Genomic DNA, 130,130 nt, shown 5'->3' on the forward strand with positions numbered 1-130,130 from the left:
GATGCATGTGATTAGCAAGCAGTGAAACAGTGAATCATGCAACGTCAGAGATGATCACGTGCTGCCTCTAAATGGCACAATGAACAGAAACAAGCCTGGAACAAGCCAACAGCATGTCAACCTCAGCACCTATCCAGACTGATTAACTTGAGCTCTGGATGAACTGCTACTCAAAGGTTGCATCCGTTTCCAACACCAGAAAGGGTAGGAAGAGGATCTCACTGACAGGAGTCTCTCTTTTTCTCTTTCCCCACCTTCTCCCTACAGCAGCCATGGACTGATATACTGATCGACGAGGGACAGCCATGCTCTGCCCACACAGCAGCTCAGCAGGCTTTCAGGAGCCAGACCACGCTTTCTCCTGCCTCATCTGATACTCAACACACCAAAAGAAAAGCAAAGGAACTGGAGGACAGTGCCTCCTAAGTTAGCTGATAGACTGTGGCTCAGCTCAGGCCTCTCTGATCCAGAGGTCCCATCTTCTTGGTGTTCAGACCTCAGAGGGACTCAAGCACGAGGAGGTGCAGCCCGTTGCCTCTGTGAAGTTCTGGAGGTTCCCAGCAAGTCACTGCAAATCCCTCATGTTTCACCTTTGAGGGCCATGTTGTAGATTGCAGTTCCCTGACCTAAACCCTACAGATATGTTGGGCTCAAAAAAAACCCTGGAGCTCATCCTACTGCACTACCTGGTTTGAGGAAAGCAGTGTGGCTTCTCTCTTCCCCCATCACCAGCAGCAGCAAACAGGCTAATTTCTGGGAGGACTTGGATGGTGGTAAGGAATCTCACCCAGCCGTTGTGCATTTAACAGAAGAATTAGAACCCACAATTCAACAAAATTACTTCATCTGCTGTAATTTGTAGAGAGGATGCTTCAGCTTCTGGGTTTCCAGGCATATTCCAGCTTGCGTTCTCACTTGTACTTCAGCACTTGCAAGAAGGTTTATTCCACATGCGAGTGGTATGTACAACCCAAAGACTATGAAGTATTTCCAAGTGGTTTTAGCTCTCATGCCATTCAGAATGAGAAATCAAAGGCACCACTGCTGGAGGTAAGTGTACAAGCTATCAAACCCAGTCTCCCAGGTTCTGCCTGTGCATTGCTTGCATCAGGATTTGGAGGCTGGTTTGGGGGAACCGTCTGAGTAGTGAAGTCACAGTGTAATCCCGGAGAAAGAAGGAAAAACAGTCCTTTAGGAAAAGTGGGACCTGTAGGTCTGGCTAGGGATGCAGCTCTGCAGGAATGACTCTGTATGTGCTGCTCCTCCCAAGCTCTTTCTGTGAGAAAAAGAAAGCTACGTCCCAAAGCAGCACCCCAAGAACGGGACCCCATGCTCACTTCTCTTCATTGGCTCTAACTGGAGCCCAGAGTAACGAGTTAAACTGCAGTGACCCACAGTGCAAACATCTCTACAGATAAGCTCTTTCCCTCCAGCCTTTCTGTCCTCACCCATCCTCAGGAGATGGCTGCTGTGATGGTCGTTTCACCCAGCCAATGGCAAAAAGCACATCAGTTGCTCACCATCCCAAATACTGCTGGAAGAGGGCTCTGGGAGCAAATATCCCCAGCCCCAGACTCTGGCTGTGCAGCCACCATCCAGCCAGGTGGGCGTTGCAATGGCTGTCTGCTCAGCAGAGAAACACACAAGGACAGAAGGCAAAACTAATTTCTTTTCAGCAAAGGAAGATAGTTCTGCACGCTTTGGTGAGTATTCAGTTAATATTTTCCATATGTTTAACTATCCTTTGCAAGCACCGCTCCTACCTGACTTCTCAGCTTGCTTCCCCACTGCTGAGGACGGGGAATGAAATCCCGCTCCCATCCTCTCCCTCATTTGGGAACCAACCCTGAGAGCAGCTCGGCACCCAGGACCCACGTTGTTTTACCGGCTCCTCGGTACCATCCAGGCCACGCCCTGGGCAAAGCTCGGTGCTGGCTGTGGCAGGCTCCTGGTTAATCCAGACAGGCACCTTTTTGACTCTTGTGCTGGACTTTCCTGGCAGGCAGGGAGATGGGGGCAGCCAGGAAAGGAAAGTTTCTAAGTATAAAACCCAAAGCGTCCTCAGCCTCGCAAAAGTGTCAAAGTAAGAGGCACATGTTTGACCCAAACTATTTATAAACTGAGACCCCATGGAAGCACGGTGGAGCTGAACCAAATTCCTGTTTCCAACCCATCCCTCTCCCCACAGCCTGTCACCTGAGCACTGCGGCACCAGCCAGTGTCCTTGGCTCTGCCTTCCTCAGGGTCAGGGTTTAAATTATAGCTGAGTGCACAAACTGCACGCCTCAGATGAAATGTTGGATTCCCCAAGGCACATGGATGGTGGTCCTCAGAAAGGCAGAGACGTCAGTGTATGGTGCATACAAGCAGAAAGCCTGGCTGATGCTGTTGGGAAGAGCTCTGCCCGGCAAAGGGCTCCAAGCATTTTGCTGAGGAACGTAACAGGGTGGACGCTTACCCTTATTTTTTCTCCCCTTCAGCCATAGGGAAGGCAGCCAGTAAGAGCAACCTGCTGGTTATGTGGGAGGGATGCTCCAGCTCCCCAGAACCAAAAACCCTGCAAGGTTGCAGCTAACTTCAACAGCTGGTTTTCCACCTAGGCTGAGAGGTGCAAGACAGGGAGGGACCCATCATTGCCGCCCTCTGGCACACCAGCCCCCCCATTCAGCCCACCCCCTCCTCGAAGATGAGCAGCAGCTCCTTGGGCAGTGAGTGCCACCCAGGAGGAACCTCCACAGTCCCACCTCGGATGAGGACAGATGGTCCTGCCCTGCCCCTGCTCCAGCAAAGGCAATAGCTGCAACAGCAACTGGGCATCACATCAAGCCGTGGGGACCAGCAGTCCAGTGCTCCCTTCCTGGCAGTGGCAGCCTCTTCCCCCCACATGGCTGGGGAAGAGGACGAGGAAGGACACAGGGGCAGGGGGAAGGAACAATTTGGGAATGTACGAGTCCTAGACATGTGAAATTTTAAGACCTAGATCTATTCTGAGTCATCAGAAATAGTCTGGAGTGGGAAGGTCTGTGCGTCTAGGTTCAGCAGGTTTCTGTTCCTTCCTTTAGGGCATTTTTAAAGAGCAAATTTTGCGGGAATCTCTCACCTGTGGATCCATCCCTTGCCAAAGCCCACAGCAGCCTCTGCTCCCCAAATCCTAGGGCCAGGCTAGATGTTGCCACCAGGAAGAGCCCCATCCCCTGCTAGGCAGCCCTGGAGGAACGAGGCTCTCCACCTCAGCTGCTGCTTCGAGACACTTTTGCAACACAAACACAAGCCTGGAGGAAAAGCAATCGTGTGTCCTTTGTCATAACAAAAAGCTCTCAAGAGAATCAGACAGCAGACCACAGAGAGGAATTGTTTTCAAGTCCAGTGGTTAATAGTTTTTCTTTGCAGAGCTCATGGCTGATCCTCCACAGAAGGTCCCGTGCTTCAGAAGGAAATATTACCGTATTTGTTCTTGTGCCACTGCACTGCTCTTGCAAGTGATAATCCTACTTTTATCACGTGTTCTTCTCACAGGAGCCATATAGGATGCGACGCTTCCAGTGACGAGCAAATTAATTGGGTTTAAGATGTGTAAAATTTAAAAACCACCCGGGGAGGAAGGAATAGCAACCTTTCCCAAGCTTTTTATTGAATTCTTAGGGAATTACGGATATGTGCGATTTGGATGAACAAAAACGTGGAGCTGGAAAGGAGTTCAGGAGCCTGTGTAGACCACCCGCGGTTCCTGAGACAGGCTCACATTGGTATGGGACATCTCTCAGGGGTGGTGTAGCACAGGCCGGGGTCTGATGGACTGGAGAACAGCTTTTGGGGTAAGGGCCTGGGACAATGAAGACCAACCATGCTGTGGGTAGTGGTAGGAGTAGAACCAGCAGGTCCAGGGAAATGATTCTCCCTCTCCATTCAGCACTTGTCAAACAGGGCACTGGGACCAGTTTGGGCCCCCCACGACCAGGCAGATGGTGACAGAACCCAGTGAGGCCATCAAGCTGGATGAGGCTAAAGCTCAGGGCATGGAAGGAGAGGCTGAGAGCTGGGTGTGCAATGAGAGTAGAAGGCAAAGGGGGATTTTATCACTGCCTGCAACTCCCAGCTGGGACAACATGGAGGTGAGAGACAGGCTTTCCTGGGAGATGCTCAGTGATGGGAATTCAGTCAACAGCCCAAGTTAGAACATAAGAAATTCCCATTAGGAAATACTTTTCCCCATGAAGGTGGTCAAACACTGGCACAGGGGTCCAGGTTGTGGGATCTCCATCTTTGAAGATATGAAAAACTCTCCTGAGAAAACCCTGGCCAACCTCACATCAAACGTCAAAGCTGGCCCTTCCAGTCCTGGCTACTCTGTGTGTCTTTGCCTGTTCTCAAACTACCCAGTAGCAGGGTTTACCGGGTCCTTGGATTTTCTCCTCTAGTATTTTCTACTTCTACACGTCTGAAATTTTTCCTAAAATAGACCTGATGCTGCATTGTGCATGCATTTCTTCTTGCCCCAAGGCAGCGGATGTGTAGAAATGAGACCATTCTTGCTCTCTTCTTTGCGTCCTATCTTGTTAATGCTTTGCAGGAGACACATCTCTTTTCTGTAACAGCATCACCCCTGGCTCTTGCTCCACCTGTGATGGGGAAACTCTCAGCTCCTCTCCCACTACTCAGCTCCCACGCAGAGCCAATTCGTGTTTTCCCTTTGGGACACAGCCAAGTTTTCCACTCATCTTATTGGAAAACCAGCTTTACATGCCACTGGTAGTTTGAAAATCCCAGCTGAGATCCATCGGATGGAGAGAGCTGTATCTATTTTTATAAGGTATCAGTTTCATCGAGGGGAGTAGGTGGAAGCAGAAGAGATGCTGTCCATGTGCCAGATGGGCATGGACAAGTCCCAGGCCAAGTTCACACCTCATCATAACAGCTTATTAACCGGCAGGTCAAGGGTTTCAGTAGTAACCCCACTGTGTTGCAACCCTCATGTAGACATGGGAAGATTGGGAGATACATCCTGCTCAGGGAGGTAATGGGGATATCTAAAGTCTTATCTGCTTGTGGAGTTTATCATGGCTGATCACAGGCTGTTTCGGTAAGATGGTGCGCAGATTTTTCCTCTTGCTCTGTAGAAAGTGGGATGAAAGGCAACAGTTTAGGTTCCAAAAAAAATACTCAGACACGTGCTTAGCCATAGGATTGTGGATTCATCCACTGCTTTTTAATGAGCTCCCCTTGAAAGCAGCACCGAGACCCTGTTTGGGAGCCATGCAGGGCAGGGGCCTCCCCCTCAAGTCCCAAGCAACAAGGACGGATAAGGCATCACTGCGCTGGACAGAAAATACAGCTCCGCTTCAGCTCCAAAAACATTTTGGCATAACTTGCTAACTTGAATTTTATCTGCAAACGTTTTCAGCCTGATACCACTGGGAATCCTGATTTTTCCAAGACTTACCAACAGGAAATCCCTGAGCCGGAGGGTTTAGCTGTAATGAACTTATTGTATATTCAAGCACTGAATGTCAATTTGGATTACGATGTCAAAAATAAGCACCGAGAGCATGCAACCGTACCCTGGGGTCACCTGTCAGGAACTCCAGACTGAAATTGGCCAGATACAGACCAGCGCAACCTTGATTTATATTTTTCCCTGTGCAAATACAACAGCTAGGCCTGAACGGACCTACTGCATCTTGGAGATGAGCCCCCTCCTCCTCCTCCTCTCCCCAGTGCCTTCTTCCACTTTGCAAGGGGCTTCCTTGGCTGGGGATGCTTCGTTAGAAGCTGCCCAAAGAGCTCAGGACTAGTCAGATGCATTGGGAGGTTAAATCCCCCTATTAGTGCATGTCTGTATCACTGCCACTTGTGTCATTCTGGGACCCTGAAGTCCCAGGCACAATCAGGATTCCCATCCTCCCAGACACTCAGCACGCACAGGTGAAGACAAGCTCTAGTTCCCCGGCCTTGGGCTAAAGACACACAGGAATTCATCCGGAGCATGGGATGCAAGAGGAGAGGCGTGTAGAGGAGGGATAATTTACACCATACTTTCCAGGCACGTGGCCACAGCCCTGCCCTTGTTCAGGGGCTGCAGGCAGCTTGTGCCTGCCTCTCCATCCATCCCCTTTTCTCCGCAGTCCAGATGCAGGCAGAAGCAGGGAGGCTGGACTGGAAAGCTGGGGAATCTCTGTTCATTTCTCACGCTCCATCCCAAGCACTCTGGGGTGAGAGCTGATCCTCTTCCGCTGCCCGTTGCTCACTGCAACCACGGAGCAGCACCCATGGGGCGTGCAGAGCAGGCGGCACAGGCTCACCGCCGCAGAAGGGGTAATACCATGACACGGGGATGAGAAAAAGTACACTACCAAGGGGATGCCAAGTGGAAGTTTAAATCCCAAGTAGAAGTCACATTCCAGATTTTAAAGTGATTCCAAAATAGAAGACAAGAATCAGATGCAAATACACACCTTCTCCAAATAAATGGATTTGTTAAAGTTTCTATGAGCTATCTGCAACTTTGCTGTTGTCCTCAATTAATGTCACATTCCCTGAAGTGTCCTCCTAAATCCTTCTCATGGAGACTCTACAGAGTCTTATGGTTAGCTGGATGGAGAAGATACTTAGAGAAAAGGAAGGTGAAATTTAGCTCCTCCAACTGAAAGTCATGGGACTGGAGTCTTAAAAAACAAACAAAAAAAATCTTAATTCATAAACCCAGATCTCCCTTCACTTCCCCATAATTCTCTAACCAGTATGTTGTGAAGCCAGCAATGAGATTAGACCTTTATTTGCTTTGAGGAAACGTTGAGCTTCCTCTCCCTTGCATGTGTGCACACACAATTATCTGGGAGACCACGGCCACAGGCCCCAGTGCAGTTATTGGGGTCAGGAATGGGGTTTGCAGAGCACTTGCAGCTTCTTTTCCTCCCTGCAAATGTTCAACCAAATGAGGAGCCGGTCACCTCCATCCCTTCGTCCATCCCTTCCTCTGCGTTCCAGTCACTGGGAACAGCTCAGGGTGGAAGCATTTGCCCCAGCTAAGCAATCGGGAATCCCCCTTGGAGACTGCATGCTCTCCCTTCCCTCCTCTGTTTTGGTGACTGGACTGCTTGTGCAGTTTGTATTCCTGAGCCTCTAATTCACTCCGCTCTCACAAACTACACCAGTACCAAAATGAAAGTCAGGGATATCAGGTCAGACTAAAGCTACCAGCTATTTTACACTGTTTTCGTCGGGGAAGAAGGTAGAGAATAGAATCATTTAGGTTGGAAAAGACCCTTAAGATCATTGAGTCCAACCATAATCTAACACTGTTAAGTCCACCACTAAAACATGTCCTTAGAGGCCACGTCTACGCATCTTTTAAATACCTCCAGGGATGCGGACTCAACCACGTCCCTGTGCAGCCTGTTCCAATGCTTGACAAGCCTTTAATAAAAACCATGAGAAGCCTTAGGTCTCCTTTGCTTTGGCAGGTAGGGAAGGGTCAATGGTATCTGGTTTATTTATGCCGAAAAATCACAGCTCAGAGATGCTCAGCCAAAAAACATGAACAATGCTGCTCTACTCTGCTGGTCCCCAACTTGACAAATACTCACTCGAGGAAGCAACGCTTTTCATTAACGCTGGAAGCTTTGCTGCACGCAGCAAAGAGCAAGCCCACGCTAATCAGCCCACGTACTCCAGTGCCTGATATCTGGCTAACGTCAGGGCAGAGAGGATTAAAGCTTCCCTCTTCGGCCGTCTGCAGTTCCCAGCAAAGCTGACAGCATCTTGGACTTCTCACCCAGGACAAATCCTACCCTGATTTAGCAAGTCTCCTCCGTGGACGAAGGGGTAGCCAAACAACCGCTTCATGTTGTCACACTACGCGCTGTTGACAAAGTTATCGCTATAAAAACAAGCCGGAGCCAAGCCAACCAGGGCCCTCCGCCTACTCCAGCATGAGAGCATTTCCTGCTAGCACAGGGGAAAAGGTTATTAAAGATACACATGGAGGCAAAGGTAAAGATTGCTGCCACAGGTTATGGAGCTGCACTTGCTGCATATCAGCGTCAGGGTCTTAGAAAGGTGATCTGTAAGAGGAGTGCTCTATCTGGTAGATGAAAAGTATGAAATCCAAAGGCTAGATGTTAAAACTAGACTAGGTAGATGATAAAAAGGTGCAACAGGAACATGGCTGAACATGCTTGAGCTCAACTGGGAATTAAATGATGAGATGCTGTGGTTCCGAAGATGAGGTTTTAGCTGCCCAAGTTAATACTCTGAATAGTCCTTGTCTCTCCCTGACCGTCTTCTGTGCTGGGAAGGATTTCCATGCTTTTCTGCAATACTATGGCTTAAATGGCAAATAATATGCTAAAAACTCTAGGTAAAACTCTGTGGCCCATACAGTATAGCTCGTTAGGCAAGACCAGCCCAAAAACTCAGCCCGGCCTGTGAGCACACACTCTTCTAGCAAATGCAGATGGGAAGTGGAAACGTATGTAGTGTTACATGGACATTAAACACCCCTTCCACAGAAGATCTACGAAGCAGAACATCTCAGTGCCTCTTGCCCTTTATCCACATGCAGCTGGATCTCCTCATTTAGCAGTTGCTCTACATGCGTATGACCGGCTCTTCACAACGGCAATACTCATTTTTCATTCCAGCACCAAGCCTACGGTTTCAGCTGACAGAAACACGCTTAAACCTTGCTGATGGTTTGTGGTTTGGCAAACATCCGAGGAGAGAAATATCCAGGTAGATCTGTTATTAACAGTTGCTGGCAGAGCCCAGCAACCGTGGAGCTTGTAATTAATTGGGTTACAAACACCTATTATAAAACAGTGCTAATGACATGGAAAAAAGGGAGAGGCACCAGACATCAACGGGTGGAGAAGCCCTACAGAATCCATAGGGCGCTCTCTCCTTTGAAGGCCATCTGAAGATACGTGAAGTAAATTAACCTCTTTCTGAGACAAATAAATTCCATTTTTGTTGTTAACAAATGTTACTGAGAAGCAGAAAATAGGGAATGTTTTCAGACATCCCCAACTGTCCTTCAGCCTGCAAATACTGTTTTAAACAAGGGGTTCCTGGACTGCAGGAAGCCACCACCCTGTTGTTTTTGTCCTTTTCTTGCATGGGAACTGAAGGTGTCCTGCCTGAACACACAAACGCAACCCACGACAGACAAGGAACAGCCCATCACCAAGGAAGAGTCGTGATCCTGCTCTTAAAACCAAATATCTTGTAGCCACAATCACAGTCCTGTGTTTCTGATCATCAGGAGAGGTGCTGCGCTTGTGCACTGCCCCGCTTGTCCTTACAGCCAGTGTGGCATTACCTTTATTGGCTTCCAGAAAGGTGCGTTTTAATTCTAGCACGGCAGCTGAAATTCCTCCTTTTAATCCATCTCACCACACACACTCCTCCACCACGATGCCCACTCCAAGGCAATTGCAGCCAGGTCGTAAGGAGGGACCTATAGCTCCTCCGTAGTCGCTCAGCTCTGCATTCACTGCTGGAGCATTATCTGCAGTGAACATGTGAAAAAAAAAAAAACAAAACCCAAACCAAAAAAAAAAACCCAGCACTGCAAACAGTATTTTGTTTTTTGAGGTGAAGGAACAGGACACTGATGCTGTGTAGATGTTGGAATATAGCAGGGACCATCTCTGCCTGCTGCAAAGGACTGGTGTCCGACATTTCAGAGGAACCCCAACGCACTTCTGGAGCTGAGTAAAACTAGCAATTGCAGTGCTAAAAGCTCAGACTCGTCCAGACCCAGGGCTGTAGTTGCCCAGAGATCTTTTAAAATCAGGCATATTTGATTTCAGCTAAGGGACAGGCGTTAAGCTGTGGCCAGGAGCACAGAGGTCCATTAACAGAAATCCTCATCGTCTTTCAGATCAGGCATCAAGACATAGGGGAATTTTGTAGGGACCGAGTTAGACAGAGGTGAACTTGGTTTATTGCCACTCCTTCCACCATCAGTTTAAACATCTGTGAAAGAAAGGAGGAACCCTGTGAGATTCCCGTAAAGCTGAGATGTTATCAAAACATCTGTGCTGTGTCTGTCAGATGCCCGATCTCCCCTCGAGGAACCGTTGCCTCTCAGTTGCGCATAGGGCACATACAGCCAAAGCCATAGAAAACAGATACACATAAGAGTCCTCTGTCTTTCTGCCAGAGCACTCATGTCTCCAATTAAACCATTGAGGATATTATCAGGTTGCAGTGAAATTTCACCATCATTCCAAATTTGCAGGGAGAAGATGATTAATATGAGAAAATGATTTCCAAACCCAGGAGCCATGTTCTGAGCAGTGCTAGCCAGGTCAGATGAAACCACAGAAGACAACCCCAAACTCCGCCAAGACTCTTTCTAATTTCAGACCAACAACCGAAACCTGTCTCCTGAAAGCAAAACTAGAAAAGCAAGCCCTGAAGAGACAGACAAGAATCTGTTGCAGAGCTTCACCAAGGAAAGGCAAGGAAGTCCATGCACATCCTCCATCAGGAGATACCCTGCAAGGAAAAGGAGATTTTCTTCCCAAAAAGCTCCTCACTTGTTTGTAGCATAGACGAGAGGAAATGGCCTCAAGCTGTGTCAGGGGAGGTTTAGATTGGATATTAGGAAAAATTTCTTCACAGAAAGACCAGTCAAGCATTGGAACAGGCTGCCCAGAGAGGTGGGGGAGTCCTCATCCCTGGAGGGGTTCAGAAAATGGGTAGATGTGGCACTCTGGGAGATGGTTTAGTGGTCATGGCGGTGTTGGGTTGATGGTTGGACTGATGATCTTAGAGGTCCTTTCCAACCTTAATGATTCCTAGGTTTTACTTTCATTAAAAAATAATCCAGCCACCAAGGCAGGAAACATGAAATTATTACTCTCCCCTTAATTGGTTTAGTGATGGACTTGGTAGTGTTAGGTTATTGGTTGGACTGGATGATCTTAAAGGTCTTTTCCAACCTAAACGATTCTATGATTCTATGTGCAAGTCTCAGCTGAAAATAGAAGCACTCGGCACCTGCAGCATTGGCAGCAATGAACTGGCCAGCTGGAGGGATATTGCCTTCCCGAGCGGAGAAGCCCAAGGAGACTTGCAAGCAGAATAGCTGCTGAGAGGTAGAGCTGGGATTAAAATCTGGGTAGGCATGGGTAACCCAACGATCACACCACTCTGCCCTGATCTGTCACCTTCTGTAAGGAGGAAGATGAAGAGAGAAACTTCTCCTCAACGGCTGGAGTTCTTCTGCCCGCCCTGCCCATGGGGTGCAGTCCCCACATCCAGGCCAACCTGCCTGGCAGAAGCCTGACAGCTGGGCTGGCAGGTTTTCCACCTGTACTATCTGCACGTTCAAGCTCAGCAGCTTTTCGTGAATATGCAGCTTAATTGACTGAACTACCTCATTACGCTACTTAAAAAAGACAGGCATTTTATATGAAATTTTTAGGCAGCTGGGACCGTTCTATGTTTATAGATCTGTTTATACCAGCTTTAATGGGCTACGGCACTTCAGGAGTTGCCCATTAGAAGTTGTCCATGATTGGAGTTTAACACATGAGTTGTGACCATGCAACCTGATCTGCAAAGACTTTTTTAACAGAGCCATGAAAAGCGCACCGTGTAAGACTGCTGACAAGATTGACTCCGAGCAGTTTGGGCTCAGCTCACATTTCAAGCACCATCACCAAAAGGCATTAGCTGCTTTCAGTGATACTCGTTGAAGAGTGTCATCCCTCTCATAAAACTGGGATGAAGGTCTTGCTGGCACTGCCCGCAACTGAGTTAACAGCACAAACCCCTTCTGATGGGTACCTTGTAGGAGCTGAGGGCTGGTCGCTGCAATTACATGGTGCCTTCAGCACCAGCACGCAGATGGACGTTTGACAGAACACCAGAATTCTGCTGCCAAAAGGAAAAAAAAAGAAAATCTATAATTAGAGCAAGTGTTAGATTTATTCCCCATCTCACCTCTGCCCAGCCAAGGAAACGACATTTAGTTTTGCCTAGATAAACAGCCTGAACTTGTTTCAGTTACCATGGGTGATCACTATAGGCACTCAGGAAAGCACCTATATTGATTTTATTATATTGAGCACCTGAGAGCTGGCTGGCTGTCCAGGCTTGGAGGCACAGCAGAAAACACAGGTTACGTTCTCCTCCACTAACATTCTTAGGAGAATGCTTCCCCTGTGCAAGAGCAGAAAGCATCTGCTTGCTGGGAAAAGCAGCACCAGTTCACACGGGTTACTCAAGCCAATTCAAGGCTTAATGGACCCGTGTCAGCAAAACCACTGTAATACCTGACTACCACAAAGCATTTTTTCTAAGTTTTTTTAATTTTTTTTTTTTTTTTTTTTGATGGCCAGTGCTTTGGTTTAACAAGTCAGTGCAACACAGAAAGCAACTTTTTGTCCCCGCTAAAACCAAGACAACCCAGACCAGAATGGATACAGCTGTTCTAGAAATCAGAAATTCAGAATTTCAAGTGTTGTTCTATCAAAACAACCCATTATAAGTAACATCATAAAAGTCAGATTGAAGAGTCCAACAGATTAAATGTCAAGCTAGTCAATGCAATACATACAGGAGAAATTTCAGCAGCAGCAGAGCTGACGTGTGACAACCAATTACTTAGTGGAAAAAAAGTTTTCATACTGTTTAATGAAAAATTGTAAAAACAATGTTGCATTCTGCCATATACAAAATAAGCTGATATCAAAATAACCAGTAATTAAAAGAAGTCTTAGCTAGATTTTTTTTTTTCCCCCCGTCCCAGAAAGTTACAGTCCTTTTTTCACCTGGGGTTAAGACCACCTTGCCCGCAGGCAGGAGGAGCTCATGGCTGCCCAAAGATACCAGCTAAACCAGATCAATTAAGAGGACAGAGAACACATGCAAACACTTCCACCTGAAAAAGGTCAAAACCCAGAAAACCAAGAAGAAATACCCTCTCTGGCCATCTGAAAGGTGACAAAATGAGGTACAGAAGAGCCCAAGGTTTATCTAGAACAAGTTCACTCTCTCCAGCAGCGCCTCCAGCTACATTTCAATACAAACCTTTTCCATTCAGACCTTATTCTTCACTTGAATGCACATTTCAATAAAGCTGTTCAACGTTGCAAAACAGCTTAAAGTAAAAATTTCTCTCCTGTATCTTCCCACTTCAGCTCCCGGACCATACAGTTGGCATCTTGGCATTTTACTCTCTGCTGACAGACAGATTGGGTGGGAGAAAAATAAAAAACAACAACAACAAAAAAACCAAAAAACAAAACACAAAACAAAAAAACCCCAACCTGTTGCACTGATGATGGCTGGAGAGTCCCTGTAGCTCTTCAGATCACACAGCTTCCCACCAGCGACTCCGTGTCATGGACAGTCTCCTCCCAAGACTTGTGCAGTAGACTCCTGTTCAAGAGGAACACAAGCTTTTTAGGCAGCCATATGTTGCTTATTAGCTCTGATCACAGAAGGTGCTGGATGAGTAGCAATGCCTCCCTGATGAGGGAACACGGCGTTTCCACTATCCATAAAAGTTTTGCAAATCCAGCTGTCTCCCAGCCCCACCATGCGCTGTTTTTCCAGCTGCATGCCATCTTTTTGGAAGGAGCGTGAAAAACAACCGCAGTACCATCTCGTGTGAAAAAGGATTTGGAGCCAACAAGGCAGTCAGGACTTCTAGCAAAACCTCTTGCTCAAATATTCACATTTGGGTCAACATGGGCTTGATGAACAATAAGGCAAAGAGTTGGGGGGAGGGGGCTGGGGAGGAGATTGTGGTTCAAATCAGGCTTGTAAAGAAAACACACGCAAAGGCGCCATTAAGAGAAGACACACAAGTTGAGAGATACTAATCAGTTTTATTTTATAAATACAGATGAGCTTTCCCGCAATTACCAACATAGTTTTAATGTGTCATTTACTATGGGATATTCTGGTTTTGCTTATTTTAAATACCTGGTCAAGCAAGGATAAGCCAATGCTGTTGTGCTTGCTATAAAAATATAGTGGGATATGATCTTCCAAAACTAATATTCTCAAAAATCTTAGGAATTCCTAGTAAGGGGAAAAGATTGCAATGAAATGTTTTCTCCACTTGAAGATATTTGCAGACATTTAACAGTGTCACAGCTGTGCAGGAACTGAAAGGCTCTTGACAGTTTAAAGCACACTGTGATATATCATCTCACCTTCGAGCCTACTATTTGTTTCTCTCCCACTACGCTATTTTCAAAGTAATTTACAGGGGGGAAAAAAAATAATCTCCAAAAAAAAAAAAGCCGTGAGGTGGCCGCAAGTCTGTACAATCCCCCATCCTCACAGCAATGAGAAGTTTGCCAATGCTTTAATTAGCCCTACGATGCTGTCCCCCTTCACACCACCTTCTATATAGAAAGCGATGGAAGTGGAAGAGAAACGTGGGGACAATTTAAGGCCTGTTAAAGATACAGCCATAGAAAGCCCGTCAAAGAAGCTTTGTACGACAGATGCAGAAATCAACCATCGTGTTTGACACATTAACAATTACAGGGCTCAAACAAGAACAGCAACACAACATCAGGGAGGAAAACCAGACTTCATTTGGTCGGGTGCAACCTGAGAAAATGCGCAACTAATGAAAAAAATCCAACGTCCTGCTGATGCTCTACGAACCTAATTTCACATGACGCTTAATTGTACCGAGACGCTCTGTGTTTGCCTACGAAACATAGCGACTTCACAACTACTCTTTGGGTTGCTTTGAAAAGTCACCATCACACACAAGCTAATGGCTTTCCATTATAGAGAAAACGAGCGTGCCTACAAAGAGGTCTGTGCTGCTTCGAGCGTGCCAGATCCCATCCCGCGGGGTGCACAACTGACACAGCGTTACCGAATCTCACCTAAGATTATACTGCTATCGTTAGATGGTAAGATATAGTCACAGGACAGAGTATCTTATGCCCACTTCATTAATAAGTGCTATGCTTTGAGGGTGTTCATTTCTGGCTCTCAGGATGCCAAAGCACAGTGAAAATTTCCTACCTATCTCGTCTCAAAGATGATGGCAGTGCTTTAAGCTGCTGCAGCGTTTCCTTTAGGGAAGCTTTTCATGAGGTTGGAACAGAGGAGCTTATTCGGGGGTGGAGATATTAATGAATGTCTCCAACTTCATGCCCAAGTTTGCACCTGGAATTGCGTTCAATGCCTTACAGAATCGAGGTCTCTGCTTCCGAGTGCTTCCATCTAGCACATCGTACTGGGACAGACCAAAGATAATGAATCGCTGTAGAAAGGCTCGATCCAACAACTCAATTGCAGACACAACTGTTAAAAGCTAACAGAAGAAATGTGAATATAATTTTAATACAATCATTAAGGTGTTACCTGGAAAAATGCATATTCTAGAACAGTGCTATTATGTATATTGGTTCTCACATACACATCTTGTTTTGACAACAGATAGTTGAGATTATACATATCCACATTTTAAAAAGTTAATTTAGGCTAGCCTTACAGTGAAGTTAGGAAAAAGACTAGGTCATTGGTTCAAAAGAAAGCATAGACCAGGGAGGAAAAAAAGCCAGGCATGATGAAGTGTTTTTTATTCTGCTATATATTTTTATATTTGAGAGCTCACAACCGAGCCCAAATTCTTGGGTATACAATATAGAAAGCAAGAGCAATGAAATCCAAACTGAAACAAATACCAGGAATCACAAAGCAGGCTGCAAATTGCTTTCCCATTAGTGCAGCTGAACACATGTGCCAGTGGTAACCTACCTAACAGCAAACCGCACCTCCAGCGAACCGCTGAAGTTTCTTCCTTTAAAGTACAGATGGCTAAAAGGATATTAATTTAGATGAATAATGTTAGGTGCCTCCTTTCTACAGAGGGTGGAGGGATTCCACAAATTCGCCTAATTCTAAAGTGTCGACTGCATTTTCAGCCTGAGTTTTTATGAAGACGTCTGTGAAGTGCTTCACAGCACACTGTCCCCGTTAAGACACCTGGGAGGGTGGCAGCTGAGCCCCGCTTAGGTAGTGCACTCATTGGGTCTCTACTGATGAGGTCCGGGCCCAACTGAAGCGGGGAACAGTCAGACTGAGATTTTTTTTTTTTTTTTTTTTTTTCTTAAAAGAAACCTTAGAGAGGATTTAGTCCTCAAGGCTTCTACTGGCAGGAATAGCGAGTACAGAGGAAAGGAGGAGGGGGGGAAATGTCATTTCTGATTAATCAGGTGCAAGGAAACTGCAGATATCACGCAGGTGCTCATTCTCTGGCAAGTTTACACCACCAACTGAAGACCCATCAGTGCAAACTAGAACTTCAAAGGCTACAGAGCACAGCCAAGAGAAAGCTGTCCAATTATAACAAACTCATGGTATTTCTGTAACACTGACTACGTTGCTGAAGAAAACACAGGAGTACATGGGAAAAGGTAAAGAGGTCTTCCCATAAATGTATTTTTGAATTAAGTTTTTTTTTTCCTTCTGGAAAGATTAAAATAAATTTAAGTCTAAATACTAATTAAGAAATTAACAAATATTCATAGAAGGGCCTGATCAGCACTAGAAGTTGTTTCCAGGAAAGCCTTTATAAATGGATTCCAATGCCTTAACAAAACTAAAGATTTCCAACAGATTATAAATACCAGACATAAGAGGACTGGAAGCAGAATCAAAATTTACCTGGGCTGTGAATATACCATGATCCTGTGTTATCGTGCTCAAGTCCATTTGTCTAACACCATAGGAATAGCTTTAGCTTTTTCTTTTTTTTTTTTATAATTAATATAAAGAATAAGTGCAATTTTATCTCTATTCCAGATCACTGATTTCACCTCAATGTCTGCTGTCAAATCCCTGTCCAAGCTCACTTGTCCGAACTTTTACGCGGTCTGCGGAAGCTGGACATGTTTTCATTCAGTGCATAGATCCTTCGAGAGAACTCCTCAAACTCCCCTAGGACTTGTTCGTCACACTCCACTGCCACGGCGTGCTCCACCGGGATGGAGTTAAAGTCTTCTAGCTGATCTCCCGTGCTGAACCCTGTCGCTTCCATCCCCATGATCTCCTCTGCTTGCTCCACAGTGCAGCAGAGGACAGGGCCGAGCGAGGGTCGAAACTCACAGGGCTGCTCATTGCTTGCAGTGCCAGAGCACTCACCAGGCAGAAACGCCCCATTTATTGCACTAGTATGTCCTAGGAAAGACTCCTGCCGGTCTTGGGTATTGTTTAGGCTCCCGTTTTCTCCATTTAAACTGCTGCACAAGTCCTCGCCCTTCTTGGTATTTCCTTTCGAGGAGTCCATAGAGGTATCCAAGGAGGAAGATATTGATCCAGGTTTTTTATCTAACTCTCCTACATGGGCTTCGAGGGCAACAGGCTGTGTTAAAGCAGAGTTGTAACTAGGAGGAGGAGTTTTGTACTGTAGTCTTTCATTTCCCGTGCTGGCTCGTTTTCGGAGTCCTTTATCTGGAGAAGGAAGCCCACTAGAAAAGCCAATATCCAATCTGCCGAAGCTAGAGCTCTGTCTCTTTGGAACAGGAATTGCACTGGATGTATGGTGTCGATCACTATAAAAGAAGGAAAGGATAAATCACAGCTGTCAAGCATGCTCATGAGCAATACAGATGTTTAACCAAAGGCTGAAGCAATTATTTTATCATGACTCCGGGCTCCATTTGGCCAATGACTTGTATCCTAAAGTGCTAAAACCCCAAATGTGTTTAATGCTGTATGAACTACAGAAGACACCCCAGAGGACAGCTTTACTGAAAAATCGGTAAGATCGTGCAGGAACATTTACAAAGCTCCATGGTTTGAAGAGTCAATCACCCAAGAAACCACCATGTTATGTTAATTCGTACTGTTAACACCATTTTATAGGACCAAGCTGTACTTTATGAATTATTACTGTTGACCGTATATTTATGTATTTATGGCCTGTACTGGGCCATCGTAAACTCTTCAAAAGTGAGTAATAATGGCTGAATCCTCTAAGAGCGACTTCTTCCAACAGTGGACTTTCCTGACAGCTGCACAAAGAAGAAAAAAGACACGAACTCTGCTATTTGCAGAGGATTATTTTTGCCAGATCTTCCGCTTTTCTGTGCCAATCATTCCAAAACTTTTTGGACAAACGTCAACCTCTGTTTCTTGAGGAACATGAACTAATCAAGCTTAATTTACAAGTTTGATTTTACTATTTAATACAGTTCCACAGACCACTTACACTGTCTCTGGGTCTATAATTTGGAACATCCGCTTTACGTCATCTGGGGTGTGTTTTGTGAATTTTCCTTCACCGGCTTAATCCTTATCCAAATATAATCACCATCCTATATGCAAATAGCATGTTGTACATAAACTTAAACAACCAGTTCGTTTTCCTTCCAAATTAAAAAAAAAAAAAATACAGCTATTACTGATCTGCTGAATATATAACTCCAAGATTCAACTGCTGTCAGTATGAGTTTCAATTTAAAAGAAAAAATTAGCTCAATTTAAAAGAAACTCCTTCTACTCAAGGCCCGATACATTTTGGGATCTGTCTTGCAGGGGAAAATCTTGGAAGAGCAGTTATGAGTAGTCCCTAGCGTGGATCCTTTTCCACATTCTTCTTCTTTTTTTGCTCCCCTTCATAAATACGATAAGCTATATTGCAAAAAGTCCCTCTGTGAAAAATAAGCATCCCCACAGGAGCACAGTGTGGAGGACTACTGCTCTTTAATTTCCTCTCCCATCTTACCTCCTCCCAGGCTGCCCCTTAATACCCACGTAGGGCTTCCTTCTCTTCCATAAAAACCTCAAATTACCTTAAGGAAAAACCGCCTTTCAGAATTTACAGTTGTCGACAGTGAAGTAGAGATAAGCACCACACATGCAGCCAGCAGCAAAAACATTAACTTTCTTCTTAGATTTCAATTGCCATTTCAGACCTTTTTAATGCAAACTCTGCATAGCATTTTACAGCTTTGTTTGCAAAGGTTTGGACCATTCTTAACAGAGGTGACAAAACAGAAATCAGTATGTGCCCCAGATGTTAGTAAGTGCTGTATATGTGGTCTTGGAGACTAGCCCTCGAGTCCCTTACTGACCAGAGACTTTAAAATACTTTAGCCAACCCCTATACAATCAACCATTTATTTTTAAAATGATGTAATACGACAAACACAAGAATCTGAGGCAGGACACTTGTGAACTTTACTTAGGCCATGTGTACTGCAGACATATTGGGGATGGTCCATTTTCCCCTCACCCTCCCCCAGCTTAGCACTTTCAGTCTTGATTCAGAAAATACGTGAATTCTCGGTATTATTTGATTAGATTCTGTTTATCTTAAATCTTAGATAAGAAACTTTTTCATATTACCTCTAGGTTGGCTGACTCTTCCTTAAGAAAAAGCACAGGAAATAGAGGGCTATGTTTTCAGCTTTAACAGCAAAATGCAGCATAACAAGATATTTTGCTCTGTATCAAGTTATTAGAAACTTTACAATTGAACGGCAAGTTTTAGGAATTTACCAGAATTCTAAGATGTGCATATATTCACAAAGCCAGAGAGTATTCAAGACACTTCTCTGGGTCCAAGGACACATGATCCTATGTTTATGTGAACTAATTCCTCACAAACAGGTGATAACTGATTACTGCAGATGATTACAAGACAGTGCAATTAAGTAGATGGTGCTTTTCAGTGCAAGATATCCAAGGTTTTGGTGCCTTTCCCATTCCAGATATGGAGATGCTGCAGAGTTTAATTATCTCCCTTCTACTTGGATGAGATAGCATGTAACACAAAGATTTGTGCGTCTTGCCGAAGAGATGTGGCAAGATGCACATCCCAAGGCCAAGCAGTGTCTGTGTGTTATGGAACTGGACAGAAAAGGCCTTCCTCCTCCCCTCTTCCTCACAAAAATCGAGCCCAAAGCACGGGCTAGGACCAGTCTTGCTGCTAAGAGGTGCCTAAGCCTGCCGTGACCCTTGATGAGTACAAGGGGGAGCCTCGAGGCGGGAGTGCTATGAGCTTTGTGTTACAAGAGTTTGGATACGTGCACTGTGCTGATGGCTCTAAGTGCAGGAGGCTCAAAAGAAAGAGAGAGGCAAAAAGGAGAGATGGGTTCTGTGCTCAGTCTAGTATTTCACATTGGAACTGCTCCCCCCGTTGCTGAAGTTTGCTTTGTTTTGTTTGTACTGCATTGTCAATTCAAGATCCAAAGGGCAACACACTTCCTTTTTGCAGCTCTAGATTGAGCTGTATAAAATGTGTTCCTAAGGTTGGACCTATTTGACAAATCAGTTGTCTAATACCATTTAAAACAGTGAGCACATATGCAATTCAAAAAGAAGATGGGGTGTATGAGAATGCTATTCTCATACAAGCTCCTTTTCAAACTTGAAGGCCACTTACTGCCATCCCTTTCCAAAAGAAATTTGTTATTCCCAGAACTGATTCCAGTATTACATCCCTTACAACAACAAAGATAAAAATTATTATTCTTGGTTTCTGTCACGATGTCGGGGATGAGTCGAACAGGAATGTATTCCTGCTGCAAGATTCCAGAGAAACAGCCCCACACATTTGAAATAGAAAGCAAGACTAGGAACAGACAGAATAATGCAAGATGTACAGGCAAAAAAGGATAACTTTCCCCATGTACAACAGATGGCAGATGCATAGATGCATGTTAGTTGTTCTGTAGATTATCCTTTGTGGAGGGAAGAATTTGATGCCAAAGCATCAGATCTGCAACACCCAGTATAGCAGTGAGGGCTTCCTATCTCCTGATCTAGGCTCAATGACAAGAAGGGTTTATAGGAAATCCTGCCATTTCTCTGGATTTTATTCAACCACCCACAGCCCTGGGACAGACATTTAAAGAGATTAAAATCTAATCCAGGAAGAATTTCAAGCTGTACCTTGTGGCTTTAAATACAAATGAGTGTTTCTCAGAGCAATCGCAAGGATATCTACTCTTTACACAGTATTTCAGTGACAGAAGCTCTGGCCTGAAATGTAAGCAGTCAGAAGAGGGTCTAGACAAGTTACAAACACAGCAGCCTGAACCCCAGCCTACAGATACGTTTGGACTGGGTCCTCCTGTTGAATATATCGCCTTGCAGCACAAGATGCAAGATCTCACAAGAGGAGGAGCCATCTCTGATGAGGACAACACGTAGAGAAAGAAGAGCAGAAAGCAATCCTAGGTTTGAACCTAGCTCCTGAAGCTGCAGAGGCACACCGTTGTGCAAAACGCAAGTAATTCTTGGAGAGATCAAACCCAAGGCAAAGCCTCTTCACCATCTGAATGATTAATACCTGCTACTCTTATTTGTTACACTGGACTGTGTTTTAAATTTGCTCAACTTCATTTTTCTTAGACTCTTTAAAGGGCAAAGGCAAGCATGGCATGAGACTGTCTAATTGGTAAATCCCAAATTACCTTCAGCAAGTGATGTTCAGTCCAATTTAGGCACAACAGCAACTTTTCTATGAAATAGAAGAAAGAAGCAGCAGCAGAAGAAATTTAAGTGTCTGAGTAAACCAACATGAAAACTGTGGTGTCTAATTAGCTCGAGAGAAGCAGCTTTACAAAACTGTTCTGGTGGGCATATAAATTTAAGTTCCTCCTAAAAAGAAACATGCCTAAATTCCTTTGTAAATCTAGGCCTTACAGGCAAAAGGGTGAGAAATTAATTAGTTTGCAGGACCAGGAGAGTTTTTAAAGAGCTTGTTACGACAAGGCTATTCAAGCTAACACATTATGTATGCCTGAACAATACCTCTTTAGTCCAGCAGCCAAAAAAAAAATCTTCCCTTCCTTAGTAAGTTGAACTGGCAGAATGATCTATACTAAGTGATCTAACAGCCTAAACGTAGCAGCAATACAAAGCTAATCTCCTTCATCTACAAAATAACTTCCCAGTTAATAGAGTACACAAGGGCTGCCCCATAGGGCAGTAAAGCAGGAATGATCTTCATTTATCACATGAGCATTCAAACTAATGAATTAGAACAAAAAGGACTTGCAGCCAGGTTCCTTAAACTACACACAGTGAAATGGACCTTGCTTAAGACTGCAAAACCAGCTTTTAAGCTGCTGGAGACATATGTGGGCAGATTTCTGAAACCGTCCATTGCTGCCAATAAATATGAATAGGATGGGTTTAGCTTCAGTCAGGAATAAATACGGGGAGAACAGCCCAAATCCAAGAAAGCAGGAATGAAGTCAATAGAATGGCTTAACTGCTTATCAAATACTATCTAAGGCATTTAGATAAAAGTAAATATGCATGAAGGACTTTGGAGATCAGCCATCTAAGAGTTCATTGCCTAGGCTCTTTCCACAGTCACTAGAGAAAGAAAATGAGCACTGGAGAGAAGGGTGGGTAGTATCTTGTTGAGAGCCATTTATGAGCAGTGGGACAGTCACCCTCTTGGGATGCCTCCTCTTTACCACAGGGGCAACCTAGGCAACTAGTTTAGGCGGAGTGATCAGTGTCTAGAAGGCAAACATGAGAAGATGAATAGCTCTCTGTATGCTTTGAAGTAGAACAATGGTCACAGGCTTCTTGCAGGCAAGTACAATAAAATGGCTCTAGGTACGGTGGGTTAAGCAGTTCAGTCAAGGGGTCTTCTCCTGTTCCATCATCTCCCTCCAGGTGTGAATGAGAAGTCAAATTGAGGTTTTGGTTCAAAAGTACTGTTTACAAAGAGGCATAGAGCTCAGAAATACTAGGCTGCTGTTAATCTTCATGAAAACAAGCAGGTGACGGAGGGTCTCTATTCCATTTGCATTTTCCTTGAGGAAAAGGCTGTACTGTTACCAGAATTCATAGCACTGCATCAAGGCAAAGTCCAGAGAAAGACATGCTTTATCAGCTTCACAGGTCATGGAACTAATGAAATATATTAAAAAAAAAAACACAAAACCCAAACAAAAAACAAGTCACCTTAGAAAACTACCATCCAATCGCCTTAGAGACTGTAAGGTATTGTTACCAGTGAAAAGAGCTTGGCTTGCAGAGGCACAGCCCTTTAAGGTACAACCTTGACCTGAATTACTAGGGTTGAGCTGGTTCAGCTTCCAGCCACAATTACTTGGTCAATCTTCTGAGACAGCAAACCGATGTGGACACCTGTCCAAAAAGAACAGCCCGCGACTAGTGGAGTATAAAGGCTGATTTGATGAACTGTCATCATGCCTTAATGACTTTTAGTCATCAAGTTGGATCAGACCAGAACTGGTTACGTATAGGCGTACGCTGAATTGCTATCAGGAAGCAGGATTTCTAAATTAAATAATAATAATAAAAAAAGGGAAACCTCAGATTTATTGGACATTATAGATAAGAGAATTACATCATCACCAATTGCAATGTTTCAATTGCATCCAAATCTCAAATGCCAATTCATAATAGTCTAACTTCAGCTGTAAGTTCTCCTGCCAGCAAAACTACAAAGTAGCTGTTTTCTCCCCAAAATACTAGTTTTCACTAGTCAGTAATTAGTCCATTTGGGCATTCTTACAGGCCCAAGGCTCAAGACAGACTCTGTGCTGTAAACAGGCGAGACAGTGATTGAAGGAGGACACAAACATTTCTAAAGTTATTTTCTTAGTGAACAGGTTCTGGTTGCAATCAGTTTGCAGTTTTGATAAAAAGAAAAAGTTTCTTCAGTCAGATTCACTTGTGATTATTTAATCTGTCTGCAAGGGGCTCAGAGAAACTGTAAAGCAGTATGAGAGACAGAATACAATTCACAGGCTCAAATATGTATCTTTTCCTCCCCACAAAATGTTTCCTCTGAGGAACATTACTGGATCACAGCTGGTCAAAATACTAAATCTTGATTGTCTGGCCAAAAGCCAAAATCCACAGCTACAGCTCTTTGGTATGAGAATACTTTAAAAAAAAAAAAAAACACCACCCAAAAAAACCTTAAACACCATTTGATCTTTTTTGTTGCAAACTATGACCTCATGGCAGTAAGAACACTAAATGAAGGTGTTTAAGTTGGTTTATAGCCATCTGAAATGTTTGAAGCTCCAAGAGCAGCTCCAAGCCAATATCATGTCAACTGTGCTAAAAAGCAATAATAGTTTCTCACCTTCTTAGAGATTACTGGTTAAATAACGCACAATAGTGACAGGGCTGCAAAGGGAGGCTGCCAATATGAAGTTAAGGTGAAACAGCGTCTTTTGGCAGCTAAGAAATTCTGACACACGCTTTAAAAAAAAAAAAAGTCTTCATAAATTAAGCTACTAGTTTTTTTAACTAACTTTTTTAACTTGAATCTAGCAGCGTCTGAATCAAGACATACCTTCGCAACACAAATTTAAGCCTTGGCACGCAAGTATTTTTGGGTAAAGCTTTTTAATGCAGGCTCAAAAGGACATCTCCCTGACTACAGACAAGACCTTCTAAAGGAATATCTTGTATTTGCCAGCATTTAGATAAGCCTATTGTCTAATCTATTCACTAGGAAAAGATCTCCTTCTCACTGGACTGCTCAAGTTTGCAGTGTGCTCTTTACTTGCCATTAATAATCACAAATACTATCCCTCAAAAGTTACACAGCGTAAATTAGGCTGAAGAATAGGAGAGAAAATTAAAGAGTCTCTTGATTGAATGCAACCATGATCTAAAGACCCTGGCTCCTGAAAGATAAATCTGAACATACGAAAAGGAATAAAACAACGTTAAAAATGTACAGACTACGCATAAGTAAAGACTTGGTGTCTCTCAAAAGCTGGAATAAACTGCTTGCTTAAAGTGAAAAGAACTTAAGAGAAAAATTGCACAGTGCCTTTTGCATCAGCAAAAGCTAATCTTAAAAATGAGCTGCTTTTCTGGAAGCCAGTGAGAGTCCAGGAGTAAAGAGCTGGAAACACAGAGAATTATTCCCAAAAGGAAACAGAAAAGATTTGGGGGACCACAACTGGGATAGTCTAAATCAGCAACAACTTTGGCTCATCATCTTTCACCTTAAGAGACAACATCCAGATTTGATATCAGAAAAATAAGTTTTTGCAGTTCTGTAGCCTCCATAACAGTGTGTGCGGGAACCAACAGACCTGTCTTGATTTCATCTACATACAGTACAAATAATATTTTGCAGCAGGGGTATGGGGGGAAGAAAAGTAAACACAGCAGAATATAGGTGCCAGGAGAGATATGAAGAGGGAAGCAGAGCTTGTAGACCTGCAAGCTTGCTGCAATAAATCACGCGTGTTGGGATGTGAAAACACGTATTAATCATTTAAGTGTCATGCCTGAGAAACCAAAACAACACAAAACTCACCAGGCAGAGGGATCCAGCAGCAATGCAATTAAGCCTTGATGCAAAGGCATGGACTCCGCAGACCTTCAACAGTGCCGAGGGCTGCCCCAGAGCTCCAGGCAGAACAACGGAGTTCACGAAAGCCCAAAGCTGAGAGTTTAAAGACAACTGCCAAAATTGCTCTGATAGAAGTATGAAATAGGTGTGCTCTTCTACAAAAGCTGGAGTTTTTGTTTGTTTGCTTTTAATATCTGAAGGGGTAAAAAACCTACCTGGTACTCAAATCTAAACCGATGCTTATCAGAGAAAGAGGTTAAGCCTGCAATAACTACGTATTTCAGTTACCCTGAATAACTAGGAGATTCAATTCCATTCCAGACTACAGAGAAACACAGATGTCTCTAAATAAAAGCAAAAATAAGGACGATGCATGGGCTAGGAGTTAAAAAGAGTCCTGTTGAAAGAGAAACTAAGTACAGTGTAAGTGGTGGTTTTTTTACTAGTGTGACTACGACTTGACAGAACTTCAATTCAGCAAAACGCCGCTACAGTGCTAAGAAAGGAAACTGAAGATCAGCAACAACAAAACCAACCAAACCAGTCAGTGCAAGTGAATGCGTAGATAAGAAAACCCCATCACTGTTCATATGTTCCTGCTCTCATCCTGCAAATGAAGGACAACCTGGAAATACTTTACTGACTATGGTCTATGGCAGAGGGTATCAGATGACTTACCTACAGTATCCTGAAAACAAAAAATTCCTTCATATCTTCATTTTAACAGCTGGTGGCTTTTATGCTTGTTTAAATATATGTAATCAGATATTGTCCACGAGACAGTGGGCATCTGTACTCTGCTATGTATGTGCTCAACTGCAATGCCCGATTATGAAAGTCTAGCCAGTTTTCCCCTTGAGCTAGACTCCCTGTAAAGCCTCATTTCCATTTATATTATTAGGACGTACTAAGAAGCATTGTTTAGAATCATTAGCCTTAAAAAAAAAAAGTTAAAAATGAACAACTATTCGTACAAGTTTTGGAGGTGAGAAGGAAATGAGGCATAGACATTCATGGGGGGGGGGGGGGGGGGGGGGGGGAAGGAGGGAATGTGATACTCCCGGAGAACTATGCTTAATATTCCTACATGTTTTGAAATATTATCCAGCCAAAAAATGTGTTTTGTCTTGCTAATGACTGTGTATCACCTATAGGAAAAAAAACCCCTGGTTGTATGATGGCAAAACCTCTAAGGCATAACTGAAGCTTCCATTATCAGTTCTTCAAAGCCAGCACACACCAGAAGGGAAGAACAGAGAGCTACACTTTGAAAATGATCCCCATTTAACATGTCGCACAGTCATCCACCTCTGCTTACTCAAGACTGAAGGAGACATCCACGACCTGTACCCCTCCCACTCTACTGATGAGCACGCACAAGTGCTACAGACATCACGGTTTAGGTGTTTTGACCCTTCATTTTAGATTTGCTTAGGACCACACGTCCTCTTCGGATTTGTACATCACAGCGATGGATACCCCATGAAAACTCACGGCAATGTTTTCCCAATGAAGAAAGCTTTTCTTTATGCATCTTGCTAGGGGATAAGAAGAAAAGCAGGGAGAATCTTTTCAGCTGTGCCTGAAATTACTGACAGAATAAAACTGCACAAGGGACTGAGCTTCCTTTTCTCAGGGCCTGTTTACTTCCACTGTTTTGTTGGCTGAGTAGAACTTCCATCAGGCAACACTTTTTACAGTATTGCTCAAAGATGATACTTTTCCTACTCCTGTATTTGCCAAGACTCCCCTCCCACAATAAGTAATTTGGACACTAGCTTAGAGTTCACGTGGATCAGCATTTCTGTGCAAGGAATGAAAGATAACAAAGGCAAAGAGTGACACAGAAACAAGGGCTGGAAATAGCTGTGGCAGAACGATGTCCCATAGGATTTTTATCACTGTTACCCACTGCAGTATAACTTTTGTCCCAAAGGTCTGATATATTGAGCTGTGCTACTCTGAGGCACCAATCCTAGTTGAAGCCCACTCTTATAATTTTCAAACGGAGCAAGAACAAAAAGCTTGGTTTTGTTTTTGCGTAAAAAGATGCGTGATCACATACTGTCTTTAGAACTGATGTGTTGTTCTTCCCATGCTCTACATATTGCAGGGGGAAAAAGAAAAATATATTAAAAAAAAAAAAAGAAGAGACTTTTAGAGCTTAGCAATGTTTTAGGAGCCTACTAAAATACAGCAATAAGGACCCTGTTGGAATAGTAAAATCAGAGCAGAGTTTGCCTGCTTTTATTCAACCTAAGGCTGTATCACATACTTTTTCTGCATTAATTTAAGAAAAGGATCTCCATCACCAGAAAAATTCACCTTATGCTATGCTGCCTCTATACCTGTCACTCAGAACATGACAAGAGGCTAATAGAGGCTTTGCTACTTCTGCTGGTTTAACGTGAAAGTAATTCAGATATAATACGAATAGCACTAAAAAGCTTTAACTCCACTGTTAAAGAAGGGCCAGTGCCACAACGCTGAGTGTCATTTCACATCAGACTTAAAAACTAGATGCTCAAGTTTGGTTTTGAGTCTCCCCTAAAAGCCAGAAACTAGTCCAAAAATATTAAGCTTTGGCTATTAGTGTTTTGTAGTTCATTACCTTATCAGGAAGAACTAGTTTCCTTTAGGAAGACGAGAAGCACTCTTCCACCTCAATTTAGCATAATATGTGCCAAAAGAAATTATTTCTCAGATCAACTGAAGCAGCGAGGGAGTGCATATCCATCACCAGAGCATCTGGCAGCAAAAGCTGGCAGGGTTAGCTCATACTGGATGGTATTTTCAATACCTTGCAGTATCCAGAGCATCTGCATGGGGCCAGGTACGACACAGGGACCACACAAGACCTGTGCAACTTTGGGGCAGTGAATAATTAACCCAAGGATCCTAAAATGGCACAATACTATGTTTGGGTGGGATTCAGGCACCCAAAGACTGGAGATGAGAATGCAGGACAAAATAACTGTTTAAGGTAAGAGGCTCCATGAGCACACACAATTCAAAGAACATGAATTAAAAAGTGAGAATACAAAGCATCTAACACCTGCAGAAATACACTTGCTAGTAGTGAATCACCTTCCACGTTTCTAAAGTTTACCTCAGTGGGTTTAAGGAGAACTGGTGAAGCCTCATGCTTAAACAAATGTTCCAAGATAATCCTACACTACCTTTAGTCTTATAACATAGCAACCAGTCTGCTTTGATTTTCTACAGAGTGGAGAGTGAGTCTGGATCCTCCAGAGTGCATCAGAGCAGAAGCATCAAGAATTTCCCTGGAAGGTTACTATAACCTTCAGTTACTCATTAACGTAGCTTTCCATTTAGCCACAACACTTAACATGCAACAGCTATTTTCATTAGCAGCAATTATACTCAGCACAAATCTTGCTGACTATAATTCACCGATTCCCATGCAGCTCACCTGAATTACACATTTAAAGCAGTCGGGAAGCCAGGTACTGACCAGGCTAAGAGCTGTTCTGCTAAGATTGTTACACCTTTCTGCCCTCCTGGACTATGGTAATACAGAAGGTGCATCTGCTACCAACCCTTGGATACAGTCTTAAGAGAATGATTAATTCACCTCCCTTTAGTGAAGAACATTGCTTTTCAGTCTTCCCCCACACCCCCACTCCTGCAAGAAATGTTGTGGGCCCATCACATGGATGATATCAAGAGAGCAGAAGAAAACAGTAGAATATTGTGGACATCTTCCATGGCCTGTATTTTGGGGAAGTCACCACCTTCACCAAGCATGCTTAACTCTTATGAAGAGGAGCTGCCTATTTGTGAAAAATTTTTACAGCTACGTTTTTTTGTAGCATCCACCTCTTTTTAATTACGAAAAAATACTTACCATCTAACCATTAGCCCAAGCTCCATGAAGTTTTTCAGGTTAGGAAGAGTTTGCCTTAGATCTGGAGTACTCAGCCCATGTTGATATCTAAGCTACAAGAACAGAAAAAAATAAAATTAGCACAGCTTTCCAAATTCCAGATTCCAATGAATATAACATTACAGTCAGTTAATTTACTAGGTTTTCAAAGAAAGCATAGGATAATCAGGCAGTTTCAACAGATCTATTCCCCTTAAGGAAATGTTCCATTTAATACTCATAACCTTGTATTAGCAAAACCCACCCAAGAACAGGGACAAAATAATCAGTCAATCTCACTGTTAAACCTCATTACACTTTTTCCATTTCCAATCTGTAACAGGAGAGCAGCCGCACAGCTTAATAAAAATACAGCCATTAAGTGAAAAGACCAAATTTCAACACGATGTTATATATTCACCGATTCAAAACATTTATTTGTGTGCAAGTGTCATCTGTCATCCTGAGCATATCAATGTATGCTGGAAGCAGTAGTGGAATTATTATAGTAATATCGACTAGTAAAAATACATACTGTCACACAACTGATCTAAATCTGTGTTCCTTATACAGTTTACATCAACATTTAAACTGCTGCTATTATTCTCATAATTAAACCCAGCATTCAAATACCATGCCATGTAGCTAAGAGAAAGGCTTCAAGTATTCACTTGCTTTAACCCAAGTATTAACTCCTATGTGGGTGGAAACACAAATGAAAAGATTAAATACACTGACTCCATGCGAACCGCAACTTGCTTTTACCCTCAGATTATCAGATGAAGTGCACATGAGATAACTGTCACTTCTGGTAATTATAAACTACTTATTTAAGAAGTCCCCAAACCCAAAATACCTCCAGAGAAAATGGCACACGGAAGGGAAAAAGTCTTTCATTCTTTCAAGTTTCAATCTCAAAATTTCAGGGAGACTTTGCAGGGAAACGTATCCCTTGTGTGGTTAAAATATGGAAAAAAAAAAAAATCCCTAAATTCCAATATCTTTAAGACTATTGGAAAGAAGCAGTATCAACGTGATACGCAGTTCTCAGTGGATGTTAACACCCTCTAGAAGTCACAGCTGGCCTCCAATATACACATGCAGTAACTGCACACATTTGATACTGATAGAGCTACTTGCTGAAACATGGAACAATCCCACTCAAAGTTAAATTCATTTTTTAGAATTACACACCTGTTTCCATAATTCATGAAAGTAAGGTGTAGGCAAGCATCCTCTAAGTTAGAAAGATTTCTGACTTCTCCCAAACAATGGGCCAATCAGTTTTTCACAGAAAAAGACTCTTGAAATTGGGAATGATTTCTATGCTTGTCTGAGTTTTAGAAAGAAAAATTGCTTTAGAAGAAAATCATCCTCAGTACTGCATTGTACAACAGTAGGCCATTTATTACAGTTTATTATTTCCATATGGACACAGTCAAGTCATATGGTGGGCTTGGATTCATATTTTCTGCTACAATGACAGAACCTGGATTAAGACAACCATACAATATAAATTACTAAACGATCACCACATTCTCCTGATGGGATTACAGTGGATTTGGTTAACCAACAAACTAGCCCGGGGCAAAAGAAATAAAAAAAAAAAAGGGGGGGGGGGGAATCGAAAACATTGTATTTGTTCCTCCTACTACAATCAAATGTTCATAGAATACCCCTTTTTATAGTCATCTTTAAAATTCTAGGGTTTCAGAGCATGAAAAGAATTGGATTAAGGGATCTCTCTGTTTCCAGCAGCCACGATCAGAGGAATGCATGAGACACCCTTGTATCAAAACATGAGCAAAACCGCTGTTTCTGCTAAAACACATTTTCAAATTGCAAATAGTAGAGACGCACAGTAAGTAAAGTTAGGATGTAAGTTTTGTGAAACCTCTAGAAAAAAACTATGATTTAACTTCATAAACTGCATTCTATTTTGGCTTTGCAATAGCTTAAAACCAAAGCACTATGCCTTATGTGTCTGTATCAATACAAGCTGACAACGATGTATTTACGAAAGAAACGTAACAAGTAATGCCAAAAGCTGCTGGAAAAACTCATCTGCCTTCCAGTGAGTTACCTCCCAGGTTTTAGTCTGGTTCCAAAATTACCTCCTCATTAATGCAACAAGGCTAACTCCTACTTCACAGTGGTCTGCAGCAGTCTCACCTACCCTAAAAAAGAAATCTCTCTACCTCTATTGAATGAGAGAACCCACTACACACACAGCACGCAGCAAATGGGAGCATGGAAGGGGGGGGGGGGGGGGGAAGAGAGAGATTTCTCTTTTACTTAAGAGAGCAGAACTCTTCTTTCTCCTGCTCTTACCCTCTGACAATGCTGCATCATAAGTAAGGATTATTTTTTTCCCCAAACCGTAAAGCATTTCTCATACACCCTTCCTTAAGTTTAATATTCTTTAACAGCCAATACCACACATAGAGGGATAGTTACTCCACCTCATCCAATAAAGAGCAGGACACTGAACAACAGTAATAACCACCACCTGTGACCTGTTACAATATGATTCGTACAAGTACCCTTTAACATCAAAATCAGGTTGTTTTTTTTTAAAAAAAAAAAAAAAGGAGAAACATGTAGGGAGAGGACAGCTGTTTTGCCCATGAGAATTAAAAGGAACTTAAAGATAGAGCTTAGTATGATGGAAGATGTAAAGAGAAAAGAGGCAAGGAGAGCAGTGGAACATGATGTCTGGGTAGGAAAAGAAAAGCAGAAAGAAGTGACTGTGTGCTGTCTTGATTCTCCCGAGAAACTGAGTTCAAGTTTCAGTTGCTGCTATTAAACATCACCCATCTCCACCCACCCCACACTAAGTTTCCGAAGGAGCCAAGTATCATTTGCAAAAGCAGCATTTTATTTAAAGATTAGATTATTCCTTCAGGATATTACAGACCCGGCCATGCAAAGAAAATGCGCCTGGTTTAATTTGACTAAACAAGTGTCCAAGATTTGTGTTCACATTTATGATCGTGTATTCTCCATGGGACTGTGAATAAATCATTAATGATGTTCAAGCAATAAAATATTAATTGCCATTTCCTTACAAATATTTAGCTCCTATACACAGCTTTGTTTTCCCAAGCGCTGTATGAAATGTTACTTGATTGAACAAAACCACTTAGTAAACACAAACTGGAAAACAGATAAGCTAAAGCATCCGACACTTCAGACAGGAGTCTGAGTCTGCTCTCACACCAGCTACTAGCAACATGTACTCCACAGAAACAAGTGTAGCAGATGAGATGCACCGTATTTTATGACCAGTTCAAGACAGAACAACTTAAGGGCACTGATATTTAGAATCACAGAGTGCTTTGTGTTGGAAGGGACCCTTAGAGCTCATCCAGCCCAACCACCTGCAGTGAGCAGGGACAGCTTTAACCAGAGCAGGGTGCTCAGAGCCCCGTCCAACCTGGACTGGGATGTTGCCAGGGATGGGGCATCGACCACCTCTATGGGCAACCTGTGCCAGTGCCTCACCACCCTCAGTGTAAAACATTTCTTCCTTATATCTAGTCTGAATCTGCCCTCTTTCAGTTTAAAACCATTACCCCTTGTCCTGTCACAACAGGCCTTGCTAAAAAGATTGCCCCCACCCTTCCTGTGGGCCCCCTTTCAGCACTGCAAGGCCGCACTAAGGTCTCCCCGGTGCCTTCTCCTCTCCAGGCTGAACAACCCCAACTCCCCCAGCCTGGCCTCGCAGCAGAGGGGCTCCAGCCCTCGGATCATTTTGGTGGCCTCCTCTGGCCCCGCTCCAACAGCTCCGTGCCCTCCTTGTGCTGAGGGCCCCAGAGCTGGGCGCAGGGCTGCAGGTGGGGTCTGCCCAGAGCGGAGCAGAGGGGCAGAATCCCCTCCCTCGCCCCGCTGGCCACGCTGCTGGGGATGCAGCCCAGGATGGGGTTGGCTTGCTGGGCTGACAGCGCACATTGCCGGCTCATGTCCAGCTTTTCATCCCCCAGCACCCCCAAGTCCTTCTCCGCAGTGCTGCTCTCCATCCCTTCATCCCCCAGCCTGTATTGATATCGGGGGTTGCCCCCGTCCCAGGTGCAGGACCTTGCACTTGGCCTTGTTGAACCTTGTGAGGTTCACACGGGCCCACCTCTCCAGCTTGTCCAGGGACCAAAAAAAAAAAAAAAAACCCCACCAAACCAAAAAACAAAAAACAACCTCACTTTTTAATTTCTTTCACTTACACAGATTTATTCCTTTTACTCTTCTCAGAGAAAGTTTCAACATTTTACTGTACTTTGTTGCTTTGGGTTCTGTGTAAAGTTATTAGAGATGTAAAGAAGTGGCTAGCAAACTGTAACTAGGAAAAAAAAAAAAACCACCCAAACATATTCATGTTTCTACAGGATGTTAGAAAAATAGGTTCATCCAATTTGATTCCTTTCTCTGAAAACCTGTATCCCAAACCCCTGACACTACAAATCCAGTGATAAACTTAAGAATTTCAGCATTATGAAAAGACTTTGAAAAGAGGATAGACAGTATTTATAAGTGTCAGTAGGTAACTGCCTAGACTGCTTTTTTGCAAAATCTGAGTTTTTTCTTTGTCCTAAGACAATTTCAGGTAGTACCTGTACAAAAGAATCTGAAGAAAGAGGAGACTAAATTTATATTAAGGCCAACTCTACCTCTACAGAAGACCAGCTTGTCATACTAGTGGGTATTTTATATTATACTTGCTATTTATTCCAACTTCACAGAAAAACACAAATGTTGAAATAAGCTGCGTTTAAAACAATGGTTCTCAGAGTGAAAGGTAGATTTATTCCTAAAACTTGTATTAGCTTTCTAATAAAATGTTTAAACACTTAACTTCCATCAAAGACGAAGAAAATTGCTCCAGCTAACACAGCCACAGTATTAGCTGTAGGTGAGGCATGACAAACAAATGAAAGTTAACCCATAACAAGTCGGGCATAATTGGTTTAGACTTTTGAGGAATAGGAAAGAAAAACAAATAATATCCAGTTGTTCCAGTTTCTACCTGCATTTCCTTCTGTGCCAAGGTTTGAACTTCTACTGGAAGGAAGCTGCCTGTCCTCCGCAGTGAGTCAGCTCCATCCTGAACATCTCTAAACCACTCCTGCCATCCAAGCATCTTCCAAGTAATTTATTTTGTGAACTAGACTGTTATACTTAATTAAAATCACATCAGACAACATAAAAGCTTACCACCTTCCTAAAGGTAACAATTCCACTATAAAACATTCCTTCATCAAATCATGACAAGTCTAGCTACCTCATTTGGTAACTATTTAAAATACAAACCTGCAAAGGTTCAGTTACTCTCCTATAAAGTCCATAGGATAAGAAGTACTAGAACTATTGAAGTTTTTCAAATAAGTTGGCTTAAAAAGAAACCATTTAGCTACCTTTCTACTTCTGGGTAATATCAGATTGCACCCAAGATCAAAAGTAGGGCTTTTGCCACTAAGGGGCTGTCTCTTAAGACAAAAAACAGCATCCTGCATTTCCATACAAAGAAGAATAGCCTGTTTCCTACACTAATTCCTGCAACAGCATTTAATGACTAACGGTACACATGCATCTATGTTTACTTCCAGCCAGAAACCACAGAGTACCTTGACTGGAACATCCTTTTTAGGGAGCACAGAATGACTCCAGTTCTGAACTCATCTGTTCATCATTTACCATACTGTCTCCCCAGCCATACCCATTTTGTTCTAAGACATGTGGAAGCATTCTCACAGCTCAGACTATGTTAACAAAGTTCAAAATACCAGCCCCTTCAGTACATGTTATGCACAATACTCGCGTCTACACTGAAAACTCCAGTATTTTTGCACTTCCCTTAGTCTCTACTGTAGGCAACTGGTCCTTGATGTTGTAGCACCGTCTGTATCTATACAAGATGTGGACCCAACCCACTACTATATGGGGCCGGATGGCATCCACCTGAGCGTACTGAGGGAGCTGGCGGAGGAGCTCGCCAAGCCACTCTCCATCATCTATCAGCAGTCCTGGTTACCAGGGGAAGTCCCTGATGACTGGAGGCTTGCCAACGTGACGCCCATCTACAAGAAGGGCCGGAAGGAGGACCCAGGGAACTACAGGCCTGTCAGCCTGACCTCGGTGCCGGGGAAGATTATGGAGAGGTTCATCTTGAGCGAACTCCACAGGCAAGTACAGGTCAACCAGGGGATCAGACCCAGCCAGCATGGGTTCACGAAAGGCAGGTCCTGCTTGACCAACCTGATCTCCTTCTATGACCTGGTGACCCGCCTGGTAGATAATGGAAAGGCTGTGGATGTCATCTACCTGGACTTTAGCAAAGCTTTTGACACCGTCTCGCATAATATCCTCCTCGGGAAGCTGGCAGCTCACAGCTTGGACAGGCATACTCTTCACTGGGTAAAGAACTGGTTGGGTGGCTGAGCCCAGAGAGTTGAGGTAAATGGTGTTAAGTCCAGTTGGCAGCCGGTCACGAGCGGTATTCCCCAGGGCTCTGTTTTAGGGCCAGCCTTGTTCAATATCTTTATCAATGATCTGGATGAGGGGATCGAGTGTGCCCTCAGTAAGTTTGCAGATGACACCAAACTGGGTGGGAGTGTCGATCTGCTCGAGGGTAGGATGGCCCTGCAGAGGGACCTGGACAGGCTGGATCGATGGGCCGTGGCCAACTGTATGAGGTTCAACAAGGCCAAGTGCCAGGTCCTGCACTTCGGTCACAACAACCCCATGCAACGCTGCAGGCTTGGGGAAGAGTGGCTGGAAAGCTGCCTGGCCAAAAAGGACCTGGGGGTGTTGGTAGATAGCCGGCTGAACATGAGCCAGCAGTGTGCCCAGGTGGCCAAGAAGGCCAACAGCATCCTGGCTTCTATCAGGAATGCTGTGGCCAGCAGGAGCAGGGAGGTGATTGTCCCCCTGTACTCGGTGCTGGTGAGGCCGCACCTCGAATCCTGTGTCCAGTTTTGGGCCCCTCAATACAAGAAAGACATTGAGGTGCTGGAGCGTGTTCAGAGACGGGCAACAAGGCTGGTGAAGGGTCTGGAGAACAAGTCTTATGAGGAGCGGCTGAGGGAACTGGGGTTGTTTAGCCTGGAGAAGAGGAGGCTGAGGGGAGACCTTATTGCTCTCTACAACTACCTGAAAGGAGGTTGTAGTGAGGTGGGTGTTGGTCTCTTCTCCCAGGTAGCTAGCGATAGGACGAGAGGAAATGGGCTCAAGCTGTGCCAGGGGAGGTTTAGGCTGGAAATTAGGAAAAATTTCTTTACGGAAAGGGTGGTCAAGCATTGGACCAGGCTGCCCAGAGAGGCGGTGGAGTCACCATCCCTGGAAGTGTTCAAAAAACAGGTAGATGTGGCACTTCGGGACATGGTTTAGTCTAGTCTACCCTTGATTGGTTTAGGTGGGCTTGGTAGTGTAGGTTAATGGTTGGACTGGATGATCTTAAAGGTCTTTTCCAACCTAGACGATTCTATGATTCTATACTACACTATGCGAGCTCATGTACTGTTAAGGCAATCAAGAACAATTTTGATTTTCAGTTAAATGAGGAGCTTTTCTTGATAGCACCAAGCATTTGAAAGGACATCTGCTCCACAAATGTGAAAACCCACAAACAAAAATAGAAGCAAAAGTGTACTTTCAATCAAGTTTGCAGTGTTGGTTAGAAGCCAAGCATTTACATAAGGTTTTCAGAGGATGTCAAATGCTGGGACAGAAATATAAAATGCAAGTTTTAATAAAATGACATAGTTAATTGTTTTACAAGATCCTGGATAACTTTTCAGAGTATGAAGGAGCACTGGCTGGGATTCAGATGACTAAGCACTGCAATAATGAAAACAGAAAGTGTTGTTATAATGCCTGTTGCTATATAAACAACCTTGGGGGATCAGTGAAATAATGCCTGCTGCTATATAAACAGTTGTATGTGTTTATACCTTTTGGGGGAAATTATGAAATTTTAGATTATTTGCACTCTTAACATGTTGCTTCCCTTTGTTTTATTAAATCTAGCTAGTTGTTCTAGCTCTGAACAGCTATGCGGGTTTACTGAAAAACTCTTAAGCTGCAACATTAGTGAAACTCATTGTGGTACCAATTAGCTCTTTAGATAGCATATCTCAAAACGAAACATGTAAAATTAATTTTCGTTTTTCATATTTAAAAGACTGTCAGTATACATCTATCACAGTTGGGAGGTAAATTTAACCAAGGCTTCCCCCCCCCCCCCCCCCCCCCCGCCTCCTTTTTTTTAATTAAAGCTTCTTGGGGAAGTAGGAGAGAAAAAAGCTACACAGCAAGCACTGATTATAACAAGTTTTTAAGTCCTTAATCTTGCTTTCAGAAGGAGCAAATAGAGGACTGCCACAGTAGTGACAGCCCTCATCCAAACAAGAGGAAGTGCTCAAATACACAGCTATTTTTATGGAAATGCTGACTTGTATCTTGATATGCCAACGCCTGCCTCCTTCTCCCAAGTGTATTTCAACGCTGTTGAGGTCCACCCTGAAACACAGATGTTTACTTTGCAATTCTTCTAAGAGTACTACACTAACAAGAAAAACAAGTTACATCAACAGCCTTGAAGACCCATGCCCTTCATTAATCCATTGGGCACATGCTTTAAAGTTCCTCAAGCTGACCTAGTGGATTTAAAAAAGCCTTCATTAAAGCCATCTTAAAGGCCTCCCATCACAATTTTGATTTAGCAGTAACAAATAAGGCATACAAACAGCCATCAAAGCAGTAACAGGAGATAGCAATTCCATTTTATGCTGTCCCTTCAAAGGCCGCTTACAGTCATGCTGTTATTTTTAAAACATGTTTAGTCTAAACTAAGCCTGATTTCCCCCCCATTTACAAGGCAGAGGCTGCTATCAATAAGATACTCTCCTCTTCTCTTTGATCTGTAACAGTGATAACTAACAGTCGAGATGCCGCAAAGCCACTGGTCCAAGACAGTCAATGCTACAGTTAGGAAATTTTGATCTCTATGTTACGGTTAAGAGTCCACACACATTAAGTTAGCATAGAGCTCTAACTGATTCAGTTCTTACAAACTGCATCAAATTCATACGGTAACTTTTTCTCACCCACCAGTTCTTACTACCCCAAGAACAGCCTGTCTCCCTTCCTCTCCTCTCAGGCTGGAGAATTTTAATTCACATCTGAAAGGCAGGGGAAATTCATGCATGAAATCTAAGTGCAGGAGTGATTCAGCAGCGAGCAGGGAAACTCATCTGATAACAGATCGAATTCCATTCTACCTTCTTTGATTTGCCTTTAATCATTTAATTTGCCTTTAACATTAAGCTGCTTCTTCCCCTCACATCCACCAAAATACGAAGTCTGAGCATTATTCAAACACAGCAGCAGACTGGACGCTAATGGTCAGCAACTTGTAATATTCTGACAAACATTTACGAAGTAGTTTTCTTCTAATTTTTAAAACTGAAATGTGATAATAGGCAACATTTAATCCTGGATTTTGGTTTCACAGCAATAGTGTTTATTGGAGATAGACCACAAGAAAATAAGGAAATAGGAGTACGTGTTTGAGTACATGCAGAACACACTGTAGAACTAAACATTTAGATGAGCCAAAAGCCACGTTTTCTCCAGGACTCTCTCGCTCGTATTCGTGAAGCCCTTCCTGAGAGTAAACACAATACCCCTCCAGAGAGGTCTCAAACATCAGCCTTCACGGTTCGAGCCTGGTGTCCCAGTAAGGATATGGGAAACCATTGTCAAAGACAAGCTGGGGGAAACAGCCACTTACATGAAAGTAACCTATTCCTGTAAAATTTGGTGGTTAGTGGGCTCGTTATAAAAATAACATATATGAGCCCCCTTGCCCATAAAGGTGCCTCTCATATACCATGACCATTTTACAGAAGGAACATTAAAAAAAAAAGCAATTTCGAAGATAGAGCAATTACTGGCCTCAGAAAAGCTTTCCCCCTTCCCCAGTGAAGCACTCAAATAACTAAAACCATGTTTACTGTTCGGCTGTAGTCTTGCTGCATTATAGCTTGATGAGATGAAACTATAGAGCATAACCTTTCCAGGTTCAGGTCAGAACTTCTTAAAACGCCTCACTATCACAAAGTGATGTTTATTGGATTATGAGACATGGGCACCCTTACTTCCTATGACCTCATTCATCCTGAACTTTTGTATTAAAAAATCATTACATCAGGCACAGAACAAAAGGTCAGATGTGCAAAAGGCAGACAGAGAAAGACAAGTAACATTTTGTACCTACATCTTAAACGTGACGTTTTCTTTATGCTTTTAGCTCCCCAAGCGTAATTTTGCACTGCACGAGAACATCTGAAGCTTGCTTTTTACCTACGAACACCAAAAGGGCAACAGTCTCAGGAGTGCACGGGGAGGTACAGTGAATTCACCCACCTCATCCTAGCTGGAAATCAGAGTGACTATAGCACAGAGCCCAAATTCATCAGCCAGGCTGAAAGGCTGCACGGCTGCATGGGGGCTATCCCATCAGCTTGTGTGGCAGATGAATATCCACACCCAAGCCTGTGAACTTCTCTCTGCTAGTGATGAGGTTTCAGACGAGATACAAAGGAAGAAATTCTTTACGCTGAAGGTGGTGAGGCACTGGCACAGGTTGTCCAGAGAGGTGGTCGATGCCCCATCCCTGGAAACATCCCAGGCCAGGTTGGACGGGGCTCTGAGCACCCTGCTCTGGTTAAAGCTGTCCCTGCTCTCTGCAGGTGGTTGGGCTGGATGACCTCTAAAGGCCCCTTCCAACCCAAATCGTTCTATGATCACTCAATGACAGTTCAGAGCAATATAATAAAGTTTCCGAATAAGCTTGGAGAAATTTGCATATGGTCCTACTCACTCCTGCATTTATTCATTACCTTCATATTTTGATAAATCCCCTCCAAAACTAGGCAATTTACCCATTTGGCATCAGTCTAGCTTTACCTTGTACCTTAAGATGTTGCAGAAAAGGAACCTGCAGAATCATTTCAGTGTGCATGAACAACACACTCCACTAGGTATTGCAAACACAAAGTCTTTCAGCTATTTATTCCTTTATGCTATGTTGGGAAAGCCCTTGTTTTAAAATGGGTAAAACTGAGATTTTAGCAGTTCTTCTAAAGCATTCATCCAGGTGAAACCTGCTCCTTGAAGTGAAAAGGCTCTTGCTTCGAGAAAGCATTAACTCAAAGAGCAAGTGATTCGGCCCATACCACAGAGCCTAAATGTAGGAAGAATTTAGGGGTTCTCAGCTCCCAGCCCCATCTTTCACCTAAGCTGCACTGCTTTCCACGTATCCATTTTGCTACTTCTAGTGGGCAAAGGAGATTGACTTCTAAAAAAGACTAGATTTTGAAATCTAATGTGAAGACCTCTCATTCAAGGAGTATAGAATCAATAGTTTAACCTGTGTAAGACTTGTTTTCTATCGGGATAACACCATCATTCAGCAAACACCAAATAGCACTAAGACAGCCCGATACTGGAAAACATTTCTCATATGATGGGGCATATTTCAAACTTAAAAGCGGAGCTCAGGAAGCATTAAACCAAGGTCTGCTCAGCAATGGCCTTCCTGAAAACAACTAGCAACTTATATTTGCTAAATTGAACCAGAGCTTGTTTTTTTCTGTTTACACAATATTAGCTTGAGAAATATTCACACGAATTCTGCACAAGGCTAGCAAAGACACAGTATCCCCTTTACTATTTCAAGTCTCTTGAAAAACAAAATACTTTCAAGCTCTGGATTTCCGAGCATTCTGGACTGATCAAAAAGTAAATGAGCCAATACATACCAGACGCTTTCATTCCTTTTGTTAGAGAACAACTTGCTCTAAACTTCAACCACAGTATATAACAAGCCTGAAAGGCATTTACAGATAATTAACCCGCTGTCATACCCAAAAACTTTCAAAACCGGATTTGTGCCCTGATGTGCCAAATCCTATGCATAGAAGTATGAGACAAACGTTGCCTCGCGGAGCACCAAACACACGTATTAAACTGTACAACAGAAGAACAAAGGACATGGGTGGGTGGAGAAGTGAAAATAACAGAAGCTCAGCAAAAAAAAGAAGTTACAGCTTGTCACTTGCTTGCTAATAACAGGTAAGAGTAATTTTTACACGTTAAAACAAGCGAGGTTTCAGGAAGCGATATGCATTCTAGCGTGATTTCCCCCCCCCCATTAAGAGATGGCAACATGGCAGAAAGTGAGAAGGCTCCTGAAGGAAGACACAGGCTCACAAATGGGGTCCATGAATTCCACAGGTGTTAACACTTCATATCTGAAAGTCAAGCTTTGTCTCCAGAGCACACACCCTGCTCATTAGGAAAAATTATACACCACATCTTTTTCCTACACTAACACATTGTGCCATGGCTTGATAACAGACTTCCCACTTTCCTATCTCTTCCAATTTCAAAATGTAATGCTTATATATACACTACATAGCAGTTAGACTTGGGAAATCACATGTGTTTATGTCAGCTTAACTGTATCAGGAATCCATTTTCCTTTTCAATACTGAATTTTGATTCTATTTTAAACACATACTTTTTTTTTTTTTTAAAACTTAGTGGGCTGAAGAGTTAACACACAGAGACGATGACAGCTACCAAGTACACAAGTGATCTAACACACAGAGCATGCTTGCAGGGAGTGCTCCCCAAAAATTATTTTGGAGAAGTGGCTCTAGGCACAGCTGGTGATGTCACCTCTCCTATTCACCCAACCATGCTCTTCACCCCACCTCATCTGCTCCGTACTCTCTGCAACCAGAGCAAGAAGCACAGCCTCCAGCGCTGCCTGGGCTCAAGCTGCAGGTGTGGTGATCAGGACAGGTTGGAGAGCCAAGAGCTGCTCCTCCGCAGAGCAAGTTAACATTGGCCTTTGCTGATCGGCACAGATTGCCTACGAGCAAGGACAGGCAGGCTTTCATCTGAATGAAAGGGTGACTGTTGTTACAGCTAATCCAGTCTCATTTCAACCTATTTTATCTTGGCATGGGTGATAGGAAAGGGGCGGGGGGGGGGGGGGGGGGGGGAGCCTTCCAGCAAGTTTGCAAAAAACATATGTAAATTCCCCAATTCTAAATGATCTGGCTAGGTATCAGCCCATTGCTACCCTAGGAGACTTTCAGGAATGAAACCTCTCCTAAAAGCTTTTGGCCCTATGCAGCTGGAGAAGGTACTTTGTGGTTTTTCAGGTGCAGTCCCTTCCTCTTAACATTAAAATGAATGCTTGGCACTTTACAAGATGAGGACTCGACTCTGGCTTCAACCTGTGCTCTTTCAAGAACACTTTTCCCTATGCAGTTAAATTGGCCGCAAATTCAGACAGTGCATTCTTTCTGAACTGTACGTTTTATGATCTTAGTTTAGGGGCCTCATAAAAGATGTAGTGTGCAAGTCACAGTATCCTACACTCAAAGGGTCATAACCACTGCATCTACACCGATACCCACAGAACTCTTAAAGACACTTCTGCTCAGTAGTGTTTATTGCCAAAACAAATTTCTAGGCCTAACATTTCTGCCGTTCAGCTTCCCATGGAAAAGTTTAATAGTTTCTATTATAAAGTTGATTTTCTCACATGTTAGATAGTCTAATAGAGCCAGGAACTGGACATCTTGCCTCATTTCACATTTAAGAGCTGAATTTCAGTTCAGTTTTTTTACATATGGCACTAGTAACTAAGCATTCGACTTTTATTCCATGCAGCTATTAGAAAGACAGTTTGACTGCAACTAAAATACGTCAAGAAATATTTTGCTTTTCTTCTGTGTTTCTGTGAATGTTACTTACCTCCTGCATTAGACAAGCAATTGAAACAAAAAGCACCATTCCCGTGAGAGCAGCGTTGGCTGATCAACATCTATAGCAAGTTACACAAAGCATGTAAATGTTGTCTGCCACCATGTGGACACAGCGACTCTGGACACATGAAAGGAGGGCTGGACACCAAGTTACTTGCTTGGATCTGTATAGCGTTGATGTGAAAACAAACATCCTTGGGGGAACTGACAAAAGATTGTTTGAGTAATTTTTTCGTGTCAAATAGCACAGTTCATCTGTTGCTAATGACTGTCAGATGAAAGCAGGACTATTCTTCAGCCAGGACTGAGCAAATCATGCCAATGTGGATAGGAGTGTCAGACTAACATCACTCAACAGTTGTCTGACAAAACAAATCAAGGCTGGATCAGAAGAGAAGCCTTGCCTTGCGAGGTGATCGTGAGCACGCATTCAACATGAACAGGAAAAAAAAAACCCCTTAACTCAAGCAGTGTAACAAATCAAAAAAAATTTCACAAAACCTGGAAGTGATGTCTGAGAAGGTATGCTCCGACTGCCACCAACTGCAGAGCCCCCCTGACAAACACCAGCGATGAACTGGTGTAAGACTAGACACAATCGCTCCTTAGCTTGGCCCTAGGGAATTAAAGAGTTGTAAACCAGTCCAAATTAATTTGATACCCAGTTTTGCGAGTCTCTTTTCAAGAGCCAGTAGTTTAGGCAAGGACAGAACACCACCGTTTCTGAGGCCACGTCCACTAAAGCCAGATGGAGGCAGTGACCAAGGTCACAGCAGCAACAGGACTCAAAGGGGTCTCGCAGTGATCGTAGTTCTGGCCTATGGTTCTATAGGGAAGCTGGGCTGCAACTCAGAATAAGAAATCCAGAAAATCTAGAGACAAATTAACTTCCACCCCCTTTGGTGGCTGACTGAAATACCAAATCATCATTTGATACTAGAGTTGCAAATAAGTTGATTGGTCCATGCAAGAAAATAGCTGCAGTAAATCCCCTTCTGGCTAGGACCAGAAGAAACGAGCTCTACAGCTATAAAGCAATTATTTCCTCTCCAAGCAATCTTGCAACTGGACGAAGATTAATGACTGTCAAGTATCATGCAAGAGACAACCTCTTGAATACCAAAAGGAATTGGAAGTTTCATGAACAAGATGGTCATGCTTTCTTCAGTGGCTACACATCATGTACGTATGGGCTAGAAATAACCAATACAGGAAAGAAACAATGTAATATCATCTCGTATATGACTTTGGGCCAGGTATTCTCCAGTAATGACGCCGTGCGTGCTCACTAAGGACTCACCTCAAGAAGGATGGTCATTAAGATAAGATCATCTCTTCATATGTAATGAAGAGCCTACACTGAAGTCAAGCCCAAGCAATCAAGGCTCTGGGAATGAAGGAAAACGACAGCAAAACCAGCCAGTAAGCATCAATAAAGCTTCTTTCTTTCTATCAGCCTGAGATTTGAAACTCAAAGCCACTGCACTCTCACCCCACACACACATTCTAAGGTTAAAAAAATATTTTAAAGAGCTGAGAGGAAAAAACCTGGAGCGCCAAGACCATTGCTCAAAGACTTGCGAGAGCTCAGCTTAGCAACGTCCATGTCCGTGCCCTAGCTGAGCTGTGTGCCACATGCATTATGTTCAGAGCGATGAGAACTCTCCAAGAGATGCTGGCTTGCCCACGCTGTGTGCTTGCTTATCACCCACAAAAACCCTCACAACGCTTCAGCGTGTTCCTCATATTCGTCCACTCTAACAGGAGGTTTTCATGGTGTAATCTCAACTCCTCCGCTGCAAAAACCAATACAAGAAGTTCATTTTCCTCCTAAAGCCTCATCTTCCTCAGATACTCCACACACATCCGTAACTTAGCAGCTGCAGAGTTTATGGGGCCAGCTACCTGCTGAATGATCTCTCAGGGCCTAATGCTTCTGAGAGCTGAGCCATTCACTCCCATTTTTAGCAACTGTATTGTGCTTCACCTTTGACAATGCTGTGGAATGACAGTGATTTTTTTGTTGTTGTTGATATTATTAGACATAAGTCATTAATTTCCCTTTGAAAAAAAAATAACACATCTGTATGTTCGTTAGAGTCAATGAGCTGAAATCTTAACTGGAAATTTATGGTCTTACCTAATATTATCCAACATAAAAAGCTACTCTGTGAACTTCGTGAGGGATTCAATTTTACAAATAGAAAATATGGGGATTGAAACAATTTGTGCTCACATACAGATGGAAGTTATTATGAACTCTCGGAATTAACACACATTGTTTTGACTTCGGAATGTAACAGCAAAGCAAGTTTCTCCAAATAAATGCTCTACCAAGCTAGCACTGAGCTGCTTCTAATTCCAGCTGAATTCTTCTGAGTGCAAGATGTGGTTTTCATTGTTATTATCCTGCTGTTTTACAAAACAGTACCACTTTATCTCTAGAAAAGTTTTTATTTCAGTAATTTTACTTAATATCAACCCAGTCTCACTTCTTCCCCACTCACGTTTCTCCTTGCCACCAGAACTCCAGGTAATTGTGAAAGGAAAAAAAATAAAAATCTGGGAAACCAGGGAAGCTTATACAAATGCTTTCAAGTATTTCTTTATGATGATAAAAGTTTTTCTGGGCTCTTTGTTTCTCACCCACAGTGATCAAGACTTGCATGAATGATTCAAGTAAGGTGATGGAGACCCAAGCTCTTCTCGAACGCTCCAGTAGAGTCAGCACTGTTCCTCCTAGACACCTCCAATCTTTCCACAGCAGCCAGAGGGAATTAAGCAACCGATCCGCATTTATTCGCGACACAGTAATTTGCAGAACTGGTTCCTTGAATTAAGGCCAACACCTTTGGGCCTTAAGAGGATTCCCTCAAAGGTTGTGATGGTCTAAAAGATAAGAGGCAGCTGCTCACTCTCCATCCAAACTTATTTTCACACATTCACATGAACTAAGCATATCTGGAAGCTTCTCTTGAAGCAGCCTTAAGATCTTCTAAAAGCTACTTAAATTCAACAGTTCCAGCCTCCAATGGAGAACACAAAGGATTCAAACAATCTCAGATTTCTAAATCAAGTCAGCCCCTGAGTACAGATGTTTTGTGATGTATTTCTACGTGTTATCTACCTGTTCTGCTTTCACAATGGAATTTCCCCTTGGCAGAACTATAAAGAGCTGCAGTATTTGACCAAGGATATCAAAACAAAGGTGACTACAACAGTTTATATGGACTTCAGTAACACTTTCCTGATTAAATAAGTAGAAGCCCCCCAAAAATTACGATTTACTTTTATTATGTTTTTATATTCAACAGCATATGATCCAAGCATTAACATGTGAACCACTGGTGTTGCACAAACCACTTCAAAGTTTGGCCACTGACTACTCTAGCTTGTACCAGCACCAGTGACCTCATGTAATTTTGGAAACTTTTAATACAAATACGTACTTAAAGTCTTCATTTACTTTTATGAGTTTAAACACATGCCAGTGATTTCAGAAACCAACTGTAAGTACTTGGAAGGCAACACGGGTGAGTGATCATGTGTTCAACTGTTCGCAGTCATTTAGAAATAAGACAAGAACAAAATCAGAACGAGAGATTTCAGTAGGTCTAACAGTGGTAACATCTCAGAGGCGAGTCAAAGAGAAAAACAGGAAAACAAGTGAAGTGGTGACAGTTACTACAAAGAAAGATACTACAGGCACAAGTGCCAACTAACCCAGACTACAGGAAATAATGGAAAGGCTACCAACTTGAGCTCAATGAAAAGTTCGTCATTTCAAACAAGAAAGAAGCACAGAGCGCTTGCATCACGTAACTGAAGGGCAAACTCCAGAACAGGAACAAGAACATGAAAGGCTGAAAAGCAAAGCAAGCAGCATCATGACTCACAAGTTACAGAATGAACTAATGTATTTACGTAAGTAGAGATTAAGGAAAGCATTGATTTGATAGTAAAGGAGAGAGAAAGCTATCAAAGCTTTTGAAGGAAAGAGTATTTAATCCCTTTTTCTCACTAGTGTTCCCTATGAAAGTCAAGTGTGAACAGCTGGCTGCCATTATTAATACCAGCAACAAAGAGTCACAGTCTAAGTTATATTAACAGCTTGGTTAAGTGAATTTCCAAGATTAGCAGGACTTGATTAACTTCATCTTAAGATATTTTAGCCTTTAAGTCATTTCAGAGCCATTGGAGGTTATCTTCCAAAGTACACTAAGCATGGGCAAGGTACCAGAAGTCTGGAAAATGGTAAATGCAATCCAAGCTTAAAAAACAAACAATACAAAAAGAAGCTTTACTTCAATTTGGGGTAAGGAATGAGGAAAAAGTGGTGGAAGAGAGAACTGGATTTGGGGTAAGGAATGAGGAAGAAGTGGTGGAAGAGAGAACTGGAAAAACAAACCAAACAACTAGAAACTAAGCATAAAAAAGATCAGATTTTTCAAGAATAAAACAGTCAGATCAATCTAATTGCAAGCCTTACAAAGAGGTTAGAAACTGAAATGTCATATTTCTGTTGGAATTTAAATAAATCTGTTGGCACTTTATGGTGAAATATGCTCACAAACATGCTGGGGAAATGGGATATTGAAGTATGAATGAATACAGAGCAAGTACGTACTCTTTGGGTGTAGTTAAACAAAGGTTCACTGCTGAAAATGGAAGTGCTAGTGAAGCGGGGCTCCACCTGGGTCTAGGCTTCACCCCAGTTCCATTCAATATTTTAATTAGGTAGCCTGGGTAAAGAATAGGCTCACACACAGATAGCACAAAGCTGAAATTGAGTTCTCAACCTACCCTTCCCCATCTTCTAGAGTTATGTCACCAAATCAGAGACATGATTAAGAAGAAAAAGGGGCATCTGAAGTACATTCAAGGTTCAGCATTTAAAACATTAATTAAATGAGTCTCCTGCACAAATTCAGAATTGACTATTTTGTTGCTGTGCAGAAGAGACTTGGGGTTTCTGGTTGCACTGAATCACAAAATTCACTGTTGCAGGCTGTTAAGAGTACAAAAGTACAAATCTATTGGAACATAATGAAATGAAAAAAACCGAAAAGACCTGTGAAACATTTCTCCCATCCTACTCAATGTTTTGAAGGCAACAATTGCACAGCTTTGGGCACTTCAAGAAAGATGTGCATTCAGATGGAGAATAGGAGACAACAAGAATGCTCAGGAATTAGGAGACATTGTATGAGACATTCGAGGCCAAAGGCTCAGTGCCGGGTCCTGCACTTGGGTCACAACAACCCCATGCAACACTGCAGGCTTGGGGAAGAGTGGCTGGAAAGCTGCCTGGCCGAAAAGGACCTGGGGGTGTTGGTCAACAGCCGGCTGAACATGAGCCAGCAGTGTGCCCAGGTGGCCAAGAAGGCCAACAGCACCTTGGCTTGTATCAGGAATGGTGTGGCCAGCAGGAGCAGGGCAGGGATCGTCCCCCTGTACTCGGCGCTGGGGAGGCCACATCTGGAATACTGTGTCCAGTTTCGGGCCCCTCAGTACAAGAAGGACATTGAGGTGTTGGAGCGTGTCCAAAGAAGCTGGTGAAGGGTCTGGAGCACAAATCTGATGAGGAGCAGCTGAGGGAACTGGGGTTGTTTAGTCTGGAGGAAAGGAGGCTGAGGGGAGACCTTATTGCTCTCTACAGCTGCCTGAAAGGAGGTTGTAGTGAGGTGGGTGTTGGTCTCTTCTCCCAAGTAGCTAGCAATAGGATGAGAGGAAATGGGCTCAAGCTGTGCCGGGGAGGTTTAGGTTGGATACTAGGGAAAATTTCTTCACAGAAAGGGTTGTCAAGCACTGGAACAGGCTGCCCAGGGAAGTGGTTGAGTCACCATCCCTGGAGGGATTTAAAAGACGCATAGGGACATGGTGTAGTGGTGGACTTGGCAGTGTTAGGTTAACAGTTGGACTTGATGATCTTAAGGGTCTTTTCCAACCTAAATGATTCTATGATTCTATTCTATGACATGACCCTTGAGATAACACTTTAGAAAGGCAAAGTTGTCTTTCAGTGCATAAAAGTTTGCAAAGAGGAAGAGGATTAAATGAACAGATTATTATAGTAAGTGATTATGTGGTTAAACAGAGGCAAGACAGATTTGGATTAGATGTCAGAAAAGACTTTAATGGCCAGGACAGCCAATCACTGGAAGAGACAGGCTTTCTTTCAGGGAAAGTTATACAAACATCTACCAGGGATGCCCTAGGACTAGGCAACAGTCTAAACAGCCTCCCCAGGTCCCTTTCGGGCCAACTTTTTGAACATTTTCTGAATTCCATACCAAATGAGCTAGCAGCAGGTATTAGTATCATCTCAAATACAAATTTGTAAACTTTCATGTGCTTGCCAACATAAAGGATGATTTTTAAAATACATTAAGAGCAAGGAAGTAAGGATGATTAGAGGACTACTTTTTTTTTTTTTTTAAATATAAAGTCATGCATTGGCAAGACTAAAGGTTGTTGTGTTTTCTTATCATAAGAGTAGAATACTCCTTAAAGTGATAATGCAGCAATGAGAATGACACAAATGGATCTTCAAGTATGACAGCATAAAATAACCAGAAAACATTTACAATTTTTGAAACAGGGTGTACAGACTCATAGTACTTATTTGAAAAGGAAAGGATTCATTATTAGCCAGCAAGCCCTTCTCCAAGCACCACAAGAGAAAGTCTGGAGCACAAAGCAGTATGGTAAGTGAAGACAATGATTTGAAGAACGCCTCTACTAGTTCACAGATGTTCGCCATAGAGAATAGCATCACAAGACAGTAGGGTGCACACTCATGCCATATTGACATTAAGCAGATCATAGATACTCATAAAAAAAAATCTTAGTGTACCAACCTGTGCTATATTTTTGTTGAGAAGATACACTCCATATTCAAATTGAAGCTTCTCCCCTCCTTTTGGATATAAAGGAAATCTGATGGGAAAGAAAAAAAGAAAAAAGAGCATTTAAGATGCAATTATTCAGATGCTTAAGTAAACTTCAAAAAGCCACAGACTCCTTTTCTGAGAAGGTAAAGATTTAAAAAGCCTCCCTTGCCGACTTCTCCCAGGAACCCCCTCCACAGGATGTACTTAGGAACCCTCTGCATCTCCAGTCAATCAACCTTTAAAAAAACTGATGTCAAAATTCAGCTAATGAATTACATTTTCTAAAGTATTTTAGATTTTTGAAAGATGCTTTATGACTCTCCCAGTGCTGCAACATTCCTCTCACTAAGTGAAGCATGTTTTAAGAAGCATGCAGTATAATACCAGATCCTACCTTATCCTTTTGTATTCAGCCATTTGTATTAGATTAGCTCATTTCCAAATAGAAATAATTTTTTTAAAAAGGTGTTCTGGTTTGATTGTTATTTTGTGATTGAAAGAGCACAAATCTCTTCACACACAGAAGACGTGTAGGCTCATTTATCAACACACCAGAAGACGACTTAGAGAACACAAGGAATTCCTCTTCTTTCAACAAGCTTCACACACGCACCAAAGGCTCAAGTCAGTTACCGCATCATAAGTCATTGCAGCCCTTGCAAATATTATATTCTTAATGTTTATTTCTCCTATTTAATAAGTAAAGCATTTTTCACAATTTTAAATAACCTAGATGTAGCAAAAAGCTTATAAGAAAGTAGCATAGCTTATTTCTGTCTTAACCGCTTAACCAAAACTTTAGTCCCTAAAGCATTGAAACTGTTTGACAGTCTGCATTAAAGAATATAATATAATATAATATAATAAGCAAAGATTCCTAGAACATATGCATAAGCGAAGCAGTTCTCTAACAGTTTTCTTATTTGTACACTGCATTTCTTAGGATTGTCTTTTGACTCTTCCTTACCACCAGAGGTTATGAGGCCATCATGGTCAACGCAGTAACCTTAGTACAAACTGAAATTTATGTTTATGGGAACTACACCATGAAAAGAGTTTTCGCTTTTTCAAGAACCGTATGTTCTGTAGCTCACGATCAAGATGCTGAGCGTATTATCTGCACAAACCCCACATTACATCAGAAATCAAAGTCTCTCTCAAATATAAGATAACAAATACAGGAGATCAATATCTACTAGAAACAACACACATTCTAGAGGGGTGATTACGCAAAGTGTATTTTATCATCAATCAGCCCCACAGTAGAGTACATTTGCAACTTTTAAGGAGAATTATATAGCACCATTAAAGCTAAAGGTTAACAGGTCATGATCACAGCAGATCAAATATTAAGACGTCAGCTGCAAGTTTTATGCTACTTTCAAACCCACTAGGTCACTTCAAGTTGAGGAATATAAAAATCACCGAGAATAGTATATATCTAGCTCACCTTGCTTAATAGATCTATAAATCCAACTAGTTCCCCACATAAGAAAATAAAACCTTTCAAAGTGAACACATGCTACAAAAATTCCACGACGCATTATCCTAAGTGTAAAATACAAATCAAAAGGAATTAATTTCAATATCTACAATTACACTACCCCAATAGAGCAGGATTTAGATTTAAAAGATACCTTTACAATTAACAGTATAAAACTCATTCAAGCTTGACAATAAAAGCACCATTAGGAACACAAGCCATGTTTCACTAGAAGATAGTATTTCATTAAGTCACTAGTAATGGGAACCATGTATTCTATTATTAGACACAGAGCTCTTCAACACATGCAGTATAGAAAAGAGGTTAAAAACTTTTAACAGTGCTCACTACTATCTCCCACACACAGTTTCTTTTAAGTGGTAAAGATTAAGCTTTTCTGTTTATCCCATCGGTCCTGCTTTTTTGCTAATATTCACATTTCTGTCCTTTAACTCCCACTAATTAATCTTGAAAGACTCTAAACTACATATAACCTCACGTCAGCTTTCATAACATAATCATTTACATGAAAGTCTTCAAAAAACGTCAGTGGCTGTCTTTGTGTATGCACATTTATGACTCGGAGAAAAATATTACCAACTTTTATGTCTCGTTCTTTGTGTGTTATCTTGCTTGCCCGTTAAACCTGGTCACAAGCAATAAACTTAAGTAAGAGGAACCACGACATTTTATATAGTGCTTCATTGAGTATAATTGAATGCAATTTTAACTGCTGGCTCCCTACGTGAAATTCTTCTTGCCTGCTCCTTAGAAAAGCACGACTACAAGCTAAGTCTCTCACTTTGGCATGCTGTAAAAAGTTAAGTCTGTTGTGTAAGGTTTTAGTTATACTTGCTCAAAAAAATACATTTGAAAACTACTTTAGTATTTTTATAATCACAAAGCAATCAATAAAGCACAAAATGGCATCTGCCTGCCTATTCTACTCCAATAGGTACCTTCCTTGTTTCCATTCTTGCTGGTATGTTTAGGGGGGTGGGGGAATCATTAAGCTCCTTTAAAACAGAACACAGATACTTACTCTAAGATGACAAGTTCAAAAGAATAAGTGTGATACATTTAGAGGAAAGAAGAAAAAAAAAAAAAACCCCGAAGCTACAGGTGTCTGTTGTGCAATGACCATAAGAGATCATCTGAGAGAAGCTATCAAGTAGTAGGAAACTTCTAAGTACACTCAGAAGCTGAGCTCTGCTCCTCCTCAGAGCAGTACACTTACACACTGTAAGGAAACCACACACCTACCATGCTAGCAGGCAGTAATTATGAACAAAACAGCTTCTGCTCTGAGGTTCAAAGTGTGCCCTTGTAAAAATACGTTGATATTTATCTTACGACTATGGAATACTAATTTTCAATAGTGTGTAGAATTCTTAAACACAGCCCTAACACACCCTGAGTTTACAGTAGATAATTCTATTCCTGTATATAAAGAGCACACTGCGTGGCTGGCATAGAGCAGTAATAATTTTAACAGTGACTCACAAAGAAGATCTTAGTTCAGACAACATTAACTTGATGCAGGGAAAAAAACACAACATTTAGCAACTTGTAACAGGTTAACCCCATTTGCAGTTGTTTCTGCACCTCGTGTTTCCACTGTACGCAAGGCTGTTCTTGCTTCACTTAAGACATCTGACATGTCGGCAATGGCAAGAGCCCGTGCCGGAGAAAAGCACAAGGACTAGTAGTGATAAAGGGAATAACAAGCTAGCAGGCACGTGGAAAGGCAGCTTTAGCATCTACAACAATTGTGCCAAAGATGCTGAAATTAAACAAGTCCCACTCTGAATTCAGAAGGTGGAGAACACCGTATAAGAGTGATCCAAACTGCACACAAGACTGATTTTAACCAGATGGTCAATATGTGCCTTTAAGATCTAAGATAACATATAAAGAGGATTCTTGATCTTAAAAGCTTACGTTTGTTTTGGAAGTTTTATGTTTTGCTTATTTAATCCTGAAGGACTGTGACAAATGCAAAGTTTATTAATTTCTTTGAGTCATATGTGTTCTGTTTTATAGGACTCACTGAGATACAAGGCAGATGACCTGTGTTACCCAGCTGTACCACACTGCAGGAACAGAGGCAAACCCATAATAAATTGTAAAACATACACACGCATTACATTTTTAGACATATAGCTTACCTCCCCTTTCATGGCACGTTGCTTTGGACAAAAGTTGTATTCTTCTACTTGTGATACCACAATGACAGAACAGTTTCTTCCATAGTGAACTAAACCAACATCGTGCCTACAGCCTCAAAGCACACACAAAGCTTATACTTACACTAATACAGTCAAGACCCACATTTCCCCAGTCTCACAAGAAGAGGTTTTGATTGCCATTTCTCATGGGCGACAGTAAGAAAAAAAAAAAAAAAACATAGAAGCAGTTACAAGGCACTTTTAATCATCTCTAGGTAATTTCATTTTAGCAGAGCTTAGAACAGAGATGGCAACCTAGCTGCCTCCAACTTACCTCTCTCCCATCTATCCTGCTTGGAGGGTTCCCAAAAATAAGCATCTCCTGTCTACCTGCAAGCTTAATTCCAACAAGTCCACATCAACTGCTTTATTTCAACCTATCCCTTATTCATTACTGCCACACTTCCTAAGCAGACGTCAGCTGACGGGTAAAGAACTCTTCAGCTTAAACCTGGTTCAAGATAAAACAGCATGGAAGTTGGAAGGAAGCACATTATTAACAGTGAGGCAAGAAACTCTCCTCTTCCATCGAAGGCACCTAGTATTCAAATCAGGTACTATTCTTAGCACTAAAATCTTGTGTTTAACACAACTGGATACCACTAACCGTTAAGCAATTCTAAAAACAAAGAACTGTTGGGTGTTTGAAGTACACAGGGCAACTTAGTTTCAGTCTATTTACACATAAGGAGGTTTTGCTGATAGGCAAGAGTGAGCAAACAAGTTTGAGTGGGTCAAGGCTTAGAGTACTGCTGATCTACATAACTAAACATATCTACCTGTAAGAAACTCAAGCGAGACCAGCAAATCAAAGTGTGCACTCTAGTATCAGAATACAGATTAGTGCAAGCCTAAGAGGAAGAATCTCTAATTTCCTTGTAAACTGCCCAGGCAAACAGGGGTGGAAAAGGAAGAAATCCCAGCTAAAAGGAGTGGCTAAGTGAAGTGTCAACACTGGTATTATTTTATGCTGTAGACTCTATGTGAAAGTTTCTAGAGTACTAGGCCTCATTAAACCCTCCCAAAAGAGTTGTGAAAAGCAAAAAGCAAGGCAAAGGTTATGTGCTTTGTTCACAGAAACTCTGATGGGGAAAAGTAATCCCAAGTCAGCCTTTTAAAAAAAAAAAACAAACCCACACCTAGGGCTGAAAGTCTACCTTTTCTCCAAGTTAAAACCACAGAACCAGCACCCTACCATCAACAATGGAATTAAATTTTGATTTCTTCAAGGATCTTGCAACATTTCACAAATGCTAAGTTTTAAAATAGTCAGTTTGAACATTTGCATAAGAAATACCATTCTGATGGGTATCAAGCTTACACGTAGCCAACTACACCATCAACAGGACTCTTAGGAAGCTGTTACATTGCAGCCAGTCTTTAATGAGATTTTTTTCCTAACGTGTTATTTAGTCAAGTAGCACACATCTTAGGCATAACAAGCATGCAGCTATACCTCAAACTGAAATGAAAAGCATAATCTTACTACAGTAAATCACATTTGTAAGGTTACAAAGAATGTAGACACAGTACTAAATTGTCAACTCTGGTTTAAAAGTCCTTCTATTAAAAAAAAAAAAAAACAAACCCAAAACTAAAACCCCAAAACTCAATAGATCATTTCCAGTCAATATGGAAAACTATTGGCAGCTGGTTGCCATCATTTCCACTCCAGCTGAATCATTAAGATGCAAGCAGCTAAACAGAAATATCAGTGTTAAAATAAGGCAAATTTCAATTTTCAGTTCAAGATATATTCTTGAATATGTCTAAAAACATTTGTGGTCTGGAAGCAGTGTAGGATAAGCAGAGAGGAGTTTCAATGACCGCCTTTGCCAGCTGCACCTTTCCAGGGGCCTGAAGACATTTCTACGGGTGCTACGACGTCTCTGCAGCAACCCAATCCAAAAGCTGCAGCGTGCCACACGAGACCGCCAGCCATCGCTCCGTGCTGCTCTAACTACCCGTTCATCCAGACACAAGCAGATCATCTTATAATCAATGCTACAGGCACAAAGAAGTCCAATGTATCCTCGCTACGGCAAGTTCAAACCTCCCTGAATGTCAGCTATGGTAACGCCTCCCTCTAAATAAACCTCGTATCCCTCCTTGGTGTAGGAAGACTGTCTAAATTACAGTCCAGTGTTGATTTCAGCCTTATTTTCTATGATTCAAGGCATAACGAAGGAGACTATGCTTATGTGCTGCTGAAAGTAAGTCTGCGAAATTTCAGCGGTAAATGGTAGAGAAAAGCCTCTTGCAAGGACTTTTCTTTTTCGTCTTTACAGTTTAAAGGTGAGATGCCTACAGTTTGGATCAATCAGGCTTGGTGGTTTATTTCCTTATAAAAAAGTATTAGTTCCTTCTTAATGAAAGAAAGGGGTTTAACCCATCTCTTACTGACTTTTTAATATATGGACTAAACCACTGGTTTTGATAAGGCAGCATGGGCAGCAGGTTTGCTACTGCAATGTCTCCAACCAAAACTGCTCACTAATACTGACATATTTAAAAATCAGAAAACTACAGAAAAAAAGGTCTCAAAGATTGCTTACGTTGCCCACAGATATTGATTCTGGAAAACTAGAGGTCTGTTTCAAAACTAAAAATCTGGAATTAGCTTAATTTCAGTGTTACAAGCATTAGGACCACCCTTCTTATAACTCATGAATACAGTGTCCTAATTATTCTACTCGAACCACTAAGAACTTCTCTTCACTGTCCTACTTTTTGCAGCTGACCTTAGACAAGTACTTATCAGTCATCAAGATCTCATTTAATTTTATATCCTTAATCTTTAGCTGTTTTACACAGTAACTTCAGTGTTTGATGAACATGCAGTAAATCACCACAGGCCTGTTGGTTCAGTCAGATGGTAACTGTTAGGAAAAGCTGAAAGAATCTTTATTCCATACATTTATTTCAGACCTCAAGTATCTCTTATGAATTCAAGTCCAAATACATTTACTGTTGTGTTCTGTGATTTATGAACTCCTCCATATCCAGAAAGATCACATATGTACCAATATATTGGTGGCCAATTTTTATTGTCTATAACCGCCTGTCTTTAATACAAACTATTTTTAAAGCTTAAGGAATTGCTTCATTTTTAACTGCTTTCACCTGCTTCTACTTTGGTATTACACCATATGTTTTAGATCTTTTATTTTCTCTTCTGTTCAGACTTCTGACATATCCCAAATTATATTAAAGTCTCAAAGTTTAATCTCTACTTCAGAAAGCTCTTTAGGGAAGAAGTCAGTAAAATAATGATTCTTTTTTTTTTTTAAAAAAAACAACAAACCACACCTCACATCTAACTCTTTTCCACAGGCTGAAGTGTGACGCAATTTAAATAGTGTATTAGATTCTATTTGGCAAATGAAGGTAAAATTCCAAATCTAGTTTGGAATTGTGTTAGATAACCTTAATTTTTAAAGTGATGCAAAAGCTCATGGACCGCCAATATTTGTAGGTTTGCAAGCTAAATCAACAGCAAGGACATTTATGTTTTAAGACGACTCAATTATCCAGTAGTTAACTGAAAATCAGACACTTACTCCACCAACTAAATGAAGCCGATACCACTGTATTTTCCTATCTCCATAGTTGCAGTACCTTTGATACTTCCTGTCCAACTGCATCCACCATACTTGTCAGAGAACAAACTTGACATGGCTTTTCCCGTCACTTCTCATGTTCAAGGACAGTAAGCAGAATGGCTGCAGGGAGATGACCGCAGAGCAGACTTGGCAGAATGCAGCTGAAACCCAATTATTCACTATTATACAGATAAGGAACTGATGCAATTTCTGTGAGTGTAACAGTCACTGGTGTGATAGCAGAGAGTCATCCATCAGATCTAGGGAACAACTGTGCCTCACGCAGCTCTACCAAAAAAATAGGGCAGTTTAGAAAATTACAAATTTCAGGCTTAAGCCCATGGATAGGACACCCTATATGAAAACAGAACTAAATAGCCCAATCCAGATAAGATAATGACCTGAAAAAGTCACAAGTTCTTGCTGGATATGACTGAAGGATGAGGAGTGTACAAGAACAAGGTTTAAATATTTACTGAAGTTTGAGTTATTTCAACCTCACCCCCTTTTAGGGGGCTGCGAGGGGGACAGGCAGGGGAGGAAGGAGCTAGTGTTTTCCCTCCAACCTAACCACATCCTATGGCTCATTGTAAAGGAATGTTGTATCCAGAGGAGAAAGCTTGCGCTGTTTGAAAGTGCTGGGACTTTTCCGAACCAGAAGAAAGCAAACCTTGAAAGCCTTTTAAGTGAGGAGGACTACCATTGTCCAGCCAGTTGACTTGAAACCACTATTCCCCAGGACACTTCAAATCATCAATATTAGGAAAAGTAGGCTGCTAAAGAACCACAGGTACCAAAATACCCAGCACTTCCAACCTCTTAGCATTCCACCAGAAGACCAAGGCACAAGAAGTGTTGGCTGCACAGCTTCAAAACCTGTTTCCTTCTCAGATAAGCTGTACCACGGTTATATCAGCTTCAGAGCAGAGACTGGCACAGCTTTTAGGTAGCAGACCCAAACAGCTGAGTGCCTGTTGGAAGCAACACAACAGTACGAAACTGCCTTCACCACCAGACTTCGCAATTACAGAGATGCAACATGGAGCACTTCGGATCCTTTTTAGATCAAGCTACCAGTTGATGGTAGAGGTCACAAACTGACCTTAGGGGGACTACTAGCCTACCACTAACAGCTAGCTAGTCTGCCAACAATCAGCATGATTGGAAGAGTTTTAAATGAAAAAGTTAAGACCCCCGCCTGGTGAGCAAAGCTGAAATCAAATGAAAAGGCAGAAAAAAGGATTACAAGTGTGCACTCTGCTTTGTTAGAGAGGAGATTAAGACATGAATATGAATCACAAATCACAAGTGAATTCAGGTTTGATTACTATATGGTTTTTAGTTTCTACTTGAGAGAAAAAGCTGTACTTGTAAAACAAACTTGATGACAAAAATACAGACTGCCAAGGGAAAAAAAGCATATCCTCATTCAAGCTTTACACAATACATAGATAATTAGTTTACTGGGAAAGGAAAACATATTGGCAGTTTAACTTTATGAAATGTATTTTCAAAATACCTATCTGAATAGCTCAACAAGAATATAATCGAAAGCAGAAGCACTGCCATCTTTCTATTAAGAAGTGTAACTGCTGTGACCTTGCTCTTGGAGAATGCACAATAGCTTCAATATGTACAGGCTGTAAAGCAAAGACCCAGATTATGAAAGCCAGGCAGTTCTTGATAAGAATTTATACAAGAGGGTATCGTTCTACTAGTTCAGCAAATAACGCTTTCAAACACCTCAAAAACACGGCTAGCAATCCACAGAACAAGCGACACTGATGGCTTTTTGTAGATTGTGCATTTCTGTGACATATTTCAGCTTGAATTCAACGCTTGCTACATACACACTGTGATGGATATCACAACGCAAGGACTATCTGTAAGGACGGAGCAGACAACCTCGCTATCAGAACTTTCAATCTCCCTGCCACTGAAGGATCATTTTTAACTAGAGGACATTTTATACAGGTCAAGTCCCTGCTTATTGAAAAATGAAGTAATGTTTTGAAAAATAATCTCATCAGGAGTATAGTGTTCCAATGGGAGTAAATTAAGACTAGCATGTCTTCACAGAAACATTTCTCAGCTGTAGATGTCTGGGGTCAGTGGTCTCATCTACTGCAGTAAACAATCTGCTTTCTCAGACTGGTCAGGAGCATGTAAAAGCTTCTTGTTCCCAGAAATAGTATTAACCGTATGTAAATTCTTTGAAGAACACCTGATCTAGTTCTTAATCTACGCACAGTAATATTTGCTGACCCAATGAAGGCAAAAGCATTATTTTGGTGATCAAGAATAAAATAACCCTGGATTCTAGCTAAATATCCTCAAGAATGTGGAACGTAAAAATACAGTTCAAGATAAGTTCATGGCAAAAAGCATTCTTTGAGCAATATAGTTGAACACTTAACACACACTCAATCTACCACAAAGAATCAACTTTGCTTTGACAGCTATTAGGTTTCTCAACAAACCATCTCCCTCCATCTGATTTAAGTTTGCCAAGACTTCTTCCCAAAGCTGCCATTTTATTATCACAGCTAAAGTACTGAATACGATTAAAGACTTCTCAATTGAGTTGGAAGATGTTAATGTCAGTGAAAAGTTATTCTTCACTTGCTTCTGTCACAATTTTTCAGACTGCTTCGTTGCAAATGGCTTATCTGTTTACCAAGCACAAAGCAATAACCACCTTCAGTTGTAGTACGTCTACTACCACTGAAGCTCTGATTTTCCCCTTCTTCAAAACAGGAGCAAGGCCACAGTAGTGAGGACCACTTTTAGACTAAGGTCGTTCAACAAGTGGTTTCCAAATGCTCCAAAACTGTCCATATGCCTGCTCAGCAACACTTATCTCCACTTATTTGCAAATCCAGCTTGTCATGCGCAAAAGAATTGAAAGACAACACACCAAGAAAGGTCATTTGGAAGTAGTCTTGTAGCAGAACTGACTTTGATACAACCTTCGCTTTACTCGCAGGCCTGAGAAGTGAAACTTTTTACATCAAACTTAGGCTGTCAGTAACTCAGATTGCATGACTTAACACTGTGAACTGCACACAATATAATGGAATTTTTATCAGTGCAAATGAATATGTCTAAAAATACAACACCAACATATCAAATTAACTGCTTGAAGAAGTGCAGATTAAAAGTACATCTGGCCCGACTTACTCTTGACTTTTCCACTTCCCTGAAATTTGGCTCCCTAAACTAATTAAAAGCATCCCAAACTGGGGCAAACCAACCTGCTGGTTTGAATTCAAGACTCAATCAACAAGCCACACAGATACGTTAACATTCCCCACACACAGTGCTGCAGCCCTTTGGCCCTGCACTCGCATGTCGGCTTTAGCTGTACAGAAGCCGTATTAGGATAAACTCACTCATGGCTTTACATCCTTAAGGAATCCAGAAGTATTCTGAAGATCCAACAAGGGCAGCTGCATTTCATGCTTGATACGCTCTTCAATTGTTACAAGACTGCCTCACCCCAGTGAAAGATGACCTAGTTGTTTTTTTTTTTAATTATTCATACTTTTGCACTTCCCATGAGGGCTATGGCAATGAAATGAAACTGGCCTTTAAGTTTTCAGCACCCAGAGAATTACAGCTAGTTTCAAGCACGGCAGTGCCTCTGTGATATGAGAGATCGGATGCACTCAGGCTTTGTTTCCAGGTCAAGTCTGACGCCAGCAGATCTTCACAACCCTGGCTCAAAACAGCTACTTCTAGAACCCCTACATAAATTAAACACAGAGACAAAACCTGACTAACAATCACAATCTTCTGGCATGCTTGAAGTTCTCGATAATGATGAAGCCGAGCTCCAGAAAAGGCAATTGTGAGGTACAACTCCACATCACAGAAACAGTTTCCAGGAAATTACTTCAGGATCAGACCTATCACTTTTAGCTGCAAACACAGTGTACAGTTCTGTGAGGACACAGCAGTGCAACAGACAGACATTTCCTATGTTTAGTAACTACAGAAGGTGTTCAGACAGGACAAGTAGCAGCATAATTCAGAAAGCCACGGCAGCACGCTCCATTTCACTCCTTATGCCATTTCATACAACTGTTTGGTTCCTGAGGTACATAAAAAGTCATAAAACATAACTGCAGAGATGTCAGATCCCTTTGAATGCAGATGCCCAAGACGGCATCACAGCTGTTTGTGTATCCTTCAGCCTGCCGGTGCCTGTATTTGTCAAGCAGAGTGGAAGAAAAGACCTTAAATCTTTCTATAAACTATAAAATGCCAAGGAAACCTTTACAGTAGTTTACCATTATCTCAGATCAGCTAATGCCAAGTATTCCTACAAAAAAATAGATCAGACTATATCGGGCTTCTTCCATGACTGTCTAGGGACTCTATTTTATTTTAAAATATATTTTTGACCTTTAGAACATTAAGTGGCAAAAAGTTTAATATTTAAACATACAACACAAGAAAAAATAGTTCTTCAAGATCAGACAACTCTGAAATGCCTGTATGTGCTCCAGTAGCTATGCTTGAAAACAACGATGCTCTTTTTGACTTTTAAATACAAAACCTTTTTAGATCATGTATTCTACCCCTTCATTTTTTTCCCTAACCTGAAATATGACTTTGAGGTGATTACTTTCTTGCTACTGCTAGTTTTCTAATCCTCCCTTAACACATTTTGGTGGGAAGAAGGTGTAGCATGAGCCAGAACAGACTGCATGTGCTATTTGATTTCTCTTTATTATTACTACAGAGAAACCATGTTAGCAAAACTATTTTTTGAAAGCATTCTCATTTCCAAATTACCTAGCAGGGAAGTAAGAGTTCTTGAAAACCTTTTAAAAGACACAGTATGAATGAGAATGAAAAAATACAACACAAATAGTTTCTCTGAATGTGCATTTCACTTGTCCAGACACGTAGGGTACCAAAAAGGTGATTAAACTCCAAAGAACATTGTTTCTCTTGGGGGGGTATACTTATTTCCAAGCTGTCTACTGTGATTTGACTAAATGAGTATTCTATTCTTAAATATTCAACTGGCAGGTTGTAGAAGCATCATGTGAAGTTTCAGTTATGAAAAGTAGCAACTGAACACAGCTTTGAGTCAATAGAGGTGCCAAAAGACTCCCAAGCAGATGGCGTAAGTGTGCTTTACTGTACTCACTTTAAAACGAACAAGGAGACCGATACGGTTTCAAAAGATTCAGTAGCTTCCAGCCAGAAAAATGCAGGCATTTACTTTGCGAGATGTTTAGCTTGTATTGGCATTCAAAGAAGAGAACTGAAGGGAAGACTATCTTAAAAACATGACGACAACAGCAGCAACACCAAGACAGGGAATTTCACAAAGCATTTGTGATCACTCCAGACATAACAATCCTTATTTTGCTCTAAACTGGAAGCTATTCTTTATTTAAAAATCTGGGAGCAGACTAACAGAAGCATTAGATGCAGGGCTTGACAGACAGTGTCAGAACATATCATAAAAAGTTTAATCTCAGCATTCTTACTATGTTTATGAGAACGCGATGAAGTGCTAGGTTTCAGTTCCGCACGAACAGTGCCAAGGAATTTAGGTGGTTTATTCAGCAAGCATGTTTGTCACTGGAGAGAGGAAAATGATGCTGTCCTAAGTAGCTTAAATTTGGGAGTTATATATCCATCATTTGCTTTGAAATCTTTCAGACTCCAGAACATCTGAGGAATGGTACTTTCTCTTCCCACATATTTCATGCACTCTGGAGATGTTGAACTACTGAAGAAGTGCCTTAATGAGATATTTACTGAAAATTATATTCGTGCCTTAGCTTTGTGGTTCAGAAAGTCATAAAAATAGATTTATGGAAGAAAACTTACAGCCTTTTAGTAGTACCAAAACAGTTTTATGGAATACAAGAAGGGAACAGTTATTTGAATAGATTATAAACAGTAATATCTCTACAATTACAAAGCTGACCATAAATTGTATGCTACTGGCACGTATTCTATACCTCATTCTACCTTCAGTAATGTGGCCAGACAAGTGCAAAGTTCTCACCACAGCCGCCTCCTTCTTTTGTATGCTCTTAAGTTCCAATATAACAGTAATTGCAGCAGACAAAACTGAATACTTCTACAAGAACCTTGAGATTTAAGTGACCTGGATCATCCAAGTAAATCTGAAGCAGATAAATATTTTGAGAGCTTTCAGAATGTAAGCTATGTTTGGGAAATTAACCAGCTTATTACAAGGGTTTTAAAAAGCTGGTAAAGAAACTTTAATGTGAAGTAACACATTTATACAGTATAGTATTAAAAACAAACACATGGACTTATGAAATTGCTCTCAAATGAAAACATCAGCTATTCCCCCAATGCATGATTTTTAGAAGCTCTTAATATGGATCTCAGGGCAATGCTGCAGGCCAAAAAAAAAAAAGTACTAAGCCAAGTAAAATGTTTAACCTAGTCAATGATCATGATGCTACATGCTATAGTAAAGCTTGAGTATAGAGAAAACCTCACCATAATTACTCAACAGTTTATGTTGGAGTTTGAAAAGCTGCTAAAGGACAGGTGACTGAAATAAAGAAAATAATGCATGTTAATTGCTGTGTTCAATTCAGTTAGGAGCAGGTGAGAAACATGAGCTATTAGTTTAGAAAGAAAACCGCAAGTTAAGACATTTGAGGTTTTCTATAGCAACCAAAGTCCTGTGAGAGTTGGTAGAACTCTCCAATAGCTGAGAAGAGAAGATCTCAGGCAGGAGCTAATCCTGAAAAAATCTTGCAGAACACAGGTAAATGGCCCAACAGGGATTAATATACTTAGCTAAACTTTCTCCTTTTCAGAAATCTATTGTGAAATAAAGTATTAAGTCATGAGGGTTTGGAAGGCTGCAGCCTGAAGGACTAAACCTTCCAATCTGTCTCAGACAACAGGAAATTGGTTTAATCTTTATACACCCACACACAGGCAGCTCTACTCCTCAGAAATTTGTTTTCCAGATATAAATGTTCTAGTTTGCTACCCTTCTGAAAGTGATGTACAGGACAGAGTATGATCATATGCTTAGAGAACTAAACTGAAGCAAAACAGATTAATGTTCTATTAAGTTACCCAGGAAGTATTTGGACAAGTTATTAAAATGGTATCAAAATTAATTTTCAAGACATAATTATACAGTCATATTTTATTGTGTCAAAACAGGAAGACCAGAGTGAGCTTAACTCTTAGGGCAAGTTACCTCTGCTGTCCTGCCAAAAATCACTGAGCTTCAAAGAGAAATCAGACGCTTCCAAGCATCCCAATACCGTCAACTATGCACAATAAGACCCTGCCATCTTGATTTGGACTATTAGGAATTAGTGTTAAAACAGTATACTACTCTGATTGCATACTTCCAAAGAGAAGAGGTTTTTTTTACAGGCTTCATGCCCATAGAGACAATACTCTCCACAAATTCATTTCCCCTCAGCCATTTTCTTTGCTCCCTTTTCAAACCCTGCATACAGAAAAACAAAGTTACTGGTGCTGCAAGCCTGACTTTGCAGCCATCCATACACGCACAGGATCAGAGCAGAGCAGCTGGTCTCCCGCAGCTGGTCAGTGTTGCATTCCTTCGAGTTCTGTGGTTGCAGGCTACAAAGTGAAGCTTAACCAATAATTGCCGCTATTTTCCTATTAGAGCACACAGGTGCAAAGACAGTGGGAAAATCGGCAAAGTGCCAAAATGCAGGAGAAGGCATTCAGAGAGTGAATTTGAGGACAGCACGATAGTTTCCTAGTAGCACAATAATAACAATAGCGTAGCCACACGTTGAAAGACAATGATTACAGAACAAATGAAAAACTCTTCACTGAATATTAAGTTGGTTTCTAGTAGATAACAGTTTACAGTGCTCTTTTGCAATCGATTAAAACCCTCTACGTTAAAGAAAGCTACTTATTTTCTCATGTTTATCAACGGCTACTCCAGTACTAGCAGTAACTCTTCATTGAAGCTTATGCTTGCTGTCTGCAGTTTTTTCCCATAGCCAGCAGCAAAACATGAAAGGCAAGTTTTCCAATCAGCAGCCAAAACTTACCTATAAGACACACTATGTAAGTTTTTCTAGCATTATTAGAAGCCCAATCAATAGACTGACTATGCATGCCAACAGACCTAGAATGACAAAGCTGAACTACTCTATTAGATCACAGAATTCCAACATGAGAAACTCAAACGATTGTCCCAAGGCTACTGAAAGCAGTAGCAAATAACTTCAAACTCCGTGTCACTTCAGACTACCCAAAACTGTTCCAGGTTTTTTTTGTTGTTCTGTTGCTTTGAAAAAGCCACATAAGCATATTTACAACATACTTACTCTCGCTCTTTCTCCGTCAGTTTGTCATTGATATTATCTTTGATTGTAGACCGGGAGCCCTTGTGAATTATAGGATACCTGAGTGGCACTTGTAAGAAGTAGGATATCATTGAAACCAGGTGAGCGGTGTAGCCCAGGGCAACAGCAATGCTTCCATCGTCTTTTGCTGTCAATAACAAAAAGATTCCATTATTTAATCAATTGGATCTCACTGCAGGCTCAGCACAAGTTCATCCTTATTGCTTAGGGAATGACATAATTAATCTTAGAATCATAGAATCGTTTAGGTTGGAAAAGACCTTTAAGATCATCCAGTCCAACAATTAACCTAACACTACCAAGTCTATCACTAAACCAATTAAGGGGAGAGTAATAATTTCATGTTTCCTGGCTCGGTGGCTGGATTATTTATAATGAAAGTAAAAACTAGGAATCATTAAGATTGGAAAGAATCTCTAAGATCATCAGTCCAACCATCAACCCAACACAACCGTGTCCCAGATTGCCACGTCTACCCATTTTTTGAACGCTTCCAGGGATGGGGATTCCACCACCTCTCTGGACAGCCTGTTCCAATGCTTGACTACCCTTTCCGTGAAGAAATTTTTCCTAGTATCCAATCTAAACCTCCCCTGGCACAGGTTGAGCCCATTTCCTCTTGTCCTGTCGCTAGCTACTTGGGAGAAGAGACCAACACCCACCTCACTACACCCTCCTTTCAGGTAGTTGTAGAGAGCGATAAGGTCTCCCCTTAATGAAGCTATCAGTTAGCTATCAGCTATCTTAAGTTATAACTTAAGAATAGATGCAAGTCTGAAACAAATTGAGACTGCTTTACAATCATTTGCAGTTCACTATTTGCCTCTTTCATTAAAAGGCAATGTAAAATGGGTGATGGCTGGTTCTCCTTCCAATTTTACACTTTTAAAGCTAAAAGTTACTCTTCTCAACATTTGGCTGGGGGATGGGTAAAGAAAAGATGGGAAGAGTGAAACAAAATTCCCAAGACAAAATTCAAGTCTTAAACTTTCTGCATTTCTCTAGATGAAGCTGACATGTATGACCGGGGTCAGGGAAAAGCTGCATTCCTCCATAACTTTATTCATTAGCGAGATCAGTTGGAGAGACACCGACCCCAGGGTATGAACTCTGTTCTCTGCCAATAACTGGAGGAACTTAGATTAACCCATTGTTTTAAAGCATCATTTTCAATTTGACATTTAAGGTTTCAACCTTAAAGCTTCACCTGCCAGGAATACACACAGGTCTTGCGATTCAAATTACATCCTTTAGCCATGTAAGGGCCTTTCCTTTCTGTTTTGTCTATTTTTCTTCTTTGTAAGTGAACACACCAATACAAACAACATGACAGAGTCATCCCTTCTGAGGCACAAGGGAGTCCTGTGAAATCAACTCAGAGACCTTCTAAGAAAGCTTATAATGATGTTCAACAACTACGAAATCATACTGAGCTCTCTTAGAGCACTACACGATATATGGGTTTAAAAGTTACACCCCTTTCAAAAAGGATTTTGTAAAAAGTGTTCAACATTTGCAGCACAAATGGGAATGAAATTTTTGTGATCTTTCAGATGCCTCTTTTTTTTTTTTTAAATATTATTATCTACTAAGAGTCTGAAATAAGATACATGTCAGACAGCTGGTTTTCCAATTTAACTGCATATTTCACTAAACTGAATGCTTAGTGCTTCTTCCTCATAATTCAATATTTCTAGAGACTTTGGTAAAGAATTAATAATTCTTTTGTAAGGAATGAATACCAGTAAAGTGAAAATGGGCCAAAAGATGCACACCACTGATTTCTCAAAAATTACCAAACTGAGTTCGTTACCACATTTAGTGCAATTAGGAAAACAAAGCAATAGAGTGATTTTTGTCATACTGACAAATTGATTTGTTTTAAAGTTTATTCCTCCATTATTCTAGCATCATATATACATGACATTTGCACAAATACTTATGGGATGGCTTTAAAGAGTTAGACAACTGATTGAGGTTTTTGCCCAAGAAGCCACATGCCTTGCAGAGTGAGCAAGTACCAGGAGCAAGAAATTCTCAAGGGGATTTTAATGACGTTTTAATTCATGTCAAACATTTGTAGATGAATGCATGCAGTTACCTGTACAACTGTTATACAGACAGGCATATTATATATTTGCTTCTGCAATAGGATGACTGTAGACAGTTAAAGCAGAAGCTGACTTGTAAAATACTCCATCCTGTCAGGCAGCTTTGAAGTCTTACTTATGCAAAATATTTATTTGGTAAGTTCTCCAGCAACTACAGCAATCTGAACGGGGGTTCGTGCACATTGGCCCCATCAAGATTTATGGACTGAAAGTAGCCACAATGAAATTTTAGGTCACACACAAGTATTTTCCAGAATCTCTAAGTTTGGAAGGCACTTCTGGAAATCACGTAGTCCTAGCCCCCTGCTGAGAGCAGGCTGCGCTACAGCAGGTTGCCCAGGACTGTGTCCAGTTGGGTTTTGAGCATCCCCAAGGCTGCAGTCTCCACAGCCTCCCTGGGTAACCTGTTCCAGCATTTCACTATTGAGTCTTAGAATACAGAGGTACTTTTCTGACAGTCAACAGTAACTGCCTTTGTATCAGCTAGGGAGTAGGAATAAATAATGCATACGTTTTCTTCTAGTCTAGACCTTTCCGGTCAGAAATTTGGATCCTAAGCCATTGTTACCAGTTTACTTAATTTTATGAAGTTTAGAAGCAGTGTCAACTGTAACAACTAAATTAAGAATATCCAGCTACCTTGGAAGTCTTCAGAATTAGGAAGCTTGACTCCACAAACAAAGTAATCCTTTTGATCATTCTGTAAGTTTAAAATCAACAATGGAAAGTGAGCATGGAACAGTAACATCCAGAAAACAGAAACCTACACAAAATCCGATGACAACAAAGCATTTTTGTAAAGAAAAAACCAAAATATTCAATGAAACCCAGAGTGACTTTGACATAAAGTTTTAGCCCGCGTTTCATACAATTCAGAAATAAATGCAACATTTTTAAAGAAGGAATAGCTTCATCTTAATCAATTCATTATATAAAAGGTTTTAGAGCTCAATATTTTGACATCTGTTTATGTGCACTCCGTTAAAGTTCAGCTAGCCTACCGTCAGGGTTACTTTATATAATTGTAAACAAAATGAAAAGTATCCATTAAATTACAGCTACAGCTATTCTACTTTTATCATGGAGACTATTTGAGAGATGCTGGCTTAAGTCCTCTCCCCATGAGGTTTGCAATCTAAGGACTAAATCCAAGAAAAAGCTGGAAAAAACAGCATGAGCGAAGAGCAAGTTTCATCATGAATAAAACATGAAATTTGCTCGCAGCGTAATAAATAGGAAGTTCACATCAAGCAGATTTTTAGAATGTTAAAAACATACCAGATCAATAGGGTAGATATAGGATAGCTCCGACAGCAATTGCTTGCATCGAATAGTCTGCTGGGCATTTGTCTTCAAAAACAGTTCTCTGGAAAAAGAGATCCCAAAACTATTAGTTTCTTCAAAAGCTTGAAGTAAAGGTATCAAGCCCTCGTACCCCTTCTGCATCTTCCCAAGTATCACCTCCCCTCCCCAAAAAAGCTAGGTAATTCCACAAAAAAAAAAAAACCAAAAACACCAAACCAAAAAAAAACCTACAGAAGACAAAGCTAACTTTTCATTTGCAGTTGTACCTCATGTTACAGGCCTATTTTGACTACGGCAATTAAGTATTACAAAGCTGTGTTACACTGAAAAGACCTAAAAGTCCTATCACAGTCTACACATGCAACCAAGCACCTCTCCTCTTCTAGACTTGCCACTGGTAATTATCACTGTAGATACCCACAAATTGTAGCAGAGATGTCTTAACAGAAGTTCTGGGGTGACATTAAGAAGAATTTGGTGCCAGGAGTCCCACTTCAAATGGCCTACTCTCAAGCCTGTATTTCCTTTCCAATTGCAGAAAAAGCATAGGTCCTTTTACCTCTTAGCAGTGCATTCCTTTCTTAATTCATGCAGGGATTCATTATGCTCTTGAAGTTTCTGGTATTCAGTCCCAAATGCATTTTCTAAACAACATGAGGCATCAGGAAAAAAATTAGTATTGAGTATTTCCTTAGTTATCTGAAGTTTTAAAAGTAGATAGTGACGCAAGTGTTGGCAATAACCCTCTGCTTACTTTTAGATGCCCATTTTCCATGTTATGCTGCCAAACTGGAGAATGACAGAGCAGGAGAAACACCTGTCTTCATGCACTATACACCATTCACCAGCCAAATACAACCACCAAAACCTCATTCTCCTTTAACACCTGTTCCCCTCATGTCCACAGTAGTGGAGTAATTCAGTTAAGTCATCTCAATATTTGCATAACCAGAATTAAGTAAATGGCAAAAATCTCATTTTTAGTAGAGACTAATTATTTTAGACTCAACTAGGTATTTAAAAGAGTCCTGGAACAAGATCAAGTGTCCCTGTAGCTTGGTCTCTGGTGAGCTCCAGAGAGACAGTGACATAGCGTTCTACTATAGGACACTTTCCCAGTAAAACAAAATACCAAGACGACCGAGCATTTCACCTTTCACTTATGTAATAAGCCATTAAGAGGGATTTTTGTCTTCCAACACTTAAAATGAGATCCTAATCACAGGTACAATAACATCCCTCATGACATTATAACGTGCCTGCATCAAGCCACTGTTTACTGCATTACAGTGCAGCTCTTCTGATTTTCTCATAAAATTTCAATTAAACACAGATTTAAGATTGCTTTAGAGGGGTATCGTAGTAAGACGTTATTTAGAGACAGGATACCAGAAACTGCTGTCCAGAATTCAGTATAACACAGATGGTGAACAGATTATATTTGGCTGCGAACTTCAGATAAAGAAAAACGCCAAGATTAGAGCCAGACCAAAGAAACAAAACAGCACTTTCATTTTGGTCACCAGGATCGTAAACTAGGCTACTACTCTTCTGATCAGCAGATTATGAGTATCTGCAATAGAAGCAGTAACAATGCTACACTTACCTCTGTCATGCAAAGTATTTTTCTCCTTATGCAGCAAGGCTACTTCTTGACCAAGGGCCTTCTTCTGCCTCTCCAGTTCATTACGTAGCACTAGGATCTTCAACTGTAAACATTCACTCTCCTTTTTCTATTGGAAGAAAAATAATTAAAAATAATAATAAAAAAAAATATTAAGCATTTTTCTACACACAAGCAGTTCTATAAAAGGAGTGATAGGAGGGGAAGAGAAAAAGTCTGGCAGACACTAGTCTTGTCCTAATGGCTGAGCTCATAGATTATGACAGGCAATAGATTACCAAAGACCCTAATCATTTTGCTGCTTTTGACGGAGAGCAACTCAGCTGTGTCCCACAGTGCTTGTTCCTCCTGTGGGATGCATCTCCTCTCCTGTGCTCAGTGCTGCAACCTGGACCATGGCAGAAATTAAGAGAGGAAGAAGAGGTGGGAAGAAGCTTCCATGGGACAAGTAGATAGAGACTAATAGCCGAGCGCTAGCAGCATGACAAGCTTTCATTCCCTGGCAAAGGGTTTGGCAACAAGAGGGAAGATGAGCAATGAGGAGTCTACACTAAATTGAGGCTGGGAGCTGGAAAAAGGTTGGAAATGTCTGAGCTGCACTATTAGAGCCAATTCCCAGCTTCAGGGTGATGAGAATAAAAGGATACAAAAGGAAGGAACACACAGCAGGGAGCAGATTATGTCATTACACACAACTATATTTGAAGGATCCCTTCTTTAAAAGTTTTAGTATTTGTCCTGTACCTACTCTAAATCTATTCCTGTGTTTAAAAAGAATCTGTTTTTTTTCTTTGATGCACTGTCTCCGCTAAGAAATTGTGCTGCCGTGTGCATAGCGAAGCAGAATTTTCTACCGTAAATGGGTTTTTTTGTTTGTTTTAAGGAAGGAATATCTACCATGTTTAATAGACACTTGCTGAGAATTACCGAAGACAGATTCAAGATGGAAAAGAGAAGTTATGTCCCTTCAGTCCAGTCATACTCTTGATCGAGTTCAAAACCCAAAGGAGCAGTCAGGCATACTTGTGAGCCAGTCTTGTGCAAGTACTACACCAGATACTGCCACTTTGTATAACTTGGCCAGGTTTCACTTTTTCAAACAGTTAATGGAGATAATGCTACTTCAGCGTTAGCTGCCTGGAAAAAGTCAACTGTTGGTGAACTCTTCCTTCCACTTCATATTTGCTTTAATGACACATGTATGCTCAGCCTTATGGTTCAAGGCTCCAGTAGGAAACATGACTCAACATTAAGGAATAAAACTGTAGTTCACAAACTTATAAAGGGGAATGGAAGCCCAACAAGGGTTTCCACTATTAAACCACGGAAAAGAAAAATAGGTAATTATTTCCTTATACTATAGACCATGGTCACTTAGAAGTCGCATCACATATACTATATCATTAGTGTTCTTATAGTTTTGCTCACACATATTCATAAAGGAAAAGCCTTTGCATAGAGGGACAAGGATATCCATAACTGGATGGTTTTTAACAACCAAGATACCAGCAGAAGGCAAAGAAGCTCTGGGTTGGAGTCACTCACAGTAGGTGTTACATTGCCTCTTAAGGGAGCTGACGACTTTGCTTCGTCTACAGTGCAACCCTGTAATTAGAGTGGGGAAACAAACTCCCATTTTTCCATTTTGTCAAACTCTTAAACCAGTTTCACACTTTCGGAAATTAGCTGAGTTCTCTCAACCCAGAACCTACATTAAAGTAACAAAGTAACTTCACATCACAAGTTAGCCCTTTCCTATAAAAGGTACCAGACACCAGCTGACAGGTACCAGCATAATGAAGTCATTCCAAGCCACTCTTGTTCTGTCAATGCGCTGCTTTGAACTGAGCTCAGCTTTTCTGGGCAGAAAGTAGAAACTAGTGCCAGTATTCTTTTTTGGAGAGGGGAAGAGGACAGGCAAAACAAACTGTCAAAAGCTATTGCAAGATCTCATACAATTCCTGCTTAAAATGAATGTGTCACTTGAGTGACAGCTTTTGCATTAATTCCATTCACCCAAAGGGAGCAGGGTGCAAGACACAGCCAGTAGACTCCCCTCACTCTAAATCCACCACAGGTTCCTGTCAAGATTTATCTAAATCATTCAAAGTTTGTTTTTCCTGATAAACCTCTTTCATGCACTGTGCAATGTTTATGCTTCTATAGTATAAAAGCATTTATACAAAATAAAGGTAAAAATAGAATAAGCAATCGATTACTCCACCTGAGTAACACACACAAATCTAAAATCCATTACATTGCACTTCTCAGATGAGTTCCCATTTGAAAAGACAGGTTTAAATAAAGGTTTCAAGTTCAAGTGTTAAAAAAAACCAAAACAAAACAAATGAAGCTTATGGTCAAAACATCAGCCAGATGCTTCAGCAAGCCTGTAGAATAAGGTTTTAAATAGTCAAACCTACCAGTTCGTTGCTCGTAGATGTACATCTCAGCTTTTCTTCAATCTCCCTTCCTATTTTCTGAACAGTTACCTGAGTCTGTTTAATTGCACACTGGGCTCTGTGAAGCCTGTAAGGAGAAGAGAAGTTACAGCTGTACCAAAAGGTTCCCCACACATGTCCTAATGATGAATGCACCAGCCGTCTCAAATCCGGCAGAGATAATATGAATTCAGATTGCCAACTTCTATTTTGAAATGAAACATTAGGAGAGGAATCATAACTTGCACAGTTTATAAATGAGTATCCAAAGCGAACCAGCAAGTCTCTAAATTCAGTCAAGTATCAAACGTCCTCTTCATTTGCTGCATTCAATAGATGCCGATAAGGCAAAGCTGTAGGTGAGAGAGCAGGTAATTACAGGGATCTCACGTAACACCACTGTTAACATCAAGACAGATACACACACAACAGTTACTGTGAGCACTGTTAACACAGGCCAGCTTTAAAAAAAGTCCAAGTATCCTTTAGATAACACACAACTACCCAGGCCAAGAGCACAAACCACCCTTTAGTATCTCCAAATACGTTATGGGCCGTTCTGTAAGAAAACCATGGCTTTCTTAGTTGAATCACATTTGAAGCATGAAAAAGATGATGATGATGTGTTTCTGATCATTAGCCCTGGCTTCAGGGTGAAGAGGGAAAAGTGATTATTTGCCATATTTATTGGGGGAAAAAAAAATATCAGGCAGAGGAAAGCAATGGCAAAAACAGGTCTGGAGAAGGGCATTAACATCTTTCTTAGAATTAACATGGAGTGGAAATTAACATATTTATTAGAAAAAATTAGAGTTGGTCTGCAGTCATAGACTATGCCTTTTTAAGGCATGCAAACCCAGGCTTACTTTTCCCATTCAAAGTTTCACTACTAATGGCTTCTCCTTTTGTAAGGATATTCTTCTGGCAGCCTTGCCTTAACTCAACTAAGGTCTAGCTGGAACAGCAAAAATGTGGTCAGATAACCTACTGTACGACATTAGTGCTTTGCCAGGCAAACATAACGAAAAGACCAAGCCTCCTTCAATGCATGTTTTAATGATCATCTCCATTTCACCAAAATTAAAAATCTCTGCCTCTTCATAGGAATGATTAATTTTACTAAAGCAAGGCTATGAATTTGCTATGAGCCAAGAACCAAAGCACTAGAGCACACAGAAGAGGCTACTCAGCTCCTTTATTTTACATTCTCTAATCTCTTCCAGATTTACAAGCAATTGAGGCATTACTATTTAAAGTTTTTGGCTAACGGCTTTTAATGGTCTGTATGCAGCTAAACCATGATAACCAGGCTACATGCTTCAAGTATGAGTAACCACAAAGCATTACTCCTCCTCACACCATCTCAACTCAATGGCATACATTACATATTGGTTAATCTGTGTGAGGACAGCACTTAAACCACCTAGCCCAGCAAACAAATACACGGAGAGGAGATTATACATGGACAACAGGGAACAAGCAGTGCCAGTAATATTAAACAAGGTCATTGCGATTTAGGACTTTTACATGTTACAAGTGAATACATTTAAGTCATCGGACACCCTTGGTTCCTTCGCACTCTTGCTTCTCCTAAATGACACTCTCTGTAAGATTTTTTTTGTTTGAAATTATACTAAGTGATTACTTTGGTTTCTTTAGAGCTCCTCAGACTGCTCATAGCACAGGAGCTTTTTGGGGATAGCTGTAGCCCATCTAAATCATACATCAAGCAGCTCGGCTCTGCTGACTGCTAAAGGCTTCTGGGGGTGGAAAAAGACTACTGAGGCCAACAGAGCTGGGTCTGGGTCACCCAAGGGCTCAGTCTCACATCCCTACTGGAGCACTGAGACCTCCTGGAAACATTTATTTCCTAGTGGGAATTCCTACTTATACCTCCCACCTTCCCAAATACATCTTGAGGCTGTTAGCTAAGTAACGTATGGTTACACAGGTCAAAGCCAAGGTTTGCTGACCACCCTGAACATCATTTAGATCTCTACATTTCCTATTTCAACAGTTTCCATCCTGTCCCCTTCCAAAATGGTGCATCATTTTCTTTGCAGACATAAGAAAGCCTTACTCAAAGCTAAAACTTATAGGTAAAGAGTAATAACAGAGTGACATTTCCCTTTCCCTTTCTCTCACCTTCATCAAATTTTATACTGGAAGAACATTCTTGATTTAGTCTGTCAGGGGATTAAGAAAGAAATTCTACAAGTCTTCACATCACGCCATGTAGGTAGCAAAATCTGACTGATGAAAATCGTTTTACTCTTTGAAAAGTATTTATGAAACTGATAAATTGTTAGAAGGGTCATTTGCCAGTTGAGTTCCTCACAGCGATACTCAGCTAACAACCTACAAATTTTATAACAGCTTCAAGTTCTTCTGCCCGTGCCCAAGTATAAGGAACAAACATTATTCAGACTGACTTCTCAAACCAGTACATACCTTAGGATACTACTTCTATTTGGTGCATCTATATTTAAAGCTATATTTCTAATCTATAAAGACTGCTATACAGAATAATTCAGCAATAAAGTCTGCTTTTAATAAGAAACTGTTTTCTTTTTAAGCCAAACATCATCCAGCCATTTCTTGCAATATAAGAAAAACCATACAGTTAAACTTGGCTGCCTTGATACCAAATAGTGCCATTTACATTGAGCCAACCAGTATCAGTTAAGTTTTCTGTCTTGCAATCCCAGTATGTTCACTGTTGTTCCGAGATCTTTAAAATGGTGACGGTAAGATCATGACCACATCCAAAGTTAAGCCTTCCAAGATTAAAATTTTAGGGATTTCATGTCACAAAAGCAGCAACTACCAACAGAAATCTCCTTGCCCCAGCCAAAAAAGCCTCCACTGCACCCACATGGAAATATTTGGTCATCCAACAACGGGAATACAAACTAAGCCATAAGAACGCCAGCAGGGAAATTTTGTCCATCATTTCTGCATGCACAAGACGTACTTCAGTGGAGGCAATTATGATTGTACCAATGAATGGAGTTCAGCAAGTTGAGGCCATAAATCTGGATTAAAATTTGTATCTAATGAATGGAGAGAAACTTCAATGCTAATTGACTGCATATTGTTTCCATTTCTAGTCTGAATGCAAGTCCAACACTACAGCCTAAAGTTAGCACAATTTGGGCTTTGAGTACAATCCGGCTTGGTTTAGTAATTGACAACGATGAGACAACTGATGGCATAATCTACATGCTATCAGCCAACACAGGATTCTTCCTGGATTGTTTAAGAGGGTTTTTTTTATTATTTATTATTAAAATTAGCACTTCCATAGCACTTTAAGAGCTCATTCAGGGCTTCAAGAGGCCACTGGCCTGCTACCAAATTTCCTTCGGCAGTCAGGAAAGCCAAGCCAGTTACAGCAGAAACTCAAGGCTTTTTAAAGAGATAGCTTAGCCAACAGTGTCGTCATCCTGTGTCTGCGGCCTGTTCTGGTGTCTCTGCAGCAGCTCACAGCCATTGTCAGCCAGCAGCAAAGTAATACGAATGTTAAGTGTGACAGATTTACTGCTGTTGCTTGGGGCCCTGAGAGCTGCTGTGCAATTGTCCAACATCAGGCGAGTTGCATGCCGCTGCCTGGGAAAGAACTGAAAAGCAGAGCAGACGTTAGAATTCCTTACCACCCTAATATAGCGTGGAGGTGGAGATCCACAAAGCTGTTTTTCTACTTCCATTCTAATATCACCTGCTTTCTGAAACGGGGGAAACTAAGAGGAAACAAAATACTCTCCCTTCCTTTGGAAGTTTAAAAGAAGTGGGATAGATACAAAAACGTTAGCCATTTACTGTAAGCCAAGACCAACAAAAGCTGCGTCCCTAATCAATCTAGGAAGAACCAGCAGGCAAAAATTCAACATCTCTCCTCTTCACTTGCTAGTTCCCAAGTTGCAGAAATACGGGTTATTTGGTGTAGTTCTTCAAGGCTTTTTAAGTTCGAAATAAAACTGTTTCCTCTTGTCCCCAAAAAACCCCTACTTTCTACCTTGTCTGTAGGATTTGAAACAATTCTAGCATACAATGTTCTGCCGATCAATTCAACGTGGGTACTGACTTGGAGAAAAAAAAGAAAGTTACCAAGTTTTGGACTTCATCATTACAGGATTTCTTTGTAATAATATCCTTGTCTTGTTTGCAAGATCAAGCAATTTTCCTGACATCCCAAAGACTGCACAATGCAGTGGTCCAACATAACTTGACTTTCCAACTTGGGAATGTGCTGTAACAACACGCTTGCTCTCTTTCAGCTTACAGTATGTTTGAAGGTTCAGCTGAAGCACTCTCCTTTATGACACATTGCAGTATCCTGCAACTGAGATACTAGACTAATTCATGACCAAGAGGGGTGACTTACCAGTTTATATAGCAAGTTCATTCCTGACTGCAATCTTTAAAAAACTGAAAGCTGGAGTGTAGTCACAGTTGTGCCTATTAAGCTAACATATGCTTGTATTTACATTAATGAAAGAGTCTCAGCTTTATTAGACATTTGATACATGATTTTGTGGTCCTATCATACGCTCCAAATATCTATTTGCTTCTATCAGACACATCTGGAATTTTCATGTACAGAATTTTAAGCCATAAATACATCAATTAATTACAGCAGTCACATACTACAGCTACTTCTCACATGAGAAATAAATACTACGGTCTTATTTGCCAGAACAACCTTAGTTTACAATGAGACTAAATTTAAACTGAGAATTACTACCAGGGATTTAGAAAATAGAACAGAACACTTCTGGCAATAAGCGAGATGTAGGATCCTGGAAGTAAAATACCCAAACCTACTATTAAAGAAAAAAAAAAAAATCCAAGACTTTCCTATTAAATACAAGAAATGGAACACGCACTTCTTTATATCAGTCCAGAAATTAGATTATGGAGAGTGCCAGCCAGCTACAACATATTTTTTACATAGCCCCTTAAACCATCATTTGCTACATCTGCTTTCCCACAAGAAAAATTTTTCCTAATTTATAATCATATACTCCCTTTCCCAATTTCCTCAGAAACCTATACCTACAATTTGTCAAAAGCAGATGTAGGGCAAGAGAAGAGAGTAGGGAGTAAGAAGAGAATAAAATACAAGTCTGACTTGTTCGTTTATGGCATTAAACCTCTACAAGAGCCAGTGCTGTAAGAAACTCAAACAAGACAGTGCTGTTGAAGCACAGATATTTTCCACCACTCTTTCAAAGAGTTTTGAATTGACTTACACGTGTAAGACTCAAATTAAGTTTCTGAATAATCAAGTCCATGTGGACAGTGCAACACTGGATGCTTTGAGCTATTTGCAAATGGAGAAGAAAAAGAAAAAAATACGTCTACCAGACTGTCAGCAGGGGAGGTGCTGGCCTCCAGCGTGAGGAACATTTAAAGGAGCTAGCTAGCATATAGATCACCTTCAATACACACAGGGCATGAACGGAAGAGGAAAGTCTTAACGTGAAGCATAAACAATTTTTTTCCAGAAATGAAGTCACAAAACCTGAGGTGTCTCTAGTCCTCTTATTCCAATTCATAGATTTCACTCCAGCATTGGGATGGATTTAAGGCTTGTTTTTTTATTCGAAGAACAAATGTATTTGTGGCAAATAACAGAGAAAGGTGGTTTTTTGTTCCTTATACTAGTGCTTATCAGTTTGTGATTACAGAACCTTGCTGCCAGGGCAACAGACAGAATCACATTCAAGATGTTGTATACAGCAGAAAAGTAAACTATATGCAAATACAAATTTCTGAAGGGCATAAATATGTAAAGATGACCCCTACCAGGACAGTGACACTGGTATAGTCCAACAGCCTTTTTGCTGACATATGTAACTTGCCAACAAATCTTAATATAAAGATTCAATTCTCGTTCTGAGACAGTGAGCGAGGCTAAGACTGGAGTTCACTGCACAACTTGAAAAGGAAGATGCATAAATTCAGGCTGAATGGGTTACAGGCTCCACCCAAAAAAGGAAACGGCTGCTCTCAAGTTGATCATGTCCTTCCAGTCGCAGTCCATGCAACTGATAAAGTGTCTGTGACAAGTGAGCACAGCCTTACCCACTGGAGGGAGAAGGAGGAGAAACACCAGTCAATATTCAGGTGACTCATTTCTTTCAAGCTGCATACTGCTGCACTTTTTCCTGGAAGCCATCCTCAAACTCCAATCAAAGTTTACTTCCAAGAGAAGCAGAATTCTGCAGCCGAAGTAGAAAAGCGAGATTTCCCACCAGACAAAGGGATGGTCGTAACGCTCACAGGAGTATTCTGCAGCTTCTCAGTCATAGGTACATTCCCCACCCTGCCCTGTTTTTAATTATCAAAGAGATTAGAGCATTTTCCCCCAATGTAAAGTCTTTAATCCATTGTATTTGTTCTTAATCAAAATGCAGTATTGACTTTCCCTGATGTGGTTAGGTATTTCTGAGCATTTTGGAGACATGACTGCATTCACTGAAAAGTTTGCCCAGGCTGAAAGATAAATTAGCTGCACTGTTCTTATGGCTGCATCCAGGACAAAGTTGTAACAAAAATAAAGAAGAGTCCCAATGCCATTGTTCACAAAATCCTCCTTCTTAAAGACTTCCAGGTATCCATTAGAAAATCACTTAGTTAAGTGACGTGCTCTGTTTTTCATCAACTCTAATAATGCCAGAAAAAGGAGAAGGACTGGGTTATGACTTCTAATCTAATTGAACATTGCTTCATTGAGATGGTCTTTTACATGCTGTCACAAATAAAGAAGAATAAAAAAAGCCAAATTGAAGTTTTGCACAGCTCTGTGTAATCTCTCCCCTAAACAGTGCTCTGAAATCGAATTTGATCAAGACCTAGCAACAGGCCTATCACACTTACACTAAAAATCTGCCACTGTAGGGGTGTTTTATTCCACATGGCCTATTAGGAAAGCTGAAGATAAGAGCAGCAGCAGCAACAGGCGCCTATTAACCCTGCAGTTAAGTTAAAATACAAAAAAACCCACCTCTCTCATGCTTCATGGACTGTTTCAACTTGCTATGACCAATCCTGCTCTCTTCTACAGGTTTTGGCAAAAGTCAGGCTTCTAAATTGATTCTTCTGATGACCGATTAGCTCCAGTTTCCATATAGCTCAGCACCACACAAGTAAAATGCCTGGGAACAGATTTGTCCAAAAGTCTGATTCCACAGATCAAAATCCTTAAGGAACCTCTCAAAAAAATTCAGATCCCAGGTTCCATCTCCATTGCTACTTCCCAGGAAGACACCACTCCACAATTCACCATGTGGTTTTTAGGCCATCCGTTTGGTTTTACTGCTCATCCATTTCAGTACTGCTTATTAAAGTATACAGAGGCACCCAAGAGGTCCGATTACAGTTCATATTTATTTATGCTGGCCTTTGGCCGCCTGGGTTTTCATGTCCAAAGCCAAGGGGATGCCTGCCTTGTTTTGGCTGCCTATACAGTACAGAGAGCCAAGTCTTCCAGGTGGAAATCTTTCCTAGTTAGAAACATCAAGCTCAGCCACCACAGAAAAACAACCACACTTATCACTAGCAAAAGGGAAGTTTTAGCAGAGGAACTTACTGATTTAAGAGCACAAGTCAGGCTAAGAGGAATCCTGCTAACCCAATCCACACTTGAGACGGTGTATTTCCACATCTGCTGGGAGGGGGTGATGGCAGCAGCAGTAGCAACATTTAAGTCTGAATGTGTTCACGTCTGCAACCTGAGCCAGCAATTTGATTGCTAAGATAGTCACAAGAAAAGCTAGAACAAGGCACTGCAAGAGCATCAGGCTATTAGTGACAGCCTTTTCCTGCCACACACTCGCCACCTTCTCAGAATGTGGCACTGTTCCTACTGCACGAGCATCCGTAACTACAACATTTAGGAAGGCTTTGGTCACAGCTATGAGTTGGGATATTTCTCTGAGGAAAGAACAGCAAAGGAAAAAAGCTAGAAACAAAAAAGACTTAACTGTCAGTGCATATTTTAAAACGGAAAATATCTTTTGTACCCCCCCTTATGTCTAAATACACATCTACCAGCATCCTAAAGGGAAAAGAGTAGCAAAGAACAACTCTCTATTTCCGTGCAGTCAGAACTGCAGAGGCTAGAGACCGAATCCTACTTACTGCACAGCTCTGCTGGGTTCACTTCTTTCATGGAGATGAGGGTGGAAGTAGAGGAACTTAAGCTCAAAAACCAGTCCAGTTTTGTGTGGCTCACCTCTGGGTTTGTCACCAGATGCTGTACAAGCCTCCAAAGTCAGAGCACAGCTGATAGCATGTTTTCTTCCTGCTTTCCCTCCTTTTCACCCCACCAAACATTTGGAAGCCTAAAGTTTGGCTTTGGACTTGCTGCTTATAGCAGCTATACACTAGCAAAGTCTGATTGAGCTACTGACTGGCAAGACAGGACACTCTGACATTGTTCAAGACTGACTTGTCTTGTGCTTCTCCTTCGGTGTAAACAGGCCAAAGTACCCCTGAGATACACCTTAGCACAAAGCAGTTTAAGCCCATGAAGACCTTGCTCACTCCATCATTCCCCAAAAAGCTTATGAAAAACAGCTTCAAGTTTAGCATAATTTCCATGGTTAAAAATAGCTGCCCAAAGGCCGTTCCTACATTTGGCACGTGCAATTCCACTGACTCTGTAGTCTCAGAGAAACTACTCTGAGCTACGAATGAATTTTTTGACACCAGCTGCTTACATTGACTGGGTACTTTTGTCTCTATTACTAGTTTCACAGATCAACTTGTGTTAAGTTCTGTTCATTCAATAAGGCTGCTAAGAAAGATGGAATAATTTAAACATACAAGCAATGTATCTGTTAAAAAGCTTCTTTTCTAAGATAGGTAGAGCTAAACAAAAGCTGATTTTATACTGTATAACATGTTTTAGTCTTGGTCACTTAAGATAGTCGATTTTACCAACATTTCAAAATTTCAGACTACAGACCAACACTACCTACATTTGTATTCTTAAATAATACCTCTTTGGTGATAAGACATGCACTCTTCTTTAAATGAACAGTTCTATTACAAATAGCAAATCCTGAAACAAAGCCTGTCACTTGAAGCATACCCCTGGCCTACGACAGATTAAGAAATCTGAAGAAGATGGGCATACTTAAGGCACTGGGACTTATGACAATTTCTAGTAACTTGTATTTCTACTTGTCACGTAACAACATGCCCAATGTTCAACAGTGCACTGCAAGTTTCTTTGAGCCCCTAACCTAGAAAGTAGTAACTAGTTGCTAGTTCAGAAGTTGAGCTCTGCTTCTTCTCTGAGCAGTGTCTTGTCACTGGCAATCTCGGACCATTTGAAGTCACTGAACCTGGGCCATCATTCCTCTGATGCGAAGTACAGGAAAACTGTTCGCTTAGTGTTATAATTTGGTTCCAGAAGTCATGCTTACTTGTCCAGGGCACTGCAGACAGATTTATTTGCTTATCACCACCACCACAAGAACCTGTTGTTTTTAATGAAGGCACAGCCTGTGTGGTCTCTAGAGCTCCTCTAGTTTTCAAATTTAATCCACTAGATCAGATGCACATGTGGCAGTAGCAGAGGAAGCCCTTTAACACCTAGAAGTATTATTTAAATCAACTTCAGCCAGATTAGATATTAGCAATATTACAGCAGTTGCCTGGAACTGATCTTTTACTCATCTCCAGCACCCAAATTGAAACAACAACAACAAAATCTGATATTGGTAAAAAACAATATTTTTTTTAAACAAAAATACAACGAAAATGTTCTCAATTTGCACTAACTGGCTGGCTAAATAGCACAAACATGCCATCCCATCTGCTGAAGGAATGGTTAAACCATAGAGAAAGCGGTTTTGACTGGAGAGATAAAAATACAGGAAGCAAAACTTCAAAGGGGTAGGTTTCACTAGTTCTTAGAGCACTTTTTGTCTCCAGGTAGAATCTGGGAGGATTTCAGGCACTCACAGAGGCACAAAAGCTATTAGGAGGCCAATTGCTCTAAGTGTCACACTACCATGAAAAGCTGTTGTGGAATACAAGATATTACTTCTTGTATTTAGGAACTGAAGTAAAGTTTTTTAACATGCAGGATTTTAAGCCCTTTCTTTAGTGACTGCCAGCATATCCCACCTTCCCAACACCACTTAATACTGAAAGGTCTGTTTTTCAAAGTTTAAGGAAAAGAAAGGATAGAAAACTAAGAGAATACTAAATATAAACTTATTCCCATTAGTGCTGCAAACATGCCGAGAGCTTGATTATGGAGACATGTCCAGAACATGACCTCAGATGGATTTGGCCCATCCTGAGTGTTATGTGAAAGGTGAAATGTGTTACTGTATAACCTATTACTACCAGCTACATAATATTTAGAAAGCCTTTAAGTGACCTCTTTTCAGGAAATCTGACAATATGGCCAAGGGACAAAACCTCAAAATTTTAGTTTTCCAGTTGGGGTGGTTAATTTTTGTTAGTTAGCCTTTTTAAAACAAATGGCTGGAAGAACGTTCATTTCTATATGGCATGAACAACTTATTAGCAGCAGTATGTTTGCCTGAGGATCTTGTCCCTGCCCCAAAACAAGAAGGTTCATGAGCTGCAGAGGTGCTGAGAACTTCCTTGTGTAAAGCTAGGCTGCCTGGGTACTTAAACTTTTCCTCCTGCTTAATTAACTTGTAAATCCATGTAATTAAGCATCTGAGCACACAGGCACTATTTTAATCCAACGCTCAAAAAATTTTCTCCTGTTCACACACTCCGGCATTCCTAATTAATGTTTTTAATCAACATAATTTGAGCCAAGCACGTGCTTTTCATTAAGATCTATTCACAAGCTTCGTAAGTTTTAGATATTCACTTCTTCTGAGAAGTAACAAAAAAAAATTATTTCTTCCCCAAAATGCAGTTTTGATAGCACACAGAGATCAACCATGGAATTTCTCATTTTGCAGTTTTGCAAGAGTGAAGGGTTGAGCTAGAACCTGCTCTCTCAATTGATTTTCACACTGTACAGCTGATCACAGTGGCTATGCCACACCTGGCAGCATGGTACCATCAGAATAACTGGGATGCAGATACCACCATCACCAGGCCCTGCTTCCTTTTTTGAGAAGTTTAAACAAAGCCAATACAAGCTGTTCTTCATCTTCACGTCTCATGAAAACATTAGGAAACCACATGTGCAGCTTGTGAATTTTTACTACAGACAAATATCGTATCATGAGAAAGTCTTCAAAATGTGGGATTTATGTGACCAGACGCAAACCTTTATGGTGTAGACACCTCCCTATTCTCTTTATAGCTAATGGACAGAAGCAGGCAGACAGCAATTCATTTCCTCCCAAAGTACATGTCCTGTCAAATGAATCACAACTCAAATCATGCCCATCTCTCTCTTCTGGTGGTAAGTGGAACACGCTCTCACAAAAACTAGCTTTGGAAAGAATTCACGGGCCAGTTACTCAAGCCTGGCCTCCTGGAGGAGGTGGCAAACCAGACTGCTTGGTAGGAGAAAAAGGATACCTGACAAAAAGAGACTAGAGATTCTTTTAAAAGAAATAAACACTATCACCAGTCTTTTGAGCTAGATATCAAAAGTAAGCAGCAGTAGAAAAAGTGTACCTGTCAAAAAAAAAAAGTAGAGTTCATGTGAGAGGAAATAGAAAGGATTCAGGACTACATGGAGGACTTTGCCTCAGTTCCCCAAGAGCTTTCCTAGCTAGGAAGGAAACAGGTAAAAATAGCACCTAGGTATGGTCACATACTATAACTTCTAACTTTTGCTGAAACTAGACAATGCAATATATACTCCTTGATAGGGTATGTAAAATCCACTGAAATATAATCAGCAGCAGGCCTGGTGCTGAGGACTGGAAAAAAAAAAACATTTCTTTTAGGACAAAACAAAAAGAAAGGAGGATGTCTTAGCTCAGAGGCAGGGCTAGACAGGAGCTATACCCAACAGCATGCCTAGAAACTGCAAGAGACAGTGCCTGGACTCTCACCTTCCCAAGAGCAGGCAAAGCGCACGGCTCCAGTAATCGGGTTTCAAACCAGCACTGGCGAGCATCCAGCAAGGGGAGCTTTATGAAAGCTGACATCTTCGTTTCTTGTCAGCTTTATGATAGACAGTCAGACACTTTCAGAAGAAGGAACACAGTTCAGATTAGACAGGGTTAGACAGGGCTCCAGTTGGTCAAGTTCATGACCAGCTGGTATAACAGTGAGTGTTTTTTCTGGAGCGTGCTTCATACTACAAAGTGCAAAGGAAATGTGAAAAAACACGCATGAACAAAGCAATCAGGATGACTGGCACACATTTTCTTCTTTCTATTTAACAAAGACTTAATGTTAGGTAGTAGAAGAGTTCTCTTCTAATGGACTGTGCCAGAATGTAACCAGAACTTCCTAATATGCCTCCTGGTTGTTTTTCACTAAAAGCACAGAAGACAGACTTTCAGAAAGCAGCCTTTAGTTTAAATATGCTTTACAAAATCAAGAAACAGCACATTTAAATTTCAAGAGAGCTTATAAAATAAAGACTTCTGGATAAGCAACCTAGAGTTAACTTTTTCTACCACTTTCTTCACTATAGAATATAGAGCTAATGCTTCATGCAGGCAACAGTGACACCTACTGTTAACACTATCAAATGGATTAAACTTTTACAACAGGTAAAACCAACGTGTTTTCCCAAAGACTTTTGAAAGCATATTGAACGCTTCCTTTTCAAGGGTTTCCTTTGTAGCACATCTATTGCTGTTACTGCAGAAGCGAAGTTATTAGCTGTCTTGTAAAGTGCCTTTTAAATACAAATTCCTCAAAACCAACCTACAGCTGGTTTAAAACCTGTGTTTAAACAGTTTAAAAAGTGAGTTTAAAAAGTTGAGACAGTGTTTAAAACCTCTATTATATTTGCCCACAGCTAACATTCTTGAGCTATTATAATTAAAGCAGATCTGAAAAAGGCCTTCTTGTTTACCTCCATACTAGCATTTCCTGGTTTTCACCACCGGAGACACCTAAGTAACCACCCAAAAGTACAGTTACCATAACTTTCTTATATCATACATGTGTCAGAGTAACTGGGTCCTGACTATGCAGTGCCTCTTTTCTGGATTACAAGGGAGAATTATGTAAAAAGGTAAATTCAATTCAGTGGTTCAACATTTAAAAAAAAAAAAAAAAAACCCACAAAACAAACCACCAAACCCAAACCCCCCCACACACACACACTTAGGTGTGTAGCTGTTTTGTTTCAACTACAGCACCATTCAACCAAGTTTTAGCAAGTTGCTTTTTTTCCATTGTTCTAATTTATTTAAATAAATTTTATTTTTGCTGAGGAGAGCAGAGTAGGGGCTTTCCACAGAAGCTCTCCAACAGAGAAGCTCCATGATTTCGACATTCGCAAGGCAAGTCCATGGGTAGCTCCACAGCACAGTTCACAGCACTCAAGCGCCCTCGTGGCAGAAACCTAGAGACCACCGAGGAACGTACACCAAGGCCCACCTCCTTGCTTTACCTCCAGCGGTAAATCGGCACTACCTAGCTATCTAGCTCCTTTGCACGTTCCAGACCAGAAGGGGTTTTTTTTTAATATTTGGAAAGGCTCCTTCCACACATGCTAAATAAGTTACAATAGCTACACAATATTCTCAAAAACCTTACCTAAGCAAAGAGAAGACATCGTAAGAGTTACGAACACAGTTCTGATCCACCTGGAGAAGACTATTCTTCAGGGTACCTGAGTGATCCTTAAGGCAAAGAAAGAATGTTAGTTTAAGAATCAAAAATTTTTCCATCTTGCCTAAAAGCATGCACTTTTGGTAGGAGAACAAATGATCTTGCATTTAATGCATTTTAAATCTGTCTTCACGCAGTTTTATGTACGGTAGGTAGAAATAATTTAAGGTGGCAGTAACACCAAGTTCAAGTCTGGCCTACAACAGCACTTACCCATAAAGATGTTAATGGCCTATCCCTTTATCTGTGTTCTAGACATGGGATGTGTTTTCTTGAACTTTATAATCCATTACTGCACAAATTTTATGCACAGAAATACTGAAAGATGCAATTTACAGTACTGCCAGTCTTCAGCTTCTTATCTGAGAGCCTGCTCAGTAATGTCCCAGAGATGTACAAGACCACGAGACAAAATCTATTCTTAGCCATGCTGTCATACATTTAAAGATCAAAGCAATCTTACTTTTGAATGATGTGAACAAGTTTCTGAAAGTTACAAAAAGAAATTTATGTCATTCTTAAGAGACCAAAGCGTACATTAACGGACGAACAGCAATTCTTCACGCTGCAAAGTTCAGATACCAAGCTTTTCCATATCAGGCATACTCACACAAATTCCTAGAAATGCCACAAACCCAGAACTGTTTCTCCACATGATAAAGTGAATTCTAAGTAGGTCAAACCACCTGGCAGCATTGGCAGAAAGTTTATGAAAGTTTTTAGAAAAAAAGGCATTTGTTCTAGCGTACGAAGTAGCCCCAGCCAGTAGACGTGATCAGCTAATTTTCCAACAGTGATACAGATGTACTCAGAGTACCACAATCCCTGCCTACGTGTTCTTTCCTGCCTCAACAGGCTATTTCCATACAGAAGATGTTGAAATGCACAGTTACATGTCAACATCTACCGACACAACTGTTAGCCACAGGCCATGCAGCACATTCCTTTCCACCAAAAAAAAGGTTCCACCTAAATAATCGTGAGATCTATACACTACACTATGCATCATATTACAACAGAGGCACCATATCAGCAGCTGTCTCGCTCCTTATTTCCATTCTCACGATGCTGGATCCTACATGCTGAAATCCATACATATATCCCCTGAAAAAATACCAAAATAAAAAGATCTTAATGCCTAAATGAACTAGGATGGTGGAAAACTGAAAAAATGCACAACTACCAGCATCACCATTTTACACCATTAAGTTGATCTCGTTTCAAGAAACACTGCCTTCAGAAAACAAAGTGCAAAATTTTTCAGAGAACAAGTGGAGTGGCCTAGAATAACTAGTTTCAGGAGGGAAAGGATTTGGAGCAGCAACATATTTTAGCTTTTTCTTTTTCCCCTGTACTACAGCGCACTGAAAGGAAACTCCCAAAGAGTCAAACACCAAGTGGTCTATACAAACTGTTCTACCCTGAGGAAAGCTGCAGAAGGTGCAATGGAAGGGTTTCAGACTTTTAATTATTAAAGTTTGCCCTTTGAAAGCGGAGTTTGTCTAATTCCCTGCCACAGCATTTATTAGATACAGCCTCATGTATTTGTAAACACACAGACAGCCTTTGCTTGTATGAAATGGCCAGGATCTAGCTGCTTAAAAAAAAAAAAAGCATATGCGTGGACTCTACCTGCATTGATGGAGACCATGTACAGTAGAGAGAGAGATGCAGCTTTCCAAAGATAAGGGTCTGTCCTGCTTGACAGTTGAAAAAGTAGCTACAGTTCAGTATCCCTGAAGAATATAACTTATTCTCCTGTTGCCCTGTACCCCTGGCAACAACCAAATGTTTTGAGTTACGGAGAGCTGTATAGGCTACTTCTGGTTTTATTTCTTTAAAGAGACAACAGAAAGCTAGCCCTTAACTAAAAGCTATACTTGCTTCCCTAAATGCACTTTCTGAAAAGATATCACCACAAGAGGAAGGGCAAGTCTTATCGGTTAGCAGCAGCAAGCATAAAATGGTTGAAAGAAAATCTGAAAGCCAGGAAGGCATTGAGGAAACCAGAGGAGACGACACCTAGTTTTAGGAAAGCAAGTATAGCACCAAGAACTGATTTTGTTGAACCTGGGTAAAAAGGGGTTTTACACACAAGCATGCAGTCTCAGAGAAAACCAAGCAGATTCCAAAAACTGCTAAATGACAGGGCATACTTTAAGTCCAGGTGGACAGCTTCAAAGAAAAAAAAAAAATCTCTGAAGCTCACATCTATCTTATTCAAACATTGGTCCAGTTCAAGCAAATCCAAATAGAGTTTCACTGTGTGATTACTAAAGAGAATGAAACTGTGAGAGGAACAAGTGCTTCAGTGGTCCCATGCCAGAAAGGAAACAGAAAAATAAATTGGACATGGTTGTGACAAAAGAAGCAGAATCCTGCCGAAATCTTCTAGCAAAATTGCTGCATAATTTACTACAAAATACTAATAAAAAAACCCTTGAACAAAACCAGAAGTTGGAGGTACAATTATGTGAAAGTCAAATGTAGTTAACAACCAAGCAGCTATATTGGCAGCAGACACTTGTATTTACACTGAGGAGAAAAGCTTAAACACTAGAAGAGGAGTTACATGAGCACTGTCAGACACCTACAGTAAAGCAGTAATAGCCTTCAGGGCTCAGAAGGCACGCATAGAGGCTTTCAAAACATTCTTTCCCAACTTTTTTCTTGCCATGAGCTAAGTATCCATTGCAGCAAGAAAACTGCAACTTGAATAAGAACATTACCCAGAGAAAACGTTCATTTTTTCATTGCATATCAGCAACAGCCAAGTTGCTGCTGCACAGAAGAGATGGAAGAAAGGTAAAATTCATAATACCTATATATTGTCAAGGATACAGAATTTAATGGCTTTTTGGCATCAGTGGAAAACAAGTGAAGAGTCGGTGATATTAACAACAACAAAGAGGCCCTGGATATGGTCTTTTATTCTAAGTGCCATACTGTAATTGCCTTGCTTACCTAGAATTTCTCCACCAGTATTGCTGCTAGAGTTTTTGACTTCACTGCTTTATGCAACAGGAGCTTCCTACAAAGCAAGCATTTTGAGCACAAACCTGCATTTTGAAGGTTACCTTATATGCAAGTGGGCGTGAAGGTTCCCAAACAGCAGCTAAAGTGCATTACCTAGTGAAGCTGTAAGCTTCCAGTGCTTCGATTTTAAATTAAACAATTTAGCAATTAGAATATTTCTATTTGAGCACGTTGCTCTTGCTGGTTTTGTTTATCAGTGAAATATGCATTTAATCAATAAGTCTACAATTTTCGTCAATAAAAACAATAGTTGTGACAGTCCCTAATGCTCCTGCCCTACTTCAGGTTATTCTGCTACAATAGCTTTTAGGCTCCCACCTCTCTTATCACAGGTAAGTTCACAGGACAGAAAATGGGAATTTGCATTTAGTTCCAGATGGATCAAGCAATGCTCAGAAGTACATCTACAGTGTGTTTTGAAAGCCTGAGTTCATGAAATATCACCAGAATAGTTTAGTCAGCTTCCAACAGTTTTCTTATTTTGGCTCATATGTGGTCTTAATTAATGGCAAAGACATTTAATACACTAATAAAATGCACTTTATTGTAAGACTCCATAAATCTACTTTGGCAATTAATTCATAGTCCAAAGAATTATTAAAGTAACAAGGGTTTTTTTGAGCAATGGCGGGGGGGAAAGAGTACCATACCTTAGTTTTGTCCATTCTGAGATGTGCAAAAATAGAGGACACTTCCAACATTGACTGAAGTGTCTTTGTGCACAGCATTTTCATTAGACTTGCAAAATTATACTTGTAAGCATCTATTTTCATAATGAGGTTTCATATGCGTCAATGCCAAGAAACGAAAACTGCTATTCCATCCATGTATTATCTCAAAAATTGAGGCTCACGACTAAGGTGTCTTGAAGTATTATGAAGACCCATCACCACCACCACCACCAAGAAAAAAGCACCCCAAGAGATCAGAAAATACCCACAGGACCAAGCAGAAAAGGTATCATACTGCAGTTCCCACAGGATCAGAGCCACACACCTGACACCAAAAATCCCTTCCTACAGAAGATTTCAGGTGGTGCTTCACAAAAAATATTTCATATAACCATCAAAGTGGGGCTGTATAATGTCTAGAATGCCCAGCACTGACAGGAAAATTATAAAGCAAGACCAACTAGGAGCAGAAATACCAATTAGGTGTGCACAGCTTCTGAAGGCTACAGGAAGAGTTTGCCTGTGCCAACTAGTTTGCCTTGAATGGCAGACAAGTCACTTAAATACAGGAGGTATGTACTCTACAAGAAGAGATTTAGGTCAAGGAACTGCCAAAGAAAGCAATCGGAAGCTACAGAGCAGGGTGACAAAATACATTTCTAGTTCTTGCAGCCAGAAAGCACTAAATAAACTATAGGGAAGGACAAAGAAGGGGATTATTTGTGCTCTACACAGGCTACCGTTTGTATTTGCAACTTAGTGACAAAGCATGTACAAGAACCAAACGGAGATGTACTTTTAAAGTTCATGAGCTAGGAAGCAAGTCCTGACAACAATCAGGAAAGAGGATAGCGTTACCATCATTGAATTCAAACCCAGATTATTAATACTGACATCATGAAAAACAAGAATCGCATCCTGCTTCAGGAAAACCGAGTTAACAGCGCCGAGATGGAGAATCTGAGCTGTGTACCAAACCATCTACAATTTGAAGGGTAACCATCAAAATGCCAAACACAGTTTGGAGGCTTGCATGCGGCCAGAGAGTTTTGCACACAGGGCCACCTCGCCCCTAGCTCCGCTCTCCCCACATACGAACGGTTACCCGCGTTGTTGACTATAACGCCATTGCCTCCATTCAAATCCACACAAGACTGGATTTGCTGGTTGTGGCTGATGCAGAAACCGTAGCTATGTGTCAAGAGTCATTTTCTCAGCCTGGGACTCCTTATACAACCTATCTATACCACAGTACTGCCACCAGCAATTTGGGATTTAAAAAAAAAAAACCAAACAAAAAACCACACCCCACCCTGTTAGCTGTGCTACATAAAATAAGTTAAGTCTAAACTTTTTCATCATCGATGTAGCAATCAGCACTGCCATATAATTAATTTGGCTACAGTCACAATATTGGCTGAACAAGCACAAATACTACAGAGGAGCCCTGGGGAAAGAGAAACAACTATAGGGTGAAACAGTTGCAACACAGAGCAAATAAATAGCTTTCCATTTAAAAGCTACAAACTCTGGTTTTAAGAGTGATAACCAAAACTTAATCTGCTTTTGTATTTGCCATGAAAATGAGTCTTAACAGCCACACCATTTTCAAAATGTCCTACATTTCAATGAAGCGTCTGCCTCAAAGAATAAAGTCAAGGCTTATTTTCAGCAACTAGGCTTTTTTTGAACTTAAAATGCTATGCTTTAAGTCTTCCCAGAACAGCTCAGATGTCCATGCAACAGAGGCAAGCTAACAGTTCTTATCTGTCATGTCAAAAAAGTATTTCTTCTCAGAATGAAGCATTTTAATGTTCTGAGCATCCAAGTGTGAAAATTTATGTTTAGAAGTTGAATTTCAGCTTGTCACCAGTACTAACAAGCCAGAACAAATACAAGATACCCTTACCTTCTGTTCAAATGAAGCTCCGTAATAACCATCATTGAGACCAAAAATAATCTCATTTGGGTTTCTTGCGTGTATCTGTAAGAAGAGAAGAAAACAAATCATTTTATGGTCAGCTTACTATGACTTTACACTGCAAACAAGCATAAATTACTGTCTGATGGTCAAATGCAGTTTTTCAGCACCTGTAATTCTAGAAGCACATGAAACTTCAGAGAAAACTGAATTTAACCATAGAAAATGCATTTGCTTCACAGTTTTAGTAACAGTCGCTGAGTACATTCAGCCATTCTACCTTGAAATTAGAAACACTGGCCAGAGCATCTTTCCTATTGTTGCATTTCCAGCTGACAAAAATAACTAAGAAACCAAGAAACTAATCAACGAGGTAAGTCTCAAGAGTAATTAGCTTTCACGTGCTAATACCTAAAATGACACTCCAAAATTAGGCTTTTGTGGTCATAGTAGACACAAAATTACTGTTCAGTATTATAGCTAATAACCTGCTATTAATGTAAAGAACATTATTTCAAATAAAATCATGTAGTAGAGTATAATTATTTAGGAGCATATTTAGGGAGCCATTTCTTCTGTTCAGTAAAAAACAAATGGACAGAAAGCTACAATATGAAGGATACTGGCTTTGGTTGCGAAGGAGTTAATTTTCTTCGTAGCAGTCCATACGGTGCTGTGGTTTAGATATGCGACTAAAACCACGTTAGTAACGCAGCAGCGTTTTAGCAATTGCTGAACAGTGCTAGCACAGCATCAAGGCCTCCTCTGTTTCTCACTCTGCCCCCGCAGCGAGTAGGCTGGGGGTGTGCAAAAGCTTGGGAGGGGACACAGCCGGGACAGCTGACCTGAATCGACCGGAGGGCTATTCCGTACCATATGACGTTATGCTTAGCAGTGAAAAACAGGGGTCAGACTTTGCAGATAGCTGTTGCTCGGGGACTAGCTGGGCACCAGTCTGTTGCTAGGAGGTGGCGAGTGACTACTTCTGCATCACTTGCATGTTGTTCTCTTCTCCCGCTCCCCCCTTTCTTGATTTTTTTTTTTTTTTTTTTTTTTTTGCTTTCAGTTATTAAACTGTCTTTATCACAACACACAAGTTTTTCCTCACTTTTGCTCCTCCGACTCTCTCCCAGCCCACCAGTGCAGGGGGTGCTGGCCAGGATCAACACACCATGTGAAGCTAGAGCAGTCATTCCCTAAAAAGCTTTCTTCCGAGATTTTAAAACATCCCAATTTAAAACTAAATGTATTTTTGTCTTTTTTTAAAAGTGAGAAATAAACTATGATCTATCCTAAATAGATCCTATCAATTAACCCATCAAAAAGTGCCCATTGGAATTAGGACAACCTATCTGATTCAAAAGGCACCATATTTTTTGGTGTTTTTATTATTTATGTGATACAGGTTTCTTTTTGAGCCACTTTTACTATAAGCTCCACAATACAGAAAACACCTCACTTTTCACCTCTTTCAAAAGGCTACTAGTAAGAGACAAATACCAGAATTAAAACAGATCTTATACAGCAAGCTCCTTGGACTGAAGATCTTTGATGGGACATCATTACCATGAGAATGGATTAGAAGTGTAAGATACACAAACATTACAATCTATGTTCATTTAACTACATGTACAATCAGACTGCTGTTTCCTTGAAGCAAGGCATTGCAGTTTAAAGCACCAAGAGCTAGCAGTATCATTTAAGAGGCTCAGTGAACCATAGTAGCTTAAAAAATTCAGCTAGTCAAGATTTAAAGTTCTGAAGTAAGCTAACATGAATCTCTGCAATCAAACTTTAAAATACACCTTTCAAATCCATTCATCTCCTTTCTTAGCATTCTAGATATTTGTTCATCTTGATATTTTGTTTCCTTAAGTAAAAAGTTGAGGAAACACTGTTTTCACATTACCTGCTGGCCCAAGTACTTCAACCCGTCTAGATTGACCTTCCATTCAATCAAAAGCTGAAAGTGCTCCTTCTTGCCACCCCAGATCCTCACAACAAAACAAGAGACAGAGGTATCAAGGCGATCAGGCATTATTCCAAAGTCCAGACTCCTCCATGTCGGATTCTGTAGGTATTCAAAGAGGGATAAAAAGAACTCAAACAAGCTGAAAGTAGTCCTAAAATTGACAATTCAGAAAGTAGCAAAGTCCATGTCGATGATTAAAAAAAAAAATATAAGACTAATGAACACCAGCCATTTCACAGTTTACACGGAGTTGAAGCCTACAGGCTCTGCTGCTTCCTTACTCTGTTTTCTAGAGAGAATTCCTGGGTTAAAAGCTACATGCTGTAGAGTGCCTCAGAAACTCAGAGTGGGCTCTGCTTCCTTCCATTACAAGATGTTGAAGAATTTACTTCAGAATTTACTAATTCAGTTTAGCCAAATCAGGAACCTTAAAAGTGGAAGTAACATTCCTTTCCAAGTTATAATTCAGCTTCTGAAAACTAGAGTATAGCTTACGTTGCAAAAGCCAAATTTAAAATGTTGATCTATTCCCCAATAATTAACTTTGCATAATTTATTGACAGGTTTGTTCACATTCTCCTCTTCCTTGACTGATGCTGATGGCAATCCTCAAATGTTGTCACTAAGAGCTCCTCTTCAAGAGATCAGACTTGCCCCTCAAGCTTTACAGAAGCAGCATACATTAAGCTAAACTGCAAACATCTGTTCCACTAGAACTCAGATTGGTAAACACAAGGCATTCCAAGAACTTGCACTCACCTCTGATAACATTTAAATTAAAGATTTATGGAAACTGTTGCAATTGGCCCAAGGTGCAACCAAACCAAGTCAATCCAACACTACTGGTGCCAACAGCCAGATACCGACTTCAGGACTTCCACAGGCCACAAGTCACAGGCTGTCCGAATGCAGAAGTGGGAAAGTACTTTTTATATGTATCTCCCTCCTCTGCTGTGCACAGAAATGGTAGCTCCTCCAAAAGAAAAGGTAGGAACGCACCATCCCACGAAAGAACAAGCCTTTCCTTCTAGTGCTTAAGCAGCTTGGGACAGGCCAAGCATCTCTGAACTGGAATTAGGCAATTTAGAATGAGATGCCTCTGAAAAGAAGGGAGGGGCAAAGTTACCCAAGTAAGTATTACAGAAGGAATGCATTAATCAAGTTTTCCTAAGGAGAAGGGATATTTGGTAGCTATTCAGGCACGAGAATAACAGGCCATTAAAATACCCATACATGATGTGCGGAATTTGCTCAAGACATCTTTCATTTGGATTTTTGTCATTCCATCTCATATTTCCTTTGGTTAGATTCCCTTTTTTGTTATTCCTTTTCCTGATTTAGAATAGGCAGAACTCAAAATCCTGAAGTCTCCAGGAACTTGTCTCTTAGACAAGCCGACAGCCTTGTGGATGTAGACAGCTTTTCCTCCATTCAGGAGGTTTTCAAAGCATTTGCAGCCCAGTGTGCTATAAATGGTGCAGTTCTACCTTTGTTAATGCAGACATTAAAAAGTCTGTTTAGCAGGTTTTCAAACTCCCTTACCCAACACTTGCAACATCCTACTCCCAAAGAGACCTACCCCTTCTTGGTTGTAATAAACTGTTCAGTTCTGGTCCCTTCACTGATCTGAACTGGAAAATTTAGAAACTCTTAAGATGTTTTCAAAGTTCAGTTTCTTAAAGCTATTAGCTCTTCAAAGAATATACGTGTTTATATATGCAGGCACATGTTCCTTACTGTGCACCTATACGACAAAAAGATGTTCAAAGAAATCAGTGGCATATTCTGCAACACCGTTTGACTCTCCCTTTATTTGAGGTGTTGCAAGCAGGGCGTCTGCTTCTACGCAGAGGTTGCCAAACTGCACAACATGAGCTTCTAACGAGTCTGTGCACCCAGCAAAGTAATATACAAGTACTCCTTGAACAAGGAACTCGCAGACATTTAAATAAAAGCAGCTATTTCTATTGCTAACACCAGCAAGAACAGGAAAAAAAAAAAAAAAGAAAAAAAACATTAACTGTAAACAAGCCTGAGTTACAATGCCTACAATTCTCAGATACTGAAAGAAGTTAAACCAGTAAAAATCCAGCTAACATTACTTTGCCTGTTTGGTGTTCTTAATTTTTCAAATGGATATATATTGTAAAGCTTAACCTGAGCGCTGAACAGTTTTCACATGAAAATGCCCCATCTGCAGAAGCACCAACAGATTACAGCCCCCCAGCTGTTAAAATGAACTTGCTTTTCTACTATTCAGTAACTTGCTATTCCAACCCTTGTGAAAAGAACCTAAAAAGGAGGAGAAGAACACGATGCTCCTAACAGAACTAAGAGTGGAAATCCACATTTAACAGTTATGGTATGCAGGAGAGAAATCAATATAGTGCAGTAATAATAAAATTTTAAAAAGAAAGTTTTTACATATTAAAATAACTTACCAGAGAATTCTTGATCACCTCACTCTTATAAAATTCTAAAGAAAAATGAGTAAAAACACACCTTTAGATTAGCTTAAACACTGACACAAACCTTAGTATTTTAAATACAAAAAGCTAAAAGTAACACTTACGAAAGACAAATGCTAGTGGGTCTAGTTTATCAGTAACAGATTCATGAGAAACACTTTAAAATGCATTCATGCTTTTGACTAAAAGTACTCATTCACACTTAATTATTAGAAATCACTATTTAAATTTAGCATTTCATCTTTATACCCAAGATAATCCTCGTGATTTACTGAGGCTTTGGCTTCTGGGGAAAGAACGTGCCCCAGTACTTTACAATATTTGGATGACACTTGCAAAGTGACTAGTTTGTCATATGACATCTTCCTGGAGGAGTGCAGCACGGATAAACTAATTGCACTGCTTTCCTGAAGAGCAAGGGTGACCTGTTCCAGATGCTTAGAAAGTGAACAGCCAAATTACCTCAAGGAGGTGCCAAGAGCCCTCTATTTAGTTGGAAATAAGCAACTGCTGACACATGGACCTTGGCTTTCCCAGCCAAAACAAGAGCTTAAAATCTTTAGGTAGACAGCTCTGGAGGCTGGAATACAGATTTTGTACAATATCCTTCAGTCCACTGGAGTCCAAGGATAAAGCTTTGACAGAGAACAGTCCCGTACACCAAACACTGCAGAAACAGTCATCAGTTACAGGTTCAACCAACCACCACAAGTTAGCAAGCTCAAGTTATGTACTCTTATCCTTCCAAAACAGCAACCTTGGGAAAAAAAAAAAACCAACAATATTCAACTACACTAAGCTGAAAATAAAAGTCAGGAGGAAAAACCAAAATTCTTTTGCAGAGGTCCAACTGTTGATCATATCAAAAGGAGCATAAAAATGTATTTTTAATAACATGTCTCCACAATGAAGAGCTATACTTTGTGGTGGAAAGCAAAGCATTAAAGAGAAATGAGATCTAACACTCAAACACAGTTATCAAAAGCAGAGCAGATGCCCGGATGCTTCTTGGCATCAGCTGACAACTCTATTTTTGGAAAACCTTGATAGTAGTAAGCGCTGGTTTATGCTCTGTAAAATAACTGCTATGCACGGACTGGAACGCTTCCCCCCATGCAAAGCACCCAAGGCTCCAAAGGTTTTTCTGTGCTCTTGGAAGTTCCCAAGTTTCATAAGTTATCGGTGGGGGGAGAGAAAAGCAACAACAAAAAGAGGCTGATTGAAGAGACTACAAGATCTGTCATCTGGTTTGCTTCCTTGCTGAAAAGCTTTTATGAAGTTCAGGAAACTGAAGAGCTCTTTTTCCACTGTTAGCATATATGATGCAAATAATGGCAGCAGGTTGTGAAGGCAAAAAAAGGACAGAGAATTCTTATCATAAGAATTCAAAGATTAACTAGTAAACAAAGCTGATAGCAAGCTTGGTTTACCTTTGTATATCTTGGCGTTATCACACAAGTGAAGAGTGAAGTACGTATCCAAGAGGCGATAACCATTCTTATTGATAATGTTACGTGCAGCGATGTTCCGAAGATGACGAAGCCGGCGCTAAAAATAAGAAAAAAAAAACTAAATAGTTAAAGAACTTTCTTACATTGAAATTGAACCCTTTCATTTTTTTTGTGTTAAAGCATTTTAATGATTTCCAAAGCACTGTTGTCAAAAAAGAAATCCCACCAAACACTCAGGTTTTTTTGGCAGAAAGCTAGCGTGAACAAAAAGCATTCAGCAAAGCCATAGGAAATCGACTGGACAAGCAACAACTAGCACCTACGAGCTCAGATTAAGCAACTCAAGACAAGCTATTCTTACTCATGTCCTATACATAATTTTTATTCCACGTGTCTAAATCACCCCAACTATTCAAGCAGTTTCAGGCAAATATGTGACACTGTTAGCATTAAACAGCAGCAATATCACCCAGGTGTTCTGCATCATGACACTAGAAATGCTTCCCAGCCAAAGCTATTTTCACCAAGCACTAGCGGACAAAGAGCTCCAACATAAACCACCATCTAATCCAGAGCCATAAGTAACTGGCTGAACAAGGCTTCCTGAAGTCACAGTAATCCTGGGAACTGCTGTAACAACCTTAAATAAAAGTAAAATACATCAAAAAGACATATCCAGATTTTCAGGAAAAATTAAAGGCACAGTCAAATTTGTGATGTCTGTCAGCTGCCTTCTGCTTGGATAAGAGTCCTCTTCTCTTGGATTGAATACACTGGAATATGTCACTAAAATCTTTAATTTAACTGATTTTACCCAACTCCAACACTACGTTAGTTTGCTACAATACTGTATCTCAAACAAAAATCATCAGATTGAATCAATTTCCCCTGCCCCCAAGTGCCAAATAGCTTTAATAGTTGTGGCTAAAATCCTCAGCTTCAAAGGGTACAACGCCCTTCGTCCTTGACAAATATTTAACATTACTATCTTATTGTTAAATTTAACTAGTTAACAAAGCAATTTTGTAGGACTGTCCAGTCACTCTTAAATCATTGCTTCACTGTGGTTCTTATTTTAACTTTGAAAATCCCCGCATGCTTAAAACAGCCTACCATGAAGTTAGCACTCGGCAAACTGCCACGTCAAATACATAAAGTTCTCACCAAATCCTTCAGTATCATATTCTCCTAATCAATCTCTCAGCCTACCAGTGTCTCACCCATCTACCATGAGGGCGTTGACAAACAGCTCCCTATCCTTTTTGGATGACCACAAACCACCTACAAGCCTCAAACAACTGGTTTAGTGCCTTCTTTTACCACAGATTTTGTTTTACAGCATACTTCTTTTTCCCCAAAAGCTTGTTAATTTGTAAGTCTGGATCCACCTTAAAAGAAACATGCTCATGTTCACCAAAAGCAGATTTAAAATGTTTTTGAAACCAAAAGACAACTTTTCCATTTGCAGCTTGTCCTAAAAGGCTTTTAAAGAGTTGAAAGGCCATCATCTGTTTTGGAATCACAGTATGACACTTCATATCACTTAATATCACTTAAGTGATACATATTTCCAGGAAGGAAAACTAATGTAAGAATAACATTAAATTTCTGTTCAGGTGACAGACTCAAAACCACCAGTGGAGTCATTCCTGCAAAGTCTATTCATGAGTTAGAATAAAAACAGAGCCTGAGATGGGATGCTCAGATACCCCTAGCATATACATGCAATACAAAATAAAAAAAAAAAGAAAATAACAACCTTTTAAGATGCTTCATTGCAGAACCACATGGTCTTATTTTGTTAGGAAATGGTATCAAAAATGTCAACAGAAAGATTAAGCCTCACTTAGGAAAAAAAACTACATGGACCTTGTACATTATTTCAAATCTAACCTTAAAGCTGTGTAGTTTTGCTGGCCATTTTATGAGCAACTTAAACACCCTTTAAGAAATGGCTTTGAACATACATTGCACTTCCTATAAAAATGATTTAAGGGGTTTATGTGCCATCTCTCTCCCTTAATTAACTTCAGTAGTATACAAATCAATCATCTACCATGCTCATTTCCCCCTTCTTTTTTGATTTTTTTTTAAATCCCTTACTACCCAGGAAGAGTAGCCCACATAGCATCTAACAAAGGCGGCAACTTTCTCCAGGTCATTTCAGTATTGCAAACTAATTGTGTAACTGGTTTAAGTAGTATGTTACAACGAAGTAGCCCTCAAGCAAAGCCAAACAAGTTTCTCTTCTTTCACTATATGCAATAAGGTCTGGAAAAAGCTGTAGAGCATCATAACGTACAGCTGCATCTCTGGACAAGAGCAGAGTCCTTATCTCCATGGTTCGTGACTTCTTTGTACCCTTCCAAGTCTGGAATTTATCCCTAAGTCTAAAGTCTCACTTCTCCGAAACCAGTTGGAAAAGGAACATTAAATCTGGGGCTGTGAGACCACAACACAGTTCAGGACTCAACATGCAACAGGTAATGAACGTCTACTTAAATCACCAACTTAGTCATCGCTCTCCTCCTCCCTCCTGTCCCACTGCTTGTCCATTTAGCCTAGCTGATAAGGAACAAGTTTCCAATTACACGGACAGTTTTCTTGTTCACAGTCTTTAGTATGAGGTCATGACGACAGAGGGACTTGGATCCTGAAAATAAACCGTCCAGTTTGCCCACTACATTGCCACTGATATTATATTGCATTTTCAGATTTCCTCACAACTCTACAGAGGCAGCAGTTAATTAACCTCTCCTGACCAAAGATAATCAGCTTTGGCCAGGAGATCATCAGCTATAAAGACATATCCAGAAGAAAATTCAATAAGGCTCTAAAATTCTTCATCAAGGGCTCGCAGCTGGTCTGTGACAAACAGTAAGTATTATTTTTAGGGAATTTTCAAATCTCTAGTAAGTGTTACCTCCTACGTGTTTCATATCATTTTTGCTCGAGGTGTTAGAATACGCAAAACAAAAAACCTCCTGTGTTGTAGTTCAGCTAGCGCCAGCATCAGCCAAATCACCCTGCCGCCAACCCCGGCTGCTTTTTTGCACTGCTGCATCGCCCTCCTCATTCGTACCACCATAAATACCCACTTGTGCAGCTGCTCGGTGAATCACACTGGGGAACCCATCTGGGTCAAAGCTAACCACCTCTCTCTTTTGCTGGGTTAGTTTCACCAGATCAGTTCCTCAATGTGGTTCATAACGGGGCCGTACAAGCAGGGACAGTCCAGCAAACAAGCAGCCAAAGGCAGACAGGACCGCTGAAATGAAACCGCCAGCTTTAAAAATACGTGGGGAGCTACTTACAGCCCCGCACTTCTACAAGCAAAGCGGAAAGCGGTTCACCAGGAGGTATCAGTGCATTACAAACTGCAAAAGCAACTCTTTATGGAGAAGTGACCTATTACGCTTTACACTGCATACAGTAGCTGCAAATAATCCTGAGTTCTTTCATTTCCTTTTTCTTTTAGGTGAAGTGGGAAAAAGTAGTCACTTCTCATCAGAGAGAAGCTTTAGCTATTTGCTCTTTCTATAAAAGTATCAAGAAATCTCCACCACAAGGAGGGATCCCCACAGATGAGATGCTGTGCATCTCATTCCAATGTGCAGCCATTCCAAAAAGCCCAGTTTAAAAAACGAAATACAAGTGCTAAAAAAGCATGATAAAGTGCTTTGGCAGCCTCATGAGTCACAGAACTTAAAGCAAGCCAGCTGTGTTTGCAAGCTGATAGCGCAGGATCTGCTTTCATAAAAAAAGATAAGCAAAATATGCAGATGAGTGTACATAATTCTCACCGCTATCTCCTCAAACAGTTGACAGTCTATCAGCAACACAGTATTGAAGATCTCCAACACTACACCAGGCACCTTAATAAGATATCCTACTGCAAAAAAAGTTATTTTTCAGCACAGCACTGATTCAGGTAAGCTCTGACAAGCAGAACTGATACCATTAAAAATGGTATTTAACTTTTCCAACAGCTCTAAACTTCGCACACACAGCCTGAACGATGGTGTAGCTGGATCATCACTTAGCAAAGTAGTAGAGCAGGTTTAACAGCTCATTCTAGGGAGTTTGTGACACACAAGTTATTTTGATTACCGCAATAGTCCTAGTCCTTTGCGCTTCCCAAGAAAGTGAATGGAGCAGTGAAATTACACAGTAGGCCTTGTTATCACTCGATTTAGTTGCCAATCTAAGTTGCAACTGAGCAAAAGCAACTGCTACACAGCAGCTCCGTGCTGAGCGACATGAAAGAAATCAGTGCTTCCTTCTACCCTGAAAATAGGTGAGAAGAGATCCACTGATTTTCCTTTAGAAGAAATCCTGAGCTGTAGCTTGTATTTTAGAAACGCTGCTGGAGGTAAAGATATCACAAGTTATAAATGTACTAAAGGCTGATCAGGAAAGCTTTAGAAGAGGTCAGAAGAGCAGCTCCTACCATCAGGTTTCACCCCTCGTGCCTGCAGAGCCACAAAACTGGCTTCCCGGAATTCAACAGCGGGATCTTGACAGAGCTGCTATGGAGTGCAGCGATCCCATCCATGCTCAGCAATGAGCAGCTTCTCTCAAAAGTCAGGGGTTTTTTTCTTGTTTAAGAAAAGCACTCAGTTTTCATCATTCTGAAGAACTATTATCAGTTGTTTAATGTATCTAGTTTGCCCATTCAACGACTTTCTGGGAACCTCTCCAGTTTTACTGCAGGCCATAAACAAGTCAGGCTGCTACAGCATAAAGTATTTTGATCAACATTCTTGTTAATACTCTGCTTTTTCATCAGATGAGCCCAGAACCCTTCAGTCTACCAAGTCTTCCGAGGTTTAAAGGACTGAAACTGCCCAGTCCCTTCATGCTTTAGTTCCCTCAACACTTAAGATACCATAATCTTTCACCACCTCTGCCTAAAACACCACCTTCTGCATCTAGACACTTGTTCCCATCTCACACAATGTTCCCTTGTGCATTTGTGCAGTCTCATGGAGAGGGTCAGAGAATTTATTCAAGCTACAACTGGCAAAAAAAAAAGTTAAAATTAACTTAAAAAATTAAGTATAAGTTCCTCCAATTCAGCTTACTACAGCTACACAGATGTGCCCAGCACAAAAGCCAGGCAGAGCAGGCAGGAATAAGGTGGCAGGGTTTTTTTTAACACTGCAGTTCCTTCATGGCTTAAACTGATCCAGACACCACGCTCTGCTTCCCTCTGGGCCTGGGAAACTGAAGTCACAAAGGTATTCACTGCTTTTTTTGTTGGGTTAAGTCTAACAATCTGGTATCATCAATAAATATCACTGCAGAGATGGGGGGTGGGGAGGAAGGGAAGAAAAGGGAATAAGTCAAAACAAGAGAGAGAAGTGCAATGTTGCTAACAAAAGGTCTGGACTGTTCGTGGAACCACATGGAGAACAGCGACTACCTACAACAGCCTAAAGTATTCATGGAATTTCATAATTATTTGTTCAAGGTCACATAATAGGTAGCAAAAACAAGCACAGAGAGTTCCAACTCCTCTTCCATCTTAACCACTTTATTACTCTCTTACAAGAATCTGATGGCCCTGGGAAAATAACAATGTAAGTATATCCGAGCTGGATGAGAACACAGCCAAACACCATTTTTCTATCTTCGCTCCAAGCATGAATTGTGAAGCTCAGGTCATTAATATGGGCAACAGCTAAGCTTCATTCTTTATGACACGGAGCCTATCATTTCATTAGCAGCTAAGATGATCTAATGGCTCGCTGCTGGGAAAAAGGGGAGGTCTGTCTTCTTTCTGTCCCACATCCGCCTCCTCCTGCCCTTGCTCCCAGTTGCATGGTCTGCCCTCTTTAGCACTGGCTCTTTCAGCAAAATGATTCATGAATTCTTGCTCCCAGCCGAAACACCAGCACTTTGACACCTTAAATCAATTTGCAAAGGTGTCAAAGGGGCATCTAAACCTAAGCAAGGCAGGCAGTTTAGTTTTGTCCAGCAATAGCCATCCAAGATGCTAGCTGTCACATACCCCCCTCTGTGGAAGGAGGGTTAGGGCTGAAAACTCCTTCAGATGTTAATAAAAGAATGACAGTGGGCCTACTGCATCCACGCCCATGAGCAAGTTTCAGAAATTCTGTTGGAACAGTCTGATTTTTATAGAACTTAGTAAATTTGAATACATTTTCCAGAATGAAGTTTAAATTCAACTGGCCAAGAAGAAATTTTTTGTAATTTTTTTAATAAAAAATAAAAAACCAAACCTTACTTTCACCAGAAGTGTAAATACAAGGGTAAAACCAGCATAAGAGGGCTGGGAAACCATCTTGTACAAGCAAAATCAAAATTTACAGAAATTATTTAAAAAGCCCAAAGTTGCTAAAAGCAAACTACCACTCAAGGTTCTCACAGAGGCCTGATGACCTGAAAAGCAATCAGGTTTTCTCCAGAAGACACACTGTACAGGACTTTCAACACTGGCTACAATTTGAGCGCTAATTCTCCTTTAATGGAGCATCCTACCCGTCAGATAGTTTTTAACATAAACACCAAGACATAGTACTCATCTCTGGACACCATCTCCGATTTTCAGACTGCTGCCCTCCTCATGATTGTTTCAAGGGAGAATATTCCATAAATTCTTTTCAGGTCAGGATCAGCTCTGACCTCTGTACAAGCTGGTACATATTCTGGTTTTACCTGGCTTTCACATGAGTTTCCTCACTTGCTTGCTTTATGACCCACAGTAGCTCTGGAAGAATTTAAGCAAAATCCTTCCAACTATTTTAGTATTAAAGCAGGGTGCAAAGATTAGTTAGCAACACAAACGTTACTACAGCAAATCGAGTTGTTTCGAACTTAACAAAACCAAGCTTGGAAGGTCAGCTATTTGGGTCTCTGAATATTTGTTGTAATTAAGTCACAGAAAAACACAGGGCACTCTGTGCTCTGGAGCTCACAGCAGTCAGGTTGAGGGGTTTTTTTTTGTTTGATGGGTTGGGTTTTTTTTTTCTTTTCTTAAAAAGCATAAAAGCTCTAAAAAACCTATCAAAATACAAACTTTATTTAGCCAACATGAGCATTATTTATTATCAGAGCACTGCTCTACACCTCATTGTTACAACTTCCTCCTTCCTCGGCTTTTCACTACTTGCTTTCACCCACCAATACCATTTTGAATATTAAGTAGCAATCATGTGATCCAAGTTATCAGAAGTCAAATGGTAGACAGGAATGCATAACTTCATTCAATTTTATATAAAGTTTTCAAGCTGCCTTGTTTTCCAATCTGATACACCCCACTACAAAAATAAAAAGGTACGTCACAGAAGGTTTGGGTCAAGACTGCCACAGTATGCAAAGCTTTTAATATCAAAGGAACGTAGAGCGGGAAGTTTAGATACTATTCAGATGCGTTGTTACCTAAATCCACAGGAAGGACAAGAAAATGCTTGTACTCCAGTTTACATGCTTGCTAGGAGAATTTATTTATAAATTTTGTAATTAAACAGTTTTCCACAGTTCAGCTTTCGACAGCTCAGAGTCAAGAGAATCACACGTGATTTCAGATCTACTTCAGAAGCAAAGCAGAAGCATTTGGTATGCAATTTTGTAGAACACACCATAAGGAATTTTTGGAATTCTATTTTAACATCCTTCCAGCACACACTTGAAGATAGCAAGGCCCTCAAAGCTACACAACCATCATTAGTTCAATGAATCGCTTGTGGATCTCCTTATAATTGAACGCCCTTCATATCTCAGTTTCCTCAGGTCAAGTGATGGGATTCAACAGCAGTTCAGTAACTCATTTCCCTTTCTAAGACTTAGCTACTTGCTGGCAACAGTCTTTCAAAAGTTATGCCTGCTATGAATCACAGGGCAACACCAGTTCAAAGATGCACAGCAAGAAGGTAACTGCATTTTTTCCTGTGAAGATGCAACATACGCACATACAACACTTTCTTCCCTCACATTCCTGAACGTTTGATGCAAGGAATGAGACACATTGAATCTATGCAGTGTGATTTACCCAGACTAAATGACCACAAGAAAAGTCAAAACTACTTTAATCAACACGGGCTCAAATTTTTCCCAGGCGTGCAATTGTGGATTTTAGTTTACAGTTCCTTAAATCAAGGTGCTTCCTTTCCTTTATGCTCATGGGCATCTGAAAGGCTTTTGAAAGGTTCACTTTAGACAGACAACACCTATGAAGCTTTCACGTGAACACATTAAGGCTCAATACAGGTTTCTAATCATCCATACTCCGCCACAACCACTCCTGCTTCTGTACTGCACTGGGAGTTTCAACAAGGTCAAGTCAGCAAAAGGAAGATGTTGTCCAAAAGACATCAAGTCTTCCCTAATTTATACAGGGTGAAAGTGAAAGAGGAAGAATAAGGAACATCTCTATATTTGACATGGCCCATGCAGAAGTATAAATATTCTCCAGCTACTTGAACACAAAAGAGCCCTTCGTTAGCTCAACCCAGAGTTAAAGAATGCAATGTGTGAAGTCAATGTTGTATCTAACAAAATATGTCAGTCTATGGCAGAACCTGCTGCTTTAATGCTAATTAAAACAGCAACGGTAGTATCAGAAAATAATTAAGATAGTTAATTACATAGTAACTGAAAAAAATTAAGACAGCTATATATTACTCTTAAAAGGTAGCCAAGTCCTTTGGGCTATCCTCCCTTGCACCATTACTAGCTAGCTTGCTAAACTCTTTCCTCGCTAAATACCTGAATTTACACTGGGGAGCAACTCAGAACTCAACTTCTACCTCAGAGCAATGATGTAAACAGATGGTAACTGTTCAGCAGGTGCAAGAAATCTTCCCTTTGTACACCATAATCACATGTAGAAAACCTACACTGCTATTTTAGAGCTCAGAGCAAGACAACCAAGACGAAGACCGATATTCAATGCAAGCCCAGTGTTCGCTCTTCATTAATTTTCTGCATCCTCGTCCTTCTTCCACATCCAAAATCTGTGCTCATCTCTGGAGAAAGACTGAAAGAGCCTGTTATTTAAAAAATAAGGTACGGACAGGTACATAAGATGTGTATTCAGTCTTAGGATACAAACGGGATAGTTGGTTAGGTGTGACAAAACAAGACTCAAAACACAGAATTTACTTAAATGTAATGTTAGCAGGAAGGGTTCAAAAGCAAAATCATAAGACCATGCAGGGACTTAGGCAAATGAAGTTCTTTCTGTGTACTGTTTCAACAGCTGTGTTTGGTGATGGTCACTACAACACCAAGAGCAACAGACCAAGCGAGCTGGCAAACACCACAACTCTGAAGAATAAAAACTGTCAGCACACCCTAAAAAGACGGCTCTAAACTGGGGTTAAGAAAATCTTACAAGCACTGATCACTGGCCAGACAAAGCTCCTCTTGCTAGGTGTTCATGTAAGATACAAATAACAAGGAACTAGATCTACAGTCTTTCGGTCGTTAATCAAGACCTTTAAGCAGCAACTAGAAATACCACCTTCCCTTATTGATGTTTTCCTCTAAGTTTGTCTAAATAAATATTTACTCACTTGCAAGATGGAAGACCAAAACTGTAACTGCTTCTTTGACACAACATGGGAACTATACCATGGGGTAGAAAAGAGAACATCGGAGTGCAAGTCCCACCTCATTAATAACGCACTGTAGCGGTTCAGAGAAGTCCCTTAAGCCTCTTAACATCACCTTGGGTGAGAGCATTTGTCCATATTAGCTGTGGGAATGACCTGGGAATACCAATTAAGCAATGGAAAACAAGATGATGCTCAGAAGCAAGGACCCAAAAAGTAAACAGGGCCTTACGGAATAAAGCATCAACAAAATCAAAGCAAAGGCACTTCTAACCTTAAAGAACCACTTGATTTTAAGTATGCACCAAGTGTGCACAAGCAAACAGCATACGCTGATTAATAACCTGAAGGATATTAATGTTTATCATGTTACTGGATGACAAACCAAGGGCAGACCAGGTAGCCTCTCTCCATAAATAAGGAATGAGTCTTTAGTTACCAGCTACCAAGACTTTTCCTTTACTCAGTTAAGAATATTCCCTAACCCCCATATATCTCCTGAATAAAGCCTCAAAACTGATCTACTACAGCTTTGTGACAGAATAGTCTCTCTCTCTAACTTATTGACAGATCTTCCAGTCTGCAATGGATGCATTCCTTAGGGAAAAAAAGTACAATGCAGAGAGCAAAAATCCAGCCCCAGATTAACAGCCAACCTTTCAGGCTACAATTACAATTTTATAGCAACTTTAACCACTATTTCCTCCAAATTATCTCCAACAAACACTAGACATTGATACAGCTGGACACAACTACAACTGTGTAAGATCACTAGGTCAACACTCACATTGTGGTGTTTTACTGGAGCAGCACTTCCCTCCCCACTCGGCGTTAAAAGACAGGGCATGTGAATGAGAAGTGAAAGCAATATTCAACTACCACACTTTCCATCCGCTATTCTTATTTCCCCCTGCATATTTAGTAGGAAAGAGGAAGTAAAATATTTAAGAGTCAGTCTTTTTTTTTTTTCATATTACTCAGTGGGATATATAACAATAACTATATAAAACTATTTCAAAAAAAGATGTTCTTTTCACACTGTTTTAGTTGAAAAACTAGTTCATGTGCAGCCCTGAGCCTGTACAGTAGCTTTCTTCACTTCTCCCACATACAAGACCTCTCAAACTCATTTGCCAGCACACTTTGAATCACCCATTTCTGCCACATTACCCAAGTTGTTGCATACATCTTTAAAGAAAGTAACTATAAAATGTTAACCTTGTTCTAATTCACCCCTACTCTTCTCATCTTGCTTTACCTCTACTCACTTGGATCACCTCAAGTATCTAAACATATACCCAAGGTACTGGGTCACACTGGATTGTCACTTCCAACTGCTAAAAACATAGAATCATAGAATGGTTTGGGTTGGAAGGGACCCTTAGAGGTCACCCAGCCCAACCCCTGCAGCGAGCAGGGACAGCTTTAACCAGACCAGGGTGCTCAGAGCCCCGTCCAACCTGGCCTGGGATGTTGCCAGGGATGGGGCCTCCACTGCCTCTCTGGGGCAACCCCTTCCAGTGCCTCACCACCCTCAGCGTAAAACATTTCTTCCTTAGATCCAGTCTAAATCTATTCTTCTTTAGTTTAAATCCATTATTCCTTGTCCTGTCACAACAGGCCTTGCTAAAAAGATTCTCCCCATCTTTCCTATAGGCCCCCTTTCAGCACTGCAAGGCCGCACTGAGGTCTCCCCGCAGCCTTCTCCTCTCCAGGCTGAACAACCCCAACTCCCCCAGCCTGGCCTCGGAGCAGAGGGGCTCCAGCCCTCGGATCATTTTGGTGGCCTCCTCTGGACCCGCTCCAACAGCTCCGTGTCCTCCTTGTGCTGAGGGCCCCAGAGCTGGGCGCAGGGCTGCAGGTGGGGTCTGCCCAGAGCGGAGCAGAGGGGCAGAATCCCCTCCCTCGCCCCGCTGGCCACGCTGCTGGGGATGCAGCCCAGGATGGGGTTGGCTTGCTGGGCTGCCAGCGCACATTGCCGGCTCATGGTTTTATTTCTTACTGGAATCCAGAAGTACCTGCAACCCAGAAGTACTTTTTCTTTTTTTTCCTGGGAAGTTCCTTCCAGAAGTACATTCAAAAGAAAGAAAAACATCTTTTACTTTAAAAGTTCACTTCACTCATGACTTCCATTCCTTTGCATCCTGGGTTCAAACAGGGTAGTGATGCAAGTTTCTGAAGTGTGTACGTTAAGTTCATGCAATTACTAAAATCCCAAAAGCTCAAAGTCTGTTAAATGGTTAGTATATATGATTTCTTTAAATGTAACTCAATGGAATGATTTCTTGTACGTGAAATTTTACAGAATGGATAGAATCTTCACTTTTATGGTCAGCAATGAGATATTCAGATCTTGTCATCAACTTCCCATTTCTTTATAGGAAGGATCATGGAATAAAAGTATAAACCTGAAAAGGACATTCACAGTCTTTGAATTCAATCCCTTTATTACAGTCAACCAGTTCATGGAAGGTAAACATTACAGAGTGGTTTCACGTTCAAAGTAGATTTTGAAGGATTTTCTTCCTACCACTTAGGGGTCTGCTCCAGAACTTTGTTTGGCTGAAAGAAGTTTTTCAATTCCTAAATAAGATTTTAATCTTCAGTACTCAAAACAAAGGACCCTTCCCTGCCAAACAGGTTTAGGACAGGAATAACCCATTGTTTGAGCAGCGGTGGGGTGGGAAAAAACATATCCTGGCCACGTGACAGTTTTACCTGGCTACTGGCAACGCCAACACGCATTTCATAAAACCAACATGCATCTAGTCTGACAAGCCTGTATCAGTACTGAGTATAAACAAATATGATGCTCTGCAGTTTGCTGAAGTTCAGAGTGCAAGGAAGCCTCGTGAGGCTCATCATGGAAGCAGTTCAGGTCCCTTGCCCTTATCATCTCAAAACTTTGTCGCACACTACATGAGCTAAACTGCTCCTAGAGTTAAGCTAGTACGGAAGCCAGAGGAGCCATGTTTGCTAAGCGTTGCTCTCGCGCTCCTAGAAATCTGGCAACCTCCAACTGACTCTTTATGAATCCTAGTCTGAGAGTGAATGAAGGCTATGGAGTGCCCTTGGGAAGTTTCACTAAATGTTTGCTCTGTTTTGCTCTGCCCTAAACACCTGTGTCTGATGTCTGTGGCTGAAAGCTCATCACTGCTCCTTTCTGCAGAAGCTTTCACCTTCTGACAAGAGATCTCTGGGAACTGAAAGATATAGAAGGTATTTGGTCACCCGGACTTTGGTCTAACACTGTTCACGGCTGTGCACAGGGGCACAGTTTACCCCTTCCCTTCTTACCACCACGTCCATATTCACCAGAACATATCCAACTCCTTGACACGCACCCTCCCATGCAATACATCCAAAGTCTTGGAGCAGCTCATCTCGGAAACCCACCTCGGACATCTCTATGCAGGCCATACTGAAATGTGATTGACTGACATTGAACTGGAAATAAAACTTCTGATGGAAAAGACGTAATCCTGTGTACAGCTCCTAGTATATCCCCTGGTATCTAGCATAACTAGCTTTTTTCCCCCATTACCCAGCTACCTCCAGTGAGCAGAAAATTGCTTACATCAAGGTATCAATAATATGGGTCCAAGAGTTGAACAGTTTCCTGGGGAAAAAAGCAGATATAGATGGAGGTGATCTGTGGTCCCATTACAGGGCTGCCTTATGTACAGTCTAAGCATCCCGTATTGTTTTCCCCCTATAATTTGGAAGTAAGCCATAGATGGTCTTCAGAAGAAAGCTTCTTGCAACTGATCATCAATCAGGCCAGTAGAAATTAGCAACATGAACAGACCTAACTTTTCAGCTTACAACTGGCAAGTACTGGTGACAGAGACGCAACCGGCTGATGAGTGTTTTCCCTGCGGTTGGTGTACAGTCAAACCACTTGGGAACAAGCTGCTGAAATACCACTTTACAATCAGCCACGTCACAGAAGTGCTAAGCTGTTACACGTATGACTTAGTACTCACCTACTACACTGCAATCCACTTTGGGTTTTGTTCACTTTTCTTCTGTCGTCTATCTTTAGCGCAATGAAGTAGTATGGGACATTTTTGTCATGTTCTAAAATGGTTCTAGCCATTATTTCCAAGGGATCCTCCTCTGCTCCACCCAAAACCAAAACCAATTATACCTATAGTTTATCCATGCCCTGGTTAGCCATCTAGACAAGAGGAATGCTTCAATCTGCGGACACGGATCTGACTGAATGCCTGAACCACAGACTGACCGGAAATCATTTCTTTTTAAGAAAAAAAAAAAAAAAAAACCACCACCACCAAAAAAAAAAACCCAACCAAACAAAAAGCAGCACAGGTTCTTTTTCTTCCTTACAACTCCCTAATCACTCACTACAAACTGTGCATCAGTACAGCTGCTTGTACAACAGTACATGCAGTTCAAGTTCAAGCTTTCAGGTCTTCAAACACTATCTCACAGATCATTAAAAGCTTCAGTCTCTCTAATGTTGGAATTGATAGCAAAAGCTTAACAATTTCAGCATGAAGGAAAAGTTTGAAGTGCTGGAGGCACTGGTTCTGGAGTCCATGAAGATGTGCTTTCCTGTCTCTAGACAGCCACACATGACATCTGTTTTGGTCAGCCCTTATCACAGTAACATTCAACAAATCATTTGACTGCAGCATGACTGGCTCTCTGTGTTAAGACTGCATTTTTTGTCCAATCCTTTCCATCTAGAACATAAGAGTCTGAAAGGTTTGGGTCCCGTCCCCGCCCAGTTGCTTTGAACGGCTTAGAATGACAGGACTGAAAAGTTCTTTTTGAACATTTACAAATCAGTAAGTTATGACGGCACTCCTGGGCTTTCTGGCATTCAGCAACTAGGAAGAGATAATGCTAAAGAATCTCTGCTTTTCAAGTGTAATTATTTCACCACACATTTTCAGTTCTGTTAGACTCACTCTTCCAGCAAAAGAAAACGACATCCTGGCACAATTAGTTAGGGATATAGACTGGGATTTTATGCTTCAGCAGATGCATTTCTTTACAGCCACATCCTCTATTTCTCCCACATAAAATGTGGAATACAACAGCAGAAGGGATTCTTAGGCCAGGTCATCCTGTCACCAATGAACAAGTTAAGGAATAGGTTAGTCAGTCTGACACAAGCGTCCTCCCACTGGCAAAAGGTTTTGGACGTGACTTTTCACTCCTGCGAATGTGTCAGTAGAAGGAGCTTTGTTTTCTAATCAATGAGAATTTCACTGGCACAATTAAATCTAGACTAAACCCAAATTACACCTGCAACACTTCAGTCATTAAAAAGTCACTTCAGGCATTAGAAGCACTCACCTTAAGTTCACATTTGAGAATTTGTTCTTTAGAGAGATTTATAGCCATGACTCAGACCATCTTACTCTCATCCTTATAGTCAAAAAATGCCACACTGGGTGTCCTAGAGAAAACTGCCTACTAAAACAAATCACCGAGCTGATTTCTGTGATGGCAGGTAGAAAAAAATTACCTTGTGTTACGTAGCACCACACTTGGATCAGCCAGATTTCTGCGTTATAGAAGTGGTGCAATAGAATGGAATGACTTTCCCATTCCTTTTCATGATTCTGCAGTAAAATATCTCCAGGGTGATAGCCCCTTCAAGGTAAGGTACCTTGCAATTCAGTAACAGACTTCTAAGCTCAGATAACACAGTGGAAGAGGATGATTTGTTATCAGTGTATCCGACTGTAGTTTCAGAGCTTCTTGATTCAATTGCAAGCACTGACACAGCATACAGATACCTCAGCACACGGTCCTTATATTTGCAGAGCACACAGCAAAGCAATACCTCAGACTTCGTCACAGCCTTACACTGCCTACAATTAACATTTCTTCAGCACCCATACAAGCATCCTACGTGGCTTAAACTAAATATTTAGTGAACTGGAATGTCCTATAATTGATGATTCAGTTTCTGCTCCCACAAAAGTTTCTGTTCCTAGAGAAAAGATTTGGTTTTGGTCTCACTTTCATAAATTAAGTCCAATGACTAATAACTAAGGCTTCTCCCTGCAGCATTCACTTGGTTCTTGCACAAGCCTGGGACAGAATAAAACCAAAAATTCAGCAGGGAGAAGGCCATACTTGATCTCCTGAACAACCCACTGCTCCCTGTAAAGTTCATCCAAAGCAGCGCTCATGTTTACGTTCATTCACATAGAACAGGCCCACATTTCAGAATAAGTACTTGCTCTCAAATTAGGGTCAATACTTGCACAGCTCTGGTGGCCAAGAGCCATCCCCGTTCCCTCCTTTTGCCCCTGAGTGGATATGTGGTAAATCATGTTTAGACGAGGAGCAGTTATATCAAGCTGACATCTATTGATTTTTCTCTAGTAACTCTTCATTTTCACACCTGGTAACACGTAGCTCAAGTACCTCAGATCACGTGTCTACTTCCTAATGACATCGACTGCACCGAGGCAACGAACCAAAACCTCAAGTGCAGGCTCATATCTGAGTATTTCTAAAGAAACGCATGCCTTTGCTAAGTAACTATTTCCTTGTCCACCACTACCACTTAAGCTCCCGTACAACAGAAGTCACCGCATGCAAGAGGGGAAAGGGCACAGACTTGGTTTGATACAGATTGCTAAACCCTCACGCAGAGCCTAGACTTCCTTACTTAACCTTGCTCCTAATGCTCTCCAAATTAAAACGTGGGACGGTTGCCCAGTAAACCAAAAGCCAACTATCAGCAAACAGGAAAAACAGAGTTAGCTGAAGGAAGGATGTGATGGGGAGGGAACATTTCACCACTTTTCAAAGTACACCGTAAGTTTTATCCATGCTTACCCCCCACCTCATTCAGAGACACAGAAGGAGAGGAGCAGGCACCCCAGCTGCTCCCGCCTCATCAGGTACCCACACTTAAAGCCAGTTTAGCTGCGTGTTATCTATGCTGCAACTCTCAGCTTTAGCTTGCACCCAGCACCTCTGTGGGCACAGAAGTCACCTCTCAGGGAGAGGGAACCCCCCCATTGACTCTCCAATACTGTCCGGAGAGGGGCACAGACCCCTGCCCCCATGCAAGGGGGACCTCACCCTCTCATCTTCCTACCAGCCCAAGAGAAGGGTGCCCAAAACCCCTTGCTCAGGGATTCTCCTTCCACCAGCTCAAAGACTCTGCCTCAGGCATCCCCATACCTCGGAGAAACCCCCCCTTACACCTCAAACAGCACCTCTCCACCCCTTCACCTCAGGGCACCCGACACACACCTCAGGGCACCACACACCCCAAGGAGCACCCCTCCTTTACCCCCGGGAGCACCCCCCCTACACCTCAGGGAGCAATCCCCCCATACCTCAGGGAGCACCCGAAACCCCAGGGAGCACCCCTCTGGGCACCCCCACACCTCAGGGAGCACCCCCCCTACACCTCAGAGCATCCACACACACCCCAGGGAGCACACCGCCCCCCCCCCCATACCTCAGGGCATCCCACACCCCAGGAAGCACCCCCCCTACACCTCAGGGCACCCCACACCCCAGAGAGCACCCCTCCTCTACCTCACGGCACCCACACACCTCAAGGAGCTCCCCTCCCTACACCTCAGAGCACCCACACACATACCTCAAGAAGCACCCCACACACACCCCTCCAGGAGCACCCCACGCCTCAGGGAGCACCCCCGCATACCTCAGGGCACCCCACACCCCAGGGAGCACCCCCCCTACACCTCAGGAAGCACCCCCCCCTCAAGAAGCACAAATATCAGGGCACCTCCTCTTCACCTCAGGGAGCACCCCCCACCTCAGGGAGCACCCCCCTTACACCTCAGAGCACCCCCCCAGCTGAGGCCCGCCGTACCTGCTGCGAGGGCAGCTCCACATGCAAGGCCCGGGCGGCGGAGCCCGGGGGTAAGGCGGCGGGGCCGGCGGCCGAGCTCATCCTCACGGCAGGGCAAGGGCCGGGCAACGCCTGCAGCGCCTGAGCATGAGCCCCGCGGACCGCTCCGCCGCCGCCGCCGCCGGGCACCCAGGGGTTAATGGCGGCAGCAGCACCGGCCCGGGCCGCTCGCTACGGAGCCATATTACCGCAGTGCTGAGGGGCGGGCGGCGGGGGGCGGGCGGGAAGGAGCGTCCCGCTCGCTCATTGGCCCGCGCTCCACTGAGGCGGGAGCCCCGGCGCGCCTTTGAGACGCTACTGGCTGAAAGGAACGCCAATCAACCCTCCTCGCCTCGGCCTCTGTCAAACGGTTGGAACGGGAGCCGGCGCCGATTGGAGCGCCGACTTCCGGAAGGCGGGACGGCGCCTGAAAGAGAGGCTGATGATTGGAGGGAAGCGGGTTTGATTGACATCGCTCGTCCCCGTCACGTGTGTGGGGAGCTGTTTTTATCACGTGGTGGGACGAAAATATTTTGCTGGGTGGGTGCGCGGGGGGGGGGGGGGGGGGGGCGCTGTCGCCATGGCAACGGGGAGCGGCCTGGCCCCGCCGCGGCCCGGGCCTTACTGAGGGGCCGGGGCCCGGGGTCCCCGAGAGGGTGCGGTGCCCCGGCCGGAGCCTCACGGCACGGCAGCCGGCCCCAGGCGGGCCGACCTGCCCCACATTATGTCTGCCTGCCCCACAGAACCCCAACCTGCCCCGCAACAGGCCGACCTGCCCCACGCCACCCCAACCTGCTCCGTGTCACACCAACCTGCCCCGCAACAGGCCAACCTGCCCCACATCAGGTCAGCCAGCCCCACATCACACCAACCTGCCCCACGTCATGTCACCTGCCCCACACATGACACCAACCTGCCCCACGTCACCCCAACCTGCCCCACGTCACCCCAACCTGCCCCACGTCAAGTCACCTGCCCCACACATGACACCAACCTGCCCCACATCACCCCAACCTGCCCCATGTCAAGTCACCTGCCCCACGTCACCCCAACCTGCCCCATATCACCCCAACCTGCCCCACGTCATGTCACCTGCCCCACATCACCCCAACCTGCCCCACGTTATGTCACCTGCCCCACGTCACCCCAACCTGCCCCACATCACCCCAACCTGCCCCACGTCATGTCACCTGCCCCACATCACCCCAACCTGCCCCACATCACACCAACCTGCCTCACGTCACCCCAACCTGCCCCACATCACCCCAACCTGCCCCACGTCATGTCACCTGCCCCACATCACCCCAACCTGCCCCACGTTATGTCACCTGCCCCACGTCACCCCAACCTGCCCCACATCACCCCAACCTGCCCCACGTCATGTCACCTGCCCCACATCACCCCAACCTGCCCCACATCACACCAACCTGCCTCACGTCACCCCAACCTGCCCCACATCACCCCAACCTGCCCCACGTCATGTCACCTGCCCCACATCACCCCAACCCACCCCACATCACCCCAACCTGCCCCACGTCATGTCACCTGCCCCACGTCACCCCAACCTGCCCCACGTCATGTCACCTGCCCCACACATGACACCAACCTGCTCCACGTCACCCCAACCTGCCCCACATCACCCCAACTTGCCCCACGTCATGTCACCTGCCTCACACATCACCCCAAACTGCCCCATGTCACCCCAACTTGCCCCACATCATGCCAACAAACTTGTCATCATGCCAACCCACCCAACATCAGGCCAACCCACCCCACGTCAAGCCAGCCCATCCCACATTACACCGACCCACCCAACACCAGACCGACCCACCCAACATCAGGCCAACCCACCCCACATCAAGCCAGCCCATCCCACATTACACCGACCCACCCAACATAATGTTCACCCCACACCACGCCAACCCACCCTGCGTGGTGCCAACCCACCCCACATCAGGCCAACCCTGCTGCCAACACACACCGAGGCCCAGTGCAGCCATCCCCCCAGCACCCACCTCCATCCCACCCCACCCAGGCAACATCCATCCTGGCCACAAGGACCATCCCCACCGGGGTGGCACCATCCCGACGTACCGCGCAGCACTGGGAGCGCCAGTCCTGTCCCCGCGCCCCACCGGGGCCACCCGTCCCCCCGGTGCCCTGCAGCACCTGCCCGGCGTAGGCGGCCGCGCTGGAGACGCTCGTCCCCATCGCACTGCCGGGGACCGGCGTGGGCTGTGCCAAAACACCCGTCCCCGCGCTGCCGGGAACGCCCGTCCCACCTCCCCGGCAGCGGCACTGGGAACGCCTGTCCCCAGTGCACGCTGCGGCACTGGAAATGCCTGTTCCCACCGGGCCGGGAGGCTCTGGAAGTGTTGAGCGTGGCATGCAGTGCTGGAAAGTCCTGTCCTGTCCTCCTGTCCTATTCTCCTCCTGTCCTCCTGTCCTCAGCCCCGTGCAGCTCCCACAGCAGGGTGACCTTCCCAATGGAAGCCCACCAAGCCTTCGTTCACCTGCAGCACTCATGGTTTTGCAATATTCATGGTGCATCGACGTGTGTTGTACCGGTGCCTTCTTAAGCATGCGTTTCGGTCTTGGGTATTCAATGGTGAACTCATTAAAAATAGAAAAAAGAGGAAGAATAGTGAAAAGTGAAGTGGAAAGTTGAGCTTTTTGGAGTTTGATGGCCATCCTTCCAGAAGTCATCCTCTTCCACCCTCACCTTCCCTTGCGGACGCTCACCATGGTCTGCCTTTCCCCAAAGTACTTCCTAGGAGTTGAAAACGGAGCTGCCAAACTTTTCCCCTCGGTAATTCCCCATTTCACCAGAGCGCGACACATAGGTGTGGATTTTTTTTACCAAATTGTGTGATTCTGCATGTGGGTGCCCAATAAATTCAATACCTTGAGCTTAAGATTCAGGCAACGTGAGCCTGGAATTCTGCTTGAGTTCTGATGTTGCTGTCTCTGATTAGGAGTTATTTCAGCACAGCGGCTTTTCTTTGGAAGATCTTCTGGGAACCAGTGCATCTCCATTTTTTAATTCTGATGAAAAAAACCTACTATTTCAGTATTTTCAACAGTAAAGTACTCTGTTTTCAAGCATTCAGACTCCTGAGCCACGTTGTGGAGATCAGGAGGTTTAAACATGGTAATTTTGGACCTGTTGTATCACCTTGATTTACCTCCTGGTTTCTGGTTCATTACAATACATGTGCTCCTTCCCTTTGAAGTTTCCACCTTCACCTTGGAGGACTGAAACTTGCTTTTTAAGACGAAAGGTTTTTTTTTTGGGGGGGGGTTGCCCAAGGTGTGAAAAACGCACTTGGAATAACAAAAATCATAAACTCAAGAGATTTGTGAATGCTTTATGAATTTGAGACTCTGGATATGCTTCCTCCAGTGAGCAAAACTAATTCTAGCTCAGAATTATATATAAAATCAGAGAGGATCACAGCTGTAAGAACAGTTATTCCTGAGATAAATTGGTAAAACCAGTTTATGGAAACAGCGTGAAGATTCCACTGCTTGTTTGCCCAAAACATCAAAGGATTTAAAAAGAAAAAAGTCAGTCCTCGGATGATACATGACTTTTCTGTGACTAACTTAACGTTGATTTGCTGAATTTAAAGTCCATATGACACTACCGTAGCAGGATTTTCTGATTTTTCTTCATTTCCACAGGAGCAGATGACTATCTCAAAACTTTCTTGAAATGCTTATGTTTAGAAAAGTCAAATGAGTTAGTCAACACAGCAGCTCGCATGCCCTGTATATGGAGATTCCATTTAATTTGCTGCTTCATGTAGACTGGGAGCTCTAACCCATAATTCAGGGACTAAAAAGCAAAATTTCCCCCAGAGGAAAATTCAAATATGACCCAAAATCCCATGTTAATTTATTAATGATTTTATAGCAGTGGAAATGATACAGCTCCAAAGAAATCCCCACAGACTTCCAGCTCATGCTAGTTAAGGATTTGGCCTCATATTCTAAATTTCAGACTTACCTTTGCTTTTTGCTATCTTAGCATGATAAGGAGCTGTTTGCAAGGGCATTATAAAATGCTCGTTATACACGACACCATCCCATGGTAGTACTGAGGAGTTTCCAGGGATAAGGTTTCAGTTTTACATTTGATTTGCATCAGCTTCGAGAGTTTAAGTCCATCCTTTGCATGGTTCACCGCAGCGCCCATTCAACACGATGAGACTCATTTAATAACCCAGATTGTACCTGAATTCGAACAAAATAATCATCCCTTTCGGGCTTAAAATAATTAGTTAATTAATAAGGATTCAGGGATTATTTTAACCAGAGTACTTGCAAGCTGCAGCCGGGGAGGACTGTGGCTTCTTTCATCCCTGGTTTATGAACAGTCGCTGGGAGCAGTAACGCTGGAGCAGTCCCGCCATCCTCAGCTGTATATGTGGCATTAGGTAGCACCCTATGTAATTTACTGACGCCCTAGGAAATTGAATTTGAATTTTTTAACCACATAAAAGGGCCAGTGTTATCTCTTTGCATCGTTTTGAAGATCACAACATGGTGGACTTGGTAATGTTAGGTTAATGGTTGGACTGAATGATCTTAAAGGTCTTTTCCAACCTAAACGATTCTATGACTCTATGACCTTTATTACATCCCAGTGGATGTTCCTGCAGCTGGTTATCATAAAAGATTAAATTCCCGTGGCTGCAGCAAGTGCGTGGATGAGCGCAGCGCTCCCTCTTCCATGACCTGCCTCTCCATGCAAGCCAAGCCGTGTGGTTGATACTCTAGTGGGAAGGGATGCCGTCCGGAGGGACCTTAACAAGCTGCAGAGGTGGGTTCGTGCGAACATCATGAAGTTCAACAAGGCCAAGTGCAAGGTCCTGCACCTTGGGCTTGGGGCAATCCCAAACATAGATGCAGGCTGGGGGATGAAGGGATTGGGAGCAGCCCTGCCGAGAAGGACCTGGGGGTGCCGGGGGATGAAAAGCTGGACATGAGCCGGCAATGTGCGCTGGCAGCCCAGCAAGCCAACCCCACCCTGGGCTGCATCCCCAGCAGCGTGGCCAGCAGGGCGAGGGAGGGGATTCTGCCCCTCTGCTCCGCTCTGGGCAGAGCCCACCTGCAGCCCTGCGCCCAGCTCTGGGGCCCTCAGCACAAGGAGGACACGGAGCTGTTGGAGTGGGGCCAGAGGAGGCCACCAAAATGCCCCGAGGGCTGGAGCCCCTCTGCTCCGAGGCCAGGCTGGGGGAGTTGGGGTTGTTCAGCCTGGAGAGGAGAAGGCACCGGGGAGACCTTAGTGCGGCCTTGCAGTGCTGAAAGGGGGCCCATAGGAAGGGTGGGGGCAATCTTTTTAGCAAGGCCTGTTGTGACAGGACAAGGAATAATGGATTTAAACTAAAAAAGAATAGATTTAGACTAGACATAAGAAAGAAATTTTTTATGCTGAGGGTGGTGAAGCACTGGCACAGGTTGCCCAGAGAGGTGGTCGATGCCCCATCCCTGGCAACATCCCAGGCCAGGTTGGACGGGGATCTGAGCACCCTGATCTAGTGCAAGATGTCTCTGCTCATGGCAAGGGGATTGGAAGTAGATGATCTTTAAGGTCCCTTCCAACCCAAACAATTCTGTGATTCTATGATTCTATGATTTTCACTTTTCTTCAAGTGAATCCAACAAGCAAACATGAAAAAAAAAAGAGTTTTCAAAAACATCATCTGATTACTGAGCGTGTCTTGTGTTCACATGTGGTCTAAACCCACACCAGCAGCTCCTCACTTTGACCTTATGAAAAGCCAGAAGCAGTTTTTTCTGGATATTTTTTGTGGAAAGCAAAGCCAGAAAATAATTAAAATTATTATTAACAGAATATCAAAATGCAATTTTAACAAAACAGGATAAACAGCCTTGCAGAATAAAGCATATTTTTGAAAACCCTCTGGAGAAACCTGGATGAAATACCCCTCAGGAATTGTCAGAAATGCCATTGAAAACTTAAGTGCCATTTCTTGAAGCACTACTGTATCCGTGCTCTTTTTGCTCGGTGGCACTGAATTTGAGACACATGGGCTAGCGTCCTTTCAAATGACATGTGGTGGAGAGATACCGACTGCAGGTCATTACGGAGATTATTTAATAGACTTTATTGCAAGTTTTGGCATGCTAGAAGCTTTGGGAAAGGAAGCGATGACGTTATGGCTAAGGGTAATTCCTATTCCTGCCATAGATTGGGTCAAATATGCTTCTTATTGGGGTATGAGATCATTGCAAAATCACTCAAATAAGCAAATATACTTCACTGATGGATGGAAAGATTCCAAGTGCAGAGCAAAATACTTCAAGTTTGCGAGCTATTTAAAGAATAGGAAAAAGCTTAAGTTTTGCCACTGAATGCCTATTAACTAATGTAATTTAAAGCCACAGATATGTGGTTAAAAAAGCTTGTTTAGCTTTGCCTTTGGAGAGATCAAGCTCAAGCAACAGAGACTAACATAAGAGCCTGGGTTTGTGGGTGCTAAACCCTGGACCCTTTTATGTCCAAGGTATTTCTGAGGGTCTGTATCTCTAGTTGCAGGCGAATATGTTTGCTCTATCCCCAGAAGTTGTTTTAAACTACTGCAAGATGCTTGCAGCTACGTAAGACTTTCTAGTCATCCCTATGCAATATATGAGAGGCTCACAGTGAAAAGCACAATAAAGGTCAGATCTTTTTGCTATGAAATCCCTTGGGTTTGAATTAATAACAATCTATGTCTGTGAGCATCAGCTGAAGAGCAGTTAAGATATGAGCTCGTACTATAAAAGTACTGGTCTGCATGAAGATATTCAGAGAAATGCTGAAAACCTGTGCTCAAATTATACTGCATTAAACTCCAAGGGGAGTTTATTAATTTGCAAGTAAATTGGCCAATGTTTGCACTTCACCATTACTGTCAGCTGCATAAATGGTTTTGTTAATTGATTTCATTAATTTATCATGTTTCCTGAGTGTCCCAATATAGATAAACTCTACCTCAGACAGAGAGAATTAATTGTATTTTTGACACACTATCAAGCTGTTCTGGTCACGTTATGTGCACAGAAGAGATCCCCGCTCAGTAGAAGACATCTTCAAGTTAGCTCACAACCATCAGAGACAATTTTCATGGAGGACATGGAAGGGCATTCCTGATGCTCTGGAGTGCAAAAGATGCTTAGAACGTCTATTATTAACCTGGTGCTTAGAAGAGCTATTATTTTCATGGAAAAAAAAAAAATTAAATGAGATAGAGTCATGAAGGAGAGCAGCAGCACTATCTCAAAACAAGGTGATGCCCACATCAACCTTTACAAACTAGCTTTATTCCCATACTGACTAGGTTGTACAGGAAGTAATTGGTAATTTTGGTAATTTCTTTAGGCACTGAGTGTTTTTTTGCTCTGTGGACTTTAGCGTTTGGCACCTGGGCTCTTCCCTTGTCAGAGTCTTCACAGCACAATTGCAAAATATGGAGCAACAGCCCATAAACCAAACCTAATTTCTGGGAAAACACTTATTGCTTTAAACCATATTGCTTTAAAACCACGTGTATATTATTTCTTTGAAGCCTTCAATATACTAAAACATTGTGGTTTGGGGGAAAGGGTGTTGTTCGTTTTGCTGTTTTCTTCTGGGTAGCTTGAGAAATGTGTTGTTAGACTGAAGTCATCCAACCAAGATAGGCTGTTCTCAAATCCACCGAAGTCAACAGATTAAATTTAAGTGTCTTTGTTGCGGTTTTGATCAAATTTGTGGTGAGGGTTTGCAAAAAAACCCTCCTCAAGTCATGCTGGCTTGGGGTGAGGTTCACCAAGTGGTCAAGACACCATGATGCAACTCAGTGCAGCGATGAATGCCACGGCAGTAATTGTACCTGAACTAGCCCTGACACACTTTCTTCCAACCTTTTCTCACCAACCTGTGATGGAGTCAATCTGTTCCAACCTTCTTAACTATCCTAGAAGGTTTTTCTTTAATAGCAAATCCTTTTTTTTTTTTTTTTTCTGCTGCCTTTAAAATCTCTTGTCATTTGCCTTGTTTTCAGGGAATGATGGATGCATGGATCTAAGATACTGTCAAACTTTGGGGCAGTTGCTCTCAGTTTTGCCACAGGAATCTCACCCACCGGTTATAGTGTAACCTGAGTATGTGAACCTGAATTTTTTTCTTTGGAAAAGATATTTCAGCATGTTTACTCCTGCAAGAGGCTTGCCAATTAGTTTAGCAGTTGTTTGAATTAGCTTGTTGAAAAATCCAAACAAAAGCTTATTGTCCAAAAGAGCTGGAGGGGGGTCAAGTGGCAGGGGGTTGTAAAAACTGCCTTCAGAAGGACATCATTACCTCATCACTGTGGCCATAAAGAAAAGCTTTCACCAGGAAAAAGTTTAACAAGTTCAATAAATGTTCAAAGAACTTCACAAAAGCTTCTCGGTTTGGAAACAACATGAGCTATTTCTTGATGCCTTTATGTTTTGAGCTTGGTAAAAGAGAATTGCTGCCACGGGAAGTCGTGCTGTGATCTTCCCAGGTGTCACAAGCCAGGCAGAATCAGGCCAAGATAGTTTGGGATGAGGATGTTTTAAAAGGCCTCCTGGAAACGGCCTTTGGGATTAAAGCCATGAGCCTGCAGCGTGCTTACTCAGGGACACGTCTGCATTAAGCAAAGGAGATTTTGGCTTTGTGGGGACTATATATGAGCTTCGAGTGAGGGAGTGCTTGCATCCTGCTTAATCAAGGCTTGGCAAGGTGCTGGTTTGCCCTTTGAATTGCTGTTGCGATAGTTGGGAAAATGTTATTTTGGATCAGATATAAAACTAAAACCCCAAGTTATTAAATGTGCTCTAGAATGGAAGATGCTGTAGAAATATACATTATTACTGAACGTGCTTTGTAAGTGAACAGAGGCAGCTGAACTGATTTATTTCGCCATACAGAAAATGAACTAAAAGGCAGAGCAGGAAAAAAAAAGGACAACTAATCAGCTTGGGATAAGGAATAGTATTTTCCAAGAATTTTTTTTTCCCAGAGTTTTCAGCTGGTTATAGGAGAGGGCCATATCACTACTCACTGCTTTGGGATTACACTGGATATAAGTGTTACAGGTCTTAGCTTATGTACTACACCGTTGATCGTTCTGGGGGCTGTCCTAGGGGTGCGCTGATAAAAGTGGGCTACCTCTGAAACCCCCTATTCTAACACACATGCTTTGTCTGCTGTTGATGATGCTTCTTGGACTGATGACCACATGTCTACATCTTCTGTGTTGTTTTTTTTTTTTTTTTAAATTATAGGAGTTGGAAAAGAAATTAGAAAAACTGTTATAGGATCATACATTGAGCTGAAGTGTTAGCCTCCAATAGCTTAAGTATATGGCACAAAAATAGCTCAAATGCTATTTTCCCTTGGGATCTTTATTCTTTAATAGAAAGTTTCAGCGTATCTAACTTCAAAGGAAGACAAGCGATTGCTCTGGAGAAAGAACTGACAACAAGCAACTTCTTTGCTCTGAAAGTAATTCTACAACCTCAGATCAGCCACTAAAGCATCTTTTATGTCAGAGAAATTAAATCACTTACAGCTTTCTGCTTGCCCACAAGACACTGACTCTGCACAGGACCATCCACACCAAAGCAGCTCAGTGACCTTTTAGCACATGGGGTCCATCACACCTGCCCACCTCAAAGTGGTTGTCACCAGTCACTCACTCTCCCTGGAGGCTACATTGAAAGCCCATTTAAATCAACCAGAAGACTCTTTCTGATTTCAGCCGACCCTATATCAAGGTCAAAGGCTGGTGATTCACCACTGGGAAAGCACTGCTTCTGCAAGTTGCTGCAGGGTCTGTCTTCCAAGCAAGAGGCAAAAATCCCAAGCTTCTGTGTAGGTACAGTCATGAAATATCCCCTGTCACATTGCCAGAACATGCTGAAGGAAATTTACCTCTGAATTCTGCTTGAATTAAAGTCCCTCCCTTTACTGCATCTGTGTTTTCATCTTGCAGAGGTGGTATTGTGATTTCCTCACTTAATCTGACATGTAATAGTCATGCTTTCCACCCCAGAAGTGGTTGCATTTCACCAATGGGCAAAGTAAATCCTTCTGTGGAATATTTATAGAGCTCTTTAAGGCCCTTTGCATGGAAAGCCTCTGCAGGATGATCCGTTAATGAGTATCAAAGCTAAGTATACATAATGAGGAAAAAAAGTCAATATACATATTGGCTGGGAGCCCACTGGCTGTGAAGCCTTGCCAGGACAGCATTTGTACCAAAACCTTACACTCTAATGGTCTATAAGTGCCTCCAGGACAATATAATGCCATTATACCAAACTATCAAGATTTTCTTGATCTTTGACTTGTTTGGTATCATTTGTAGGTCATAACATTTTGACTGGCTCTTCACCGATGAAACCTGTATGCCCATTTAGAAAGAATTTGCTGGAAGGGACATCCAGGCCCTCTGATGTGACAAGGAGGGAGAATGGATGGGTAGTATGGTTGCTGCTGCTATACAAATTATTTAGAAAAGGTATCTGCCATCCACTACCTCCAACTGGTCATACAGGAGAGCTATATGCTACTTCCTAACCCTCCTGTTAGTTCATTGAACAAGACGTGTCTCAAGACATTCAGCAGCCCAGCCACTTTGCAAGGGATAAACCTGTGGTCAGGATGGAGGTTGATGGCTCTTCATGCTCTGTTGGCATTATGGGCTTGAGGTGGAAAAGCTCATCTGACAGTAGAGAAAATGGGCAACAGCTTGATGGCACCTATTGATGTCCATGGCAAACTCTAGTCAGAGAACTTAATGTTTGGAGAACTGAGCTCGTTTCCCCAAAACTCATACTCTTAGGGTGGGAGAATAGAAATAAATGTCAGTCCAGTTCTTTCTGATGCCTGACTTGGAGAAGGTTATTAGACAGCAATGTTTGTATTAAGGAATCCACAATAAGAGTGTTTTTGGGATGCCACGCAACCGGAATACAAGATCTTAGCCCAGGGGCTAATATTTGGCTCAGTCAAACATGATGGGAGGGCCATCCTGCACTGCGTAACCTTGATCAAAGCACAACAGAAAGCACAGAGCAAAGCCAGGAACTATTTAGGGGAAAAACTCCCCATGTCTGATCAGCTAGCAAGGGTGGATCAGATCTGGGAGAAACCAGGGAACCAGTAAATGATCAGACCATGGATGGAGTTCGAATTCCCACCAGGCTTCTCTTACAGCCTTTTATATCCTGCTAAAACATTCTCACCCCCAAGCCTCCCAGGCCAGAAGAAGAAAAGAACCACAAAGCAGAGTAGAGAAAGCTCTGCACTGGCATTTTTCTTCCTGCCTTTTCAGCTGCAAAAGGTGGTCCTTTGAACCCCTGGCAGAAGTGGGAAACAAATTGCCCATTTTTGTGATGGTCTGGGTTTTCCTTCAGATGGAAAAAACTCATTTAACTGAGCTGTTGCCAAATAGCACCATTTTCCCCAGGATCATTTTACAGCATGAAGCTTAGAAGGCTTTGCACTGTAGAAATTAATTTGGTATTCCATGTGGTACTGCTGCTTGGGCTAAATTGACAAAATATTTATCCAGAGGGTAATGCATCCATTTCTGCTCTGTGCCTCCTCCTTGTACAAGGCCGTTCCAGTCTGCGTTAGTGGTTTCTCGGCATTGCTGCCTGGCATTTCCCCAAAATGCTTTTGGTTTTTTCTTATGGTGGAGTTACTGATAGGCACCTCACGAGGGCAGCATGTCCTCTCTTTTTCTTTTTTCCACTTCTCATTAGACCCTGCTCTGCTTCCGGACTGAATCAAAAAAAAAAAAGCTGTGTGCGCACTACAAATGACACTCTTCTGCTTGTGCTACTTGAATTAATGAGGATCTCAAAGCAAGCTGGTGACATCCCACCTCATGACATGCTGGTACTATAGAAAATATTGCTGCCGTGCTTCACAGGTAGGGAAAAAGCAGCTGAGTAAACCCATGTAACATGCTCAGGATGCCCTACGGTTGGCAGTCGAGAAAGGAATGAATCATTGTAGATGGCCTGCACCCAGCTGCCATGCCTTTTTCCATAAATTGTCATGTACCGTTTTGCTCCGGTTCGGTTTGCAAGAGGGAGAGCTCTGATTTGAGGCAGAGGGGCTGAAATAGAATATAAACTATATAAACACATGAGGAAGAAGAGGTGACAGTGGAAAGTCCCCTCTCCCAGCCTGTAAGGAAGAACAAACAGGTACCAAAACATGCTGAAAGCCCCTCAGCTACTTTCCTTCCCTTTTTAACATGCAAGTTTGTGAGCCCACTCCCAGCCAGAGGGGAGGAGAGAGGCATCTGTCAGGAAGGGGTAAATATAAGAGTGCAATGAGACTGAAACCAGAAAGGGCTGATAGAGCCCCGTGCAGAGAAAGGGACAGGGTTATCAGGACTCTTGCAGGTATAATGAGGAATGTGAGGAGGGCAGGGAGGTCTTAAAGCACTGGAGAAGTGCAAATGCACTTTAAGGTCAAGCTAAACAACAGCAGAGGAAGGGAAGGTTGCTGAGCTAAAGGCAAGACAGGTCTACAGGAAAGAAAAGATGCCCATTTCTCAAAAAAGACTGTAAGAACAGCTTTATCAGAGCTGTCTATCATGGGCAGGAGCTTACCTCTTGTTACGGCCAAGGGAAGACGCCTGGACAACAAGAAGGCAAGAGTACAGTAATAGCATCCTGACACTGTCCCAGCAACATATAGAATCACGGAATGCTTTGGGTGGGAAGGGACCTTTAGAGCTCACCCAGCCCAACCCCTGCAGTGAGCAGGGACAGCTTTAACCAGAGCAGGGTGCTCAGAGCCCCGTCCAACCTGGCCTGGGATGTTGCCAGGGATGGGGCCTCCACTGCCTCTCTGGGCAACCTGTGCCAGTGCCTCACCACCCTCAGCGTAAAACATTTCTTCCTTAGATCCAGTCTAAATCTATTCTTCTTTAGTTTAAATCCATTACTCCTTGTCCTGTCACAACAGGCCTTGCTAAAAAGATTGCCCCCACCCTTCCTGTGGGCCCCCTTTCAGCACTGCAAGGCCGCACTAAGGTCTCCCCGCAGCCTTCTCCTCTCCAGGCTGAACAACCCCAACTCCCCCAGCCTGGCCTCGGAGCAGAGGGGCTCCAGCCCTCGGATCATTTTGGTGGCCTCCTCTGGCCCCGCTCCAACAGCTCCGTGTCCTCCTTGTGCTGAGGGCCCCAGAGCTGGGCGCAGGGCTGCAGGTGGGGTCTGCCCAGAGCGGAGCAGAGGGGCAGAATCCCCTCCCTCGCCCTGCTGGCCACGCTGCTGGGGATGCAGCCCAGGATGGGGTTGGCTTGCTGGGCTGCCAGCGCACATTGCCGGCTCATGTCCAGCTTTTCATCCAACAGTACCCCCACGTCCTTCTCGGCAGGGCTGCTCTCAATCCCTTCATCCCCCTGCCTGCATTAATATCGGGGGTTGCCCCATCCCAGGTGCAGGACCTTGCACTTGGCCTTGTTGAACCTCATGAGTTAAGCTTGTTAAGGTCCCTTTGGATGACATCTTGTCCTTCTGGCGTGTCATATAGTGTGGCCACCTTTGAGTCAGCAGTGATAACTTCAACTTCTGTTAACATTTAGGTTATTATCCCTTTTGCTCTGGATGCTGTGTACATCAAAAGCAGCCCCTCCCCAAAAAACCTCTGTTACACAGGCAAGGGCATAAGTAGGAAAATGCAGGCACAGCTACCTACAGTACCAGGACACCCTCAGTGAGTCTTCCACTAAATCAATCAAAATCATTAAACGCACCACAAGCCAGAGATGAATTTTAGGTAAGGCTCTTACCCCTGCGCTCCTAAGACTGGCAAGAGAAGAGAAAACCAACTGCAGAAAAATAGCCTGGAGGGAGTCATTTGTCCATGAGCTTAGCTTAGAAGGGTGGTTGAAACTTGTATGACACTAGCATGTCCTGGGCTGGTACCTTGGGCACAAGATAAGATCAAAGGAAAATTCCTCTTTTATAGACTGGTTGTAAGTGGGTAGAAAAGACAATGTTCACTGGCAATCTCATGTTACACCTTAATTAATTATTCTCCCAAGGAAGCTGGCAGCTCATGGCCTAGGCAGGTGTACTCTTTGCTGGGTAAAAAACTGGCTGGGTGGCTGAGCCCAGAGAGTAGTAGTGAATGGAGTTAAGTCCAGTTGGCAGCCGGTCACGAGCGGTGTTCCCCAGGGCTCTGTTTTGGGGCCAGTCTCGTTTAATATCTTTATCAACGATCTGGATGAAGGGATTGAGTGCACCCTCAGTAAGTTTGCAGATGACACCAAA

The 130,130-nt window shown here is 42.0% G+C and overlaps 1 protein-coding gene across 3 annotated transcripts; it reads right to left on the reverse strand.

Moving 5' to 3' along the window:
* Positions 1-16,088: 16,088 nt before the first annotated feature.
* UVRAG (UV radiation resistance associated) lies at positions 16,089-118,025 on the reverse strand. Of its 3 annotated transcripts, XM_075721341.1 has the most exons (18): positions 115,797-115,877; positions 114,088-114,097; positions 113,871-113,918; positions 106,192-106,205; positions 98,355-98,472; positions 96,898-96,932; positions 94,394-94,555; positions 92,473-92,547; positions 86,782-86,867; positions 73,081-73,186; positions 70,640-70,766; positions 69,593-69,677; positions 69,007-69,094; positions 68,368-68,428; positions 65,579-65,744; positions 49,891-49,969; positions 29,178-29,269; positions 16,089-17,543 (listed from the first exon to the last, which is right to left on the reverse strand). In XM_075721341.1, exons 1-18 carry the CDS (start codon positions 115,875-115,877, stop codon positions 16,841-16,843), a joined length of 2,136 nt encoding a protein of 711 aa, XP_075577456.1. In that variant the 3' UTR covers positions 16,089-16,840. The 3 variants fall into 3 exon arrangements, with proteins under 3 accessions (XP_075577456.1, XP_075577448.1, XP_075577463.1); XM_075721333.1 differs by lacking the exons at positions 106,192-106,205; positions 113,871-113,918; positions 114,088-114,097; positions 115,797-115,877 and adding an exon at positions 117,909-118,025; XM_075721348.1 differs by lacking the exons at positions 106,192-106,205; positions 113,871-113,918; positions 114,088-114,097.
* Between the last annotated feature and the right edge of the window lie 12,105 nt (positions 118,026-130,130).

Source organism: Pelecanus crispus, chromosome 1 (assembly GCF_030463565.1).
Source record: "Pelecanus crispus isolate bPelCri1 chromosome 1, bPelCri1.pri, whole genome shotgun sequence".
NCBI lineage: Eukaryota > Metazoa > Chordata > Aves > Pelecaniformes > Pelecanidae > Pelecanus > Pelecanus crispus.

Bases quoted from the DNA above. Each gene is read 5' to 3' on its own strand.
- UVRAG (XM_075721341.1), bottom strand. From the start codon at position 115,877: ATGAGCTCGGCCGCCGGCCCCGCCGCCTTACCCCCGGGCTCCGCCGCC. The intron at 70,767-73,080 runs GTAGGTTTGACT...TTCTTCCAATAG, and splicing joins CATCTACGAGCAACGAACTG to AAAAAGGAGAGTGAATGTTT. The intron at 49,970-65,578 runs GTAAGTATGTTG...CTTTCCCATCAG, and splicing joins CTGACGGAGAAAGAGCGAGA to ATTTCCTTTATATCCAAAAG.